The sequence below is a fragment of the Schistocerca americana genome, chromosome 5 (genome assembly GCF_021461395.2).
Source record: "Schistocerca americana isolate TAMUIC-IGC-003095 chromosome 5, iqSchAmer2.1, whole genome shotgun sequence".
NCBI lineage: Eukaryota > Metazoa > Arthropoda > Insecta > Orthoptera > Acrididae > Schistocerca > Schistocerca americana.
In genome coordinates this window covers 581,952,481-582,096,659 of record NC_060123.1, presented here as the reverse complement: position 1 = coordinate 582,096,659, position 144,179 = coordinate 581,952,481, and positions in this window count along the sequence as shown.

Here is a 144,179-nt window from a genome sequence, read left to right as displayed (position 1 = left end):
CTTTCGAGGCTGCCACATTGACACTTGCGTGATTAATGTGGCTTCGGATCACGTTCAAATTTCGCAGAATGGCTTTGACGGTCTCTAGTGATTCCACTCTGTACACTGGAGAAGAATGTGTGGTCGTGCTATACTCTGAAAAGGAGGTATCATATTCAATGATGTTTCAAGCCCACGATGTGCTTAGAGACGGGCTGAAACGTCGTGGACGTTCGCAGTGTCAAAAACTGTCCAGAACGTCTCCTTGTTGCCATCAGCACTGGGAACTGTCATTTTCGACCACGAAATGTGTGAGAGTCAAAGTGCCAGGAGAAGGGGTGCTTTCACCGACGCTCTTTAAGCCACCTCCTGAGGCCTATTCGTTTAGATAGTGAGCGACGATATGTCTTAAATGTTCTCCTCACCTATCTACAAAAAGCCGAGTGAGTTGAACACTGGGCTCCGCGGTTCTACCTCCGACGCAGAGGCGTCAAAGAAGGGTGATATGTGCGTAAGAAGGAGTGTGACGACTTTCCTATCATGTGGCATGTCAATGGTGGTGTTTTGCTGGTTTTAGGTGAAATTTGGTGCCAATGTAACATCATTAATGCACCTTATACCTCACATGAGTTTCTGATCTCAGACTTTTTTTTTCTGCACACGTGGTGACACGTTGAAGTGTGTGACGTGGCAGGGTGTTACGCCTTTTCGTCATTGCAAAGGAAGGTTGTAAGTACCTTTGAGCCAAAATTCAAACTTCTGCGTCGCAATGGGAAACAATTAGCCGATTTCGAAAACGTGCCCTTCAATTGTGTTATGCAATGTTAATTCTTTATTTTTTTTTCTAATCTGATTTTCCAGTCCACTAAGATTTGCCTTCAGCTACATCTACATGGATACTCTGCAAATCACATTTACGTGCCTGGCAGACATGTTCATCGAACCACCTTCACAATTCTCTATTATTCCAATCTTGTATAGCGAGCGGAAAGAACGAACACCTGTATCTTTCCCTACGAGCTCTGATTTCCATTATTTAATTGTGGTGATCGTTTCTCCCTATGTAGGTCGGTGTCAATAAAATACTTTCGTATTCGAAAGAGAAAGTTGGTGATTGGAATTTCGTGAGAAGATTCCGTTGCAACGAAAAACGGCATTCTTTTAATGATCTCCATCTCAAGTACTGTGTCATTTCAGTGAAACTATCTCCCATATTCCGCGACAATACAAAATGTGCTGCCCCTCTTTGAACTTTCTCGATGTACTCCTTCAGTCCTATCTGGTAAGGATCCCACATCGCGCAGCTCTAATATAAAAAGAGGACGGAGTAGTGTAGTGTAGCCAGTCTCCGTAGTAGATCTGTTGCATTTCCGAAGTGTCCTGCCAATAAAACGCTGCCTTTGGTTAACCTTCCCAACAACATTTTCTATGTGTTTCTTCCAATTTAAGTTCTTCGTGATTGTAAGTCCTAGGTATTTGGTTGAATTTACGGCTTTTATATTTGGCTGATGTATCGTGTAACCGAAGTTTAACCAATCCTTGTAGAAGCCATGTTGATGACCTCACACTTTTCGCTATTTAGGGTTAACTGACTGCCAATTTTCGCACCATTCAGATATTTCTAAATCGTTTTACAATTTGTTTTGATCTTCTGATGACTTTATTTGGTGATAAACGACAGCGTCATCTGCAAACAACCGAAGATGGCTGCTCAGAATCTCTCCCAATTCGTTTATACCGATAAGGAGCAGCAAAGGGCCTATAACACTACCTTGGGGAACGCCAGAAATCACTTCTGTAGTACTCGATGACTTCCCGTGAATTACTGCGAACTGTGACCTCTCTCACACGAAGTCACTAATCCAGTCACATAACTGAGACGATATTCCATAAGCACGCAATTTCACTGTAAACCGCTTGTGTGGTACAGTGTCAAAAGCCTTCTGGAAAACCAGAAGTACGGAATCGATCTGAAATCCCTTGTCAATAGCACTCAACACTTCATGCCAATAAAGAGCTAATTTTGTTTCGCAATAACGATGTTTTCCAAACCCATGTTGAATGTGTGTCAATAGACCGTTTTCTTCGAGGTAGTTCATAATGTTCGAACAGAGTATATGTTCCAGAATCCTGCTCCATATCGACGTTAATGATATGGGCCTGTAATTCAACGGATTACTCCTACTACATTTCTTGAATATTGGTGTGACCTGTGCAACTTTCCAGTCCTTAGGTACGGATCTTCCGTCGAGTGAACGGTTGTATATGATTGTTAAGTAATGAGCTAATGCATCAGCATACTCTGAAAGGAACCTAATTGGTATACAGTCTAGACCAAAAGACTTGCTTTTATTACGTGATTCAAGTTGCTTAATGTTTCTGAGGGTATTTACTTCTGCTTTACTCATGTTGGGAGCTGTTCTTGATTCGAATTCTGGAATATTTACTTCCTCTTCTGTTGCGAAGGTATTTCGGAAGACTGTGTTTAGTAACTCTGTTTTGGCAGCACTGTCTTCGATAGTATCTCCATTACTTCGGCTACTTTTTCTTACGAAGAGCACCACCGACGTCTCTGAAAGCAACATAACCGCCCGGATCAGATGTATTCATCCCATTAGAGTCTGCTGATGGGGTTTGGTATTTCATTCAGGGCAACAGCGAACTTGGTGGTGCTCAGGACCTCTCTGTACATCACTGCTTGACCTTGACTTGGTGGCTATACCACGCTGATGTTGATTTTTCGTTACTAGGATATTACTGAGTTACCAGTGTGTCTCTATGGCAGGATCGTGGGTGAGAACACGGGAAACCAACCATCAACCGCCATAAAAGCTGTCCTTTGCTAATCGGCTGCATAATCGTCTTCCATATCAAGAAACCGAATATTTTTGGACACTTTACGCCTGAGTTAGGAACCAAATGATTGATTTTACAATTTATTATATCTAAAGGAAACAAAAAGAAGCGGTTCACATTAAGAACTAAAATAGATATGTGGGACGAGGGTTTCACCCTTTAATGTCTTTTGCTCGTTGTGTCACAGCAGTACAATGATGGCCATGCAAAGAGAATATAAACAAGAGGACTGTAGTTTGTTTTCATATTGACATTCTGTATGTCAACGCCGCTAGGATACTGCAGATGATCATAACTGATGGCATTCATAGCCTTATTACAGCACGTCGAGTATGTTGCTAAACGTGAGGTAGACCCAGATGACCTTTCCGTAGGGAGTTGTTCACATCGGTAGCAGTACGCAATGAACACTGTGGTATTTGAAAGGATCGTTGGTGTGCAAAATGCACAGATTGTCTATAACACATATTCCTACAGCGTTAATTGGTGAAGACGCAAGTAATAAAGCAAGAATTTATCAGCGTTTCTCACAGGCGAATTTAACGGAACTATTGATAGGTTTAGTTTGTTTACATTTCTACTGTATCTTCTCTTAAAGGGCAATTGTATCTAAATAGATACAGGTATAAGCACTGAAGTTAGATGATGATGTTCTATCTCAACATAAGAAAACCATGGATCAGCCACTAAATGTAGAGCGCACTCTGCTTGTTACTAATGTTCATTGCGAGGCAGCTAAACTGACGTCAAATTAATAAAACTCAGCTATAATCCAGCAATGGGGCATCAAAACTGATGTCAGATTAATAAAATATAGTAATAATCTAGTAACAACAGAAGCGCCACTAAGGAAAATTCTAATCGGAATATGTGCCTTGGCCACAGAAACATCATCATTCAAGACAGACTCCCATTTGGAAAACAGATTTATTCAACAACAGAAAGGATTGTGGTCAATATGTAGAATTAAGAAAAGAAGTTTCTGAAAACACAAGTTTAAATCTCAGTATTTTATATAAGAGAAACGAAAACACTAGTGGGTTGGAACTTTGTAAGATTTCGAAGTTTGTGCTGCAAGGGACACGTTATACGAGTATAAGTGTAGGGTTGGGCCACAAGCTGAATAGGCGGTAGAATGTTTAGGAGATTAAATAAATTACTTCCATAACTGTAGCACAAAACGAGAATCTGAATAAACAGGATACAAATTAAAACATGAAAGGGCACATGTCTGAGGATTAGGAATGTTAGGAATGGACTGTGTTCGTATGGGAAAATTCTGGGAGGGACAATAAAGTATTGTGCATGCAGTGCAAATTTCGAAACAAAGCAGTGTCTAAAATTGAACAAAATCAAGTAATTTGAACGTATTTCCTGGCAAGAACATCGGTAAACTGATAAATATATTTGCCTAGAAACGAATGTTTTGTTAAAGTCAGTCTACAATTTTGCGCCTCAATACGGAAGTACATGAATGTCTGGAGCGTGGCTTTTCATGTAGACTGCTAAGCGTAATTCTGTGTTTTGTGTGACACCGTCATTGACAGTTACCAGCAGCTCCAAGCCGGAAAGTCACTTCAGTGTAACTACCGTCTTGTTCGATAGCGTGATTCTCCAGAATATCTCAAGCCGCGGCCAATAGCTGCTGGCTTTGGTATTATGAATGACGTCGACTGAGGATGATATAACTGGCAATGTGACCTTATAAACTCACTTTTACTCTAGTGTACATCTGCTATGATTCAGCCGTGGAAGCTGCTTAAGACTCAGATTCATATCATTGGATGCAATTCTGACTTCTATTAATTTAAGATATACGAACACAGATTAGCTCCATCTTCTTCTGTCTGTTGGATACGAACTTTTACAGAATTCCATTGATAACGATTCCGAATTTTCATCGTTACATAGGGACATTTGGATATATACAAGGTGATTCAGTGGCCCCTACCCACGTTTCCATGCAGCCCGCGATGCCTTCAAATACAAGACCAAATTTTCATGTTCCCTCGCTCGCTATACACAAACTGCTAGTCCTACAGAAAAATGAATAGAAAATTTTTGTAGGAAATTTAATGTAGTTAAAATTTTGTAGTGGGATACGTTTTCACTAGAGGTCTTAGTGCTGTAATTAGTCAAGGAAAACATACAAAAGTGACCTTCAAACGCGTTTTCCTTCAGTTGCTGGAAAACCATGACCTTCAGCGGAAACATATCCCAGTACAAATTTTAACTGCATCAAATATCGCACCAAAATGTCTCATAAATTTTTTTCTGTAGGGCTAACAGTTTGCACATAGTGAGTGAGAGAATATGAAAATCTAGTGCACAGTTTTTGGGGGCATTTCTGGTTACGTTAAACCCATAAATAGGGGCTGCTGAATCACCATGTATACATGCGTCTGGTGGAGTGGCGAGTAATCTAATTATTATGGGGAAAAACGTTCATATTCAATTATACACATTTAGATAAATACTTATTTCACGTTGTTATACCTGTGCAGCACAAGTTATTTGATCCTATGTTCTATTCTTTATGTGTTTAAGGTATAATGTCTTGGTGTTGTTTTTCTTTAAATACATAATGAGAGCGCTACTAGGTGCTTATTTTATATCTTGCTTACCCTCACGATAACCTAAGAAAGAGAGCATGCTTCACAGCTACAGCTGTTATTACACTACTGTTAGTTGAAACACATGAGACACATAAGATTCCTGGCTACATTTTTAACACATACATTTTGTCAACATATATTTTTTTCTACGGTCGCGAAACCATCATGAACGATGTGAAAACTACTTCCATGATGATAACTCAACTACCACCAACAACGGAGGACACAGAAATAGAGTTCCTGAAGAAGCATTACTGGCACTGTTGACAACACCAACAGAGATGAAAGTAACACATGATATCGTATCCGGAGCCCAAGACAAGACTCCTGGTGCAAGAATCAATCGGCGACACAGCACGTATGCGAGAGCCTCGGAGAAAAGTCCTTATATCCCTTTCAAGATCAGCGGGTAATGCCCGGTACTGGCATTAATTATGAAAAATATTCCTTTAGTGGTTACAGTCGTCGGTATACTTACATAACCTGTTGATACATTCAGGCAAAAAACTTTCTGTAGCCAAGATCGCAAAAATTCTTCTTTATTGTTGATGACCGATTTCGATAAACTTTGCTGTCATCTTCAACAATTATTGTTCATTGTGAGTTAGAACCTCGTGCCACGTTACCATATTAGTGAATAAAATGTAGCACATCAAACGAAGGTTCGTCAGAAATAAACATTTAAAATTATGGACCATATATTTTATCTAAGTTGGATCATCAATAAATAGAACATATCAGAAGTACGTAAATGAATGTACAAGGACTTAAGACTTAACAATCATCTGTGAGCGCTACATACACGGACATGGCCATGTGCAGAAGGTCGTTTTTAACTGTAAATATTTTATTTCTGACAGACCTTTGTAAGATGTGCCACATTTTATCCACTTATATGGCAATCAGGAATGAAGTTCCAAGTCGTAATGAACACGTTCTGACAGCGAAACTACTGTGCTCGTAACGGTTAAGTTGAGATCGAATTGTTGGTTATTGTTAGCGTAGAGTTTACGAAAGTCGTTTATCTTTCATTGCCCACATGGGCACGTTAAAATTAATAATATTAATGAAATAGCTTATTATGCTGGTGGCATAACTACCCAATCAATACCGGCCAAAAAAGGCCAAACGTCGGAATAGTTCGTGTGGTCGGAAATTCTTGTACACTGGTTGGGGGGGAATGGCACGATCGACGCATCAGAAATGTTGGCGAGAGATGAGCGTGGGGTGAAGGTGCGTTTGAAGGTCACTTTGGAACGCTTTCCTGGAATATTTCGAAAACAGGGGCCTCCAGCGAAAATGGATACCCGAACAAAATTAAATTACCTTTAGTATCCTACAAAGAGGTCAAGATCATTTTTTTCCGTTGGACTAATGACTTGCAGGTAGTGAGAGAAGAAGAAAACCTGAAGTACGGCTTTTGACGAGCAGACATAACATTGCGGGCTGCATAACGCGCCATCGATGAGGTCAGCTGAACCACACTGTATGTACCTTCTAGCTCTCACCCTTACTTATTCGCTTAGCACTGGCTTGCTACTGCAGCTGTTGATATTCAAACAGTGCTTCGGCTTCTCCAATGTTTTTTTAAATTATTTCTATATGAAGCATCTTCTTTCTCATAATCTTGTATGCTTGTACAGCTTTGCATTTATCCTACAGCATCTCCTTGTTTATCATTTCTCCCTTTCTGTTCATTTACTTATTGGATGACTCTGTTTCCTTATGCCTAATGTTCCACATTTTCTCTTCCTTCTTTCTACAGTTAAGTTCAGTATCTAGTGCATTATCAAATTATTTCTCCTGGGCCTTGTCTTTCTGTCTATTTGATACCCTGTTGCCTACACTATTACGCCATTTTCTCCCGTTTCCCAATGTTCTCTTTGAAACTCTCAGTAGCTTAAGGTTCTTTTAATTTGTTCATGTCCCAAATCATTAATCATATTTTTCTTCAATTTCTTTTAGTTACAATGTGTGCTGTGTAATCTGTCTGAAACCATCCGGTGTCTCTGGGCCTTTTCCATGCATACAATCCCTTATCATTATCTCAGCCTCAGAGTTAACTATGATTAGGTTGTGGTCTGTTCCGAACTATATCAGACTTCTTGTCTTATCATTCCTTTCCCTGGGGTATACGCTCCTGCCGGTTTTCTTCCTCTTCCGTTTTATACTATGAATCACCGCACCATCGGAAATAAATTATCGTCTGTATTAAACATCAGAATAATTTCTTTCATCTCATCATACATCCCTTTAATGTCTCCATCATTAGGGAGATAGCAGACAAATAAACTTGGTTGTGATACAGCATTAACAACGTTGTTCATAATATCTCTCCCGCATTCCTATTTTTATTCGTTATTAGAGCTCGAATGATAGAAAACATCGTCATTATTTCTCTGCAGCTCGCCAATTAAAGTAACATCGAAAGGAAACAGTAACAACGCCCTTTTATAAACAGAACACCGCACTGGCTCGACACGAATCAAGCTTACGGCATGAAACAACGAACTCTTCGTGAGACATGCAATAACACCGCTGCGTGTATTAGAAGACATACACGTTATTGAATACATAGTTGTCAGTCGCTGTCAGGGACGTATTACTACTACGATGCTCTCTGCAAATAAGTCTCCATGTTGGTATCGACTAAACCAAAAAAAAAAAAAAAAAAAATGTAACTGCAGAAAACAGCTCATGCTCGTTTAATGTGTTCGATGTCGACATTAGCTATATCATTACGTCAGTCCAAATAATCGTTACGCTTGAACGATAAATAGTTCACTAAATGTATTGCCTGGACTCATTCAATTTACGGCTGACAATGAGACGAAAAAATAGACGTACTGCCTGCTAGAGTGACGTACATTGTCAGAACTTCGCTGAAGCACGGCTCTAGGGACCTCGATATAGACAGTACTTCGTATCATTAGTTAAATTTTTTTTACTGTGCCACGTTGGAGTCACTGGCCGGTCAAGTCCAATATGGTTTTGGTATATTCGCTGTCGCAGACATTGGTTGACAGGACGACTGCTCCTCTCAGTGATACTCCAAAAACAAAACGACTGATTTCTTGTATTCCCGCAACATGCCCAATGTAGAATGATCGCGAAAAGTAACATTCTATTCTATGACAATGCTATGACTTTTGTCTTCTTGTGAGTTGTTATGTCTTTGCTGTGAATTGTAAGGTAGTGATTCGTATTTTCCGACTATTTGTAACCCAAAACCCGTGGGCTCTTCAATTTTGTGTTGGCTCAAAGACAGCACCCGTAAATACTGATAAAGTGCTGAGCAAACATATACATCTACTTGATTTCTACTCATTCCAATAAACTGTTTTGAAGTCTACTGCAGTTGATTTAGAAAAAAGTTTTTTATATGTCTCCGTCGTCTTTTCGGAGATTACTTTTGGTATTGTTTTACTGCGAGTGGGGTTTACCAAACGGAACGTCATAGAAGTTGCTTCGATGTTTGTGGAACTAATATTATATTCACAGATAAGCACTCATTATTAAAAGAGTTTCACAAAAAAAAGAAACGCGAAATGATGTCGTTGTACCGGTAGTTGTACATGAGGTTGTACGAAGGGAAACATCGATTCGAGAAGTTAACAGTTATTTTGTTCTGTTGTCGCTCTTCGGGTGGTGCAGTACCAGTGATTCCTTTCCGGGCGGAAAGGCGTGCCGGTCCCCGGCACGAATTCACCTGGCGGGTTAGTGTCGAGATGCAGTGCGCCGGGCAGTCTGTGGTTGGCGGTTTTCCATCTGCCTCGGCGAATGCGGCTGGTTCCCCTTATTCCGCCTCAGTTACACTACGTCGGCGGTTGCTGTGCAAACGCTGTCTCCACGTACGCGCACACCATACTTACCCTAACACGCAAACATTTGCGTTTACACTCGTCTGGTGTGAGACGTTCCCAGGGGGATCCGTTGGGGGTCGAACCGCACAATAAACCTGGGTTCAGTGTGGGGCGGTGGTGGGGTGTGTGGACTGCTGTAGCCTGTTGTGGGGTTGTGAACCACTGAGGGCTACGGCGCGGAGGAAGCCTCTCCGTCGTTTCTAGGTCCCTAGTTCAATACAATATAGTATGACACAATACGCGTGATTCCCGACGGGGATCACAGTCGTAGCAGCATGCTCTGTACGGACATAAATGTTAAAGTACGAACAATGTGTTTACTTAAGACTGATAATTAAACGCTTTGTCTTCGACCATACGCACTGGCATTTACTTCCACGTTTCCAATTTGTTTGATGGCTCTTTGTTGTGTATATACATAGACTAAAGCGACGAATGTGAATATGTACCAAGCCCAGAATTGGAACCCGGATCTCCTTCTCACTAGGCAGATACGAGATCCACTGCGCTACCCTGGCACAGTGGCTTTCCACAACTGCACAGACTACTCTCTCACGCCTCCCTCCTCAATCAAAATTCCCACACACGCGCCATTGGTATTCCCCCTAAACTCAGACAGCATTTCATAGTCTCTCGAGCTGTATTCTAATAGCACGTAAGCATCGAATAAACGAAGGATCCTGCCTGAAACCCAGGCATAGGTGCTTTAATCAGATGAAACTACATGGCTCCAGGGACTTTTCGAGCCTCAAACCTCTGTGATGTATACATGTAGACTGAAGCGACGAATAAAAATTTGTACCAACGTCTGGATTCGACCCCGGGGAGCCAGCTCACAAGGCAGATGCACAAATTTCTGCGCGATTCTGGCACAGTGACTTTGCATCATTACGTGGACTACCCCATAACGCCTCCCTCCTTAATCCTCGTTACTATACATCCTCAGTGCACTCAGCGTACGTATATACATCATAGATGTTTGAGTCATATAATTTCATTTGATTAAAGCACCTATGCCTGAGTGTCAGGCATGATCTCACGTTTTATTCGATTCCGAGGCGCTATTTCAATACAGTTGGAGAGCCTCTGCAACATCTGTTTCAGTTTAGGGCTGAGGGCCGAATGTGAATTCGGACTGAGGAGGAAGGCATGCTTTAGTTGTCCAGCTGTTATGCAAAGCCACAGTGCAGGGCGGCGCTGTGGTCAGTGCATCTACCTATTGAGCAGGGGAGCCAGATTCGCATCCTGGCCTTGGCACAAATTTTCATTCATCTCTTCAGTCTACGTACATACATTACATACATCATAAGTGAGACTTGAAAATGCCTTTTGAATTATATTGTTTCATTTGAAAAACGGCTGGGAAGGATCGAAAGTTGATAACGGTGACCCATTGCGTTCACTGAGAAATCGCGGTTCTGCTTTACCCTGGATTGATCATTAGTTTATTAACTTTTTAGGGACATGTGGTCGACACTAACTGTCAGTTTTATTTTACTTACAATCTCAGCGATTGCTGTTACCGTTTAGGCAGGTATTACGGCGGACAGTGAGGAAGGGTGATACTCATAAACGTATTGCCTAAGAATGAAAACCCGGTGACACTTGCGCTTTCGGTCTAAATCAGTCATTGCTAGAACACTTAAAACAATCCACTAAATACAAAATGTGTCCTGAAACATCATTTTTTTGATATTCTTGGCCTCGATATAAAATTTTATATTTTTTGAGTGTATAAAGCACATGTAAGGATATACGTAAATTCTATCCATCTCTTGATCGCCAATACTATAATATGATGAGACGACGATGTACACCCACCCAACCACCCACCCACCCACACACCCACCCACCCACCCACACACACACACACACACACACACACACACACACACACAAGTTTCCCACAACAGACATTATTTTAAAAAAAGAAACAGATCCAACAAGGAAGTGTTAAGAGGGTATTTCAGGTACACGAGGATGGCAGATCACTACAGTAAAGGGGATGAACCAGCCAATCAACAACGCCCTAAGATAATACGTTGGAGGCCAGAAAATGCATAAACTCTATCCTAAGCTAAATCAGAGGACACAACGGAATTTATGTTCAGAACAACATATAAACCTCACATGTAACTTGCAACACTTGAATATGCAAAGACAAAGGGTAACGTAATGTCATGATAGCGTTTCTTACGGCTAATTTCGATGTATAACAAAAAACGCCTGTTGGCTGCACTCCCCAACGCCTCTTTGCTGTTGACTGTGAGGACATTAAGATACGTATTTTCCACATTGTATGATCATACTAAATGGTTTTGTCAGTATTCCGTCGTTGTCTCGTCGATTGTGTATCTTTATGTATGAAATTTGATGCAAAAAGCTGTGCTGAAGCAATTTCGGTTATTTTAGCGAACTGAAATCTGTGAAGTTATATATATATATACGCCTTCTCTCGCGTGACTTCTTATTTTACTGATTATAGTACAATTGTTCAAGAACGCCTGTCTTTCCAAGATACTGTATAAAGTGATCTCCTTATCGTAAACTTTTACTTTTGTCATCAGCAGGAAAATTTTGTGTCATTGCGCGCATGTAGTTATTACGCAGTCGTAACACACGTTTCTAGAAATTACGCGATATAACCAGTTGGTTAAAAGAGTAAAGTTTGTACGCGTGAATAGTAATTTCACGCACATTGGTGACCGTATTACTAAATTATTCAGTTTATTGACAAAATTCGAGGATTTAGAACTATGGAGAGTTTCATAATTAAATTCAATAAACTCTGCATGAACAGCATTAAATTGACAGAAAGATTACTGTCATTCTACCATTAAGACGTGTACTCATCCCGGTACAATTCCGTTTACTTTGAAAATAATGCGTGATTTACGTGATTTATACAATTCGGTTTACTTTGAAAATTATGCGTGAGTTACGTCCTGTTTGTCCTCGGAGTCGGGATACATACACACTGTTATTTCTTGGTCTGACAATTCAGACAAACGTCTGTCCCTAAAGTATAGTTTTTACACAATGCTTACTTGTGGTATCACACCTCTCTGCTCTTGAAAGCTCAAAATTCTCTAAAACTTTTGAAGGTAGTATAATACGAAAACAATTTTCAGCCCTACAGCTCTAGGACCTCTTTTCAACGTTGCCAATTTTATCCCTTTGTTCCCATTTGAAGTTCTGGCGATGACTTCGGTTTCTTCATTTTCCAGCAGCTACCGCGCAGTGATTTCCCATCCTTTTGCCGTTATCTGTTTCTCAAAGACGCATTTTATCGGAAAAAGGTTTGACGCAGCTTTTCCGCGAAATGAGTGACCACAGTAGGACTGAAGCACCATGTACGTAAAAACGATGCCATGTATGTCAACGCCGCAAGAAACGTGATGCTGTCTAAGTGTAGTGGTACAGTGTTGTAAATTCCAGTAATATTAAACGACCCCATGTAAATAAACCAGCTCCGCTAGGTTTTACATTACATGCCTACATGGCCAAACATGTGTGCCGAGTACGAGGTGTCAAGAAGGATAATAAGCATAAGAACTGGATATCTACAACTAGGTTTCAGCTTTGAATTCAGCAACTGATATGATGAAGGAAGGTAACCATGCGACTTACAAGTAGAAGTGGAAACTGCAAAAAGTTAAGTGCATTTGGTACCAGTATCCTGAGATCAACATTAGTAGCGCAATGTGTTGGGTGATAGCTTAGTTTAACGCTCGAACGAGCTGTGATGCGAACACTTTTTAATGCTTTTCGTTTCACGACCAATTTTAGTCTGTGTAGTGTGCTGATCCCAATATTACTCAAAATTTTGACATGAGAAATAATTCGCGTTTCGTTTAGGTTATCTGAATGAAAGTTCCCCACTGCTGATGTCTCTTACATTCCGAGACCTAGTTTTATCGAGCTAAGGAGCATGAAAATGAGATCCTGAGGTAAGTTCTCGTCTGCGGTCCGTGAAGATTGCTCCTCCTCATCACGGATCACACAGAACTACCGAGGCGAGCTCCCGAAATTGCTGCTGGCCCACATTTCGTCGAAACGACGCAGTTGCCGTCCGAACGCGTTCCACGTGTCTTATGTGACTATTCGGCTGCGAGTGGAGTACAGCATCCTAATATTACTACCAGTGTTGTCAGCCGGAAGTCGTGGAAAGAGCTATACGTGACCTCATAACGAAACAATGGTATCAGAGAAGATTATCAGTCGCTATTCAAAATAAGAGAGCGAAGCACTGAAGAGACGCTTGCTTTATGTCGGGTCGTTTTCATGTGAGATATGAGAGGGAGAGAGAGAGAGAGGTTGTTAGTGCGTACTCAATAAACGTACATTGCTTCGCAGGTTATTGCGAACATCTGGATTTTAGTTCCGAGTGGGTTGTCGACAGAACAAAAGTAATGATGAAAGTACATTTGGCGTTTATACAAGGGATTAACAGTAACAACGACAAAAACGTACAAAAAAGATCTTGTAGTAATCGGGGATCACAGCAATGCTTGTGTTTTACGAACAGTCAGTGCGAAAGGGTGAAAAGGGGTTGAAAAACTGTATTATTGTTTAATTTGTCCGTATTCAAGGGCTACGAGCAGATAAAGGTTATTATGTAGACACAGGCAGCAGGTAAACTACTTTCTATTTTCATTGTATAGTGCGAATAAACTGTCGTTTTTAATTTATTACTGTTACCATAATTTCGTGTTTTTTTATTATTTCGGACAAGTGACAGACAAATCTCTAACCTTTTAAAGCAAATGAAGCATTGTACTTCATTGCTACATCTCTTCGTGAAAATATTTCCAGGCTATGGTTGGCTCAAATGGCTCTGGGGACTATGCGACTTAACTTCTTTAAGGTCATCAGTCGCCTTGAACTTGGAACTGCTTAAACCTAACTAACCTAAGGTCATCACACACATCCATGCCCGAGGCAGGATTCTAACCTGCGACCGTAGCGGTCGCTCGGCTCCAGACCGTAGCGCCTAGAACCGCACGGCCACTTCGGCCGGCGGCAAGGGTTGGCAACGACAGTAAGGAACTACCGTATAGACCAGGTGTGACAAGGAGTCTTGCTCAACACACGTACCTGAGGTCACGAGACACGATAATATGGACATTATTGCCACGGCAGTGTTGTACTAATTCTCGTGACATGCGTTTGTTGCCCCTTTCTGTTGGCATTGTTATCAACAGCAGACAGCATTTCCCATTTTCCACAAAAAAACAGTATTTTGAATCAGTGAAATGAAATGATCGTATGGCAGTGTTGGCCGGGAGGCCCCATGCAGGGACGTTCGGCCGCCGCATTGCAAGACCTTTTTAGTTGACGCCACTTCGGCGACTTGCGAGTCAATGACGATGATGAACACGCAACACCCAGTCATCACGAGACAGAGAAAGTCCCTGACCCCGCCGATTCAAAATGGTTCAAATGGCTCTGAGCACTATGGCACTTAACTTCTGAGGTCATGAGTCCCCTAGAACTTAGAACTACTTAAACCTAACTAACCTAAGGACATCACACACATCCATGCCCGAGGCAGGATTCGAACCTGCGACCGTAGCGGTCTCGTGGTTCCAGACTGTAGTGCCTAGAACCGCTCGGTCACCTAGGCCGGCGACCCAACGGGGAATCGAACCCGGGACCCCGTGTGCGGGAAGCGAGAACGCTACCGCAAGACCACGAGTTGCGAGCTTTAAATCAGTACAAATCATGAATAAAATTCATTCCTTTTTTAGAAAAGGTTTATTTAAAAAAGAAATATTTTAACACTGCAGCTATCGATAATTGAAATCTCGATTTTTTACTCGGTTATCAGTAAAAATAAAAAATCCGCCTGTTATAAGGGAGACCAAACATCTAACAACACCAGTTATTCAGAAATAAAATTCCGGTGTCGGATTCAACCGCCGATTTTTCCCATCCCTACTTTCTAGCCAATTGCAGAATATAAACTATTTCCTAAATTACTGTTGCAGGTCTGTTACCGCTGCCAAATCAGGGAAATTTGCATACGAGACACAACCTCAATGCCTCGTATTAGTTCGAAATCTGTAAGAATCACATGTCAATAGTCTGAAGCCAGTTTGGGTTCGACACTCGCAGTATCTGAGACTAAGAGCGGTAGCTTTGAGCAGATACGGAAGGTGAAACGTGCGAACATTTATTCTGAAATTGCGCGTGCGTATAATCTGAAGCGGTCCCCTCCGCCTTCTGAATGCTCTCAGTTTCAGATATTAACCGACAAATGGGGACCTGCGCAATGGTGCCCGCGGTTTCGCACCGATGGTGACGCGGTGGCCGTATAGACGACGAATAGCGCTTCATTTGAGTGCTCATTCGGCGAACACGAGCAAAAAGTTTCCAGTCAATTAAACGCGAGAAGGTCGACGCAATTAACGGCTCAAAACAGTGCGGTCAGTCGTTGACACCGATCTGCCGACAGATATGGCTAATGCACGGGCGAGGGAAAAACAAAAATAGTGTAACTCGCGTTCACAAACGGAAGGGGGTCACGCGATATGCAAATGTAACATTCGACGCCATTCATAGTGTACACCTCTTTACACATTGATTGAATGCAGCGCGCTGCAAACGAGATGAATTACAGGGACGGTTCGCTAATTAGAAAGAGAGCAGAAGTGCGGCGATGAGACCACTCTAGGGTAATGGCATCTTGTTACACAGATGTGATCTAAATCTACCCTCCGAACAGGCGTCACTGAGGCTAGCGACGAATTAACTATAATACAGGGTGATTCAAAAAGAATACCACAACTTTAGGAATTTAAAACTCTGCAACGACAAAAGGCAGAGCTAAGCACTATCTGTCGGCGAATTAAGGGAGCTATAAAGTTTCATTTAGTTGTACATTTGTTCGCTTGAGGCGCTGTTGACTAGGCGTCAGCGTCAGTTGATGCTAAGATGGCGACCGCTCAACAGAAAGCTTTTTGTGTTATTGAGTACGGCAGAAGTGACTCGACGACAGTTGTTCAGCGTGCATTTCGAACGAAGTATGGTGTTAAACCTCCTGATAGGTGGTGTATTAAATGCTGGCATAAACAGTTTACAGAGAATGGGTGTTTGTGCAAAGGGAAAAGTTCTGGACGGTCGAGAACGAGTGTTGAAAATGTAGCACGCATCCAGCAAGCATTTGTTCGCAGCCCAGGAAAATCGACTTGCAGAGCTAGCAGAGAGCTGCAAATTCCACAATCAACTGTATGGAGAGTCCTACGAAAAAGGTTAGTTATGAAACCTGAACGTCAACTACCCGAGGCGATGGATCGGCCGCCAGGCAGCCCGTGACAGAGCACTTCATCACTGGCCTCCAAGAAGCCCTGATCTTACACCCTGCGATTTTTTCTTATGGGGGTATGTTAAGGATATGGTGTTTTGGCCACCTCTCCCAGGCACCATTGATGATTTGAAACGAGAAATAACAGCAGCTATCCAAACTGTTACGCCTGATATGCTACAGAGAGTGTGGAACGAGTTGGAGTATCGGGTTGATATTGCTCGTGTGTCTGGAGGGGGCCATATTGAACATCTCTGAACTTGTTTTTGAGTGAAAAAAAACCTTTTTCAATACTCTTTGTAATGATGTATAACAGAAGGTTATATTATGTTTCTTTCATTAAATACACATTTTTAAAGTTGTGGTATTCTTTTTGAATCATTCTGTATAATTCTGAGTAATTTTTATGTATTTTGACCGACACGTGGAAAAAATCTTTCAGAAGTGTGTCTTTTGAACAAAATGTGTGAACAAAAGAGAAAGAAAAACCGCGTGTTAATCTAAAAACATCGATTAGCCAGGCTTGTAAATTAGTGTAAAAGTTCAGAAATTGAGAGCACACTGAAATTTAGTTAATATTGTGGATGGGAAAAGTAAATGTAATTATGTGTTATCTATGTACGGAAATAGTCCATAGAGTAAATATCTCTGGAGTGAGCATTGCGTTCTGCGCATGTTGTCAACATTAATCCAGGATTGTCACGTGTTTTCGGGACTTCGCTGTGCGTGTGTGCTTTCTGCAGCGTTTGAAGTTTATAATATCAAGAGTTTTTGTTGTGTTTCACCGTTTGTTGATAGTGCAATAGCAATGGTGAATTACTGTGGTTGCTACGGATGCAAAGAAAAATATGTGAAAGGAGGGATAGTAAGTTTTCATGGGTACATACCATGTAGCTTTAATTATAGATATCATATTAGTAAAAGACACTGTATATGTTTATAAATTTCGAGACGCATTATAATTAAGGCTTGATTTTGTAGACCTATTTTTCTACGATTTTATGACTATATAATAGATATTACGGCTCGTACAAAAGCTTACAAACAATCGCTTCCTCTCGTAAATTTGCTGGTGGAACAGGAAAGGGACTGGTTAGTTGTTTCAGCAAATACTATCCTCCATGAATTTATCAGTGACTTGTCGATTATGTATATAGATTACTCAGTCTACTATTAGTACGTAAAATACGTTAAATAGATACTTCAAAGTGTTACCAGGAAGAAAAATTGTGCTTTAGGTCGCATAAACGAGAAAATAAATGCCCGGAAATAACAGAAAAAAAGGACTAATTAGCAGGGATATAATCGCTAATGAGTGGCAAATTCGGCGTTTTTCGGACACTTGCAAAAGTACTAGCGTACTGTCAAGTCGCTTTGCAAGACTATCACTGCAAAGCTGTACGTCAGGCTCTGTAATACTATAAACTGCTTTTTTTTTTTTTTTTTTTGGTCATCACTCTACTGACTGGTTTGATGCGGCCCGCCACGAATTCCTTTCCTGTGCTAACCTCTTCTTGCAACCTACGTCCTCAATTATTTGCTTGACGTATTCCAATCTCTGTCTTCCTCTACAGTTTTTGCCCTCTACAGCTCCCTCTACTACCATGGAAGTCATTCCCTCATGTCTTAGCAGATGTCCTATCATCCCGTCCCTTCTCCGTATCAGTGTTTTCCAGATATTCCTTTCCTCTCCGATTCTGCGTAGAACCTCCTCATTCCTTACCTTATCAGTCCACCTAATTTTCAACATTCGTCTATAGCACCACATCTCAAATGCTGCCGTATCATACCGAAAACTACCAAAAATCGATTGCATCTGAAATGTGAAACCTATCGCAAAGAAGCAGAACGTAATATCACTTGCCCTTAAAAGTTACGTAGCTGGTTTATTCCCGGTATCAAATGGACACTGCTAAAATGTCTGCGCTACATATATAAATAATCTACGACACGTACGAAAAGAATCCGTCTATATTAGGGATGTAGTGACATTCTAAATATACAGGGCGCTATATGGACAAACACACGACGTCCCGGGAACACGTGACCAAGTCGGAAATGTATGTTGACAACTCAAAATCTTTTCTGCGCATGTGAATGCTCACTTCAGAGATATTTACTCTATGAAGTAGTCCAAAGATGACATACTCTAGAAAGTCTTTGACAAAGATCTATGTCTCTGATGTCAAAGAAGAATGAAGCGAAAAGCTAGGGACATACTCTCTTGTAGAGGTCAAGTGTCTTTTCACAATATATGTATTAACTGTAACTGTATGTCCCTTCATTTCATCTCCTTCCATATGAAATAGTTAAGAATATAGTAACATAACAATCTGTTAGATTGTTTTGGCTATCTACGTTTCGTTTGTCGCAATGGCGCATAGGCAGCTGTGACAATAATGTTTAAAGCATTAATCAATTGCGACCTTCACCAGACAAGATAACCGTCGGAAATAGTTTCAGTCAGTTTTGCGTATTATTTGAAGGCCATCGCATTGTACTCGGACTGATTTCAATCTGAATTTAAGTGAGAATAAACGTCAAAGCTCTAGCCTATATCAGTAACGAAGTACTTGCTCAATAACAGCGAGATAAAAATTTCATTAAAAAGGTGAACTTAATTTCTATCGAAATAATTAAAAGCATTACACCGTTAAAATCCATGCTCGTTGCCACAATATAGCTACGTGAGTGGTTGCATCGTCTTTCTCCGTACCATTGTTTTGTAACAGGAAATATGGATACGAATTTTTTAACAAGCTACGATTATGGTACTATCTGGCGTATTGGCACTGCAAAGCGAACTTCCGCAAATAACTAATTTAATCTGTTTTTGCCTACGTAGTGCATTTCGTTCCCACTAGCATGAAGAACTAGCCATTCATGCGTACGTGCGCAAACCCATACGGGAAACTATCGACACACTTATTTAAAGAAGACAGAGACGACGTGGTTTTCTAAGATCAGTTTAAAGTAACATATACTATTATTTATCTGTAAGTAGTACACTTTTAGCAACGACGTAGTTCTTGAAGATCGTATATACTTCGGCAGGAATTTAACATTCATCGAATTCTTACACTTACGTCACTCTGTCAGTGTATTCGCTTCTGATGATACCATTAATCCCTAACCCATAGTCTTTAAAGATTCGAGTTCCCAACTATTGAACAGAAACACTACCACATGTCCACGCAACTGTGTATGATGTCATGCGTCCTGAACTACGTACCTAAAATGAAACATTAAGCGGTATATGTGGATACCGTCTTACAAAATGTGTTGCGAGTACAGTTAGAAGTAAAGAAGGAATAAACCAGAAACGTTCCATTCTTGATTCGGACGTTTTACTCTACGTGAAGCGAAAATGTAATAAACGATTAGCATTTTTCTTTTCACTGTTTTGTAAGGAGTGTCAGCGAGAAAAAATTTGGAAAATTTTGGAATTATGTGTAAAGTTTGTTGAAAGTCGCTACGTGCTCCCATTCTCAAGTACTGGATGAATATAGTCTGGAGCAATTTGTGCATCCGGAGTTTCTCTGTCTCAAAACATACACCCAGTTTCTTACTTCAGTACTTGACTTACTGTGTTAACCTTTATCGTAGGAATGTACAAGGAGGTGACATAGTCATGGGATAGCTCCTAAAATCGTATTGGACCTCCTTTTGGTCGGTGTAGCGCAGCAACACGATGTGGCATGCACTCAACAAGTCGTTGGAAGGAAGTCCACTGGAGAAATACTGAGCCATGTTGTCTATATAGCCGGCCATAATTGCGAGTGTTGCCGGTGTAGGATGTTGTGCACGAACTTCCTCTCGATTATGTCCCATAAATATTCTATGGGATTCATCTCGGGCTATCTGGGTGGCCATAATTTTTCACTCGAATTGTCCAGAATGTTCAATCCAGTCGCGGACAACTGTGGCAAGTGACATGGGGCATTGTCATCCATAAATATTTTATCGTTCTTTATGAACATAAGGTCCTTGATCGGCTGCGAATGTTCTCCTACTAGTTAAAAAAAAAAGAAAAAAAACATTTCCAGTCAGATGAACCAGAGGACCTAGTCCACACCATGTAAACAGCCCACACCACTATGGAGACATCACCAGCTTGAACAGTGTCTTATTGACAACTTGGGTCCGTGGCTTCGTGGGGTCTGCGCCACAGTTTAACCCTACCATCACCTCTTACCAACTGAAATCGATACTATTCTGACCAGGCCATGCTTTTAAAGTCGTCCAGGGCCCTACCAATGTGGTCACGAGCCCAAGAGAAGCCCTGCAGACAACGGTGTGCTATTAGCAAAGGCACTCACGTCGGTCGTCTGCTGCCACAGCCCATTCGCGCCAAATTTCGTTGCACTGTCCTAACGGATACGTTCGTCGTACTCCCACTTTGCTTTTTGACATTATTTCATGCAGTGTTGCTAGTCTGTTAGCACTGACAACTCTACTCAAACGCCACTGCTTTCGGCCGTTAATTGAGGGCCATCGGCCACTGCGTTTTCCGTAGTGAGAGATAATGCCTGAAATTCTCGATACACTCATGACACTGAGGGTCTCGAAATACTGAAACCCCCAACGACTTCCCAAATGGAATGTCCATGTGTTTATCTCCAACTACCATTTCACGTTCAAAGTCCGTTAATTCCCGTCGCTGCCATAGTCACGTCCGAAACCTTTTCACATGAATCACCTGAGTGCAAATGACAACTCTGCCAAGGAACTCTTTTATACCTTGCGTATGCGATACTACCGCCACTTGTATATGCGTTTGTCCCTGTCACATGAGTTTTGTCACCTCAGTGCACTTCTTAATGAGAACATTAAGGCAGAGTTTTAAATTCTTAAATTCAATAAAAATTTGTACGAAATTCTACATTCAAATTTTTGTTACCTTGAAAGCCTTTAGATAACCTGCAACTAGAAGTGCTTTTAGCCTTTGGTATTGCGGATGCATATTCCGAAAAGCGAACAGATGGTTTATTTTAGCGACCAGGAGCTATGATATTGCTGGGACGGAGGGAAGGTATTGGGGAGGAATGTGGCTGAGCTATGATATTGCTGGGAGGGAGGAATGTGGCAGACGTTTTGTATTGGTTGAAAATACTTTTATCATCGGCGTGTCTGTTGCGGACTGGATGCCCCTTGCATATTCATTTTTCCTGTTTGTGGTGTACTTTTAAGTTGTCCATGGCCATCAATGTACCAACTAAAAACACCGAGCAAGCTCTATTCAGACGAGTGGTTGTTCGAAACACCGGCTTTCCTTCCACATGTATGTTTTCCGTGACTTCCCAAAACAGCTTAATATAAATCCCGTGTTGGTTTCTTAGAAAGGATAAGACCAATTTCTTCCGTCATTCTTAATCAATCCAAGGTTTTCCACGGGAGGCTAAGTACTTATTGTTCTTCTTTCTTTCCATTTTCCAGAAAACAAATATAACTAGCTGCTACCCAAGGTTAAGCTGAGAGGCCTAGCGTTTTAATAACAGTAACAAGAACGTGTGTTATGTGGTATTAAACTGTTTACATCAGTCTTAGCACGACAACTTCCAGCAAATTTCAATTTGGTGTAGTACATCATGTTAAAAGCACTTGTCCGATAATTTGAGAAGCACCTATGTCATCCGATTCATATAAGAATTACTATAGCATTAAAATCTCACTACTTCACAATTTATGGGGTATGAAACTGAAGTGTGTACAGAAGATATTGTCAGTATATCTGCCTTAGCTCTACCATCGTGAACACAGGTTAGTGGTTATGGCTATCGGACGTGTGAATTATATGACGTCATTTTCTTCCGGCTGTTCCCACCAAATTCGGGAAACATTAATCTTTCATCCTGTTTATTATTGCAGATAATCTAGATTATTAGATTGGATTAATAAAAAATAGAGAAGCGTTATGATTGTGCTTTTAAAGCTTCGAGTGTCCTACATATTCTCTCCTCAGTTGAGTACGACGAGTTGTGATCACGAAAAGATATCCATAGTTATTATAAAAATGTGTATAAGAAGGCCTATTTAGGTATGTATGCACATTCTACATGGCCTCCGAAACCACTTGACTGATTTCAACCAAACTTTGTAAACGTATCGCTTCTTGTCTAGAAATAATTACTGGGGAATAAGAACCACCTGTCTATCAAGGGTGTAAGAGTGGGGGTGAAAGAGAAGTGTAGGCCTTGATCATATAATCAGATTTTATTCATCCAGCAATTGAGAACTAGAGCAGTTAGTGACATTCAACAAACTTTAGACATAATTTACAGCCCTTACGAAACTTTTTGTAGGTGACATCCTCAACAAAATGATGAAAGAATAAAAGTTTGTCGCTTACTTCATTTTCGCTGTTCATTTTCGCATCAGATAAGACGTTTTAATTTATCACTTGTTTACTGCTAACAGACTCCCGACATATTTTGCACACAGTATTCACATATTCTACCGAATATACTCGGAAAATTACACTCCTGGAAATTGAAATAAGAACACCGTGAATTCATTGTCCCAGGAAGGGCAAACTTTATTGACACATTCCTGGGGTCAGATACATCACATGATCACACTGACAGAACCACAGGCACATAGACACAGGCAATAGAGCATGCACAATGTCGGCACTAGTACAGTGTATATCCACCTTTCGCAGCAATGCAGGCTGCTATTCTCCCATGGAGACGATCGTAGAGATGCTGGATGTAGTCCTGTGGAACGGCTTGCCATGCCATTTCCACCTGGCGCCTCAGTTGGACCAGCGTTCGTGCTGGACGTGCAGAGCGCGTGAGACGACGATTCATCCAGTCCCAAACATGCTCAATGGGGGACAGATCCGGAGATCTTGCTGGCCAGGGTAGTTGACTTACACCTTCTAGAGCACGTTGGGTGGCACGGGATACATGCGGACGTGCATTGTCCTGTTGGAACAGCAAGTTCCCTTGCCGGTCTAGGAATGGTAGAACGATGGGTTCGATGACGGTTTGGATGTACCGTGCACTATTCAGTGTCCCCTCGACGATCACCAGTGGTGTACGGCCAGTGTAGGAGATCGCTCCCCACACCATGATGCCGGGTGTTGGCCCTGTGTGCCTCGGTCGTATGCAGTCCTGATTGTGGCGCTCACCTGCACGGCGCCAAACACGCATACGACCATCATTGGCACCAAGGCAGAAGCGACTCTCATCGCTGAAGACGACACGTCTCCATTCGTCCCTCCATTCACGCCTGTCGCGACACCACTGGAGGCGGGCTGCACGATGTTGGGGCGTGAGCGGAAGACGGCCTAACGGTGTGCGGGACCGTAGCCCAGCTTCATGGAGACGGTTGCGAATGGTCCTCGCCGATACCCCAGGAGCAACAGTGTCCCTAATTTGCTGGGAAGTGGCAGTGCGGTCCCCTACGGCACTGCGTAGGATCCTACGGTCTTGGCGTGCATCCGTGCGTCGCTGCGGTCCGGTCCCAGGTCGACGGGCACGTGCACCTTCCGCCGACCACTGGCGACAACATCGATGTACTGTGGAGACCTCACGCCCCACGTGTTGAGCAATTCGGCGGTACGTCCACACGGCCTCCCGCATGCCCACTATACGCCCTCGCTCAAAGTCCGTCAACTGCACAAACGGTTCACGTCCACGCTGTCGCGGCATGCTACCAGTGTTAAAGACTGCGATGGAGCTCCGTATGCCACGGCAAACTGGCTGACACTGACGGCGGCGGTGCACAAATGCTGCGCAGCTAGCGCCATTCGACGGCCAACACCGCGGTTCCTGGTGTGTCCGCTGTGCCGTGCGTGTGATCATTGCTTGTACAGCCCTCTCGCAGTGTCCGGAGCAAGTATGGTGGATCTGACACACCGGTGTCAATGTGTTCTTTTTTCCATTTCCAGGAGTGTATATCATTGCGCGACACATAATTCAGGATATGTGACGTCATAAATACCGAGACGCATGAAAAGCAGTTGCATCATGCATCACGTTTAAATTTATTATTACCAACCCGCTGAACCGAATGAGATGAAATTTGGTAACGAGAAAGTTGTAATCTTGATTAAGAACATACGCTATTTTAAGAAGTGGTAGTACAAGATACTTAGCGATTTGAAAAATATTACGCGAAATATGGAAAAATGTTTACTCTTTGAAAAAGCTGTTTATTCTTTGAACTTTATTTTCCTTGTGAAAGTGATTTTATGGATAACGCACACTTGTAACAATTCCCGCAAACGTGACGTCATTTTGACGTCACACACAATATCGACGACCGCGTCATCGTCTGTCGACTTTCGTTAGCATTAGATGTGGCTCTCTCACACGATTTCATGCGGGGCTACAGGAGATTTACAAAACCATGTCATTTTCGGAGTGATTTATTATAATTATTGGTATAACAAAATGTCACGTAATTCTTTATTGAGGGTTCATGCCTTCATGTAAGAGTGTTCCCTCAGGAGTGAGTTATTATCGTCAATCATTAATAATTAAGAATGAAGCACACTTGTTTTATAATTTGCAGTGTGCCGTTTCAATATAACGGTGCACTGAAAATTTATCATAAACATATCACCATTATCATGATATGTCAATAACGCATCAACGATACACGTCTCGAAGATACAATATGGTGACCGAGACCGGAGGCCTGTACCGCATAGTTATGTGCTAGCGTAATGAATAACGTCTTAATTTGTGGAGTGGATAGATGCTGAATCGCTTGTCGTTACTTGCTATTCTTTTTCCATGTTAGCGTTGTTAACACGTTCCGTTACTTTCTTGTGAACGTAATACAATATTTTATGCAATAATGGATGTTACTTACATTCAGTCTGTTCCGAGAACGAAGGATGAATTATTATGTGTCTGATTATGCAGGAGCCCAATTTCTGCGAGCGAAACCGCGAAAAAAACATTAACATTCACATCTTCCTTGTCACAAACTCGACAGGAAATCATACAGTTGTCAAAATGACGTCACGTTTGCGGGATTTGTTGTGAAACGAACATTACCCTGCTTTTATTGGTTGGTATGTGATACAGTTCAGTGTACTGAATACAATGCTCACACAGTCTTCAAAGTGTTTAACTCATATTTTACTTTAATAGCACTATTCATAGACGAGCGCTGCCACACATGGCTTCTGTATGCACTGCTCACAGTCGGCAGTGACGCTGCGCATGTCGACGAGTCCTGTGTTGGGACAGCTTGGGAGAAGTGTGAGGAAGGGAGCATATCATGAGCTATTCTTACCCAGACAGACATACACGTAAGGGCTGCCGATTTTATTGCATGTCGCTTACTTACTAAACATCGCTCGTGATAACAAAACTACAGCCAATTTCGGTTGAAAAACTGCGGAAATTATTGTTGGACAACGTGAAATATTACCGCTCGAGCACCTATTGATTCACCAAGTTCAGATAGCCTACAGCTCTATATGGCAACTGTGATGGAGTTGGGTTCCAAGCAGAGAGCTGTTTCATTCTGTTGGCCGGGAAACCAGAACATCGCAGATATTCATAGGAGGCCCTAGAATGTCTATGGAGACCTAGCAGTGAACAAAATCATGGTGAATCGTTGAGGCAGGTGTCTGCAATCATTGTAACAACATCGCGCAAACCTGTCCGATCGTGAATGAGATTTTCACTCTGCAGGGGAGTGTGCGCTGATATGGAACTTCCTGGCAGATTAAAACTGTGTGCCGGACCGGGACTCGAACTCGGGACAATTTATGCGGTATGAAACTGAAGTGTGTACGGAATATACTGTCAGTATATCTGGCTTAGCACTACTATCGTGAACACAGGTTCGTGGTTATGGCTATCGGACGTGTGAATTGTTGGAAGGAAGGAGACGAGGTACTGGCAGAAGTAAAGCTCTGAGCACGGGGCGTGAGTCGTGCTTGGGTAGCTCAGTTGGTAGAGCACTTGCCCACGAAAGGCAAAGGTCCCGAGTTCGAGTCCCGGTCCGGCACTCAGTTTTAATCTGCCAGGAAGTTTCAGTTCTGTCCGATCTTCTTCGTGCCGGCCGGGACACGGGTGTAACTCCTGCAATGTTGGAATTCTGAGTCGAAGCGATCGACGGTTCAGGATCAACTTCGTCTCTGTTGGTAGGGCTGACATACTGGTCCACCAGTTGGGGTACTAAAAGGTTTGTGTACGCTGGGTTCCACGCTGCATAACGGAAGACCTTAAACAGCAACGAAGGGCTACATGTGAAGAATTTCTCGAGCTTTAAGAGGCTGACCGTGACAATTTTTTTTTTTTTTTTTTTTGCTCACAGGCAATGAAACATGGGTTCATCGCTTCGAACCGGAAACAAAACTGCAATCTTTGTAGTGGCATCATACTACCTCTTCTACTTCTGTCACTCTGAAGGGCTTATTCTGTTTGATGTCTTCTTCCCTCATTGTGCAACGATCCACTCTGAAGCGTTCGCACTACCTTCAAGATATAGAGGGAGCGACTTCAGCGTTTTCGTTGCCACAAAAATGCAGTTGAACTTCTTCACGACGACAAAGCAAGGCCTCACACAAGTCTGCGGACCCGAGAGGAGCTCACAGATTTTCATTGGACTTGTCCTCCTCATTCACTGCACGGCCAGGATCTCCCACCTTCCGTGTTACATCTGTTTGGCCCAATGGAGTATGCACTCCGCAGCAAACAGTACGTAGGATGTTGCTCAAATGTGTGTGAATTCGTAATGAACCAAACTGCTGAGGTCATCGGTCCCTAGACTTACACACTACATAAACTAACTTAACGCTAAGGACAACATTCACACCCATACCCGAGGGAGGACTCGAACTTACTGCGGAAGGGGCCTAGTACGTAGATGATGTTGAGGTTATTGATGCTGCAAACGGTTAGTTCCGACGTCGACCAGTAAAGTGATACCACGTGGACATAGAGGTACTCCTAGCAATGTGGTGGTACTAAGCGGAAATAAAGGTCCTCCCAGTAAGGTGACGTAAGTCCGTCGCAATGAACGGAGACTATGCAGAGAAGTATGTTTTTTAGCCAAAAGAATAGGGAACAAGAAAGTGCAATGCAGTTCTGAACATTCTGAATAGAACTAAACCGAGCGAGGTGGCTGAGTGGTTAGCACAGCGGACTCGCAATCGGTAGGACGTCGGTTCAAATCCATGCCCGAGCATATTGATTTCATTTTCCGTGATTTCCCTAAATCGCTTCAGGCAAACGCCGGGGTGGTTCTTTTGGAAGGGCACGGCCAATTTCCTTCTCCATCCTTCCGTAATCCGATGGAGCCAATGACCTCGATGTTTGCTCCCCTCTCCCAGATCAACCAAACCAACCAATAGAATTAACCTGCTTTCAGCATTGCATTACTTAATGAACACCCGTCTTATCTAGGCCTGACGTTATACGTTTTTATTTCCACACGTATGGAATATTAAATTTCCGTATTTCACCAAATGAGTAATTTTGCTTTCTGCTAAATTTCTGATTAAAGTGTTAGAGTAAGTAAGTAATGAGCCCTTTTATGATTGCAAATTGCCATGCATTTTTAATAGGATGTTATTTAGGATTTAGAAATGCTGCATTTCGGTTTTTTTATTTCCTCTGCACCATTTTAACTAGACTGCTAACTTAGCTTTTTGTTAGTGTCCTTATGTTGTAACTGTACAACGACGATCCCCCATGTTTGTCGTTTCCGAAAACTGTTACTGGTTGCACACAACGCCGCTCAGCGCTGTCTGTACTCATCGTGCTGGTAACGTGCAGTGGGCACACTTTTAGCGCCTTGTCATCTGTGGAATTTCTGCCGATGCAAGGAAACATCACTGTGCTCCACACTCTTTCTGCGGTGAGCTTTGGTAAGTTTCATGCCTTTACTGTAAAGGAACCAAAATAAGAGAACGCTCTTCGACGCTGCTCCAAGTTGCTAGCTACGCTGTTCCTGATGATTACCACCATAAGGGCGCCTGAAGCTCCTTGTGGCTGTGTTAATTTGGTTTTGCAGGTAGCATGGTCACTCAGAAAATAAGTTTCGGCGTGATGCTAACTAACATATAGGCAACAGTGCCAACGATATTTCATTTTATTTATAGTAAAAGTCCTACTCGAACTTCCAAAAAGTGAAATACAAGTACTCTCCGAAGAAACGCTGTAATTTTCAAAAAGTTTGCCACTGCACACGTGCGATCCACGACCTTTTACCGCGGATAACCGAATTCAAACGTAACCTTATTTCAGATCTGGCCAATTACAGGAGCCGCGAGGAATATTTTGTTTCATCGAACGTGAACGACTACTGTCAGAAATTTGCTTATTGAAACATTTAACTCACTACCTGTATTTTGTGAAGGGATTAATCAACCATAGCATCTGTAACTACATTCCTGCGTAATTTCCTCCGTTCGCTGAAGGCAAATGCCGTACGCAGATTTGTTTTAGCGCTACTAACTGAGTGTTACACACCTCCGAGCTCTCTTGGAACACCGTCGTTTCATCTACCTTTGTATTTTGTCCCTTGTTTTGGGGTATTCATGGACTCAGATTATAGGAGGAGAAAGTAAGCACTTCGTCCCTTGTTCGTTTGCGTGAGAGTGTCAGTGGACTGTTTAACAAACTCTAGAGGAGGAGTAGGAGATTAATGTTTATCGTCTCGTCCACATTAGAGACGGAGCACAAGCTCGGACGACGGAAGGAAATCGGCCGTCCCTTTCCAAAGAATCTGTCCCGGCATTTGCCTGATGTGATTTAGGGAAATCACGGAAAACCTAATTCAGATTGGCCTGACACGGGTTCGAACGGTCGTCCTACCGAATGCGAGCCCATTGTGCTAACCACAGCGCCACCTCGCCTGGTAACAAACTCGAGAAGGAGAGGCTACAAGAAAGACATTGTGCATCTTGTAGTCTCATTTTCGAATTTCTGAGAAGCAAAGTTCAAAGTGATGAATGATATTACTTCCTCTAATGTGAATGACAGCGCCGGTAAATTTAGAGAAATTTGGTTGATACAGGACTATGCTTCTGGGGGCTGTAACAGGGACTTGGCATAATACCTGCTGATAAGGAACACATATCCGTAAATGTACCGTTTGAAGTTAAGTTCGAAGATGGAATCACACAAACTGAGAAGAGGGCCCCCTTATCAGCGCCCATTTTCGTCCGAAACAACGGCTGAGGGAAACTGGTACGTTCGCAATTGAGAGGGCTGACTGCGGTGCTCCGCGGACGCACCACACCTTCACTTTGAAGAGTTCATCCTTCGTCACGTATGAGAAAACGCAACGAAGAATACTCGATACATAGCCATGGGCTCTCGTAAAGCCCACAACTGCGGGCGTAACGTGCAGCGAGAGATTTGAAAGCGGCGCCAGCTTCAAAGTTATTTTACATCCAGAGGATACATTTGAGGACATCGGTTCCTTATCAAAATTTTCTGCATTAAAGCCGTGTACAATGTCTAGAACCCTATTGTAGGAGTTATGTCATTCCATTTATTTGCTTCCTAACGCTTAAAAATAGCGTTGCTCCAGACGTCAGAACGAAAATGGTTCAGTCGCTACTATTGTCCATCTTGGACTAATATACGGTCTAAACAGTAGATCTTCCTCGTACTCTCACCGAGCACGTGATTCTTTTGTGAGATACGCGGAAGACACATCGTTTTTGATCGCTGTGCCCCTCCATGTCGAGAACTATGCTGGTGAATTACAATAATCGCAGCCTTAGTTGTCCTCAGCTACCGAGCTTTGCCAACAACACTAAACAAATACTCGATTATCACATTCTAAATCAATTACAGATGCGCCACGCAATAATCCTTCCCACTACCATCATACGGGTAATAACGGTCAAATGCTTTCGTGTTGCAAGTAGCCAGTAGTGAACAATTACAGAGAACTTCTAACACGTTTCACGTGTTCCAAATAGAACTAATCGCCTAACAATTGGTTTAACGTTAACATCAGATTTTATTACTGAATCAATGTATGTATATTACAATTTGTAGTCTAATTGTTCTTACCCATACCCTTAACGCGATTTGACTCCCTGCTTCTAAACTTCTCTCTTTTCTTATTATCTTTCATTTGTTCGTTTTTCTACCATATCTGTGTTCAGTTTTGATTTTGTGGTATAGTTCTAGTAAATTAAGTGGATTAATTATCTTATGTGTTGTTATTACCTGACGAAAATTATATACTCGTACGTTCACCGTGTAAAATAGAGGACATAAGAGAGGTTTCAAAGATTCTTATCTAATAATGGAAAGAAACAAAATAGCGGAGTTACGCAACTGAAAAATAGTTTATTTTAGTATCGCGATTGCACAACCATGGATTCTAATGTTAGAGAGGAGTTTTTTTTAGATAACTGTCTCCCAGAACACTTCGATAAGCTAACTAAAAGATATAACTGCAAGTCTACAAGAAAATTTTGTTATTACCGTATCATGTCATTTTAAGTTTCTCCCTGCTGTCATAATTTTCTTTTGCAGCCTAACATCAGGCACTCCTCACATTTCATAGACAATACATCACAGAGAAGAAAAGTAACAGGAGAGGGAAATCGGAGGTTGAAAACGAAAATCCGTAACGAGAGACGTAGTAACACAGCGTTGTGTAGAACGCAAAGGGCATCAGGCGTCTTGATCCTGAAAAGCAAACAGATTTTCGTCTTTACTTGGAAATCTTTGTCGGAGAATGAATATAATAGATGCGGGGAAATACTCGACCTAAAGAAGTAGCCAGAAAGGCAGCCGTAAGCAAACTAATGTAGAGGATAGCGTGCGACAGACAGACGTCTCTGGCATCCGTACTGTGGTTCAGCAACACGGTGCTGCTCCGTTTTCCTTTTCTCTGTCATTTGTTTAGTTAAAGCTAATATTACATTTGTATGCATATGCTGGACTGAATAAAAATACGACACCGCTATTAAACTGGACATGGTCTTAAAGCGTATGCGAGATTGGGTGTTCCCGATGGCGACTCACTCACGCTATGCTGGGCGAGGTTTATGAACTTTCTCCTAGTCGATTTTCATTATTCTAGCGATGTTCGCCATATCCAGGTATTTTCGAAGCGAAGATGTTTATAAATAAATATGGCTCTGAGCACTATGGGACAGCATCTGAGGTCATCAGTCCCCTAGAACTTAGAACTACTGAAACCTAACTAACCTAAGGACATCACACACATCCATGCTCCAGGCAGGATTCGAACCTGCGACCGTAGCAGTCGCGCGGTACCAGACTGAAGCATCTAGAACCGTTCGGCCACTATGGCCGGCGGTGACCTCTTCAGGTCAATCATGATTTATGCTCCCTCGACGTGAACGTGTGATAGCAAACATCCAGCAACAATCGTCGGAAGATCCCAGGCTGGAGGAGAGAGCGTATGGCCTGGGAAAATGGTTTCTTGTCATTCCCTGTGTGATCTCGTCATTCTTGAAGGAACAATGGATCAACACAAGTATGTGTCTACCCTTGAGAACCGTGGCGACGCCTGCATTCACTTTGGTTTCCCTTGGCACTAAGGCCTCTACCAGCAGGACAATGCATCGAGTCACACTGATCACAGCGCACCTGTGTCATTCGAAGAGGATGCGGATGAGTTTACCGTACTCCTTTCGCCACCAAACTGCCCGGATCTGAACGGAGTCAAGGTTCTGTGCGACCAGCTCAATCGGGCAGCTCGCGCCGTGGACCCTCAGCTGCGAAACCTAGCGTACGTAGCTATGCCATTGGAGTCGGCTTGGCTCCACATACCTTTCGGTACCCTCCATAACCTCAATGACGCTTCCTGCATGGCTCGCAGCGCTGCGCGTGGGAAAATGTTGGATATTAAGGTTTCGACATTTGGTCACATTAATGGGACTGGGCAGCGTAGACCACTCTCGCACATTGAAACATATATCCTAACGTCATGAGTTTGACAGAGCACTGAAAGACCTAAGTCGAAACAAGGCCCCCGGAGTAGACAACATTCCATTAGAACTGCTGACAGCCTTGGGAGAGCCAGTCCTGACAAAACTCTACCATCTGGTGAGCAAGATGTATGAGACAGGCGAAATGCCCTCAGACATCAAGAAGAATATAATAATCTCAATCCCAAAGAAAGCAGGTGTTGACACGTGAAAATTCCCGAACTATCAGTTGAATAAGTCACAGCTGCAAAATACTAACGCGAATTCTTTACAGACGAATGGAAAAGCTGGTAGAAGCCGACCTCGGGGAAGATCAGTTTGGATTCCGTAGAAATGTTGGAACACAAGAGGCAATACTGACCTTATGACTGAAACACGTATGTTGTGTGGCGGCGATGGCGAGGCATTGCAGAGTCTCTGACCAGAGAGCTATTTGTCGTTCCTAGTCTGCGCTTGACCGCGCGAGAGTTGCGAGCAGCAGTCTGTGGGTAGTCTGTCGGCAGTGCAGTTGTCTGTTGCACTCTGTCGATAGCAGTAGTCGAGTTCAGTTGCGAATGGCAGTCTGTTAGCACTAGTAGTCGAGTACGGTCGCGAGCGGGACGCAGTCGCAGGCGTCGACATGGGTCTCTGGTCAAGATGCTGAATGAGGTATATTGTTAATTAAGGTAACCAAACTGCATTGCGCACATCAGATAATTTAAAGTTTATTCATTGTAATTAATTTTGAACAACTGCCCCAATAATAATTTTGATTTCAAAGCAATTTTTTTAACAAAAGAACTATTTAATTGAACGAACGATTTCCTTCCATTTCCTTTAAAGGAAAGTTTCAGTTAAATTTCAAAAAAAAAAAAATAATAATACTTGCAATGCATTTCCTCCAAGCCGCGCCCAACAATAAGAGCAGAACTTTGACATGCAGTTTCAATGAGGTAAGAAATTAATTCTGATGTTTTGCACAGGGCCAAAGACCGATATTTCGGTTTAATTGAGTTATAATTATCGCTGAACTTTCATTGTCATTAAATTATCTTTCATTATTTTTGTGGAAGCTTGCACGTTGAGTCAGATTGCGAGTCAAACATTTAATTGTCAGAGTCAGTACATTTCATGCAGGGAGGTTACACTTGGCGACACCCAGTCCAGGATCGTATTTCGTTGAGAATCTTTTGAAAAACAGTCAGATATCTGCTCTTATTTGCTTAGATATAATTAGGATTTGGCGCAAAACTTTTACTAATTTTGTGACTTTCTTTCCTCAGATCATCGGCAATTCGTTACTCTGTTGTATTTGTGTGTTGCTTTTGTATTTGTGCTTATTTCTTTTGTGAATAATTGTGACTGTTGTAAAAACGCCGCGAAAGACTGTGAATAGTGTATCGCGAGGTATTATGAACGAAATAAGCGAATTAAATAACTTCACCAGTAGTACTAGTGACACGCAGTGTAATGATGACAATCCTGCGTTCACTGACAATCAATGCGTTCCAACCACTAATGATGACTTTTGTCTTAATGATGAACAAACGAACTCGGTTATGTCCTCTGTTGATTTGACGACAATCGATGACGCGGGACGCTCTCTTGTAATGAGCGCTGCCCAGCCTAACACAACCGGTTTACTAAATTTACGTGAGGAACACACAAATTTGTCTAATGAAAATGAACAGGATACACTAAGTACGACGGATTTATTTAATTCCGAAATAGTGTCTGACAGTGTACATCCGACTGATAATCCTTTTTGTAAATTGCAGACAATTGCAGGTACACCACTAAACAGCACTGAGAATAGAAATGCTAATTTTGGCTCGGATCAAATTATGGCACTATTGCTGTAACGAGTTAACCAAATTATTGAAAAACAAGACAACCTCAGTGAGGGTAACAAACAACAGAGTGAAGATCTCAAACAACTTAGTGAACAGAACAAACAGCTTAATGAAAAATTAGACAACAATTCCAGGCAGCTTAGTGAACAAATTAGAGCCGTTGCCGCGCAGTGTCATGACACTAAGGAACAGTTACGCGAGGAAATTGAGGCTTGTTCAAAGAAAGTAGCGAAGAAATTAGGTCTGTTGCGCAAGAATTAAGGGAAATGCAAACAGCCGCAGCAGAAACACTTAGAGCGGAAATTAGTACAGTCGCTAAACAATGCTCTGAAAAAGCTACACAATTACGCGACGAGTTTAAAACAATGACAGCAGAACTTTCGCGCACAATGGATGAAAAGATAGACGCGAAATTTGAGCAAGAAAACTCTCAAATTAACGAACGTCTTAGTCTTCACATACAAAACAGTGATACGCGTTTCCGCAAATTTATTCAGGATCAAAATAAAGTCAAACGTCAAGTCATGGAAACAATCACTGCACAGAGACAAGAAGACAAACGTAAAATGTTTGCAAAGGCAAAAACATATGTAGACAACAATATCGCTACAGTGTCGGACAAAATTAATACTATCGAACAGTCGAACACAGAATTACGTGACGAAATTTCTGATCTTAAATCGAAAACAGACACATACACAACAGATTTTCAGACAGTGACAGATAGACTCAAACAATTAGAACTAACACAGGATTCCGATGTAATTCAAGCTGACGTTAAAAAACTGAACGAAACTACACGTAAGTTGCAAAAACAGATTAATGCGTCTGATTCTAAAACCGATGATCAGGATAAATTCTGACTGAAAAATGTGATGAATTGGCCAGTCGTATTGACGTCATTGAAAGTAATAATGACAGCAAATCAGACGATACTTCACCGGTTTCACTTAATCAAACACCTGAATTTCAAAATCTACAGCAGACAATTAATGAGATCGATTCATCTAATAACACCTTGCATAGAAAATTGTCAAGTTTACAGCAAGAGGTAGCAGAGATAAAAAGTATTTCAGTTAATAGCACATCACAGCAGACGCCACTTCGCGAACATCTGTCAGACTCGCGCAACGCGTATAATTTGGGTAATCTACAGAGAGTACGGGACTTAGATTCCGAACAACCACAGTTCAACAGATTCTCTTACAATCCTCAACCTGTTCCATCACACAGAGACGATAATTTTGATTACAAACATTTTCTGTCAGTGAGAAAGTTTAAAGTGTTTAAAAACGACAGAACACAGATTCACCCACTGGATTGGATACAACAGTTTAGCTTTGCTTTTCCACCGACTTGGCCCGTAACACACAAACTTGAATTTATTTGCAGCTTTTTGGAAGGCGAACCGGCAACTCGTATGAGACCGATCGCGAGGCAATGTTACTCGGTAGAAGAATTTCGGAATGCCTTTCTGTCAGCATACTGGTCAAGGACGACACAGCGCGGTATTAAAGATCAATTAATTAGTTTACCAAATTATGAAAACACAAATTTTCCCAATGTGACGCAATTTTTTGAGCACATGGTCCAACAAAACCAGTACCTAAGTGAACCGTACAGTGAATCTGCACTCATTCAATTATGTATCTCTAAATTACCACGGTCATTGAGAGTTTCACTTCTAACGGGTCAACAAAAAGAAAATATTTCAGCATTCAGAGATCTGTTACAGCTTTTAGAAGTGCAGCAATCTGATTATTCTTTCGTAAACAAAAATTTTTCATATAACAACCAAGGCCAACAGACGTACAGTAATTATGATCAGACACGTAATTTTAATAGGAAAGGTAACAGACGCTTTAGGAATGACAATCACCAGAACTTTAATAGCAGACAAAATTTTGATTATCAATATCGTCAAAATTTTCAGCAACAGGAACCACATTTTAGCAACAACAGAGGTTTTCCACAACAACAGCAACAAAACCAGCCGGTTAGCATACCTAAACAACAATGTAATGCACAAGGTCAACCTAACTTTAACGTTTGGCCGCGTGAACGTATAGTCCCTGGTATAGCCAATAGTAACGCACGGCAGCAAAGGAACAACTACGTACAGAAAACACAGTATTTCAATTCCTATCGCAATGCACCGTATAGGAATGACTATTACGACAGACGTAAAAATAATGAGGACAATTTTCAGCGTACATCTAACAACAGTCGGTCATACCAACAGCAAAATTATCGAAACTTCCTGGCAGATTAAAACTGTGTGCCCGACCGAGACCCGAACTCGGGACCTTTGCCTTTCGCGGGCAAGTGCTCTACCATCTGAGCTACCGAAGCACGACTCACGCCCGGTACTCACAGCTTTAGTTCTGCCTGTATCTCGTCTCCTACCTTCCAAACTTTACAGAAGCTCTCCTGCGAACCTTGCAGAACTAGCACTCCTGAAAGAAGGGATATAGCGGAGACATGGCTTAGCCATTCTGGAAACATCCCCCAGGCTGTGGCTAAGCCATGTCTCCGCTATATCCTTTCTTTCAGGAGTGCTAGTTCTGCAAGGTTCGCAGGAGAGCTTCTGTAAAGTTTGGAAGGTAGGAGACGAGATACTGGCAGAAGTAAAGCTGTGAGTACCGGGCGTGAGTCGTGCTTCGGTAGCTCAGATGGTAGAGCACTTGCCCGCGAAAGGCAAAGGCCCCGAGTTCGAGTCTCGGTCGGGCACACAGTTTTAATCTGCCAGGAAGTTTCATATCAGCGCACACTCCGCTGCAGAGTGGAAATCTCATTCAGCAAAATTATCCACAAGAACATATTCTCATGAATGAACCGGACAGTAGGTATCATCCAGAGCGTAACACGTCTGGAAGAAGTAATAGAACTGTTCAAATAGTAGAAATGCCCCAACATCCTCCTGATAATAATAACACGTCAGATAGAATCTGACTAGATACTGTACAGATCGCATCTTCCAGTAACACAAGCACTACCTTAGACACGCAAAATGTTGTTCACGAAAATGTAATTACTTTTGACGATATCAGAGACACTCTCTTGCAGGAAAGACCATTTGTTCAGAAAACTATTTCACATCCTGTTATCGAAATTAAAATTGGTTCATCGAAATTTTCAGCAGTAATCGATTCCGGATCACCTATATCAGTAATAAATGAAGAAACTTTTAACGAGTGTAACAAAGAGAATACCTATCCGACATTACCTTTAGGCAAAACAAAAGTGAAGGGAGCAGTATCGAGTAAAGGAGTAGACGTTAAATTACAGACGCATTTATCATTTTGTATTGGAGGTCATACTTTCCACTTAAATTTTTGGATTGTTCCTTTATTGACAACAGACGTTATTTTAGGTACTAATTTGCTGGTACAACACGACGCAGTTATTGATTTTCAAAATTCCTATTTAATGCTAAAGGATGAAAATGTACAATTGGCTTTAGAATTTCAGCACTCTTTATCTGCGGAAGAACAAACAATTAATCGCACAGAGGTCATTTCCGCAACGCGTAACATAGACTGTAATTCCACATTGTTCACAGATACGTATGTGCATAACTATAATACTCCAGATGAAGCCGACTATGACGTAATGCAGATGATTTGTGATAAGGTTAAACAAAGCAGTGCAAATACAGACGACGAACGAACGCAACTACACAAAATTCTTTTACAACAAGCTCCAGTTTTCGACAACATTCCTGGTACTATGTCCGGTTTTATGTATGAATTTCAGGTGAAACAGCACGAGACATTTAAAGCCAAGCATTATCCCATTCCGTATATTCATAGAGAACAGGTTAAAAAAGAGTTGCACGATATGCTTGACCAAGGAATTATAGAGCCAGCAGTTAGTCCGTACATAAACCCGCTACATATTGTTAAGAAAAAAGATGGGTCACTTCGCCTTGTACTTGATTCACGTCACATCAATGACATAATTATTAATGAAACAGATCGACCACAGACATTAGAGGAACCTCTACAGAAATTTCACGGTACAGCTATTTATTCCACATTAGATTTGAAATCAGGATTTTGGCAAATTCAACTTCATCCGAATTGCAGAAAATACACAGCTTTCCTCTGTTTTGGTGACTGTTATCAATTTTGTAAATTACCGTTCGGCTTAACTATTTCTTCCGCAGCTTTTATTCGCGGTTTGAACACTATACTTCCGACAGAACTTAAAGACAGAATTACGACGTACGTAGACGACATTCTTACCGCAGAAGCTAACTGGACTGAACACAATCTGATTTTAGAACGACTGTTGCAAACTTTCCATGCACAAGGACTCACGGTTAATCTCAGTAAATCGCACTTTGGCAAAACTTCTATAAAATTTCTTGGACACGTAATTTCAGCAGAAGGCATTGCGCCCGACCCGGAAAAACTTCAAGCTTTACGTGACATTACTGTTCCTACAACGAAAAAGCAACTACGCAGTTTTTTGGGCTTAATTAACTTTTTTCGTAAATTTATTCATCATTCTGCTTTAGACACACCTAGATTATGCCAATTAACAGGTAAAAACACTATTTGGTCATGGGATAAGCAAGCACACTCTGAATTCGTGAACCTGAAACATGCTTTGTTGAATGCTCCACTTTTATCGCACCCACATCTTACCAGAAATTTTTCCATTGCCACCGACAGTTCCAACACCGCTTTAGGCGTACATATTTTTCAGGAAATTGAAGAAGATGGATCAACAGTAATTAAAAAAATCGCATTTGCAAGCCGCATTTTGTCACCTGCTGAACGAAATTATTCCGTCACAGAATTGGAAACGTTATGTGTTGTATGGGCTTTTACGAGATTTAGGCATTTTCTTTATGGAAGACACACCACCGTTTACACAGACCATAGAGCTATACAATTCTTACTTTCAGCTAAATTTACTCACGACAGACTAAGCAGATGGAAACTTTATTTGCAGGAATTTAATTTCACGATTGTTCACATTCCCGGCACACAAAATGTTATAGCAGACGCACTATCGCTTTCTCTCAGCAACAATCAGCAAGACGTAGCAACCAACTCCTGCAAAGCAAATTTCAGCGTTATGTACATTCAGCAAGTTGCATTTGAAAATTTTATTTCATCGTCATTACAGGACATAGCACAAGAGCAAAGTAAAGACAATGTGTGGAAAGAAATTAAACACCTTTGGCAAGATAAGAGTAATGTTACGATTAGGAACCACTACACTGTACGCAATGACATTCTGTTTCGCCGCTCTCATCCTGACAGCAACAATTGGTTATTATGCATTCCTGACGAACTGATTAACAAATTAATTTGGTACACTCATTTGAGTTACGCACATTACGGAGCAAGAAAATGTTTTCTTATACTGAGACAGAACTGTTATTTTACCAACATGGAGAAACGTATACGACGAGTTTTAGCGTCATGTAAAATTTGCCAGAAAGCTAAGTCAGACACCACTTCACATATTCCTCCATTATATCCCATTGTACCTGTTAAATTAAGACATATGGCCGCTGTAGACATTTTTGGTCCGATTCCGAGAACTAACAGAGGTTTTTGCTACATATTTGTCGCTGTTGAGCTCACTTCAAAATTTGTTACTTTCACTCTGTTACGCAAAGCTACAGCTAAAACTGTTTCGAAAGCATTTGTAAAACATTTTCTATTTCATGTAGGGCATGTGTTGAAAGTAATTTCCGATAATGGATCACAATTTCGATCTGCTATATGGACACGCATGTTACGAGCTAGAAACATTTCTCCGATCTATATATCCAAGTACCACGCTTCTTCGAACCCTTGTGAACGATTAATGAAAGAAATTGGTAAACTGTGTAGAATATACTGCCACAAAAGACACATTAATTGGGATACACACATATTCTCATTCCAAGATGTAATTAATTCCATTCCAAATGAATCCACTATGCTATCTCCGTCTGTTATACTGAAAAACGTTGAACCACCAAACAAAATTAAAGAATTAGTAAACTTCCCTACCTGTCGTCGACTAAGACACCACGAAATAATTGACATTGCGCTGAACAACGTCAAACGTACCGCAGAGCGCCGGAGAAGACAGCAAAAACAGGTTTGTACACGCCGAGACTTTCACATTGGACAGAAGATATTAGTACGAACACACTATTTATCCAGCAAATTAAAAGGTAAGTGCAGTAAATTTGAACTTCTATACGCAGGTCCATATCGGATTCGCAGCATTCCTCACCCCAATGTTGTACACGTCGAAACTTTGAGAACCAAAAAATCGATAGGCAATCACCATAACTCCAATGTTAAACCGTTTATTGAATGAACATACTTTAGGATATATCACACTGTAATACATTTTCCAGATATTTATGTGAACAATTATTGATGATTATCGTATTTTTTCTTGGCAAGTGCCCGGCAAGGTAAGGTTAGCAGGTCGCTTTTCTTGTCGTTACACATCAGACCGTGCACATTTTTCCATTTTTTATGTATGTACAATTGTTTTCATGTTTTGTTTGTATGCACTATGAAATAGTTAAGATATAACACACACCAGTTGACTTTGACATTTTTTGCCTTTTGACATCTCAAGATCGTGACTGTTTTACATTTTTCTTTTTGCTGCTGCATTGTGATATTCTCTGTACATTTTTGCCTTTGAACACTGTCTATGCTTTTGAAATATTACGTTTTCTGTCGTGTTATGCTGTATGCTTAATTGTGTTACCTTAAACCAGTCATTATTTAGTGAGTACATGAAGTAAATGCACGATATTAATCTCTGTATCATTTTCAAAAAAAAATAACGTGTAAAGGAAATAAATTACACAGAAATGGGAACTTCACCTACGGAATGATCGAAAGAAGATGCAATAACTTTATGAGGAAGAGTAAATGGATCAGGATTAACAAGCATTAACAAGAATATACTATACACATCGTAGAATAGCAGTCTTAACTAATTTTTTCTTTCAGAATACAAGGTGACTGATGCAAGCTGTCAGACAGAACTACACATCTTAGTTTGAAGTGATGAAATATGCCAGAGATAAGGAATAGTTGTGTAATGAATAATGAAGTGATTTTTTTTGCAGATGATAATGAATGCTGATGAATAATGATGAAGAGTATGATACTATGAATAATGAAGTTTTTCTTTACAGGTGATGATAATAATGAAGTTATGATAATATGGATAATGAAGTTTTTCTTTACGGATGAGGATGATGTTGAAGTTTATGTGTTTATGCTATGTAGTTATTTAAGTATTTGTTGCAGTTCGTGTTGACAGCAGGTGTTATATTGCATAGTATAATGACTGAAGGTTTTGGAAAGGACAGCTATGGAACACATTTTTTACACACATTTCACTACCTGTTAATTCGAAGTTCACTACTTTTCAGCATAAAATGCATTTCTCTTTTCAGCTTAATAATCCATTTTTTAATATATGTTTTGCAGGAGACATTATTTATGAGATTAATGTGCTATAAACAGTTGTTCATTAAATCTATGAATGTGATTACATATACTCTACTTGTTTCATAAATTTGCCACAGCTGACTTATGACGGATGACGTTACACATTTTCATTTATACCAACAAACCAGAAACAAATATTTTTCTTCTTGCTTTCCCTTATAATTACCCAAAGCAATGCATTGCTAACTATCTAGCACAAAAAAAAATGTATTACCAGTCCCAAATAATGTTACTAGTTTAAGAGAATTCTGAATAATACTGATCAGCTCTGAACAGTATGTCACTTCAGTAATGACTTCTTAATGATACAAAAAAAATATATATATAAAATAATGCTTTGTACCTGGCTAATAACTGCCACTGTTTATTGTAATGAGACTACTTATAATGCCCATGATTATTAATGCTATGACTGTAATTAACTGATTTTTAATAATGACTTCTTAATGATCTGAATAATACTGAATGATGAACAACGTTTTATACTATTCAATACTTGCTGGCCACTGAGTGCCAATAATTAATATAACTAGATGAATTATGACATTTCATATTTTGCTAACTGGCCACTGAGTGCCAATAATTAATGTCACTAAATGAATTATGTTATTAATTATGCCATTAATTAGCTCCTGTTTTCAATGATGATTTTTCATGTTCTATAACTGGCCACTGAGTGCCAATAATTAATGTCACTAAATGAATTATGTTAATAATTAATTATGTTATTAATTATGCCATTAATTTGTTCCTGTTTTCAATGATGACCTTTCATGTTCAATAACTGGCCACTGAGTGCCGATAATTAACGTAACTAAATGAATCAGCTCTTGTTTTCAATGATGACTTTTCATGGTAACTGGCCAATGAGTGCCAATAATTTGTATAACTCAATGTATTATGTTAATGCTAGGCCAATAATTGACTCTCCTTTTCAATGAAGAATTCTGATGAACATTATTCTGTCATACTAAATATGCTTTGTAACTGGCCAAAGACTGCCGCTGTTTATTGTAATACGATTACCCATGATGGCAATAATTTAATTTTATGAACATTATTCTGTAATACTAAATACATGGTACAGAAATGTTCAATAACTAGGCTATGAATGCCGCAAACTACTAATGTAATTCCTAATGAAGACTAGTATGTGACGTAATGTCCTTCACCTTCTGACCTCACTACCCTGAATTACTGCAATATCCATTTGTCCTGTACATCCTCCTGATCATGGAGCACTATATTTGATTTTTGCACTAATTCTACGTTGGTGTGCCTTGTAAGAGCGTGGTGTTGACACGACATGCTGTCCACCACCGTGAGCGATGGAGACGTTATTATGGTCCCACTGTTTGGTGTACCTGATGTACCGCAAAAACGATAACATGGAAGATTACTACGACATTTCAGTGTCTTGGCTACGCTGATAAATACTAATGGAAGAAGAACTTCAAATTGTGTCACTTGGTGTTGTACTTCTGTGGAAAGATATGGACTTTCAGAGCAGCTATGTGCAATCTAATGTGCTACAACCATGATGCAATCCTTCCCTTTCCTATCCTAATTCTTGTAACACAGCAAAAAAACATTTTTTTTGCTAACAAGATTTGTATTCATGACCTATACATTTTTTTGATTTGATGATATGTTCTAAACTACAGTACATGTGCACTTATGTCATGTGTTAATATGTTTTCTACTGAACTTCAGTGTCTGTGCACTTTTCTCATTTTTCAATATGATTTGTACTCATTCTGTATACATTTTGTGATTTCCTGATATGTTTAATACTTCCGTGCGTATGCACTTATGTCATTTGTTACTTATTGTATATACATTTCCTCATTTGCTGATATGTTCTGAACTGCAGTGCATGTGCACTCATGTCACTTGTCAACATGATTTTTTGCCATTCTGTTTATTTGTTCTGAAAATGCTAAAGAGTTATTCAGTGCGTGTGCACTTTTGTTATCTATCAAATAATTTGTATATACATTTTTCTGATTTGCTAATATGTTTTGGACTCACATTTTATCATTGTCTAATATGTTTTGTACTCGGTGCACATGCACCACATTTAATTCATGTACTATATCTGTATATATGCTGTAACTATAAAGTTAATTAGTTAAAAAAAAATTTCTTGCGATGGCAAGTCCAAATGACTCACCATCGCTGCCAAATTTTTGCCCCCCCCCCCCCCCCCAGTGGAGGGTTATGAAACACGTATGTTGTGTGGCGGCGATGGCGAGGCATTGCAGAGTCTCTGACCAGAGAGCTATTTGTCGTTCCTAGTCTGCGCTTGAGCGCGCGAGAGTTGCGAGCAGTAGTCTGTGGGTAGTCTGTCGGCAGTGCAGTTGTCTGTTGCACTCTGTCGGTAGCAGTAGTCGAGTTCAGTTGCGAATGGCACTCTGTTAGCATTAGTAGTCGAGTACGGTCGCGAGCGGGACGCAGTCGCAGGCGTCGACATGGGTCTCTGGTCAAGATGCTTCATGAGGTATAATGTTAATTAAGGTAACCAAGCTGCATTGCGCACATCAGATAATTTAAAGTTTATTCATTGCAATTAATTTTCAACAACTGCCCCAATAATAATTTTGATTTCAAAGCAATTTTTTTAACAAAAGAACTATTTAATTGAACGAACGATTTCCTTCCATTTCCTTTAAAGGAAAGTTTCAGTTAAATTTCAAAAAAAAAAAAAAATAATAATACTTGCAATGCATTTCCTCCAAGCCGCGCCCAACAATAAGAGCAGAACTTTGACATGCAGTTTCAATGAGGTAAGAAATTAATTCTGATTTTTTGCACAGGGCCAAAGACCGATATTTCGGTTTAATTGAGTTATCATTATCGCTGAAATTTCATTGTCATTAAATTATCTTTCATTATTTTTGTGGGAGCTTGCACGTTGAGTCAGATTGCGAGTCAAACATTTAATTGTCATAGTCAGTACATTTCATGCAGGGAGGTTACATGACTTATCTTAGAAGAAAGATTAAGGGAAGGCAAAGCTACGTTTCCTGCATTTGTAGACTTGGAGAAACCTTTTGAAAATGTTGACTGGAATACTCTCTTTCAAATTGTAAAGGTGGCAGGGGTAAAATACAGGGAGCGAAAGGCTATTTACAATTTGCACAAAAACCAGGTTGTAGTTATAAGAGTCGAGGGGCACGAAAGGAAGCAGTGGTTGGGAAGGGAGTGAGACAGGGGTGTAGCCTCTCCCCTATGTTATTCAATCTGTATATTGAGCAAGCAGTAAAGGAAACAAAAGAAAAGTTCGGAGTAGGCATTAAAATCTATGGAGAAGAAATAAAAACTTTGAGGTTCGCCTATGATATTGTAATTCTGTCAGAGACAGCAAAGGACTTGGAAGAGCAGTTGAATGGAATGGTCAGTGTCTTGAAAGGAGGGTGTAAGATGAACATCAACAAAATCAAAACGAGGATAATGGAATGTAGTGGAATTACGTCGAGTGATGGTGAGGGAATGAGATTAGGAAATGAGACACTTAAAGTAGTAAAGGAGTTTTGCTGTTTGGGGAGCAAAATAACTGATGATGGTCGAAGTAGAGAGGATATAAAATGTAGGCTGGCAATGGGAAGGAAAGCGTTTGTGAAGAAGAAAAATTTGATAACATCGAGTATAGATTTAAATGTCATGAAGTCGTTTCTGAAAGTATTTGTATGGAATGTAGCCATGTATGGAAGTGAAACATAGACGATAAATAGTTTGGACAAGAAGAGAAGAGAAGCTTTTGAAATGTGGTGTTACAGAAGATTGCTGAAGATCAGATGGGTAGATCACATAACTAATGAGGAGGTATTGAATAGAACTGGGGAGAAGAGGAGTTTGTGGCACAATTTGACAAGAAGAAGGGATCGGTTGGTAGGACATGTTCTGAGGCATCAAGGAATCACAAATTTAGCATTGGAGGGCAGCGTGGAGGGTAAAAATCGTAGAGGGAGACCAAGAGATGAATACACTAAGCAGATTCAGAAGGATGTAGGTTACAGTAAGTACTGGGAGATGATGGAGCTTGCAGAGGATAGAGTAGCATGGAGAGCTGCATCAAACCAGTCTCAGGACTGAAGACAACAGCAACAACAAATGATGGTTGTGGTCAGCGGGTTTTCGAACTTTTGATTTTTGCGTGTTAAAGCACTTTTAGTTTATAATTACCTACTTAATGATACTGAAATGCTGACGTAAAATCTATTCTGTCTTTCAGGCATGATGTTCCACGATACATGTCCACAACGGATGAAAGAAAGTGATCGCTGTCGAGGAAAAGTTTGAAAATTTGTCTGAGATGGAGGATAAACTTACCCCAGCACTCAGTCTATTCTTCTTAAATGTAAAGCCACTAGTCCTTGGCCTTTGGGATGGAAACTACCCCTAAAAGGTAGAAGAATCATAATCAGCAACGGCTTGAGATGGTAGAAGGTAATGAAAACCACAGCATTAAAGAGGTAGAATGTGTAAACACATGATATATGGCCTGTAATCGAAAATTTTCATGCTGATTTCTCCATTACCAAAAGATTCATGATTGGTCCCCCGCTGGGTTCTCCGGGAGAGGACTGCCAACACGGAGGTGGCCATGCAGAAACATAACATAGTATGATTCGGAGTGTGGAATGTCAGAGTTTTGAACATAGCATGGAAGTTAGAAATTTATGCAAACGGAGGGAAATACAAAGGCTCAGTCTAAATTATGCTTGTCAGTGAAGAGAAATGGAAAGAACATAAAGATTTCTGGTCGGACGAATGTACTTAATATGAACAGTAGCAGGGAATGACATAACGGGTGCAGGGTTCGAAATTAGTTGATAGGCGGACAGAGTGTTACTGCGAAAAGTTCACTGATACGGATCTTCTCGTCAGAATGGACACCGAAACAATACCGACAGCTTTAGTACTGGTATACATGCTGAGGTGTCAATAGAGGGACGGGGATTAGTGATGATGATGTTATCATAGCGACGATGGTCACTAAAATTAATAAATTCACAAGAAGACCGTGAGAACATTTTTCCTGGAAAAAGCAGATAAGCAGTTGTTAGCATCCCAATTGCATATTGAATGTACATCACCTTTTTTCCAGTGCGATGTACGTAGAGAGATTACCGGCAAAGTATGAAACGATTGTGAACTGCGGTCTGGAGATGTGTGAGTCAAGTAAGTGGATTGAAGATGCAAAAGACCCACCGTGGTGTAATAATGATATTCGGTAAATGATGAAGGAACAGAAATTTCTGCACTGTCGGTTCAAAAAAGAACGCGTAATTATCGACAGTCGAAAGTTAACAGGAATCCATGTGTACGAAAGAAGAGCAATGCCCGAAGCATAGAACTTTCACCATCAAATCTCAGCGAAAGATCTTGCGAAGACCCTGAGAAAAATTCTGGTCGTGATTAAATCACTAAACAAGTCGAGGACTTGTATCCAGTTACTCGTTGACTATCTGTGGTGGCAATAAAAGACAGAAAAAGGTAAGTGGAAGTTTTAAAGTTCACGTTTAAGAAATTATGCAAGCAGGAGTTCGTACAAACATGCCTTCGTTTGACTGTGGTACCAACTCACGCATGGCCGCCGTAGAAACAGGCATCCTGGGCCTAGAGGAGCTTCCAAAGGACGCCAGAACCATATGAAATCTTGGTTCGGTTTTACAGAGAGTACTCTGTGGCATTTGGCCTTACTTAACTTGCATTTATCGCCAATCTCACGCACAGCGCGAAGTCTCAAGCGGATGGAAGAAAGATCAGGTGACTCCTGTACACAGGGTGGTGGCAAATAGTCAGAAAATCCTGTAAGATTTATGAAAACATCGGTAAATTGCGCCGTTTTCGAGTTAGTTAGCACTGAAGTTAGGCACCCTTACTGGGTTTTCACATCACGCCCGGGTTCCCGGGTTCGATTCCCGGCGGGGTCAGGGATTTTCTCTGCCTCGTGATGGCTGGGTGTTGTGTGTTGTCCTTAGGTTAGTTAGGTTTAAGTAGTTCTAAGTTCTAGGGGACTGATGACCATCGATGTTAAGTCCCATAGTGCTCAGAGCCATCCAACACACTGGGTTTTCACACTGTTTCGGACCACGCAATCTAAGAAAAGTATAAGAACGGACCCACAAATATTTACAGACCAGTATCCTTAACAGTCGTCTGTTGCAGACAATAAATTTTCTTTAAAAAAAGTCCACAAACATGCACTGATTCAGAAATCACCGCTAATGCGAAACCCAGCTAACCCACTGCGATATACTGCGAAGCAAGAACGAAGAGCAACAGGCAGTTCCATATTCTTAGATATCTGGAAAGCGCTAAACGCGATGCACCGTTACAGGCTGTTGACGGACGCTCAAGCATGTGTACTCGCCTCCGAGATATGTGTCTCGAAGACTTTTCAAATAATGGAAGCCATTATTTTGTCGTTAATGTCGAGTGCTCATCACAGACAAGGGTATTGTCAGGAGTGCCCATGCGAAGTGTCATAGGATGATAGGAGCGCTCTCTCTCTCTCTCTCTCTCTCTCTCACACTCTCTCTCTCTCTCTCTCTCTCTCTCTCTCTCTCTCTCTCTCTCTCTCTCTCTATATATATATATATATATATATATATATATATATATATAATTGTCTACAGTTCAGAGATACGTTTGATGCAGCTCTCTATGATATTCTGTCCTGCGCAAGCTTCTGCAACCTACATACTTCTGAATCTGCTTAGTGCATTCATCTCTTCGTCTCCCTCTACGATTTTTACCCTCCGCGCCTCCACGCTACCCTCCAATACTGAATTGGTGACCCCTCGATGCCTCAGAACGTGTCCCACCTACCGGTCCCTTCTTCTACTGACGTTGTCCTACAAATTCCTCTTCTCTCCAATTCTATTCAGTATGTCCTCATTAGTTACGTGATCTACCCGTCTAATCTTCAGAATTCTTCTGTAGCACCACATTTCGAAAGCTTCTATTCTCTTCTTGTCTAAACTATTTTCGTCCGTGTTTCGCTTCTATACACGGCTGCACTCCATGCAAATACTAATAGAAAAGACTTCCAGATACTTAAATCTATACTCGATGTTAACGAATTTCTCTTCTTCAGAAACGCTTTCCTTTCCACAGCCAGTCCACATTTTATATCTTTCCTACTTCGACAGTAATCAGTTTTTTTGCTTCCCAAATAGCGAAACTCATTTACTACTTTAAGTGTCTCATTTCGAAATCTGATTCCCTCAGCATCACCTGCTTTAATTCGACTACTTTCCATTATCGTCGCCTTGCTTTTCTAGACGTTCAGCTTATGTCCTCCTTTCAAGACACGGTGCATTCCATTCAACTGCTCTTACAGATACTTTGCTGCCTCTCACAAAATTACAATATCATTGGCCAACTTCAAAGTTTTTATTTCTTCTCAATCGATTTTAATTTCTACTCCAAATTTTTCTTTTGTTTACTTTACTGCTTGCTCAGTATACAGATTGAATAACATCGCGGATAGGCTACAGCCCTGTCTCACTCCCTTGCGAACCACTACTTGTCTTTCATGCCCTCGACTCTTATAACTGCCATCTGGTTTTTGTACAATTTGTAAATAGCCTTTTGCTCTCTGTATTTGACCCCTGCCACCTTCAGAATTTGCAGAGTTTGAAAGAGAGTATTCCAGCCAACATTGTAAGAAGCTTTATCTAAGTCTACGATTGCCTTTCCTTAATCTATTTTCTAATATAAGTCGTAGCGTAAGTATTGCCTCAAGTGTTCCAACATTTCTACGGAATTCAAACTAATGGTCCCGAGGTCAGCTTCTACTAGTTTTTCCTTTCGTCTGTAAAGAATTCGTGTCAGTATTTTGGGATTGGAATTATGATAATCTTCTTGAAGTCTGAGGGTATTTCGTCTGTCTCATACGTATTGCTTACCAGCTGGTAGAGTCTTGTCAGGGCTGGCTCTCCCAAGGTTATCAGTAGTTTTAATTCAATGTTGTATACTCCCGAGGCCTCGTTTAGACTTTGGTCTTTCAGTGCTCTATCATATTCTTCACGCAGTATCATATCTCTCATTTCATCTTCATCTACGTCCTCTTCTATTTCCATAAAACTGTCGTCAAGTACATCGCCCTTCTATACACGCTCTATGTACTTCTTCCACTTTCCTGCTTTCCTTATAACTGGTTTTCCATCGGAGCTCTTAATATTCATGCAAGTGGTTCTCTTCTCTCCAAAGGACTCTTCAATTTTCCTGTAAGCAGTATCTATCTTACCCCTAGTGATATATGCCTCTACATCCTTACATCTGTCCACTAACCATCCCTGCTTAGCAATTTTGCACTTACTGTCGATCTCATTTTTGAGAGGTTCGTATTCCTTTTTGCCTGATCTATTTACTGCATTTTTGTATTTTCTCCTTTCATCAATTAAATTCAATATCTCTTCCCCAAGGAATTATACTAGCCCTTGTCTTTATGCTTACTTGATCCTCTGCTGCTGTCACTATTTCATCTGTCAAAGTTACAAATTCTTCTTCTTGGGTATTTCTTTCTCCAATTCTTGTGAAACATTCCCTAATGTTCTCTCTGAAACTCTCTTCAACCTCTGGTTCTTTCAGTTTATCCAGGTCCCATCTCCTTAAATTTTAAACTTTTAAAGTTTTTTCAGTTTTAATCTACAGTTCATAACTAATAGATTGTGGTCAGAGTCCACATCTGCCCCTGGAAATGTCTTACAATTTAAAAACTGGTTCCTAAATCTATGTCTTACCATTATATAATCTATCTGAGACCTTCCAGCGGCTTCCTCTTTCATTCCTTACCCCCAGTCCATATTCACATATTACTTTTCCTTCTCTTCCTTTTACTAATATCGAATTTCAGTCCCCCACGACTATTAAATTTTCGTCTTCCTTCACTATCTGAATAATTTCTTTTATCTCATCATACATTTCTTCAATGTCTTAGTCATCTGCGGAGCTAGGTGGCATATAAACTTGTACAACTGTGTTAGGCGTGGGCTTTGTGTCTCTCGTAGCTGCAATAACGCGTTAACTATGTTGTTTGTAGTTGCTTACCCGCGCTCCTATTTTTTATTCATTATTAAACCTACTCCTTCATTACCCCTATTTGATTTTGTATTTATATCCCCGTATTCACCTGACCAGTTGTTCCTCCTTCCACCGAACTTCACTAATTCCCACTATATCTAACTTTAAGCTATCGATTTCCCTTTTTATATCTTCTAACCTTCCTATCCGATTAAGGGATCTGACATTCCACGCTCCGATCCGTAGAACGCCACTTTTCTTTCTCCTGATAACGACGTCCTCCTGAGTAGTCCCCGCCCGGAGATCAGCATGGGGGACTATTTTACCTCCGGAATATTTTACCCAAGAGGACGCCATCATCATTTAATCATACAGTAAAGCTGCATTCCCTCGGGAAAAATTACGGCTGTAGTTTTCCCTTGCTTTCAGCCGTTCGCAGTACCAGCACAGGAAGGTCGTTTTGGTTAATGTTACAAGGCCATATCGGTCAATCATCCAGACTGTTGCCCATGTAACTACTGAAAAGGGTGCTGCCCCTCTTGTGGCCTCTCAACAGATATCCCTCCGTTGTGGTTACACCTACGGTACGGTTATCTGTGTCGCTGAGGCACGCAAGCCTCCCCACCAATATAAAAGTTTAACAAGTGATGTGAAGGACAGGGTGAGCAGCAATTTACAGCAGTCTGATGAAGACTCTGTGGTTTTCTGGAAGTTGCCATTGTTGAGTGGTTGTTGGAAAATACAGGCTGTCTTACACAGAATTTCTAGTTGATGTGATGAGGGCTTGCTCTAAATGAAGAAAAATGTAAGTAAATGCAGATGAGTAGGAAGAAAAATCCTGTAACTCTCGAATAGTGCATTAGTAGTGTGGTGTTTGAGACACTCGCATCGATTAAATATGTAGGAATAACGTTGAACCGAAGTGTGAAAATGAATGAGGACATAAGGTTAGTAGCAGGAAGACGAATACTTGACTTCGTTTTATTGGGAGAATTTTGAGAAAGGGTAGCTCATCTGTCAAGGAGACTTCGTACAGAACGTTAGTTCGACCCTTTCTTGATCAGTCCTCGAGTGTTTGGAACCTCCACCATTTCGTATTATAGGAAGACGTAGAAGAAATTAGGGGGCGTGCTGCTAAATTTGTTACCGGTAGGTTAGATCAGCAAGCGAGTGTTACAGAGAAGCTTCGGGTACTAAAATTGGAATCCTTGGAGCGAAAGGCGACACCTTTTTCGCAAATCTCTATTGCGGAAATGTAGAGAAACGGCATTTGATGCCGACTGCAGAACAATTTTACTACTGCTAATGCAAATTTTGCCTATGTATGGCAAAGTTAAATTAAAAAAATACGGCTCATATGGAGGATTATAAACAAACGTCTTTCCCTTGCTTCGTTTGCGAGTCGAACAGGAAAGGAAATGATTAGTAGTGGTACATGGTACCTACGCCATGCACCGAACGGTGGCTTGCATGGTATGTATGTAATTTATATGTGGATGTAGGCATCAAAAGCAGAAAATGAAGAGGTAGAAAAGGTAGTTGGGGAAGGAATAGAAGAGAGAGTTATGCGAGAATACAGACTTGGTAGCACGATGAGAGACAAGAAAGTGTAATTGAGTTCTGCAATAAATTTCAACTGCTGATAGCGAATACACAAAAAAAATTACGGAAAGATGAGGTATACTTGGGAAAGTATTGGAGGATTCCAGCTTGACCACGTCATGAGCATAAAGAGGTTCCGAGATCAGATATTGGGTTGTGAGGGGTAACCACGAGCAGATATAGAATCAGCTCATAATTTAGTAATTATTGGGAGTACGTTGAAGTTTCAGAGTATTGTCTGAAAGAATCAACGTGCGAAGAGGTGCAATGCTGAAGTACTGATGAATGAAGATATCCGTTTCACATTCCATGAGGCTGTAGGTACTGCGATAACGAACAGAATAGTAGGCAGTTTAACTGAAAACAACTGGATATCTTTACAAACGGCAGTCATATAAGTTGGGCGGAAGGTCACAGATCCAAGGAAGGTAACTGCTGTGAAACCTTGTATAATCAGAAGAAACACTTCAACTGATCGACTAAAGAAGGAAGTACACAAATGTTAAGCGGAAAACAGTCATACAGCGATATTAGTCACTTAGAAGTGAAATAAGCATGAAATATGGGGAATCCAAGGCGAAATGACTGCAGGGAAGATGTGAACAAATCGAAGTGTTCGCCCAGAAAGACTGGTTCGGTTTAGAGGAAATTCAAAACAACGTTCTTGTAGTTAAAAGAAAGGGAGTGAAAATACCTTTTTGATGGACATCACATGCGTTTTCTGTCTTGTAATTAAACCCCAGTAAAGAGTTGTGAATCTATGAACTTCATGGATGATCAGTTTTCACCCTCTCCATATTTTATATAACTGTACGCAACTATCAGACGGTCAATTCTACCACTCAGTGGCAATAATTTTATCATCGGCTGCAGTTACTTTTACAACAACTTAGTGGTGTTCAAAGTCGCCGCCCTCACGTGCAGATATATCGTCTCTGTTTGGAATGGAGCTTCATGTGTATAGAGCTGTTGGGCGTCGTTATTTATAGGCCTAATAATAGGCGTTCGATAAAGAATTTGGCACCCCGACCACGATATTTTGTTGAACATCCAGATTTCGTACATAATCAAGTATTAGTTACAGTGATATTCGTTTAGCAACCATGATATTTTTCCAGTATATGGACGTGACTTTCTGCTTCTCGTTCCCGGTGAGCTCTGCGCACAGCTTAATTGTAGCAACGTGGGATCTTTAGGATGTCCTGAAATGTTCAACACTTCAAGAGGGCCGGCCGGAGTGGCTGTGCAGTTGTAGGCGCTACAGTCTGGAGCCGCGATACCGCTACGATCGCTCGTTCGAATCCTGCCTCGGACATGGATGTGTGTGATGTCCCTAGGTTGGTTAGGTTTAAGTAGTTCTAAGTTATAGGGGACTGACGACCTCAGAAGTTGAGTCCCATAGTGCTCAGAGCCATTTGAACTTCAAGAGGCTGTAGACAGAACGTAGTAAATTTCCAGTGATGGTTTCTCCCGAGTAACAAGGCTTTTCATTTATGGTGAGCTATGGAACGCGTTGTGTAGAGTGGGTACTACATGTTGGTAGTGCCACAAACCGATACGCACACACATACACACACACACACACACACACACACACACACACACACACACACATACACATACATAACTGAATTATTTGTTCATGCATCCAATAACAACCCTCATCTTTCAACAGCTGGGCATAATTTCTTGAGGTTCGGTGGCTGCCATTGTGGCCCGAATGTAATATTCTCTGCAACAATGAACCATTCATAACGGAATCCAGTCACGTCGTTTATTTTCCCCAAAGAACTATAGATGTCTGAAGGTGAATATACGAGGGCTGTCCAGAAAGTAAGTTACGATCGGTCGCGAAATGGAAACGACTATGAAAATCCGATAAAGCTTTGCAAAGATGTGTTGGGCAGGGTCTCTAGTATGACTCTAGGTAGAATTATGTCGCTCTTTTCATTCCTGAGCTCTCAGTGAGCGCGTAAAGATGTTTTGAAAATAGTGTCTCCCGCCAAGTACAAGGGCCTGGTGAGAATTTTCCCCTGAAGCTATTCAACCAACATTACATAACTGTCGTGCGGTTTCTTCTTCAAGACAATTCTCAGCCTCATTCTGCAGGGGCAATGAAGATGTTCCTGCATCGTTTCAATTGGAAATGTTTGGTTGCCCACAATACAGCCCGTAATTGTCTCCCACTGAGTTTCATCTCTGCTCAAACGAACCGCTGGCTATGAAGATAACATTTTGGCACAGACAACGAGCTTTAGGCCAGCGTAGAGAATTGGCGGAAAGCACTGGCGGCTGCCGTCTATGATGATGGTATTGGAAAGTTGGTACAACGCTACGACGAATGTCTGAGTCAGAACAACGACTACGTAGAGAAGTAGCTGAAAGGTGTAGCTAACTGTTACAAATGAAACATTTCTGATTTTCACTGTAATTTTCATTTCGTGATCAATCGTAACTTACTTTCTGGACATCCCTCGTATTGTTTTAAGTTCCTAGCATTCTCCGTGCATTATCTGAACGATCTGTGCAATGCTGACATATATTTTTGTACAAGTGAGAAACATTCTGCCTCTTGTGTCGATTACGGAAGTATCGCTTCGAACAGCTGACTCCAATCTCTCTCATAGCTTCCTTATGTAACCCATGCGTATAAAATCACACTATACTTGGTTGTCGCCCCTCTGCCTGCAGCCATTTCAAACTTCCGCCCTAGACCTAATCAACATCTGCCAACCGATTTGCTTGGACTTTGATGCATGGTCGGCTGTAAAGAATGGTTCTGAACAAAACATCCTCTAATCGGTTTCACGTCTAAATTTCCATTGATTAAAGCTTAAGCTCAGAAGCATCATATCAACCGGTCCGCCAGCAGACGTTACACCGCCATCCACACAGACGACGCCTCACGGGAAGACTAGGAGCCAATGTGGGGCAACACAGTTACGGGCAGACGAGAGAGTGCACACATAACTTGAACTCGTTGTACTTCCATTATACGTCACTCAACTTGTCCTAGCCATTTGCCACCGTTACGGTCTGACGTCCTGCTCTACATTATGCTTCCCCCTGACGGCAAGCAAAAAGTCCTCAAATGAACATTTATATGGCAGCCCTGGTTATAAGGGGATGCACAGCTCCGCTCAGCCAGTTGCAGCGCAAGCACCAGTGTCGCAGTGTCACAGCATCTGCCCCGTGTGGCAGTCAGCGAAAATCAACAGGAGAGTGCCAGGACTTGTTACGGTCACTGCAAGTAAGGGAGATCTGGACAGTCTACTAGTTTCGTTAGCCATCGTTCACTGCATTCAGGAACAGACCAGTGTTCAGAACGTTAACAACTTTGCCACACATCACCTTTATCCTCATCATGATCGTCGTCACACTGAATATACGTGTACAGAATGTACAATACTGGCCATTAAAATTGCTACACCACGAAGATCACGTGCTACAGACGCGAAATTTAACCGACAGGAAGAAGATGCTGTGATATGAAAATGATTACCTTTTCAGAGCATTCACACAAAGTTGGCGCCGGTGGCGACACCTACAACATGCTGACATGAGGAAACTTTCCAACCGATTTCCCATACACAAACAGTAGTTGACAGGCGTTGCCCGGTGAAACGTTGTTGTGATGCCTATTGTAAGGAGGAGAAATGCGTACCATCACGTTTCCGACTTTGTTAAAGGTCGGATTGAAGCCTATCACGATTGCAGTTTATCGTATCGCGACATTGCTGCTCGCGTTGGTCAAGATCCAACGACTGTTAGCAGAATATGGAATCGGTGGGTTCAGGAGGGTAATACGGAACGCCGTGCTGGATCCGAACGGCCTCGTATCACTACCAGTAGAGATGACAGGCATCTTATCCGCATAGCTGTAACGGATCGTGCAGCCACGTCTCGATCCCTGAGTCGACAGATGGAGACGTTTGGAAGACAACAACCATCTGGACGAACAGTTCGTCGACGTTTGCAGCAGCATGGAATATAAGCGCGGAGACCATGGCTGCCGTTACCCTTGACACTGCATCACAGACAGGAGCGCCTGCGATGGTGAACTCGACGACGAACCTGGGTGCACGAATGGCAAAACGTCAGTTTTTCGGATGAATCCAGGTTCTGTTTCAGCATCAGAATAGTCGCATCCGTGTTTGGCGACATCGCGGTGAATGCACATTGTAAGCGTGTTTTCGTCATCGCCATAATGGCGTATCACCAGGAGCGTTGGTATGGGGTGCCATTGGTTACACGCCTCGGTCACCTCTTGTTCGCACTGATGGCACTTTGAATAGTGGACTTCACATTTCAGATGTGTTACGACCCGTGGATCTACCCTTCATTCGATCCCTGCGAAACCCTACATTTCAGCAGGATAATGCACGACCACATGTTTCAGGTCCTGTACAGGCCCGTCTGGAAGCTGAAAATGTTCGACTGCTGCCCTGGCCAGCACATTCTCCAGATCTCTCACCAACTGAAAACGTGTGGTCAATGGTGGCCGAGCAACTGGCTCGTCACAATACACCAATCACTACTCTTGCTGAACTGTGGTATCGTGTTGAAGCTGCATGGGCAGCTGTACCTGTACACGCCATCTAAGCTCTGTTTGACCCAATGCCCAGGCGTATCAAAGGCGTTATTATGGCCATAGGTGGTTGTTGTGGGTACTGATTGCTCAGGATCTATGCACCCAAATTGCGTGAAAATGTAATCACATGTCAGTTCTAGTATAATATATTTGTCCAATGAATACCCGATTATCATCTTCATTTTTTCTTGGTGTAGCAATTTTAATGAACAGTAGTGTATTAATAAGTTCTGGTTATATGCATACTAATCTGTGTTTTCAAAATTATTCTGTCGTACTACATCAACTTTGTGCTGTGATGAGACTTCGTTGCCGCATGTTTAGGAAGCCCCCTCAGTAATATCAATTACTTCCTGTGGTATAATTATCCCTTCCTACTTCCTTTTCGTTGGACTCCAAGCGTATCTGCTGAACAAATTGTAACTGGCGATAAGGAAAAACAACATGACTGACAACAAGGAAGAGAGCGGCTAAACGGCCGAAGAAGGAAAACTGCTTAACTGGCGATGAGGGGGAAAAAAACCAACGTAACTAGCGACGAGGAAAAAGTGCTGCCAATACAACATAACGGAAGACACGGAAAAACAGTGCAAGTGAAACAAAGCTCAATGGATTAGTTTGTAGTATGATTTACTATATTTGCATTATACTGCTAACCTGTTACCGAGTAATGTGGCGAAGAGGTTAGCACATTGGACTTGTATTAAGTTGGACAATGGTCCAAATAAGTGTCCGGCCATCCAGATATATATTTTCCATGATTTCCCTAAACCACACTCGGCATATGGCGGAAGGTTCCTTCGAAAAGGGCATCGCCTTATTTCCTTCCACATCATTTCGTAAACTGCTCTTGTCCTCTGTCTCTAATGACTACCCTGTTAGTAACACAGTACACTCTAATCTTCTGTCCATTCTTCTAATTCAGTTTTACTTCTAAGAATATGACTGAGAGTTTCGTATGCTCTTCAGAATGTATATATATATTATACATTATTCACCCAGAAATCCTGCGGCCAATGACGCTGCTCCTACAACAGCTCTCCGTCATCCAGGAATTCTAGGAACGGAGAAAAAGATGTTCAAGAGAATTTCAAGATGCCAATTACACCATTGCTGGCTTTTGAGCGTAAAATATAATCTTGTCACAAATTATGTGTCGGGGTTGGTGCAACACGTCATGACCGACAAATTATCAGATGGTACTGAGCGCAAAGCTTCTTCTCTTGCTAATTCTGGTGTAGTAATTGTGATACAGATTCACAAGCTATGTCCTGAAGTAGACACATTGACACCAAATTAAAGATGAGCTTCTGGTGTTTTAAAAAGCACAATCAAGGCTACATAGAACGGATAGCAGAATTACGGGAACTCACAAAGTACTGAAAATATTTTTGTGAGCATGAGAAGTGTAAAAGTCCTATGCAGGTTCTGTCATTCGTAACATGATCATTATGCACTCATCCACTAATAAGACAATAAAACATCTCCTTACTTTGACTAGTTCGACAAATGCTTGCATTTAATCTGGGCACACAAAGAGATGCTAGCTTCAGCTAATGCACTACAGTCCAAAGATCCTAGTGTGGTATTACGATGCATGTAGACGGCATGTCTGAGACAATTGAGAGATCAGTATCAAATAACTTAAAGAAGATAGTTCTGATCCCCAATGGTACACCAAACAGGTAAGAACACTGTTGCAAAAACGACGAAAAAAGCATGCCAAATTTAAAAGAACACAAAATCTACAAGATGTGCGATGTTTTAGTGAAGCTCGAAACTTAGAGCCGACCCCAATGCGAGACGTTTTTACTAGCTTCCACTATAAAACTGTCTCGAAATTTGACAAAAAATCTGAAAATCCAAAGAAGTTCCGGTCGTATGTAAAATACACCAACGGCAAGACACAATACCTTCATTGCGTGATACAAATGATAATACAACTGATGACAGCGCCACTAAAACGGAGTTATGAATCACAGTTTTTCGCAATTCCTTCGCCAAAGAAGACACAGAAAATATTCCAATGGACAGCAGCTGCCAACATGAGTAGCTTAGAAGTAGATAGTCTCGGTTTATCAAAGCACTTTAAAGCACTTAATAATGGGAAGTTCTCGGCTCCAGACAGCATAACAAAGAGACTCCTTTCAGAGTATGCTAATAGAGTAAGCCCATACCAAGCAATCGTATACAACCGCTCGCTTGACGAAAGATCCGTACTAAACGACTGGGAGATCGCACGGGTCACACCAGTACTCTAGAAAGGGAAAAGGGATAATCGACGAATTACTGACGCATATTATTAACGTCGATTTGCAGTAGGATTCTGGAACATATATTGTGCTCGAACACGGATTCGTAAATTATCGTTCTTGTGGAAAACAACTAGCTCTTTATTAGCACGAAGTAATGAAAGCTGACAACAGCGGACCTCAAATTGATTCCGTACTTCTAGGTTTCCAGGAGGCTTCTGACACCGTTTCGCACAAGATAATTCTAATCAAATAGCGTGCCTTTGGAGTATCTCTTCAGTTGTGCCGCTGGATCCGAGATTTCCGAACACAAAGGTCATAATACGTAGTAATCGACGAAAAATCATCAAGTAACGCAGAGGCTATCTGCTGTTCCTAATCTACATAAGCGATTTAGCAAATAATATGAACAGCCGTCTTATATTATTTGCAGGTGATACTCTCATTTACTGTCTAGTAAAGTCATCAGAAGATCAAAACCAAATGCAAAATGATTTATTCACGATAGCTGAATGGTGTGAAAAGTGGCAGTTGTCTCTCAATAAGGAATACTTTGAGGTCATCCACGTGAGTACAAAAAGAAATCCGTTAAATTTCGATTGCATCATAAATCACACAAATTTAAAGGCTGTCAATCCTACCGAATATTCAGCAATTACAGTTAGGAGAAACGTAAGCTGGAACGATCACATGGATAATGTTGTGGGGAAGGCAGATCACTTAGAAGATGCAACAGGTCTACTAAACCTACTGCCCATAGTACTCTCGTTCGTCATCTGCTAGGATTTTCTGTGCTGTACGGGATTCTTACCAGATAGGATTGACAGCGGACATCGAAAGTGTTCGAAGAAGGGCAGGTCGTTTGGTACTATTGTGAAAAAAGGGAGAGAACGTCAGGCGTATGATAAGGGATGTGGATGGCAGTCATTAAAACACAGGCGGTTTTCGTTGCGGCAAAATGAAATTTCAGTCACCAACTTTTCTCCTCCGAATTTCCAAATATTTTGCCTACACAGGAGAAATTATCGTTATAATAAAACAAGAGAAAACAGAGTTCGTACAGAAAGGCTGAAGTGTTGATTTTTCCAAAGCGCTGTGAGAGAGTGGAACGGTAGTGAAATAATCTGAAGATGGTTCGGAGAAGCCTCTACCAGACGCTCAACCGTGAATTACACTCGTGTAGGTGTAGATGAAACAGATCGTATGAACAAACCATGAGTGTGAATGTGCGTAAATGTGACGGGGCAAAAGAAGACAACCGAAGAGATTCAATACAGGGAAGTTACATTCATGTGCATGCTGTAATGTTAATCACAAGCGCAAAATCCGTTTCTTCCGATCCCACACTGTACTTACAAAAAAGAACTGCAAAGCTCCGAAGCGCGCAGCATGGAGTAGATTAGGCAAGTAATAACGCGCTAAACAGCATGAAAGTGATTCGTAACTATAATACTGGTAACGAAACTGATGCTGAAGATAAGAATGGCAAAATCAGTAAAATTTGGAAGGCAAAAATAAAATAAATGTGATACTCTAAGTTGATGACAAATCTATATTTGCCACACTCGGAGTAACTAAAAAGCGCCTCTGAAATTTAAAACTGACATCAGCTCTTCCATTTGTTTAATTTATATGCAAGTTTAGAAAAACTTGGGATTGTCAAGACTAAGCGAATTTCAATATTAGCTATTTAGCTACAGTGATAGGTGTCATGTATAATTTTGGTATATGAATTTTTGGTATCTGAATCGATTGTGAGCGAGCAGCGACGTTGTAAACTGTATCACAGAAGTTAAGCTATCATCTTTGAGCTGAGTAAATCAGACTGTTTAGCTCTGGTAGCGAGTGGAATCGAAGTACAACTGTTTTGGAGTTAAGTTGATAATTTTAAGCAGTGTTATTGTGAAAGCTATGGTAATATTATGATTCAAATTAGAATTTATCTTTGGTTCAATGAACTTGATTATGAAACTGATTCGTGAATGAAGAAATCTAGTGGAATGTGAGGTAAATACAATAATGATGTTATTATTTTTTACTATTGCTGCGCCATCGAACGAACTTGGTTATTGTACTGAAAGTTCTTGCATTTGAGGAATGGGAAAGTACCTCGATTGGATGTTGAGAAGTTAATTAAATTTAAAATCTGCTTTGAGCAATTTTTCTCATTATCAAAAGTAAACGGAGTGTTGTAATTTTTGCGCATATTCCATTTTCTTATCAACTTTTCTCTTACAATTCTTTTTACAGGATTATCCAACCAAGTGTGTTCGGAAAACAGTTTGATTAGCAATTAACAGAGAACTCATTGCACCGCTCGAGTATCTCTGCAGATACAGTAATTTGCAGCTTTAGCATAGCGGCGTGCAAGACAGAGCAGTACTGCAACGCGTTATCCAGATTTGCGTAGATTAGATGTGAGGAGAAAATATTTTGATTCTTTTACTTATTCTATCTGGGCCAACTTAAGCTATTCGGTGACAGTTTTGTTATCAAATTTTGCAAAGCCAATGAATATAGGTTTCATGGTCACGTTGTTTAGGCAATTTATACTGTTGAACATTCTTGCAGTCACATTGCTAACTTCCACAATATGAAACGCTTCTCTGTTCATTATGACACTGAATTATTAAGTTTTGTTTTCACTTTGCGACAGTTGATTTGCTATAACAGCTCTGGCTTACAACCGGTCTATTTTCATATTTATTTGAATAAATTTCAACAGTAGCCTACAAAATGGCTCTGAGCACTATGCAACTTGACTTCTGAGGTCATCAGTCGCCTAGAACTTAGAACTAATGAAACCTAACTAGCCTAAGGACATCACACACAGCCATGCCCGAGGCAGGATTCGAACCTGTGACCGTAGCGGTCGCTCGGCTCCAGACTGTGGGGCCTAGAGCCGCACGGCCACTCCGGCCGGCAGTAGCCTACAAATACTGGTCAAAGAGCAGTTTGAAGTGGATGTTGTATCCACGTAATTTACAAAGCAGGCAAGATTATAGTAGTATTCACACGAAACAACAAATTAACTGGGACACAATTTATTCAGTCAGCTAGTAAAGCGTGCAACTTGAAGCCAAATGGTCACTGTAAGAAAGTTCTTAAGTACACGAAAGGGATGCGTAATAATGATACTGATAGCACAAAAAATGTTCGGGATGAATGCAATAAAATCAATAAAATTTCGTAGGTAAAAATAAAGTGAATGCGATCGTCTCAGCTAATGATAGGGATCAATCTCCAACACTTAGAGTAAATAAAATACCATTGAAATTTCAAATTGACATGGGCTTTTACATCTTTAATTAATGTGTACGTTTACAAAAATGGGGACTGCCACAACTAACTGAATTCCTCTGTTCACCACCTAGCTTCACTAACCGACAAATAACGATCAAAGACCAGTTCGCAATGGACCAAGCAGACAATCAATTTACAAAGCAGGCCGGAATTATAACAGTAAATTCAAACAATCCGACAAATAAACTGGGACTTGATTTAGGCTTCACAATCCATGAAGTGACGAATCAGATTCCCACAGAGATTAAAAAAAATTGTTGCAAAAATAAGATACTATTTTTTCGAAAGCGACGACTAGCATTAAAATCTGAAAAGCACACGTCACATGGAAAACGAACAGTGTGCTAGAATTCTATAAACTACGCAGTATTCGATTTACTTTAAACACGAAACAAATCAGCAAGAACAGAAAGGCACAACACGACCAATTTCCAGTAGCCCATGTGCAATGCCTATCGTTGTAGTACAAAAGTCAAAAGGGAGAATACCGATATCTGATGATTTGAGGGAGTACATGCAGGCAATTTAAAATGTAACTAAGAGAAGTGGACATCCCTCCAGAGGACAGTCCAATGCGTAGGACACATTTTGTCACAACAAGACTTCAGGCCAACACGGCAACACATTGCAGCAGTTTAGAAACTTGCTGCTCCCAAATCAATTGCTTCCGAAAATACATTCCAAATTTAGGCTACCTAGGCGAACAGCGTCACAGAATATTACGAAAAGGAGCAAAGCGGTTTTTTAACAATGAATTCAAATGTGCACTTTGAAGCTAAAACAAGGATTAGTAGACACTGGGTGTCCCACTATAATGATACAAGTAAAATGTTAGCTGATGCTTCGGAAGATGTAGTCGGTGCGGTCTTGTCATATAGAAAACATGATTTCGAAAGGCTGATCGCTTTCACGTCCGAAACTCTGACTGTTGTTCAGAGGAATTACACTAAAATTCAAAAGGACACTTTTGCTACTACTTTTGCTATGAAAGCGTTTCGTAAGTACATTTACGGCCGAAGATCCATTATGCTCACCAATCAAATGCCATTTGTGGGTGTATTACGATTACGAAATAGTTTTTAAAAAAAATGGTTCAAATGGCTCTGAGCACTGTGGGACTTAACTACTGTGGTCATCAGTCCCCTAGAACTTAGAACTACGTAAACCTAACTAACCTAAGGACATCACACACATCCATGCCCGAGGCAGCATTCGAACCTGCGACCGTAGCAGTCGCGCGGTTCCGGACTGCGCGCCTAGAACCGCGAGACCACCGCGGCCGGCAATAGTTTTCAAGTCTACAGCCCAAAACGCGAACGCAGACTTGCTACCATGACAGGCAGTACAACAGGATGAAAATTTTGCTTCTTCTGCTAATCTATGTTTCGCTTTGAATTTCATCAGTCAAGACAGTGCCGAAAATATTCTACTGAATGTCAGTTTGATAGTATAAAAGTCAGTCAAATGATAAAATGATAAAAAATAAGTAAAATGTTTATTATTTAAATATTAATCGCCAGAACTGTTAATACATTCATCCCTCCGTAAGATAAACCCTGATGAAAGACATTCGTGATCGCCGATATGCTTCGGACGAAAAGGTGCTAGCCCGAGTACAATCGTGGTTCCACATGCAACCGTAAACATTTTTCTGGAGGCGTTGAATGTCCTGTCTCATATACGGATAAATGTATTAACCAGTATGGGGATTACTTTTGAGATAATAAACAGTTTACTTGCTTTCTTTCTATTTGTCTTGTTCTCAATTGATTGCCACTTATAAAACTTGTGCTAATGGATGTAGTGATCAAAAATGAAACAATACCTTCAATCGGAGTGGAATTTGGATATAAAGTTAATCAGGCAACTTGAGGTTCAATCATACAGGCATATGGGGCATACTTTTACTGTCTACGGAGGTATCATTATCGTTCATTCATAATCTGAAAAGAGAGGTGTTGTGCTTCCCACACATTGGTAGAGTGCATTGCTTTTGGAAAAACATAGATAAAAACAGAGATGTGATGTGGGCTAACTGCTATTTAGGCCAGAAACACCAGTCAGCTTCCTTGCAACAATATTTTCCGTGGCGACTAGTCTTGTCTACGCTTCGACTACGCTAGACTGTTTTAGGAAGCAATTACGTGATTGTCACAGACGCATTTTCAAAATTTCCGCTTTTGATAGAAATGTCATCCGTAACTACTATAAAAACTATCGTAGCCTTGTCACGACTTTTCTTAGGCTATGGGTTACTGAAATCGGTAATTACGGACAGTGGCACTCAGTTTTCAGAGTCCCAAATTTAGTGTGAATCAAATGTCATGTCGCATTTCGAAAGCACTCCATTTCATTCGGAAGCCAACGGATTAGCCGAAAGAGTTGGAACGACATTCTCGTCTCACATAACAAACGTCGCTCGGCAGTACATTAAGGATATTGCATGGCCATTTCTTCTTCCACACCACAGTCAACACGACACAAAATCACCACCGGAAAATTGCAAGCAAGACCTAACCGTGCACTAATGTCTGTTCTTAAGCCATTCCTGCATCCCCAGACAGAGAACCCTAACTTCTTCAAAATCAGTTATCAGGTACTCATAAATCACATACAGAGGTGGAAAGAATTATTGGTACCAGTCCAAATGATACAACAGCCAATGAAGTTAATATAAATGTTATGGTAGGACAAAGCGACAAAAACCAAATGAAACAGCAACGTGTGGCATCGCATATAGACAGAACACCCAGGCTGTTTTATTTTACTGGCTCACGCGGGTACCATGCAAATAGCTGCCTTGGAAACCTACTGCTGCCGCCAGTGGCCACCACTGGCATTGGGATACAGCTGCAGCGAATTAACGGCGCCCACGTGAGGTGGACGTCGCGACTCGCCCACAGACGAAGGCGTGGAAAGTGACATGCCAGACTACCTTGTCAGATAACCCTCTCGATCAAGTTTTGGGTACCACAGGGAAACGGTATGGGCACTGACATCAGGGAACCTGCCAAACTACACACCTCGGCGACACTGAAGCTTGAAGCTAAGCTTCATCAGCTCCCCCCCCCCCCCCCCCCCCAATTCCCCTCCACCTCCCGGAATGTGAACCCGCACACGTAGAGGCCGCCACAGGGCAAGGTCTCCCTCAGTGTGTCACAACACAATTACGGGAAGACGCCACAGACGCACCCGTAACACTGTCTATGCTATGTTTTTGCTATATGTCACTCAAGTAGTCCTATCCACCGACGAATAGTTGGGGTCCAACACCATGAAGGTCGACTACATCATGCTTACACCAGACGCAAATAATCCTCAAACGATCATTTGTCCTCCAGTCACGGATATAAATGTACGCACAGCTCCACTCCGCCAGTGTCAGCAACAGTGTCCCAGTATCTCAGCGTTCGCCCAGGGAGAGTCGCCGTTCGCGTGAATCAAGAGGAAAGCGCCTGCACATCCTACTACACTGCGCAACAAAATTAAGGGATCGTTAATAGAAAATCCGTAATTGTCTCCCATTCCGACGCGGAAGTGTAATATTGGGCTCAGAGGCGCCTAAAATGTTCCTCTGTAATGGTGCTAAAGCGTGGCGCCCTGCGACGTCACCCTCTGGATCAGCGACGCTTCAAAAAGCGAGATATTGACGAATTCTAAAAAGGGACCACAGCTTAGAAACCCATGTGTCACACTGGTACCACATTTTACCATATTTCTTTTGCACCATTACAGAGGAACGTTGCGGAAACCTTAAAGTACCAATACTAAGTAATAAGGAGGTGTATTGCGACAACCTGTAGGAACGCCAAAGTTGAGACCAGCGCCCGTTTATCATTTTTGGCGCTCTTTTAATATAACTTAAGGAAAGATAGTTCTAGTCTCATAAATAGTGTACAATGAGTGCAAAAATGTGGTAAAAAAAAGAAGAAACAAAGACTGGTCGAAAACGTATCAACAACAAATATTAGACTAAGCTTTCTCTGTCAAGTTTCTGGAATGGCGTATTGTTGCCGTCACACTGGATGTACTGAACCCAGTGACAGACTAATGTGGCGTAGGGAGGTCGAGCTAATAATGATGTATAAGTAGGAACTTAGGCAATGTTTAGGTGCATCCGTTCTTGATTTACTGAATTGAGGGGCAACAGATGATACGTATGTTAATCGCAATCAGCTGTAATTTCATCTCCGTTGTATTGGCTACTCGTTTCAGCGTTACAATAGGCCATCATCAGGCCCTTATACCATATATTGCCCGAATGTCCTTAATGACAACAGTACTATATCATTAACGAAAATAACCAAATTTCACACTAGCTCTTGCTGACACAGCAAAAATGGTTCAAATGGCTCTGAGCACTATGAGACTTAACATCTATGGTCATCAGTCCCCTAGAACTTAGAACTACTTAAGCCTAACTATTCTAAGAACATCACACAACACGCAGTCATCACGAGGCAGAGAAAATCCCTGACCCCGCCGGGAATCGAACCCGGGACTGACACAGCATTTGCATACAACATCACCTCTAATGCAACACTGTTTTTATTGAGGAAATTGAGCCCCTATACATTATAGGGGATATGCTGGCGGCGTATAGTAACGCTGAATCCGGTAGCCAACAAATTTGACATTTTTAAGCAATCTCCTCTCCCTCGTCTGCTGGGTGACACTACGTAAATAATTTGCATTGACTCTAGTAACTATTTTGTTCGTATTTGGGAAGCTGATGGCGTATAGCATTCGTAAGCTCATTGAACCTGAGTATGTAACTTAAGTCAGTCAACGGTCACGCAAGTTTTGTTTATTGGCTACACTGGCTTCGACACTTCAGTATTTTCAGTAGCCGATGACTCTTCCTAGCCAATGGTTGCTTCAGACTACAGCAGCAGAGTGACCATCTCCTTAAGGGCCGTACTAGAGGACTTCCGTCGGCGACAAAGTTTTCGGTCCACATCCCTTAGCTTGCTTTGTATACACATATTTTATTTAGTAAACTTTAGTGCGCACACTTACCGATGAGCTCTGGAGGTTAGTGAACTTGATATTACCTGATGTTGACTCTCCAGTGCCCTCTAGAAAGCTGAGTTTCACGCGATTCGCGACAACTGGAAACGCATTAAATCTTATTGAGGAACTGCGTAAGTCTTCATAAAATACCGTCATAAACGAGTATAAACATCTTTTTGTAATTTTCCAAATATTGGCTTCAGTGAGACAGATTTAAAAACACAATTCTTGAAAGTTATGAAGGTACTATATTCCATTTGCTCTTCTCCATCTTGATCAGTATACAGTGCTGTGTTCGTAAACGATAAAATATACAAAATGAGGATACTTTTGCCTTCGTCCCACAGCAGCTTTACGTACTACATCATATAGTACGAATGGCTTTGACATTTTTATGTTCCCCAATCGTACGCCGCTACATGCTTCAGGCCACAGGAAACTTAGCGGAAAATGTACTTAAAAAGTGAAATATGAACTTCAGATCAAGCCCTGCTATGAATATAGATCCTTAAGTATATGTCTGCTTGGAAGAAATTTCTTCAGTTTCAATAATCAATTAATTCCACCAAATGTAAGAAAGAAATGAAAATCACCAGTTTCCTTTTGTTCTACAGTATTACTTTTATTGCTTACAAGGCCATCTTCAGACATTTACTGAGTATTGTCACCAAAGAAGTTCAGTAAATATCTGAAGATGACCTTGAAAGCAGAAAACCGGTTAACACAATAAAACTAATACTGTAGAACAAAAGCAAACTGGTGCTTTTCATTTATTTCAATGTTGTTCTACTAAGAACCGACGGAAGATTCAGTTAACGTAGGAAAGTAATTAAAGGATGTTGTACAATTAGTCCAGTTTCTCGGCTAGAGAAACCCGCCATTGAAGAAGCGCTGTGTGAAGTTCCTCATCATTGGAAAATCTCGTCCCCTTCTCCACCCATGAAGTTCTTTCAAGTTATCGAAAAGATGGAAATCGCGTGGTTCAAATTCTGGACTTCCCCACCAACATCACCCACATCAGTGCTTCGTTGATAAAACTGTTGGCGCTATTTTACTAAAGCCTGACTCGACATTCCATTGGGTCCATATAAGGCCAGAATTCTACGGTGGTTCTGTGTGCAATTTAGACATTTCCCCACAAGAATAGTACTGCCTCTTCAATGATGATGTACGTTCCCAGCTGCCGCACCATTTCAGCCTGTCACTATGACGCATACTTTATCCAAGCTGCACCAGAATTGTGTCTGCAGGACATGTGCAACTCTCTTTTGTCAATGTGCCACTCTTGTTGCGCAATGATCTTAAGGTGGGACGACTTGTGTAACTCGTTCTCTGAAGTCTGTACTCAGTAATTCGGCAGTGACTTATGAAGCAGTTTGAATCAGCATGGCCTAAACAGAATGTAACGTTTGATACATACCCGAGATATTGCCGGGCGTATCCTGAGGAGCAAATTGAGTATTGGAACCGACGTCCGGAGTTGTCGTCTCACGATTGCGGAGGACAAAAATAGTTCAAATGGCTCTGAGCACTATGGGACTTAACACCTATGGTCACCAGTCCCCTAGAACTTAGAACTACTTAAATCTAACTAACCTAAGGACATCACAACACCCAGTCATCACGAGGTAGAGAAAATCCCTGACCCCCGCCGGGAATTGAACCCGGGACCCGGGCGCTGGAAGCGAGAACGCTACCGCACGACCACGAGCTACGGACTGAGGAGGACACTTCCAGTCAACACCAGTATATGGATTTCAACTCGACGGTCAAGAAAGCTTGTTATAACGACGATAATTGCGAATGGCACCTATCCCAGCACTATTAGGGTGGACACCTGACAGCCATACAGCCGAATTCTCGACTGAGATTCACCTCGGTGAACTTTAGTATACGTGATGTGATGTGGCTGGGACACGGCTGTTACCCCGGCCACCAGTAACAATGATGGTGTTGGATCTGAATTACTTAATATTGGAGTCTAATAAGGGCTCAGCCGCAAAGGTGGTCTTGCGCAAAACACTGGTTGCGAGGGGCTGCCCCCTGCTTTACGTCATGTGTATCTTGTCCTTCCTCGGAAACTGCCTGGTTCGAAAACATTGACGGCTGTTTGTTTTTACTCTGCACTAAGAACTTATCTTTATAACGACGCCGTTGTCGTGCTTTCAATGATAAGTTGCCGTGAATATCATTATCCTCTAGAACAGGCCCGATTCCAATACTGGGTCGTAATTTCGCGTCTTTTTTTATTTATGTAACGAGCTTATCTTTGTGCTTTACACTCTTAGTATTGTTCTATTGTGAAAATTTCACCGCAGTTAATTTGGCATTGCTGTAACAATTGGTTTGGTGGACGTCTTTTAATGGCTTCATTTTACTCAAAGAACTGATATTTCTACGTCAAACTCTTTCTATTGTTCTACTGTGGAAATTGCAATTAAGCTAATATGAAACTTTTGTAAATACCGTTCGCTGTATGGTCTTAGTTGCCAAAACCAAATAAATAAAAAAGAAATTGTCGTCGAACTACGCTTCAGAACCTCAAAGCTACAGTGGGCATCTCCTGCCACTATGCCACTCCTTACCAGCAAGAATGAGTCTGTAGGCTTATGTCTCTCAGCTACTACGGCGTACCTTCCCCGCACTATTGTGGAGTAGGGAGGACATGTTTTACACCATATAATATCAGCACCACAGATAGGTACTACTTCAAATCTGCAAGTGTGAGTGGGGGTGGGGGGTGGGGGGGGGGGGGTGGAAGGCGCTGGTGATAAGTGTGGACGACAGGACTTCAGATACTCTATACAACTATGTACAACACTTTCTTTTTTTTTTTTTTTTACATGGTCGGCAAAATCAAACTGGATCTGAAAATGCACCTTAAGTTAGGCAATAGGCAACCAACTTGCGACACCCACACCAATGCCCATAATGTCAGCAGAGCTGCCTATCTTAAGGTGTATGCTATATTTTCAGATCCAGTTTCATTTCGTCCACCCCGTTTTTCATTTGCAGGATCAATACCAAAGTAATTTGTGGCGCAAATTCACCCTCATAAACTAAAGTATTGTGAGATTATTCGTGTGATGCCGCTGTGGTCTTCAGGCCGACAACTGGTTCGATGCGTCTCTATGTTCTAGTATATCCGATGCAAGCATCTTAATCTGTGCATAGTTCCTGCATCCGTTCTAAACTGTTTGCTGTATTCGAGCGTCGCTCCCTCTCTTCTATCTTTACCACCAGTATAAAATTGACGGCCCCACAGGTTAGTTACGCGGTCTTGGGCGCCTTGCCACGGTTCGTGCGGCTCCCCCCGCCGGAGGTTCGAGTCCTCCCTCGGGCATGGGTGTGTGTGTTGTCCTTAGCGTAAATTGAAGTTAGATTAAGTAGTGGGTAAGCCTAGGGACCGCTGACCTCAGCAGTTTGGTCCTATACGAACTTATCACAAATTTCCAAAATTTTCAAACCGACTATTCGTTGATGCCCGAGAATTTGTCATATCAAGCAATCTCTTATGTTACTGAAGTTCAACCATAAATTTTTTGTATTCCCCTCCTTGTAAGTACCCTAGCCAGTTATTCAATCTTCAGAATTCTATAGCAGCACTTGTCAAATGTTTCAGTTCTCTTCTTCTCCGAATTGTCTATCAGCCACGTTTCACGTCCGGGCAAAGTTACGCTCCAGACAGATACCTTCAGGAAATATTAATTAACATCTGAAGTTAGTTACGATGATAGCAAATTTCTCTTTTTCAAAAACGCTGTTTAATGATACTTATAACAGCACTCCATGTCCATAGACGTTTGCAGTACCAACACAGCAAAGCTGTGTTTATTAAGAATAAAGAGGAAATGAGTTAATCATCGACACTGTGGCCTTCGCAACGACTGAAAATGCAGATGCTCCTCTTCAAGAGTCATATTTTAGCTGACCATCACAAATACGCCTTCGGTGAGGCTGCTCCTACGGTACGAGTATCTGTTCACTGAGGAACGCAAGCCGTTCATATGTGGCAAATTGGTGGCACCTATTGGTTGCACAGGCTTTGGAAGAACAGGAACATATTGGCATTCTTGTATAAAAGACATTGTGGTTCGCTCAAAGTTCTCTGAAGATGATGACTGTTGCAGGCTGCTTACCATCAACAGTACCTCAGGATGTTAAAGAGAGGAGACTGAAACTCATTTAAAACGCAACACGAACAACAAGTGAGAGTAACAAGTATTTATATCAGATAACTGCTCTCCCTCAGAGCTCGCATTGTTTCGGCAACTTATAGACTCACTGACAGAATAATCACGATGATCGTCCTCTTAAATTGCCAAAACGAAAAGTGCGATGCGGAAAATATTTTATAATGAGACTGTCTATGAATGGCGTTCGGAAAGTACCATATTCACTCTAGTAATTTTGAGAAAGTCCTAACAGATATATTTTGACGAAAGTACTGATTTAATTTTCACATGGTGTCGGAGATATTGTAAATAGTCTGAATAAGTCAACTTTTGGATATCTGCAGTGGAAACATATGTGTACTTACAATATTTCCTCATCAAATGAGGAAAATGCTTACAGAAATCTTACGGATATGTAAAATAAAAAATACTCAACAATTTCAGAACAACGAGGGTATAATAGCTACATTCCATGTTCGGTACTTCAGAAACAGTTAACAAAGCAGTTTGTGTAATTTAGTAGACAGAGATCCATAAAAGGAGAAAATAAAATTGGACAAAGTACCGACAGCTATAGAATAAGAACAAAAATGGTTCAAATGGCTCTGAGCACTATGTGATTTAACTTCTGAGGCCATCAGTCCCGTAGAACTTAGAACTACTTAAACCTAACTAACCTAAGGACATCAAACACATCCATGCCCGAGGCAGGATTCAAACCTCCGACCGTAGCGGTCGCGCAGCTCCACACTGTAGCGCCTAGAACCGCTCGGCCACTCCGGCCGGCTAGAACCAGAACAAAAAGCGAGTTAGGGTAGTGGAACATGGATAGCGTAATTCTTGTTTAGAAGGGTGAAATGATGATGATATTTTATCGCTGATGTCCTTTAATGTACGGAAAGGTAAGTAAGCAACACGAGGAGGAAAACAGATATAAAAGAAAAGTTTCTCCGGCAATGAGCAGAAAGCAGACTGTTTTGTTCCAGGCCAAGGAAGTTACGACAGGTGACGAGTAGAATGGAGAGCAGCGACTTGTTAAACACGGAAACTGGAATAGATAGCTAACTAGAAATGACTAAATTCTACAACCTATTTCTCGAGTGTATAGATGGTGTCAGAACTAAGAAGGATACCAGAAATCGGTTTTTACAGGGAAAGTAAGTTTTTTTCAACATCTCTGATGTTAACAACCGACAATGTCCGATTTGTGTGGACACACTAATGTAATGATCTGAAATACGGACCATTTTAAAATAAGGGAAAACAAGCCGCAAACACGTAAGCCATGTGCTATGTCGTGTGACTAGGGCCTCCCGTCGGGTAGACCGTTCGCCGGGTGCAAGTCCTTCGATTTCACGCCACTTCGGCGACTTTCACGTCTATGGGGATGAAATGATGATGATTAGAACAACGCAACACCCAGTCCCTCAGCGGAGAAAATCTCCGACCCAGCCGGGAATCGAACCCGGGCCCTTACGATTGACATTTTGTCACGCTGTTCACTCAGCAACCGGGGGCGGACAGCGATGTCCTGTAAAGATATGAAATGACATGTGTGTGGAAGAATGGACTCGTGTATGGAATATAGAGACAACCTGGTAAAACGTTTACATTCCATGAGACAGATGTCATAATTGTTATTTGACTGGGTGTACCACTAGCACAAGCATTATAATTGTGAACCGGACCGTCATGGAAGTAATAAAGTTAGTCAGCCCTCCTGTGTGACTATGCTACTGTTACGCTGAGCTCCACAGCGTGTTAATACGATCTAACAGTCCAATTCGTCGCCTGCTGGAAGGTTATCCATTACACCCGAGGCACAAAATAAAGTGTACTACAGGGGAAAGCTGTAGAGGCTAAACAAAAAGTGGAATGAATAAAGTAGATTCTGAGGTCTGCTATGTAGATGGATGTGTATATAGAGAAGGAAAAGTTAGTACATTGTAACAAATTCTGACGCAATTAAATTTATATATTTTTCGCTGTTTATGATTAACATTTAGAAGAATCTCGATATAGCCAAAACTGACGTGTACGTCATTCCATTGTAAGGATGTGGTCGATCTGATATGCAGTACATCACCAAATGCTAAACGAGAACGATGTCAGAATACAAAAGGATTGCTTCAAAACGGTCGTGTATCTTTTTTTTTCGCTTTCTGTGGGAGTGTGTGTATGTCTCGTATTGCTTCTTCTAATGGAGATATAGCGCTTTACGAAGAGAAATTCATTTTCATCAATCCTGAAAGGTAGATGTGAGTGCAGTTATTTTAGAGCAACTGATATCGGTTTTGCTCTCCCCTTTCCGTTTTATATTGCTTCATAGACTAGACGGCAATAGGATGCCAGTTAATCCTCAAAATTAATCTCGTTGAAAATAGCCGATACAAAGATCTTGCTTGTAGGAAGTTATAGGTACAAGATGTGAATATGTTGTTGTGATTTGGAAAATTTCGAGTGTGCAGCGGATCATCATACTTGAGAAGACACAACAACGAAATTCTATAAAACATAACAGTATGATTTAACAATACGCATCGAGGTAAGAGTATTTAATCAAAGTGACAGAAGCACAATCCAGGTGGTGTAAATAACATTTTAAGAACAGTCCTACGTTTGTCAATGAGGAACAGGATTATAAACACCAACATAGCGCACCAGTTAAATAGTTCCTACTCACAAAGAAAGTTTTTAGAAACGTAGCACACAAGATCTTCAAACTCACACATGAAAACAAGTTGTAGGAGTTGTGGAGAGACCACTCATAGGAGATGTTAAGTGAGTGACTAAGAGTGTGCTCCAGTTCACCTACAAAGAATAAAAAAAGTTAAAACACGAAATCGAACATGCATCCAAGAGATTCAGGTTCATTTTAAAATAAATTATTATGGAAACAGAAGAAGCTCTAATCAGTAATACGTACACACAGCTGTCATTTTAGTAGAATGCATGTGTAATAATTATGTATAGATGTACTTTATTTCACTTGCAAATTTTTGCTTTGCTTTCTTTGGTACATGGGGACTTTGTAATAGTTGGTGAGTTTGGGTTACAGACGCTATCGTCCTGATTTTAACAACGTAGTCATTGGAATCTGACTGATGTTACGTAAAGTGCCGAGGCAGAATGAGGCGTGGGCGAGAGAGAGTGGAAATACGAAGCACTAAAATCAGCAGTTAAATTGGAAGCAGAGGCAGAGATGTTACTGTAACAGCGTGAGAGCTTGGTTGATAAAGATTACGGACCCCATTCATTAACAGCAATGCAATTTATTAATGCCTATAACAGCTGCAATTTATTAATGATAATCGAATATATTTTTTCAGTTGGACATTTAAAAACCCTTGTGAATCATTAGGCACCCGGAAGACGTTGAGGGAAAGTAGTGTAAGCGGACGAGGTGCGACAGTTCACGAAATAAGTGGTAAATTTGAATATGCTATTCTGCTCACAGTCAAAACTCTAGTGGTAACATTAAAATATAAAACAATCAACATGTTCGTACAAAAGGTTTCAGGTAACTCCTACCAGCGATGAAAAAATTTTTTAGTACAAAAGGTAATTCATGAGGTTTTAGCGTGTCGAGACCAAATATGATACCGGAAACCTTGTATTTCCCATCATTTTATACAGTTCGTATTGGCTATTTGAAAGAAATCTCAACTTTCAAATAAATTTCAGTTTTAATAATGGGTGTAACGTCCTTTTTTAGTTAATAATAATATGAAGTTGAAATTTTGGTGGCAATATATATGCTGACTGCAATGACAAGCTTTGTCATGCACGGAAACTTCGGTATGCAAAAAAAAGCTCTATTACCAAATTTGCACATTCATTTGAACCTAATGAAACAGTTTTGTAAGTCCTTACCCAAGAATCGTGAAAGTTCCAAATACCTCTGCGGAAGTTTCCGCATCTATCAGAAGCGAAACTGGAAGAAGGTTGCAGACGACTCGTGCCATCAATGAAAAAAAAAATTAATGAGATTATTCTTGACATTCCAACTTTGAACTAAAAACGACTGTAAGGGAGAAGGAGTCTTGCATATCATTCAAAGAAAATGTTGCTAAGTTCCGAGGTAACAAAAAAAGGACTAACAGTATATTCTTGTTGTAGCCAACACGCTGGAAAAGTCCGAGAAATTGAGCTACTTGATGAGCCTCAACGTGAACGTTTTGAACAATCGCACTAAATGGTACCAAAAAAAATTATGTGAGGTCAGTTAAGGCCAAGGAGGCTGCTTTTTGTAAAGACGTTAATGTGATGAAAAGAAGATAACAGAGCAGGGGAACAGTAATACGTATTACTGATGGTCACTTCACTGGAATGTACAATAAGTAATGAAGTAGACAAAAACCTATGTTCGATGCTACAAGAGAAGAGGGAAATGGAAATGCTAGTCAATGGACTCTTAATTCCTATGTAATGAAGGAGAATTTTCATTTTTATACGTACAGAAAAATTACTTTTCATTCTAGTTACTTGTTGTTTGCTAACGATCCAGATTATAACGTAGCCATCCTTGTTCAGTTCTAGGATTTTTCGGTGACTTGTCTCAGCACTTCTGGTAGTGTTTGGAAATCTGGAAAAACCTTGAAATACACCGTGGTCCGGTGCCCAAGTGAAATTTTAGGCCCTCATATAACTGGCTGGGTCAGCCAGTTCGAACGACGGAGATATGGCAATGGCATATCGCCTCCAGGGGGACCAGCTCTAGGAAACGACTGTGGTGTCCAATCCAAACTTCAGGGTGATGACAGCTTTAATTTTAACGAAGTTACATAGTAATGGAACGGCATGTAATACAAATAGGAAAACAGATATGAATTCATACTGAAAAGTTAATTAGGCTGAGCTATTACCTAAGAAAAATATTTTTTTTCTTTATTGTTACACGAAAATGATTCAGTTACAGGTGTGTCACTCACAATTCGGTTGAAAACGTTGATGATGGGATTATTCGTAATTGAATTCGACGTACGCTGCCGGTTCTCTTTCGAAGTTAGTGATACAGTGTCAACCAACATTGGGAATATATTATAATGGTATTATGTTATCTACGGAGAACGGAGTACATTAATGCCAAATGTTGTCAGTTCACGTCATAAGGCTGGAGGAATACGACACGAAATCTGCCAAAATTCGACTGCAGTAAGAAGACAATGCATTTTACACGCGCCTGCACCTGCGAATCAGCCAAGAGCAGCGATCTGCCAGAAGGGAGAGAGAGCGGAGCACGTACCTGGCAGCTGCGTGGCCGGCCGCCGGGCGCGTAGCGTAGCGTCCGCGTGAGCGAGGAGGGCGTGTTGTCGGGCGGCGGTCGGCGCTACTGTGCGCTGCTGTGGCCGCTGGCGTGGGCCGCGTCGCTGCCGGCAGGAGGTGCGCGCGCGACTGAGGCGCGACGCCCGGCACCGCGCCGCGGAGGCTGCGGACGCACCCTCCCCTCCACGCAGCCACATCAACAAGTAGCCGGCCTGCCGGCGCCCGCCGCGTGGGCGCAGGTCCTCGCACGCTGCCGCTGCCGCTGCTGCGGCTCCAGCACCGCCGCCCGCTCACCGGCCACGTGCCACTGACTCTCCAGTACTGATGCGACATCCGACTGGTTCTCACAGCCGATTGGCGAGTCGAACGTTTTTCAGTCGAGTGAAACAACAGACTCGAAATCGAGTGATTTCACTTAATGTGATGCCTCCGACTGACACAACTTTCTGACAACTACGCCAGATATATAAATATTTCCACTCAGTCTCCGTGTTTTGATTCATCTCATTTATTCACCTTTTCAGCCATTGCAATTATACATGACCCACAACCAGCGCTGCGAACGATACTACTGGAAAAGTAATCACACTGGCCATTAAAATTGCTACACCACGAAGAAGACGTGCTACCGACGAGAAATTAAACCGAAGGGAAGAAGATGCTGTGATATGCAAATGATAAGCTTTTCAGAGCATTCACGCAAGGTTGGCGCCAGTGGCGACACCTACAACGTGCTGACAGGAAGAAAGTTTCCAACCGATTGCTCATACACAAACAGCAGTTGACCGGCGTTGCCTGGTGAAATGTTGGTGTGATGCCTCGTGTAAGGAGGAGAAATGCGTGCCATCACGTTTCCGACTCTGATAAAGGCCGGATTGTAGCCTATCGCTATTGCGGTTTATCGTATCGCAACATTGCTGCTCGCGTTGGTCGAGATCGAATGACTGTTAGCAGAATATGGAATCGGTGCGTTCAGGACGGTAATACGGAACGCCGTGCTGGATCCGAACGGCCTCGTATCACTAGCAGTCGAGATGACAGGCATCTTATCCGCATGGCTGTAACGGATCCTGCAGCCACGTCTAGATCCCTTAGTCAACAGATGGGGACGTTTGCAACGCAACAACCATCTGCACGAACAGTTCGACGACGTTTGCAGCAGCATGGACTATCAGCTCGGAGACCGTGGCTGCGGTTACCCTTGACGCTGCATCACAGACAGGAGCGCCTGCGATGGTGTACTCAACGACGAACCTGGGAGCACGAATGGCAAAACGTTTTTTTTTTTTTTTCGGATGAATCCAGGTTTTGTTTGCAGCATCATGATGGTCGCATCCGTGTTTGGCGACATCGCGGTGAACGTACATTGGAAGCGTGTATTCGTCATCGCCATACTGGCGTATCACCTGGCGTGATGGTATGGGGTGCCATTGGCTAGAATTGTCGGTCACCTCTTGTTCACATTAACGGCACTTCGAACAGTGGGCGCTACATTTCAGATGTGTTATGACCAGTAGCTCTAGCGTATATTCGATCCCTTCGAAAACCTACATTTTAGCAGGATAATGCACAAATGTATGTTGCATGTCCTGTACGGGCCTTTCTGGATACAGAAAATGTTCCACTGCTGCCGTGGCCAGCATATTCTCCAGATCTCTCACCAATTGAAAATGTCTGGCCAATGGTGGCCGAGCAACAGGCTCGTCACAATACGCTAGTGACTACTCTTGATGAACTGTGACATCGTGTTGAAGCTGCATGGCAGCTGTACCTGTACACGCCATCCAAGCTCTGTTTGACTCAATTCCCAGGCGTATCAAGGCCATTATTACGGCAAGAGGTGGTTGTTCTGGGTGCTGATTTCTCAGGATCTATGCACCCAAATTGCGTGAAAATGTAATCACATGTCAGATCTAGTATAATATATTTGTCCAATGAATACCCGTTTATCATCTGCATTTCTTCTTGATGTAGCAATTTTAGTGGCCAGTAGTGTAATATGCCTGTTTAGAGGTTTTCAATTCGTTCATGATTTTTTGTTGCAACAATGCATGTGGAGTACATGATCACTTTACAGATCAAGAGTGGGTCCTGACCCATGCTGAAACTCCCACATTAGCACGTGGTGTAGCCCCGATGGGTAGCAATGCAGGCGATGACTCTGGCAACGTGGCGATTGTACATATGAAGAATACTGTTTTGGGAGACCTTATGCCATACCTACTGGACTTGTTCATGAAGTTCTGTAAGAGTTGTTGGCTCACGAGTCGCACAAGACACTTTTCATCCCATCATTTCCCCACACCTGCTCCATTCGAGGCAAGTCTAGAGATCGTGCTCGCCAGACAAGTTGTCGCAAGTTGAGTTTCACGGGAAGTGTGTGGGCGAGCATTATTCCCATCACCCTCCTGTAGCTATACTGGCAAAAAAAAGGATCTAACAACATTCTATACATACAGGGCGCTGGTTAGCGTCCTCTCCAAAAATACCAAAGCCGAGTAAGAGTTGTGGCTTATCGCACCCCAGACCATAAGCCCTGGCGTGGGGACAGTGTGTGTTGGACGAATTCATACTACGAGAGAGCACTTCCACTGCCTACGGCGTACGTGCAAACGACCATCACTTGGGTGCTGGCAGAATCTGCTTTCATCGTTCAAGATTACTGCGTGCCATTCCATCTGCCAAGTGTATCTCTGACAGCATCAGTTAAGCCATGCATGTAGATGCGTCATGGCTAGATGTGTGCATACGCTTAGTACCGCTCCTAATAAGCGGTGCGCAGCAGTGCATGTTGATATGTCTGCGCTCACAACCGCTCTTCTCCGTGCTGTGGTAGCTGTAAGATTTGGCACTACTGCCCTTTCAATGCGACAATCCTGGCAGGCGTCTGAGATGCGTCAACAGTTAGAACCTCATACACGGGTGTGAGAACGTTGTTGTGACCGCTGATAGAAGCATCGTTGCACAAGTGATGCAGCACGCTCGTCTTGTGTGCCACTTCTCCGAAAGGACCATCCCACCACTCGGAAGGCCACAATCTGATCCCTTTCAGACTCGCTCATTTGGGTGTAGAAAGTATGAGTGCATCCCCGTGGCATAGTTACTTCGTTTCTTCAAACATTTGGACCACACTGAGCATTAACGATGTAAGTGTTCTCTATTAAACGGTAGGCACAGATGGCACTTCGGTACCTGTGCCACGCTAAATGATGGCGTACGACTTTAAACCATTATCAATAAATCTATTATCACCAAGGTGACACATTTCGTCATCGGATCAAAATCGACGTCGTTTTTCCAGGTGTACTATTCTTTTCCAGCACTGTATTTTGGTCGCAAACAACGTAACGCATTTCAAGGAGAGGTGAACAATAAATACGTTTCTGAAAATGAATTGTTTTCTAAATATACTTATTAATTTACTTAAATTCGAATTTTTCGTACTTTTGGCGTTAAATATGAGCTTTTTTATTTTAAAAAGTTAATAACCGATGATTCATTACAAATTTGTGAAATAACTACTGTTTCTCCACTGCATGGACTATGCATTGTTCTCCATAACAGCTGGTTTTACTTTAAATTTAATGAACCTTTGTCTCAGAAAGTATCTCCACATGGAGCTATAAAACATGATAAACTCCGTCTCACTGATAGGATACCCATGCTCAGAAAGCGATTGTCAAGGAACTGGCAAGAGGAATTGTTGAGGACATAGAAAATCAAAAGCTGTTACTACGCACTACTTCATCCCATGATTTCAACGGTACCGTCGTATATCGACGATTTTCATGACAGTAATTGCACGACTGAAATTTGATCACTAGAAGTTTAACAAAGACCTCCTCTATTGACTCAGCCTAATCACCACCCTACTATGTGTTTGCGGAGAGGAAGAAGATTCAAACCGTATGTTCCTACAATAGTAAGTGGCCTGTTTATATGTTTGTATGTTGGCAGCGCTATAGACTGTAATTAATATCGCTGACATCGCTCTCGGTAAGAGACTCTGTGGCTAGATGGACTGACTAGCAGTTAGCAGTTAGCGAGCGGACGGCTTGGACATGCATCCTTTGTGGAGACTCAGTGTTGATAGGAGATGCTTGCAAAATGATAATGGATGTAGTTGGTAACGTTTGGGTAGTGGAATTATTGACGACTATATAATTTTTGGAACTGGATGTCACATGAAAAAGGTAAAATCTGCTAAATACATTGTTTGCTCTTCAACCAAATCTTTCTTTTGCTAACCAAATGCCTCCTATTAGTTACAGTCTATAGTAGTTAGAATGCTTTTCTTTAGCTGGTTGTAGTTGCTGCAATTGCTGTAGTCCGTGTTACGAAGATTTTCTGTTCCTTTGAGGTAATTATATGAAGTCATGTTGTCATTGCAGAGCAGTCAGATTGCGTTGGGCTTATATATTGCGGGTAATAAATGAATAGGTATAGTTTAAGTTGTCTTTGTCAGGGAAAATTCTGTAGGTTCAATTTCACTCAGCAGTTTGAGTTAACACAAAGCAGTTTGACATACTCAGTTATTTCAGGGGACAGACACAAAGGAGTTTCACAATGTCGTTGGAACACGTATCACATCAGTGTCCTTACAAGTAATGTTCGGGTGCTTAGATATTAGTTTCCTAGAAGCCTCCAAACCTTGTAAGCATCCAACGATATAGCAACGTATAAATACTGTAAGAGATTGTTGACAGAGCCAACATTTAGATATAGCTACCTGGGCTGCTAATCTAATGCATTTGGTAATTAGAATGCCAGCAGAAGACCATACCACAATTAACTGATAATATTCGCAATGTGCTACGGAGCAGGGTGTGGAACTCTCAGCCTATAAGTGAAGTCATTATTATCCTTCTATGTGTACGTTACTGAATACTAGTGTGTCTGCATGTATGGCGGTAATAACCAAATCTGGTTTTTGTATACTGTTTTTATGTTCTAGCTAGATGGTACTTATCGACCTATACAAGTATTCAATGACATATTCTGAGATTTTGGGAACATCCCAAATGTGTACTAACGCCGTTTTATCATTGTTTATTGTGTTGCCAGTAGGGTTTCTGTGTCATACTACCTTTGTATGACTTGCGTTTTTTTGTCTTGTTCACTTGTTTTATTATGCTGTGGATGTGAAATATGTTTTATGTCGCGGTGGGTCGTTTGTTACGCCTATGTAACTTCGTAGCAGTGTATGACATACATTAATAAATACTCTGCATTGTTAAAACAATCTGAGAATCATATACTTTGTAGTATGAAGATGGCTGTAATAGAATATACCTAAAGCTAATAAACCAAAAGATAAAAACAAATTCTTCAAATAGAAACCTCTGTCTCTTTCACCCCGCTGGTTTGGACCCATTGCCGATAATTACAATTTGATAAATGCTGAGATGACGTGAAGAGAAAGCGTATATGATGCAATTTCTTTTAACTTTTTAGTGAGTTACCCACTTGCATTTTGAACATATCGCTTCATTTTTGCGAAAAATATTTGTCATCGCACGTTAATTTTCTTTGAATTGCTGTAATTAATACAGGTTCACAATATAAGTCGCCCATGCAGTTAGTGTATATCACATTGAAGTTATCTTGAGGGATCACTCTTTATCCAGTCATGTGATTTCCTCCATTCCTTAGCCACTGGGCTGTTACGCATCCTGTTCCAGACGCAAAGTTGATTCATAAACAAGTCCTAAAACTTATCTAAAATCTACTTACTGACATTCGACGAAAAGCTGGCGTGTCACAGAAGTCATCAGGCGCTGACGCCACCGTGCAACACACCTCTGCCAGGCGGGCTGCAGCAAGCACTGCCGCTGCAACTCAAACATTGTACAGTCCAGCAAGCCTCTCGTGTGCAAGTATACCTGTGCTATGGGGCCATCTAGGACCACGCCGGCACCGATCTAGGCACTTCGTCGCAGACTGCTGTCTTCTGCCAAGGACCCAGCACTATTTCCGACCGCATGGCGTCTCCGTCTCCAGCGGAGAGCGTTAAGTTCGGCGACGTGCTCACGGGAACTGTCGATATCGTTCGTTACTATCAGACTCGTCTGGTGAGACAGAACGGACTCTGAAATTATACCAGAACTTCAAGCTGCTGTCTGTTCAGACCAACGTCTCCCAGTGAGAACATGAACTTAGAGAATACCGAGTATATCATATCGTAGAAAATATCTTGGGCGTTCCAGTAATAGAAGGATTGTGTTATCAAACATTCAGTGAACTTCCAATTTAATCTAAAACACTTTGTCAGGTTACTGACTTTCTTACACTTTGTCTGTTAAATCGTTGGCCGTACGATATGTCACGCCACGGTCGCTAGTAGAACTTAATTTCATTAGGTGGGCGCGGTTCGCGCGGAGATCGGAGGTTTGAGGGCAGCGGCAGAGAGACCAATAAGGTGAAACAGTTCGCACGGCTGAGGCGGCTGAGTTTGAACTTGGCGGCGAGGCGAGTAGTTTGCCGGCAGTTCATGACTGGTACAAGTTCGGCAGTTAACAGTCACACTTTCTGAGCACAGCAGCGATACCAGGAAGAGACACTCAGGTGGGTTCCTGGATGCTGAACCACTATTACTTCGGTTGTAGCCAGCTACAAACCTCTGGACGTGTGGGGCGCCTGTGGGGACCTGTAGACAGACGGCGGACCGCCACTCTCTTGACGTTGTGTGTCTGCTCCACGCTGCCCTTCCCGAATCGTTGTACAGATATATCTGTTTTGAGCTTCCGATTTTGTTCATCGGATGCGTGTGAGCCGACCATGGGCAGTAACCATAGCTGTAATCGCCATTTCCTGAATCAGTACTGTGACTGTTTTGTTCGCTAGTTTTCTGGTTGCTCTAGGTTCACGTGCGGTTCCGTGTCAGACTTCTGGTTACTGATCCCGCTTGTCTCTCTAGGCAGGAAAGTTGTCTGAACACTCCTATAAAACAACAGAATTTGTGTCTTTATTTAATGCTCCAATACGAGTGTTATTTGCTGTAAGGCGTCGGATTTGCGGCGATACGCATTTATGTGTTAACTGGGTGCATTTCATCTGCCTAGTCCTGCATGTGCAACTACTGGAGCGCGCAATTTCGTCTAGTGTCTTATCGGGTGTTAGTACCACCATTTTGTCCGCCCCGGTAGCTGAGTGGTCAGCGTGACAGACTGTCAATCCTGAGGGCCCGGGTTCGATTCCCGGCTGGGTCGGAGATTTTCTCCGCTCAGGGACTGGGTGTTGTGTTGTCCTAATCATCATCATTTCATGCCCATCGACGCGCAGGTCGCCGAAGTGGCGTCAAATCGAAAGACCTGCACCAGGCGAACGGTCTACCCGACGGGAGGCCCTAGCCACACGACATTTCCATTATACCACCATTTTGTGTTTTTTTAATTGTTGTTAATGCTGGTGCCTCTTAACCTTAATTATTAAGTCTGTCTCTGATGACTTTATTCTGCGTTTGTTAACAGTGTCTTACATGTAGCCGTAATATTATTGAAAAGGTTATCCTCTGTCTGCTGTTAGTCGGGGGTTCGTTTGCCAACCGAAGGCGTTAGCTTGGGGTTAAGGGCTCCGCTTCGCGTGGCGATTACTTGCTGACCCCTCGCCCACGTGGCGCGAGTTCCGTACACTTCGAGGTTGGCAGTCGAACTTTCTCCTCGGTAACTGTATTTAAATTTTGGTCGCCTTGGTTTCACTTCGTTAATTCATTACAAAATTACTTACCTTTTTTTTTATTGAAGCTGCAATTTTGACTGTCGTGCGGCGACGTTTGGTCCGTAGTAGAGGCCTGGCCCAATTCTTGTACTAAATTCTGGTTTTCTCTGTCAATTAGGTTACAATCCGTGTTACTTTTGGTGGGACTTTGGTGAACTTGGATGAAATCTGCCTGGCTGCTGCAGTAGGCAGGACGTCCGAAAGCGGAGCCAAGGCCTCACCCGACTGGACGGCCAATCCGGGTTCACATGGTACTACACCACTTAAACTTTCTGAGCCCACTACGCCTTGCCAAGACAGGATTGTATAGCACCTCGACGTATTTATTTTTATCTTAACCATTGCACGCCTCCTGCATCTCTCCCTCAATAATTTTTATTTCCTATGTCTTGCAAATTGTTAAAGAGCTAAACAGCTAATTTGCCAGTTCAGTAGTTGCTATATTTATTTACTTAGATGTGTTAATGCAAGTGCGACTGGGCCAATTGAATGGTTATTGATCTTACTCCTAGTATTCACTATCGATTTTATAACTGCCCAAATACAAGGAGACTTAAGATGTGTTAACTTCACGAAGGTTCTCGCTAACTATTCGTGTCATTCAGAACGCAACATTTAACATTAATTTTGTCTGGTTATTCCTCTGGAGTGCGTTGCGTGTCCTTATTATCCGGCGGTATACTAATTTTCTTATGTGATCCTTATCTGCGGAGTATACTTTTATCTTGGACTTTAAATATTAAAGTTTCCTTCCAGAAAGAATTTTTCGCTCTTTTATTGTACTGCTACAGTCTTTAACATTGTATTTTATCTGTTTCGTATTAATCAATATGGTACAGTTTTAATTTCGTAAACTATTGTGTTTATTAGTAATCACTGCTGTTGGCGGTGTCTTTCCAATAGGTGTTTAATAAATCTGACTCTGTGTGGTCAATTAAAAGAAAGGGAAAGTTCACAACACGAATGATGTTCAACCCCCCTTTGGTCCTGTCTTTCCTACTACAGACACCCTGTCGCGCGTACTGCATACCAGCTGCATCGAGCCTTAGTGTCGGTCAAAGGAGTGTGTTAAGTGGAGTGTTAATAAATGGAGACAGAACTTTATTCTTATGTTACCGTGTGGGAGAGTTCCGAGCAAACAACATGTCAAAAAAATGGTTCAAATGGGTCTGAGCACTATGGGACTTAACTGCTGAGGTGATCAGTCCCCTAGAACGTAGAACTACTTAAACTTAACCAATCTAAAGACATCACACACATCCATACCCGAGGCAGGATTCGAACCTGCGACCGTAGCAGTCGCGCGGTTCCCGACTGAAGTGCCTAGAACTGGTCGGTCACACCGGCCGGCCAACATGTCAAAAGCAAATGTCGGAGCGGCAGTAACTGTGACTACAATAATAACGATTAAACAATAACAAAATAGTGGCTATTCCCGGTTGGAAGTAAATGTACCAAAATGTGTCGGACTATTTCGTTTGCTTACTACCACAGACTGCCAAAACTCGAAAAAAATGAATAATAATCCCACGTAAAATGAAAGTAGAACTGGCATTATGTAGGTATGTATGTATTAAACCGGGGACCTAGAAACGACAGAGAGGCTTCGTCCCGCCCCAGCCCTCAGTGGTTCACAACCCCACAAAAGGCCACAACAGTCCATCCACCCCACCGCCGCCCCACACCGAACCCAGGGTTGTTGCGCAGTTCGGCCCCTAGCGGACCCCCACTCCCCCGGGAACGTCTCATTCCACTCGAGTGTAACCCCAATGTTTGCGTTGTAAATTATGGTGTATGCATAGGTGGAGACAGTGTTTGCACAGCAATCGCCAACTCAGTGTAACTGGGGCGGAATAAGGGGAACCAGCCCGTATTTGCCGAGGTAGATAGACTGGCATTAAGTGTGAAACGCTGTCACTACTTTGTATTTTTATCTGAGATTTCATAAGTACCATTCCTATTCGATGACTTACTTTAGAGTTTATGGGCCTTGTTTAAGACATGCCTTCCAGTTCTCACCTGAAGACTACCTCCTCTAACAGACGGATAAGTGACTAACGCCTTTTGAGACAGATAGGTGCTTAACTACGGCAGCTTGAATGCATGGCGTGAACGGTGTCTAACGGTAGATGCCTTTGAAGTATAATACATGCTTGGATGTGCTAATGATCAGCATTACAGGGCAGCGACATGCAGTAAGTAGCAACAACGTCATCTACAATATACAGGAAAAGATTATGCAGTCATTTTCTGTTTCAGAAACTGAAATAGAATCTTCGTTGTTTGTGAAAAGACCATGTTCTGTCTCTTTTAAGAAGGTGAAAAATCTTGCAGTGTCGGAATTCGATAGCAACTGAATCGTGGCCTATCAACATTGAAGTTTAACGGTTGTGATGTTGATGCTATCATATTTCTGCATAAAGTGACAGTCATGCGAATATGGAATCGATGGACTCAGGAACCACACCAGACGCCAAGCAGGCGCTCAACGGTTCCATGCAACTACCACGTGAGAGGATTGACGTATTGCTCTCTGAGCCATGCAGGATCATAAAGCTACGTTAAATACTCTGATTAAGGTATTGTCCATGTTGATAGCATTTCACGCACACAAAAGTTTGATCAAAACGATCAGGAGCGGACAGGCGAGGTTTGGGCGTCCCTTCATTCTGAGGCAAAATGACAGATTAAAACATAATGAAAATTGATTCTAATTCGGTGTACAGCGTCACCAGGAGGACAGTGCCAGTTTAGAGGTGTTGAAACAGGAGAGCTGATATGAAGCCATCCGGCAGACAAGGGTACGTGAATATGTTCTGTTTGGAAGCCAGCAGAGAAGAGAGCGTCGTCTTCGTGGCTACATGTCTTCGGTGATCGCACGCTACTGGTTCCTTCTGAGCTGAGCGTGAAAGTAACGGTTCTATACACTCAGCATTTTTACCAATGGATAGTTGAGTGTAATTCAAGTGAACAGTCCGTGGCTCTACCTTAGTGGTTAGCCGGGCCAAGCAAGCTCCGACCAGGTCTTCTGAAATAACTGGAGTTGAAAGGCAGATAATAAAAATTTTAAAAATTTTGTTTTGTCTCTGCCATAATTTCTCTTTAACTAGAGGTCCTGCACACTTCTTTTCCTTCTACAGGAGTAGCAATTACAATTGAAAACTAATTAATTAAGTGTACAGTTGCTCACTCAGACAAGGTAGTGTTTGGCAGACTACAGACTAAAAGAAGGGAAAGGCTCTACTCTTTACTTTCTGTGAGTTACTTCCCAAAGGCATTCTATAATATACAGTTTACAGTAAAACGGGAATTGGTAACTGCTGCTGCACGGTGGAAGGTCGGCAGGCCTTAAGGGGAGTTGGAATGCCGGAAAATGGAAAAAATTCACATTTTCAGTTTTTAACCTTATAACTTAATTTGAAATTTTCTGCTTAAAATGGTGCAAAATTTGTTAAGAAATTCCAATTGGAAGTATTTTTATTTAATTTTTCAAAATTACATGTGCGCCCAGCAAAGTTACCCATCTTGTGATTTGTACACATTTAAATCTTCGCATTTCCGAAAACATTACATATAGAAGGCTGTGGATTTCACTCTTCAGTTGTAGAATCTTTGATCCTTCCATAGGTACCATTGTTTTTACGACTAGCTGTGTTTATTGTTCAGTTTTTGATCTGTGAGTGTTTGTTTTGAGCCTCGAGTTTAGTTTGTCGCTCATTTGGAGTTTGTTATCTGTCTTGTTTTGACTTTCAGTGGTGAGTGCGTAGTTTCTACGATGCCTAGGAGTGCATCATTATTTAAAAAGCGAAAGTTTCGCGGTAATAGATTTACAAATAACGTTTGTTCAAGTGATTCTGCTTCAGCACCTGTTGATGCTGGTGAAAGTTCTGACGTTTGTACAGCTGAGATGTGTGAAGGAGACACGCCCACCAGTGCATCAAAAAAGAAGTTATCAAACTGTGCAAGTGAAATTACAGATGAAGCTTCTAATGAACAATATGTTTTAGTCGACTTTCCTGTTTTTACTGAGTTTATGAAGAAATGTTTGTGTTGTAATCTTTGTGGAGGTTCTTTTGATATGAACATAACAAAATCTATAGGACTTTCCTGCAAAATTGCTATAGTTTGTGCCAGTTGTGAAAATGAGACCTGTTTTTGGAGCTCTAAAACATGCAGTAGCAATTTGTTTGAGAGTAATATCAGGCTAATGTATGCAATGAGAGCAATTGGTAAAGGACATACTGCTGCTCAAACATTTTGTGCCATAATGAATCTTCCACCTCCACCTGCTAAAATTGACAATTACACTGAAGTGATAGGAGATGCTGTTCAGTCTGTAGCAGATTTATCAATGAAAGCTGCTGCCAGTGAAGCAAAATATATAAATGAAGGAAACCCAGATATCCCTGTTGCTTTTGATGGAACCTGGCAGAAAAGGGGTCACACATCCAAAAATGCTGTTGCTACTGTTACTAGTGTGGACAGCGGTAAAGTTTTGGACTATGAAGTGCTCACTAAACATTGTTACCATTGTGCATCTGGTAAGATAGAAGCAGCTCACATATGTAGCAAGAATTATGAAGGTACGAGTGGAGGCATGGAGGCTGCCGCTGCTGTGAAAATGTTTAGCAGATCAGAAAAAGAACGGGGAGTATTTTACACAAAATTCCTTGGAGATGGGGACTCCAAGGCATACAAAAGTGTTACAGAATCCATGCCATATGTCAATAAGACAATAACTAAACTAGAATGTGTCGGTCATGTTCAGAAACGAATGGGCACTCGTCTAAGGAAACTGAAACAGAATCTGAAGGACAAAATTTTGTCAGATGGTAAAACCATTAGAGGTCGCCTGTCAGATAAAATTATAAATGAATTACAACAATACTATGGTATGGCAATAAGAAATAATGCAAATAATTTGCAGGAAATGAGACAAGCTGTATGGGCCACATATTTACATCGATCATCAACTGATGATAATCCTCAACATTTTGCTTGTCCAGATGGTCCTCAGTCATGGTGCAATTATAGAAAATCTCAAGCTACTGGGGATCCTTATCACCATAAAAATTATATTCCATTGGCTGTTATGGAAGTAATTAAACCAATATATAGAGACTTGGGGCATCCTGATCTTCTGCGAAAATGTCTTCATGGTTGTACCCAGAATCAAAACGAGTCGTTCAACAACCTCATTTGGACTCGTGTACCTAAGAATGTATTTGTTGGGATAAAAACATTGAAATGGGGAGTCAGTGATGCTGTTATTTCATTCAATGATGGTCATATGGGTAGGCTAAAGGTCATGGCAAGGCTCGGCATTGCTCCTGGTATCAACACCATCAGAGGTCTTCAGCTTCTGGACAGCGTGCGAGTAAGGAAGGCTCAGTATGCAGCTGAATTTAATACAAAAAAAGCAAGGGCAGCAAGGAGAAGAAAGCTTCTAGGTGAAGAAGAAGAACTAGAAGATGACCCTGATTACTCTGCTGGACACTTTTGATAATAGAATAAAAGGTATTTGTGAATTTTCATAATAAATTACTTTAATCGCATTTTCTGGCATTTGACATTTTTAGTGTTACATGTACCTTTATCTCATAAACCACTCAACCAACAACATTCAAATTTTCAGAAATGCTGCAAAACAGTTCAAAGAGGCCACTGAACTAGAATCATGACAAGAACTGGCTTATTCTCTGAACTAGGGAAGTTTATGTTATACTTTTTCCAATAAAAAATGGCTTAATGGTAAAAAATTCATAAATACTATACCAACAAAAAGAAAACATTGGTTCTAGTTCAGTGGGCTCACAATATATGCTGAAAACCTCTGCCAGAATTTCAAAGTTCTGAAGATAATAGTTCCAAAGAAAAAGGTACACAAAGTTAGCAAATTTAACATTGGCGAGATAGGGCATTCCAACTCCCCTTAACACTGAGTTTCGTTGCTCCCGGTTACTGCAGGGCGGCGTGGCGGGCCACTGTTTTGGGGGGACACCAGGTTAGCCTTGACGGTTTGGCCTCAGCACAGCAGCGGTTAGCCGCTGGTAACAAAGGTAGGAGCATATCAGCAGGCACACTCCCACAGGGAGGGTTCGAGTACAGGACCTGGCACAGTGCTTACAAAACCAACGGGGAGGTTAAAGGGGTACATAATACTGACGTAGTAAAATAGAGTGTGCAAAATTTTCTAGATGGCTGACCTCCTAGCCTGAGTTCTATTAAAAGAGGTAAATTAGGTGTTAAGTATTTCTCTACAATAGCATACGGTATTAGATATATTCATTCCCCACCATAAGCTATTAGGTGTAAGAATGAATCGAAAACTACGTTCTCGCTTCCCACGCCCTGGTTCCCGGGTTCGATTCCCGGCGGGGTCAGAGATTTTCTCTGCCTCGTGATGACTGGGTGTTGTGTGATGTCCTTAGGTTAGTTAGGTTTGAGTAGTTCTAAGTCCTAGTGGACTGATGGCCATAGATGTTAAGTCCCATAGTGCTCAGAGCCATTTGAACGATTTTTGAAAACTACGCTTCTAACTTAACTATACCGCCAACGACAGCGCTAAAAGACCGCAGGGGTGATGCTAGTATTTGGTGGAGTGACAGTAATCTAGGATTATGACATGGAATATATCTGACTCCTACCCGCGAAGATAACAACTGACCGACTAAGTACTGACACCACTCGAGTGCAAAGTATTTGGCGGTTTCTGCTTGTAAACATGCTGATCTCAAACGGTCGTCAATATCTAAGCAGAAGTAATCTTTAGCATAGATGCAACTGTTAAAAGCGTACCCGTATGGCTAAAATGTGGCTACCTGACAAAGTCACCCAAGAGGATAAAGTTGGTAAAATTCAGACTGGCATGTTGGGAGGTAATAGGTAACTGTACTGCGTATTTTGAATATCACTGGTTCGTGTTAAGTCAGCACGGCTATGAGTGTTACTTACTCACGTGGATGTAATTAGCCACGGAAAAAATGCAAGGAAAAACACTAGTTGCATCTAATACTGAGTGAATGGTTTTAAAGTTCTTTTGTGACTACCCTAAAGTTCTTTATGTAACTACGATGACAAGGAATCGTTTACAGGTATTGCTCGACAGGCCGGTTTGATAAAAGAGATGAGGGTAGAAGACAGTTGAGCCGTGCTTACTTCGAACCACGCGTTTCCTTGAACTAGGCTGTCTATCTGCGTTTGGTTCCCGCCGTTGTTGCGGTTATGCCGTGGTTCTTCCTCCTGCTACGTGTGGCAGCAGCGATGTGTATCGATATTTTCACCGTGTACCAGCTTTGGTCTTGTGCATATAGTTACCAGCTAGGGTGTGTGCGGGCAGTCGGTCGGTTGGTGCGGATCGGGGAGGATATCTCCGTGCGGCTCGGTCGGCTGAGTCCGCTGGCGGTCTCTGCGCAGTGTCGGAGCGTGTGTGGAGCGGGCCGATCACTGCGAGCTTCGTGGCTCACCGACCCAGGACGTCAAAGTTGAGTGGTGTCTTAAGTACCCAAGCCACGTGCGTTCATTCTGTGTCGTTCGTTTCGGTGGTTCACTGTTTGGGAGCTTTTCCTGTGAGCAACACCGAGTATTTGTGGTGGTGAAATCGAGCCGCCGTGCGGTGGAATTAACTATATTCCTTCACTACAATTCAAGTGCACCAGCGGAATTTTCTGCCTCGACGCCGTTAGTGTTCCGGTTACCTGTCCCGGCCACTAACGTAATTTCAGGCAGTTTCCTTTCCTCGTCTGTTGTCGCTGTCCAACACGGTGTGTAGTTTTGACAGCTAAATACATATTTCATTGTGGATAATCACGTCCGTAACAGTTTGGTCCTTGAGTTCATTACCGATTGGTGGCTAGCAAGTCGTTTGGTCGGTCGGTCCGTGACTGTCTCTTGGTTGGGCTACCGACGGGTCAATTGTAGTTGGCCCCACCACCTGTTCGAGCCTCATCCTCCCGCCCCTGGAGGCGTCTGAGTGCCGTTGTCTACACTGTCCTTTTCATGGGTGTTTAATGGTCTGTCGGTAATCTATTATAGTCAATGCTTTAAAAGAATTTTTTTATTGTGTTTTATGTAAATAAAGGGCCTTCAGCCCGTATAAGTGAATATGACTTCTGGCGAGGCTATATTTTGCTGAAAGTTACTGTTCTTGTGCTATCTCTTCATTTAGTGCGCTGTCAGCCATTTTAAACTTAAAGGTTTATTTTGAATTTTTGAAAAATTAACTGTGGGCCTTCAGCCTCTTAAAACCTTATTCTTAAATTTAGTTATTGTCGTTGCGTTGCTTTTTCATCTAGTGTGCTTTCGGCCACTTAAAACTTAATGGTTAAGGTAGTTTTGAATTTTTGGAAAATCAACTGTTGGCCTTCAGCAGCTTAAATCTTTATTCTCAAAATTTCCCCTTAAGCGAAAACATTGCGGCCTTCTGCCTTAAAAGATTAGGGTAATGTATTTTAAAATTTTGAAATTTTATTGTGGCCTTCAGTTGTTTGTATTGCACCTTGTATGTGTTTGTTCTATCCACTTTATATATATTAATTATTTTATTTGCAATTTTAACTGCGTGTCTTCAGTCACTTGAAATTTATCTTGTTAATTTTTAAGATTTCTTGTTTGAAGCCCTTCAGCTGTGATAGAACTGGATTTAGAAACTCGTAGTTGTAAAGGCTCGGCTATGTGCCGTTTTGGTTTAAATGTGTTATTAAATTACAATCAATTACAACTTTGAAGTGAAACTGACCGCCACCGTATTTGGCCCTTTCCACATTCCCACTCACCTGTTCTGCCCAGCGGGCGTATCAACAGTCAATATACTTTAGTTAGTTAAATGAGCCTGTATGGCCCCAGAAATCTTTTTGAGTCTCAAACACCTATGATGTATATATGCAGACTGAAGTGACGAATAAAATCCCTGGCCTTAGCACAAATTTTTATTCTTTAGCCTATACATACCGTCATTCATTAACTTTCAACTGGTTAAGATTCGGCATTAAGCAACAACATAGTGTTCCTAGTTTTCGGGAAAGACTTACTCTGACAGGACTAAGGAACAAAGCTTACACGAAATATTTAACTCCCTGGATCGGCTATCTACGTATACACAGCTTTGCAACACGTAATGTGTAAATGGAAACAGTCTCTCAGTTATCATGAAGTGCTTCAATAGTAGCGAGTGAAATTATAAAGGTGCGGACACTTGCTGCAGGATTGATGTGGGGGTCATTAACACACATCCCGATGGAAATGGCTTCTCCTATATGCCTGGAATAGGCAGAAAAATATAAAAATTCTCTCCCTTCGAGTAAGGATCACGATAAGCGTAATCGGAGGGGTAAGTTACTAGGATTGGGTGCTTTAGGGAAGGGTATTTTAGACACATGGAAAGCACGCAATTTCATCTCCAATCGGTGATTTCCAGAGCACCGTTCGCATTGCACACTGCGAAGGCTAGTCTGCTCAGTCTGAAATTAGAAGATGAAAATTATGGTGGTTTTGGAATTAGTAGGTTTCGATGATTTCTTTGCACACAGCATATGGTTAATGAGGAGGATATACACACATCAAAAAAAGTTTTGCATCACGCCGGTTACCAGAACACCTGAAGATATCATAGAGACAGGCCCTTTGTTCACGAATGTCACTAAACACGCCCAAATATGTACACAACCACGCATGAGCAGCGCCTATTAGACGGAGGGGATCCGACAGCCGATCACTTCCAGTCATTCCACTAGGAAGGAGGTACACGGCTCGTGTTGTCTGTTGTTCAACCATTCCTAGACGGTCAATACCGCGGTTAGAAAGTGTCCGCGTTGTTACTTTGTGCCAGGAAGGGCTCTCAACAAGGGAAGTGTCCAGACGTGTCGGAGTTCACCAAAGCGATGTTGTTCGGACATGGAGGAGATACAGAAAGACAGGAACTGTCGACGACATGCCTAGCTCAGGCCGCCCAAGGGCTACTACTGCAGTGGATGACCGCTACCTACGGATTATGGTTCGGAGGAACCCTGACAGCAGTGCCACCATAGGACGTCGCGTTACGACTCAAACTGTGCGCAGTAGGCAGCATGATGCGCTACTTCACTCCCGACGTCCAGGGCGAGATCCATCTATGTAACCACGACGCCATGCAGTGCGGTACAGATGGGCTCAACAGCATGCCGAATGGACTGCTCAGGATTGGCATCATGTTCTATTCGCCGATGAGTGTCGCATATGCCTTCAACCAGGCAACCCGGTCAGGCTGAACACCTTAGACACACTTTCCAACGAGTGCAGCAAGGTGGAGATTCCCTGCTGTTTTCGAGTGGCAATATGTGGGGCTTATGTACGCCGCTGGTGGTCATGGAAGGCGCCGTAACGGCTGTACGATATATGAATGCCATCCTCCGATGGATAGTGCAACCATATCTGCAGCATATTGGAGAGTCATTCGTCTTCATGGACGAGAATTCGCGCCCCTCATCGTGCACATCCTTTGAATGATTTCCTTCAGGATAAGGACATCGCCCGATTAGAGTGGACAGCTTGTTCTCCAGACATGAACCCTATCGAACGTGAGTGGAATGGATTGAAAAGGACTGTTTATGGAACACGTGACCCACCAATCACTATGGGGGATCTACGCCGAATCGCCGTTGAGGAGTGGGACAATCTGGTCCAACCTTGATGAACTTGTGGTTAGTGTACTATGATGAATACAGGCATGCATCTATGCAGGAGGACGTGCTGCTGGGTATTACAGGTACCGGTGTGTACAGCAATCTGGATCACCACCTCTGAAGGTCTCGTTGTTTGGTGAGACAACATGCAATGTGCGGTTTTCATTAGCAACAAAAAGGGCGGAAATGATGTTTATGTTGATCTTATTCCCATTTTCTCTACGGGTTCCGGAACTCTTGGAACCGAAGTGACGATAAACTTTTTTGTTGTGTTGAAAATTACGGCCTGGCAGACTGGATAGTGAAATCAGAATTAGCATAGTTCGAAGTTCCCACTCTCTTCTGTTCCTCACCAATGGATCACTGAATGCGATAACACCAGCGTTAAATTCCTATAAACCAGTAAGATGATCGCTTGGGGCGAAGACGCAGGGATATCGATGAAACAGCTTGGTATGGACAACATCTATTATAAAAAGACTTAAAACACAAATCACTACTACTGGTAGCAGGGAAGGGAATAAATAATTTTAAGATGACAGCAAAATTCATTGCACCACATGAATTCAATTCAATTCAACAAAAGGATATCCATGTGAACACAAAAACCATTCATAAGTGTCTGTGACGTTAGCTGTAGGATGCGAGTCACATTCTGACTTAACAGGCTTTACGCGTGTCCTCTCTACTGTCTGATTAAGTCTCTACAGTAAAGTATGGCGGTCAGTGATGATAGTGGGTTTGACAGCGGCAAAATAAGTACATGGGGGCATAGGCAGTGAGTAAGTGAAACAGTAGTATAGCAGTCTTATCTCTACATATTTTATTAAGGCACACAAGTCTCTGTGTGGCAAAGGTATTTGGTGCCGAGAAGCGCACGTCAGTTCTGGCTGAACGGTTTTTAATGTTGGTGACGACGGCAGAAACATTACTGCTTGCTGGTGCGAAGGGGGTTACATAATTTCGGAGTTAAATGTAATCTGTCCGTTCTGTAGGTTTGTTTGTAAGTGATTGAACTCCATGGAAAGTCAGGTTTGTGAATTTGGTTTATTAATAGTGATGTAATAATGCAAAAATCGCATTGATAAAAGAATTCTCAAGAAAGTCAATAGCGTGAGGTGATTGTTAGTTTATTAGTTTATGACAGTGTACGGGTTGACGAGGTGAATTTTATTAGATAATGTAGTGAACGAATGGAAAGTTATCGTTGCTGTTTTGAAGCAGTGGAGTTCCGCTTCTGAGCGAGGATGCAGACTGCGAGGTTTCCAGTACAGGGGACGAACGTCATATTTCTAGCTTACTGTCACCGGACAGGGACGGAGCGGTAGCGCTACTACGATGAAAGAGTGAAAAATTCTGGCGGCCGGTGTGGCCGTGCGGTTCTAGGCGCTTCAGTCTGGAACCGCGTGACCGCTACAGTCGCAGGTTCGAATCCTGCCTCGGGCATGGATGTGTGTAATGTCCTTAGGTTAGTTAAGTTTAATTAGTTCTAAGTTCTAGGCGACTGATGACCTGAGAAGTGCATAGTGCTCAGAGCCATTTGAACTATTTGAAAAATTCTGGAGCGAATTCCTAGTTTACTCATTTGGGTCACTGAAATTCAATGAGGCAATGTAGCATGGACGAAGTAAGTAATATTGTGTAAAGGTAAACATGATTTACCTAATCAGGTTCATGTAGACATGTGGGACTCCAAAAGATTAAAGAGTAGCAGTTCTTTTCTAAATTCTTGGTCTAGTAGATGGTAAACATTAATACTATTTCGCAACCGCTGTATCCTAGCTTCTCTTAAAAACGTCGTTTTCTTCGGTTGACGGTGACAGTTGATGATGGTGATGGTCTCGGAGACAGGTTGTAGACATGCATCGGCGTTGTGACTCCTTGCTGGTTTTAACTCACATTTCTTTGTTTTTACCTGCAAATTGTGTGAACCGGAAATACTAGCCATATTGGGACTGAGTTTTCTAAAGTTACCTCCCTACTAGATCGGACGTAACGCTGTTGCTGTTATGGAAGTCGCCGTTATGTATTACATAAGTAATACTCGTTGTATGTGCAAGTGTCCTGTGGTTACCTGGCTAAATTAAGTATGAATAGTCTGGAACCGCGCGACCGCTACGGTTGCAGGTTCGAATCCTGCCTCGGGCATGGATGTGTGTGATATCCTTAGGTTGGTTCGGTTTAAGTAGTTCTAAGCTCTGGGGGACTGATGACCTCAGCAGTTAAGTCCCATAGTGCTCAGTGCCATTTGTAGTATGAATAGAATAAACATCAGTCGTATGAAGCTACCGGTGTATTAAAGGCACAGGGTAAGAGAATATAAGGTGAGAGTGTGTTTACTATGTGTTCTGGCGTAACCGCAAGCGCCGGAACGAAGATGAAGAACTAGAAAACCAGAGAAGGCGGTGAGGAAACGTCAGCCAGTAGCTTGCTGACAAGGGCCGAGCCGCGCCAGGAGCGCCCCCTGCAAGAAGTGAATATAAGCGCCGCTCCTTCCAGCTTCGGCCGCTAAGATCGGCTCAGAGTACTGACGTTAGTGGTACGTATTTGCGGAGCTTGCTACAAGAACAACTAGCTGTGATCCTTATCAGTTAGTTGTCTGGACTTCGACTATAGAGAAGACTATTACTGTTTGCATGTCACATTCCACACTGATGTAACTCTGATGTTCAGTGTTTTCAAGCTGCTTTATGTAAATAACACTACTAGTGTTATTTGCTTGAATTGTTGTATAGCATTCCGAGAACGCAGCATCCTTTAGACACCATGTAAGCGACGAATGGGCAAGATTCAACACCACGTTCTATTCACAGTAGTGGTGTACACTGAGCTTCAACGAAAGTTTGGCTTGACGTTTTTTGTCGAAACAGAAATGGTGCGTAAAGCATCTGCTTCGACTGAGAATTACCATTAACGGCAGTAAACTTTCTGACAGCTGTTAGTGGTGTATCTGTCCATACGCATGTGCACACAGGTCGTTTGGATAACATTTCCTTAGGCGGGCGGGAGGGGGAGGAGGGCAGGTTTTGAATAAAGACGTCTTGCAATGTGCTTGTAGAATCCACGCGTCACATTGTGTCGGTGTAGTCATGTGGTACTTAAGAAGAATGGCGCATGTAGCATGACGCGCAGCGTGGCATCCACGCGCAAGTTATGGATTTGGAAGAATACGGATGGCTCGATAGGGAGGAAAAACTAAAGGAAAGGTTAGACGAAGGAGTGGCTGTAACGTCAAAACAACTCGCAAAGCACTCGTGTGGTATGGCTGTTCGTATTTCAGTGCACGCAGTTGGAAATTGTCAGTTTATCACGTGTGTGCTTACTAATGATGGGTGCGTAGATCATTCAGTGCATTCACTCGCCGATGACAACTCTACCTGTCGTACTAGCAGCAAACTCCAGCGCGAATAAAACTTTATGAAAACCATACACGTTTATACGCAGGGATCTGACGTTACAGTGTCACCACGGCTGGCGGTAGCGGCGACGGGAGAGACACGGAAGGAGAGGCAAGCGTCGGCTCCAAAGTGTGTTATCTTGTAGGGGAGAGAGGGGAAAGGAGGGGAACGCAGGCGGTAACACACGAGATACTTAAGGAAAGAGAGTGGAAGGGAGGGGGAAGACCTCGCCTTCGAAGTACGGCAGCAAAACACTTGTCTGCCTGGAGATTCTAACATTTGACAGCTGTCACACTGATGTTTTACTCGGTAATTTGGCAGTAGCATCAGTAGTTGTATTATTAGTTAATTTTACGGAAGAAACAACATCATGAGTTTCTCTAATCAAGCACACAGGTCTTTCATTCAAGTGATAGGCCAGCAGTAAACAGACATGTCAGTAGTAGCTGAATGGGGTGAATCACAAAATATGTTTCTCACCACATAATTGCAGAGATAGTTTTAAGAATGGCATTACGTGCAAGTAAGTCACATTGTTAGCCAGTCACACTAGCAAATCAGGATGTTTTAGAGCGCCTATAGGTAAGACATTAGAGACACAAAGCAATTGAAGACATTAACTGTCAGTGGACTAGCTTTATATTAGTGGGGAAAGTTGAAAATTTGTGCCAGACCACGCTGCAAACCTGAGTCTGCTGCTTATTAGGCTGACACGCATCTGGACATAGTGGTCCCCACAGCTGCACGGACTACCCTAGCACGCCTCCGAATAGACCCAAAATCTCAATTTATACCAGAACCAAAACCTCAATTTATACCACACACTACTGATGTAGTACCCCTGCTCGTTTGCCTAATTGCTCACGGCATATTGCTGATTCCTATAAGAATTCGAGTTTGGCGTGTATCTGCACTGAAGGGATTATTGCCCGTCTTCACCTTAAAAATATATGTAGTGTCTCTTCCTTCAGACATGTCCGAAAGAACAAACACTATTTTTATCCCGCGGCCACTAAAAATCAAGACAAGAAGGCATTAAAGACATTAGCTGCCAGTGGGTTTTGCTTTATATCAATGGGGTATGTTGAAAATTTACTCCAGACTGGGATTGGAACTCAGTCAATTGGACACAGTGGTACAACAGCGGTGGACTGCTCTTGCACGCCTCCTGGCAGACCCAAATACTGAGGTTATACCACATACTAATTATGTAGTACCTTTGCTCATCAGCCTTATTACTTGCGGATCCCGTAAAGGTTCGAGCTTGGTGTGCATCTGCACGAGAGGGATCTTCTGCAGCCGTCGTCTTAGTTATATATATGTGGTGTCTGGTCTTTCGGACATGTCCGAAAATAGAAACCTTTTTGATCCCGCAGCCAATGTGAATTAAGGCACTAAGGAATAAAAAACTTTAACTGCCAGTGGGCACTGATTTATATCAATAGGGAAAGCTGAAAATTTGAGCCGGAGTTGGATTCGAATCCTGCGTGCTGACAGACCCAAGTTCTCAGCTTATACCACACACTAATAATGTAGTGTCCCTGAATATTAGCCTCATTACTCGCGGCAGCTCGCTGATTCTCGCTAGGGTCTTCTAAGCAAAGTGCGTTCCTCAGTTGTGCAACTGTATTCGTGATTTCCTGTCAGAAAGGTCACAGTTCGTAGTAATAGACGGAAAGTTATCGAATAAAAGAGAAGTAATATCCGGCGTTTCCCAAGCAAGTGTTATAGGCCCTCTATAGCTCCTGATCTATATTAACGACATAGGAGACAATCTGGGTAGCCGTCTTAGACTGTTTCCGGATGATGCTGCCATTTACCGCCTTGTAAAATCATCAGATGACTGAAACGAATTGCAAAATGATTTAGATATCTCTATGGTGCGAAAAGTGGCAGTTGACCCTAAATAAAGAAAAGTGTAAAGTTCTTCACATGAGTACTAAAAGAAATCCAGTAAATTTCGATTACCCAATTTCATACAAATCTGAAGGCTGCAAATTCAAACTGAATACTTAGGGACTACAATTACAAATAACCTAAATTGGAACGATCACATAGATAATATTGTCGTTACAGCAAACAAAAGACTGCGATTCACTGGCAGAACGCTTAGAAGGCGCAACAGGCCTACTAAAGAGAATGCTTGCAGCACTCTTGTTCTCCCTATTCTGGAGTACTGCTGTGCGGAGTAGGACCCGCATCAGGTGAGACTGACGGACGACATCGAAAAAGTTCAAAGAAGGCGAGTTCTTTGTGTATTATTGTGAAACAGGGAGTTAGTGCCACAGACATGATACGTGAATTGGTGTGGCAGTCATTAAAACAAAGACGGTTTTCGCTGCGAGGCGATCTTCTCATGAAATTCCAATCACCAGTTTCCACCTCCGATTGTGAAAACATTCTGTTGGCAGCCACCTACACAGGTAGAAATGATCATCACGATAAAATAAGAGAAATCAGGGCTCGCACAGAAAAATTTAAGTGTTCGATTTCCTGCGCGCCGTTCGCGAGTGGAACGGTGACACCTTGAAGGTGGTTCATTGAACCCTCTGCCAGACACTTTATTGTGAATAGCAGAGTAATCACGTAGATGTTGATGTAGATTCTCGTAAGAGTTCGGGATTCACGTGCATTTGCACTTAAGGGATTATTTTCCGTCTTCGCCTTAATTCTATACATGTGTCGTCTGTTCTTCGTCAATAAGGAATTTACCTTGGTTTCTTTGTTTTGGAGCTCAGGCTGAAATAACCTGCAGTGGTAATATTAATACCTCTCCATGAATAACCTTGTAATTGTTTACAGAGGTACTTAATGAGAACCGTCGAACTGGCAAGTGTAATAAGTATGAAACTGTCTGCAGCACATGGAATGTAGGTGTAGGATTAAATTTGATGTCTTCTGCGGATCTCTGCTTTCTGTTAAATATGGAATGCATGCAGTTCTTAAGACGCGACGTGCCGTACATAAAAGGCTGAGATCTCATTCTTAAGTGTTTTTCTACAAAGTCACTGTGTGCACGTATGGTCCTCTGGTACTGTTGTTGTCGGTTGACTACGGGGGAAAATAGGATAATGCACGCTGTTCATTTGTTTCACTATACCTCATCCGCTTTGACTTTATACCCTTGCACCCGGTTTGTATCAAACATTTCCTCCTTCTTGGTTTGCATTACTCTTCGTTTGGATGAAGGGCAGTAGCTGGATGTCCTACCTGTTCTGCCACTTCCTTGCGCAGCTGACGCAACAGGTGGGAACATTTTCCTTCCCCTTTGGCCTCGAATTGTTGACTCTGGGATTGTTTTGGTTGCTACTCTTCCTCTTTCTGTTAATGCTAGGACCCTGGTGTGACTTTTTCGGACGTTGAGCAGGAGTAGCTGCGTTTATCTCACATCTGTTTTTTAGGTTTGGCTGGCCTGCGAGTACAGTGCCGCGTCTTAACCTTCGTTCATCATGTATGTGGGGACAGTGCCTCCTCATATGGCCGAACTGAGGGCATGTCGGACCGTTTGGATCCAGGCAGTGGCCAGCAAAGTGGCTTGTCTGGTGGCATCGAGGGCAGTGTGCCACTTCCGCAAACACATGCCGTAGCTCACTTCTCCGTGAGGGCGGGGTCACGAATCTATAAGCGTCGCCCCACAGGAAGGCAACTATGACGGCTTCATCCAGAGAAGAGGGAGAGACAAGGTTAACGTGAACCTCTATGTCAGAGTTTATCACTCTGACAAGGACGTCTTTTGTTCAGTACCCCGCTTCCAATCTCAGAAGATCATTTCGTCGTGCATCCCTTACCAGCACTTTACTCGCGGCATGCTACAGCCCAAATTGTGTCAGTGAAAGCAGCAAATTCCTCATTCGACTTGTGCTCTAGGGTGGATAGTTTGTCCCAATAATAATTCACATCTCTTTTGTCAGAGAACTGTTCTACCAACCCACACGCCAGGACACCACAGTTCGCAGCGTTCTGCAACGCTTTTTCGGACTCCTCATAAATCATAGCATCGCACACAGGCTTCATGCGGATGATGTTAAGCGTAAATTCCTCGGACCACGCTCATATTCTGCCAGTTTCCCAGATATTTTGAATAAGTGTGATGACGTTTCCATCTGATTTTCCGGAAAAAGGCGGCACGAAATTCACAGCTAAGGTTGAGAAAACATGAGGGTGTTCCATAGCTGTGGTTGTGGTGACTGATGCTGGTATGACTCGGCTCATGTAGCATTTCGCTTAGGCTAGTTTAACTGTCGGCCTCACAGGCGGTGTTGGCAGCAGAGAAGCTAGGCAATAGTTCCTCACATCCTTCAATGACTGCTTGTATTGATTCCTCTCCGCTCTGGGGGGGTGGGGATTTTCTGTTGTAGCTGCTCAAGCTGTTTCTCCAATTCTAAACTCTGAATTAAAAACTGTTGATCTACTCTGCAATTCACACTTAAGCGCCTGGCAGAGGGTTCATCGAACCATTTTCAAACTACTTCTCTAGCGTACCACTTTCAAATGGCGCGTGGGAAACAGGAACGCCTAAATCTCTCAGTTCGAACTCTGATTTCTCTTATTTTGTTATGATGATCATTTCTCCCTATGTAGGTGGGTGTCAACAAAATATTTACTCATGCGGAAGAGAAATGAAATTTCGTAAATACATACCGCCTTTATTTCAGTGACTGCCAGCCCAACTTGCGTATCATATCAGTGACACTCTCTTCCCTATTTCGCGATAACACGAAACGGGCTGCCCTTCTTTGCACTTTTTCGATGTCCTCCGTCAATCCTACCTGGTATGGATCCCACACCGTGCAGCAGTATTCCAACAGAGGACGGACAGGTGTAACGTAGGCTGTCTCTTTAGTGGGTTTGTCGCATCTTCTAAGTGTTCTGCGAACAAAGCGCAGTCTTTCTTTCGCCTTCCGCACAATATTATCTATGTGGTCTTTCCAATGTAAGTTGCTCGTTATTGTAATTCCCAGGTATTTAGTCGAATTGACAACCCTTGCATTTGTGCGATTTATCGTATACCCAAAATTTATCGGATTTCTTTTAGTACCCATGTGGATGACCTCGCACTTCTTTTCTTTGTTTAGTGCCAATTGCCACTTTTCCCACCATACAGAAATTGTCTCTAGATTTGGTTGTCAAGAGTGGCCGGAACCTCGATTTCTGTTCTTCCATGAACATTGGAGTGAATGGTGGTTGTCTGTACACGGAGTCTCTCATACTGAGAGGTTAACGCTTTGTTTACCTCTAACATTCTCCCTAACTTTTTGTCTAGCCTTTAGTTCTTTTAGATTAACCGGTCTACTGCTTTCTGAAATGCATCTGCCGAATTCAGGCGCGGGCTTTCCGCATTGCTTCTTGACCTCGCTCTAGGTTTTGGAGGCATGGTTACAAAAATGAGAGCACCTAGCCAAGTGATACAATGAATACAATGGATACCGTGAACGTAAGAACTGGCCAAAATACAAACTGCAGGCGGCGCTTACGATCTGTAGAGACGGCGGTGACGTCACCGGTAGCATGCAGGCGTTGGCGGCGGTGGCGTCCGAGGCGGAGGCAGCGAGCATGAACGTGGCAGCAACGATGGTGGAGACTGACTGCGCGGCGTCGACGACGCAGGCAGTGGTGCCGAGGCGTGGAAGACCCTAGCGTCGATCATTAAGCCTCAGGACGTCGTTGGCAGAATGTGATGGCGACGGTGGCAATTTCTATGGCCCATCATCGAGCGGCAGCTTCTTCTTCGCGGAGACGAGGGAAGGTTTCTGTACAGCGTGGCAAGCAGCAGCACTGACGTCGACTATTCGACGACAAGCGCGGGCAGCTGGCCGGATCTTCACTGCTGGTGAGGCGTGGCGCGTCGGCGTACCAAAGCGCTGCCTGCGTGCGTAGATACGACGGCGGTTGACACCGGCTGCTCGGTTCTGTCGCGTGGCGCTAACTCTGTGACAGCAGCAGGTGTGCTGGACTACAACGTCTGGCTCCCTACCAGTACAGGCAACCCGGCCACAATTTGCTGAATATTTTGCTTATGAAGAGACCAAACGTTGGAGAAGCGTCCCACCTCTGACACCAAGTTGTTCAGGACGGTTTGGAATAATAGAGAATTGTGAAGGTGGTTCGATGAACCCTCTGCCAAGCACTTAAATGTGATCTGCATAGTATCCATGTAGATCTCTTCGTTTCCAAGCAAAATGTCAGGTTAAAACATAATGAAAAATTTATTCACTTTCGGTCCACAGCGTCACAAGCAGGCCGCTGTCAGTTCAGTGGTGTTGAAATGGGGGCGGGGTCTGAGAGGAGGTCATACGGGAGACGAGGGTAGGTGCGTTTTCTCGGTTCGGGTGCTTGCAGACACGAGAGCGTCGCCTCCGTAGCTTTTCAGTGGCCGCCCCAGGTACTCATGACACACTCTCTCGCACACTACCAGTTCCCTCTGAGTGGAAAGCGGAAGTAGCAGCGCCATACACTCAGCACTTTTGTATATAGCTGAGTGATATTCACGAGAACAGGTCGTGACTACGGTGTTTAGCTAGGGCAATCCAGCTTCGAGCAGGGCTTCCACATTAACTGGAGTTGAAAGGCAGATGATAAAAAGTTTAAAAATTTTGGTTTATCTTTACCATAATTCCTTTTGAACTAGCGACCCTGTACATACTGAAATGGCGGCTTCCCTGTGCAGAAGAGAGAGGTGCACCAACTGTCATTCGTCCAGCTAAAACAGGTTAACTGATTTTGATTAAAGAACCTTGTGGTACAATAGTGACGTCAGAGAGGCCTACTGCGTATTGCGAACAGAACAGCTGCAGTATTTGTATTCGGCAAGACCTAAACATCAGTCCCGGTTGGCAAGACATGATTGCAGTTACTATGGTTACTCTTTCACCACTGACTGGGAAATCATGTTATTTGTTAGGTTTACGCAAACGCAGCATGGGGCTGCCGTCTTCCCTGGGAGTCTTACATCTACGTTTCATCACAGTGAGTAGATTTTTGTTTCGCTCAGGCTGACGAAATTATAGTATAAATTCATTTTGACAAGAGAAATTCTTTTTATTATCCTACTAACTTTATACAGCGAAGTCGCCCACCGTACGTGCGAGGATCGTGCTGAGTCTTAAGGGAAGGAGAAAATTTAAGCGCTGGAATTTTATCTTTACTGAATAAAAAGAGGGTGGAGGGTTGAACAACACTAGTTAAATCTCATAACTCATCTCTTCAACAATCACCCTCATGCAGTTCCAGCATTTGTTTTGTCTTTGTGGGGGAAGCATTAAAATGGCCAACTAAATTCCATAGAAACAATCGTTTATTACATAAAACGGCATTCAGTACACGAGACAATGACCTCAACATCACATTTAATAATCAGACTAATTATTGTTCCGTAAATATAATGAGGATGAAACAAAATCAAATGAAACACAAGCAGTAGTGTCCCTCAGTATGACACAGGATAAAATAACCAATTGCACCAGAAGAAAGAACTGCACAAGTCGAGCTTGACCGTTAAAAATTGGTTATGTAGACAGAAGTTAGAAAGGAAACGCCACTTAAACATATGTTAGTTCTGTTCTTAGTAACTGGGATAATACCGTAAATTGGACACGGTCAAAAGACTAATAGAGAGGAGGACATTTCTGAGGGAGGAGTTATGAGAACTTTTGTAGAATACATAGAAAATGCGGAGTCTGCCAATGTCGGTATTCGTTGTAAAAGAGAGATCGAGCTCTATGTAGTGTACCTGCTCGTAAACCGATGAGCAAAACGTGGTCGCCACGTGGGCTTGAAGACATAACTCAGGGAGCGACGTGATCATAATAAAAGTTACGTTACTGGAAAAAAACAGCCTGGCACACATGCTAGAATTACTGTGATAAGAAATGGCTGAAGGCGATAAATCAAAAAGTAATAAACGGAAACCAAAACTGCAAGGGACACACGTGAGACTGGCTGTCATTAAAGCTTACAAGTTTATTCTACTATTCAGTTGTCTCTCCAATCAAGAACATCACTTAGCTTACGTTCCGCTAAATGAAACACAGCTGAACGACTAATGCACGGCACGACACGTAAAAAAGTTGTCACAAATAAACGCGATATCACCACACTGACATTTATCCTTAATGAACGAAGGCCCGGAAACCCGGTCTAGCACTGTTCGTAAGCTAATTAATCTTGACATACAAATACTATAAAAAGGGACGTAATTAATTAATAACAGAGCCTGAAAATGCTGATGCTGTCAAGTGTAGCAATGGCACATGTCACTGATGGCCTTCCGAAGAAACAAGCATAGTCACCCACCAATGTCTGCAGCACGACTCCATTTAGAAGCTCTGATTCTTCTCTGCCTTTAGGAGCGGCGTGTGACATTTTTACCAGGAGAGCTGGCGGTACTGGCTCTGCTAGTCGATTTGGGGGAAAGAAAAATCACGAAGGAATACTACTTACTGCATGCTTTCTTTATAGACAACCACAAAGAAACGTGAAAGCTCATGATTCGCTGTAGGTTATTCTAAAATGTATCTTAGGGCATCGAAGTAAGAGGAGAGGAGTAGGAATCTAAATCCTTGGCCTCTACAGGGTATTCAAAAAATACTCAGTCATACATTCAACATAAATGAAAAAGAATGAAAGGAAACTAGCAAAGTGCACAGTGTAGAGACTTCTGATTTCGAGCACAACTAAAATAAAGTAACATATCCCACTGTTACCCTAGTATCAGCTTGTGCCTGAGATAATGAAAAAAATAAGGGAACAAGACCATGCCGTTACAAGTTATGAAATACACAAATTGAAAGGATGCGAATGAACAGCTTCTCTTGGTCATAATGAGTGCTATCAGAATGATTTCGCAATTGGTGGTGATAGCCTGATGGTGGCTTTGTGACTGAATGGGAGGATCGGTACTGTGATATGTGCAAAAGTGCTTTGAGTGTATACCGCTTGGAAAACAACTTCTGAACGGAAAGTTGCAAGTGTGCAGAGATGGCAGGTCATGCAGTAGAGTGTGTTATTATAAAAAGCAGGCATAATTGTGTCAGTACACGAAATGAAACCGAATCGATTGTGTTCACTACAAGCGTGAATCTGTTGTTTATTCATTAGTTTAAAGAGTTGATTGTGTATTGAATACCTGTGATTGAAATGATGGTTTACTCCTGTGCATGAAGATTTTGGTTTGATATTGTCTTATGGGAATAATATTCTCATCTGTGTCATGAACTGTCATATATGAATTGTAGAAGAAGTTATTCAGACATAAGCGTTGGTAACTTGATACAGTTGTTGATAAACGTGTCCTAGTTCCCAGATGTTGTTACGAGGAATGTTCAGTAAGTAGTGCAACTCATCTTTTTTTCTGAAAACAGGTTGGTTTTATTCAGGATTCTAATAAAACTTACTATTCCCCACTCTTTAGGCTACAACACCCTGTTTTTCAACATAATCTCCGTCCGGTGTGACGGCCTTATGTCACGTTACATGTAGGACCGGTATGCCCGCATGGTACCTCTCTACTGGTCGATGTTGTAGCCAATGTTTTGCTGAATCAATAATCTCCCCATCATCCAGGTACTGATAACCGCAGAGTGAATCCTTCGTTCGACCAAACATATGGGAATCGGAAAGTGGTAGATCGAGGCTTTGGATGAGGAAGAACAGTCCAATGAAGCTTTGTGAGCTCCTCTAGTGTGTGAAGACATGTAGACATGTGTGAGACCTTTCCATGGAGAAGGAGAGATTCGCGTTCATTTTTGTAGCGACGAACACAATGAAGTCTTTTTTAGATTTCGTAAGAGTAGCAAAATACACTTCAGAGTTGATCGTTGCACCATGAGGGAGCACATAAAGCAAAACACCCGAAGACTGTCGCCATGACTTTGCCGGCTGAAGGTGCGACTTTCAACTATTTCTTCGGAGGAGAGGTGATGCGTCATCTTTCCATGGATTACCGTTTGGTCTTCGGTTCCAAGTGAAGGACCCATATTTTATCGCCTGTGACAACATTCGACAAAAACTGTCACGATCAGCCTCACAAAAAATTCCGCAAGTGTAGTCCCTGGATGCTCTTTAAGTTCTTCTATCAGGCGGCAAGGAACCCAGTGGACACACATCTTTGAGAAGAGTGTGTCAGCACTACCAACAGAGACGCCCAGCTGTGCAGCGAACTAGTTGATTGTGATCCGGCGATCACTTCGAATGAGAGTGTTCGCAAGTTTTAAAATTTCGGGAATCACAGCTGTGTATGCAAAGATAAGTGCGATAACTTTGTAAATTACTATATTCGAGTATCAAAATTAGTGACAAGAATAATATGTATCAGGATGGACAAGAAAGTTAAGGACGTGTTAGACGGCGACTGGTTTGTGATTAGGAAAAGTAAAAGGGCAATTGTGAGATAGCACTTGATTGTGGAACCAAGACTGAAAGAAAAAATGATGAAAACACGTCCATCATATTTTCTGACACAGAAAATGTGTTTAATAATGTAAAATGGTGCAAGATGTTCGACATTCTCAGCAAAATAGGTGTAAGCTGTCGTCAGGATCTAATACGTGTAATTCTAAGTACCCCGTCAACCTGCAAAGTTTCGAGGCTACATTAATATTAAAATGTACCATAAGATTAGGGTTTCAGTGCTTCAGATGTTTTACGTCAAGAGTACCGGACGCAGAACGTTTATAAAGCCATGTCAAACTGTTAGAAAAGTCCTTATTTTGGATGTTTAACTCGTGCGTCTCGTTGGTTAAAATGTAGCTTTTGTCGTCAAAGTGTTTTCAGCACGTCATCGTTTCGTGGTAAGTTCGTACTGATAAGACCAAGTCTCATAAGTTGTGATGGGTTCCTCCAGAAACGAACTGCCCGTGCGCTCTGGAGAATGTTTTGAGCACTTAAATTGAAAGTGTATAAATTTTGAATGCATGGTGCTCCACAACTTTCAGATACTTATTAGAAGACATCTTCTGTACACAATGAGCCACACTTGAAATGTTTTATTTGCAAAACTGGTTTTTTGGTTTTAACCAATCGGTAGCAACTTCTGATACAAAGGAACAAAGAGCTGTATGTGCACCGATTTCAAAAAAATGATAACTGTACAGAACATACCAGTAATACATAAATATGTTGCCATTTTCTGATTTGACACAACAACGTTTACACACTACGCCCGCACGTACACTACATAAGCCGCGTGCTCACAACTGACTGGTCGAATACACATCTCTTGTTAGTTAAAACCGCTACCGCAGTTATTGCTCTGACATCGCTTATCCGTCAGGAACAAAATCAGTCTTGGCCGTTTTCCGAGGGACGGTGTACTACAACTACAACGAGAAAGTTTGTGCGGACCTTATCTGAAGGATTGTGACATGGGTGTCCTTTATCACCCACTTCTTTGATGTATACACTAACGACGTCATAATGTTATGGCAGAAGTGAGAAGTGCATCACTAAAAAGCTTCACAATAAAGTTATATACGTGGTGTTAGTCGTATAGGTGACGATATTGTGGTCATTGGTATCTTAACATGCACCCACTTCACTGTGCTTTACTACCTGATGTTTCTCGTTGGTAACAACGCCGCGAAATGGAGTACGCTTCTAAGTATACACTTTCTGTTTTGGGTCCATGCGACCACACAGCGATACCTGACCAGCTGCTATAATTTCCCCGAAAAATGGGGTAAGAGGCAGTGCTAAAATTTTATAATGTGATGGCAGAACCAGTTATAATGTATGGATTAGAGAGTGCTTGAGCTTTAAGCGCCAGTCACTGGAGGAAGATTGAAGCAGAGATGAGATTACTAGGACCGCAAGATTAGTAAAAACTGGCGATATCGAAATGAATTATCCAAAGATACTTCAAAAATAGAGGAATAGAGAAAGAAATGGTATGAAAACATTCAAAGGATATTAGATGAGCGATTGCCGGAATTAATATACACAATCGGAAAAAAATTAACACACCGGGAAATCTGAAGATGTCTTGTGCCACCGGGGATAGCAGACGTACTAATAATGATTTCAGTGACACCCGCCAACTGATAACATAGTGTCATAGCTATCAGAGAACCATCTGTGTCTGCCCATTAATAGGGAATGCTCACAGCCAGAAGGCTCAGTGCGGTGCAAACGTGTGAAGCTAGTAAGCAGCTATGCCACGGAGACGCACTCGTTCTTCCTACAGCCAAGTGAGCGAGTTTATAAGGGGTAAAATTGTGGTCTTCCGAGTGGAAGGATGGTCCTTTCGGAGAACAGCCACGTATGTTGGACGTGCTTCGTCAGTGATGCTGGTATCAGTGGGCACGTGAATTTTCTCACACTTGTAGACGAAGTACTAGACATTCACGCAGAACAGACGTCCGACAGGATCGTCGTATCGTAAGGGCAGCAGCGATAGATCGCACAGCTACCACAGCTGTTTGTAAGCGCAGCAAGGGTCAAAACAAACTGTAGCGAAACGATTAGTAGCGGTGGAATTATGGGCACGCATACCTCTAGCGCGGCTTCCACTCACGCCACATCATCGACGTGCACGAACGGCTTGCCTTGTGCCATCAGATTAGGACTTGGAATAGCGCGTCAAGGTCTTCAACGATGAAGGTAGATTCTGCCTGCACGCAGGTGATGGTCATTTGTACGATGTAGACCTGGTGAGCGCTTTCTCGTAGAGTGCACTCTTCCACGACATACTGGTTCCACTCCAGGTCTCATAGTATGGGGTGCGATAAGCTACAACTCTCATTCACCTTTCGTGTTTCTAAAGGAGACGCTAACGACTGATCGGTACATGCAACATATTGTTAGAGAGTTCTTTCTCTGTTCTTGCAACAGGAAGGTGATGTTTTTTTCCAACAGGATAATGCTCGCCCACACACTGCCCATGTATCTCGACTTGCTATGCAAGACGTGCAACAGCTTCCCTGGCCAGCATGATCTGCAGCCTTGTCTCCAATCTAGCACTTGTGGGATCTGATGGGACGAGAAGTGACTCATACGAATAGTCAACTAACAACTCTTACAGAAATACGTGAACAGGTCGAGGAGGCGTGGCGTAATATATCACAGGTCAGTATTCGCCATCTGTACGATCAACTCGATGCCAGAGTGAGCGTCTGCATTTCTGGCTGTGGGGGCTACACCTCAGAACCACTGCGCTATTGATCTGTAAATGCAATCATTTCATGTACTGCGGTCTATGGCGCTGCAGTCATGGACTGTGCGGCTGGTCCCGGCGGAGTTTCAAGTCCTTCCTCGGGCTTGGGTGTGTGTATTTGCCCTTAGGATACCTTAGGTTAAGTAGTGTGTTAGCTTAGGGACTAATGATCTTAGCAGTTGAGTCCCATAAGATTTCACATACATTTGAACATTTTTTCATGTACTCCATATGCGCTGTTGCAAAAATAAATCTTGAGTGAATTGGACACTTCTGAAAGGGTGTGCTAATTTTTTCCCAGCCGTGTACACATACACATGAAGGAAAAGAAATGTTCCATCTCCTTTTAAGAGATAGAAGAATAAGCTGCACTCTACTTGAAATTGAAACAGGCAAGGAAGCCTAAATAAAACCTTGATGTGATTGTAGATTCTATAGGAAAAAATGGGTGCTACACAATTTTTATACGAAACAGGAGGGAACAGAAAGAATGAAAGACCAAGAATCCAATTAAAAAGAATGTAAGGCAGTCACGTAGCCTCATGTGTACTGTTCAATCCACACATCGAAGAAACAGTGATGAAAATGAAAGATATGTTCAGTAGCTTTCGTATTCACGATGGAAAGATATCAACAATAGGATTCACTCATATTTCTTTCGTCGGTAAAAGCGAGGAAGAATTACAGGACCTGCTCAATGGAATGAACAGTGTACTGAGCCCAGAACATACTGGGAGTAACTGAAGAAAGAGGTCAGTAAGGAGGAGTGGCGGAAATGATGATAGTTACAAACTTGATATCAAAATAAACGACAAGGAACTAAGCGAAGTGATGGATGTTTGCTACCTAGAAAGCAAAGTAACGTATGAAAGACGAAGCAAGAAGGTCATAAGAAGCAAACTAGCTCAGGCAAATACGCATTCCTGGATAAAAGAAGTCAACAAAACAAACAGGGGTCTTATCTTGAGGAAGAAATTTCTGACATTGTACATCTGGACTTATATGGCATTTTATCATGGACTGTGATGGAACCGGAGAAGAATACATTCGAAGCGTCTGAGATGTGGTGCTAGAGAAAGATGTCGCAAATTTTGTAGACTGATAAGAAATGAGGCGGTTCTGCATAGTATCGACGAGTAATGAAATATGTGGAAAACGTTGACAAGAATGGATGGTGGAACAAGTTTTAAGATATCAGGGAATAAGTTCCGTTGTACTAATGGTAGCTGCAACGGGTAGGATTTTTGGGGAAGGTAGAGATTGTAATAAATTCACCAAATAGTGCATGACGTTGAAAGAAAGTGCTGCTCTGAGATGAAATGGTTGGCACAGAATGTGATATTGTGCCGGGACGAAATAAATCGGTGTCAAATTAGTGATGACCCAGGAATGTGACAATACCTATATAGCGGAGTAAGGCATAAAGCTTTTCCGTTCCCTTTAGTAGTACCTGTTTATCATGTGACTGTACTGAAGGTGGTTCGATCATGTATAGTTGGTTAGAAGAGGATTTCCAGAATGTGTAGTTGTGGGCTCTGAGATTCTCTACTGAAGGCGGATTAGGTGCGATTTCGAATTTCTCTACTCAATGAAAAAAATTTCAGTCAGTATTCCGACGATACAATTCATAGAATGTAACTCGAGTGATCATAATATTGTGCAGAGTTAATGTAAGGCCACGATGCCGGTAAGAATATTTATGGACACTAAGACAAAAAAATGGTTGCAACACGAAGGAAATATCCGAATGTGTTGGAAATCGACGGATGTGATCTATATGTACCCAAAAATACATTATTACAATTTCAGAAAAACTGTATAATTTATTCGAGAGGAAGTGCTTCATAAACTGAGCACGTGAATGACTCGTTAGTTCACCTCCCGTTCTTGTGCGAGTAGTTATGCAGCTTAACAGTGACCTTTAAAGTTGTTGAATTTCCTGAGGGATATAGCGACAAATTCTGTTCATTTGGCGCGTCAGATTGTCAAAATCCCGAGCCGGTTGGAGGGCCTTGCCCACAATGCTTCGAACGTTCTCAATTTTGGAAAGATCCGGAGACCTTGCTGGCCGAGGTAGGGTTTGGCAAGCTTGAAGACTACCTGCAGAAACACTCGCGGGCGGGTAGACGTTATCTTGCTGAAATGTAAGACCTGGACGGTTTGCCATGAAGGGCAATGATGAGGAGGTCCCATACTCCTAGGAGCGTTGGGGACGATGCGGGACACCCGCACCGCCGTCCTAGCCGAGGTGGTTTACGGTTGCCTTCCTCCGACCGTAATGAGAATGAATGATGGTGATGAAGACGACACAACAACACCCAGTCATCTCGAGGCAGGGAAAATCCCTAACCCCGCCGGGAATCGAACCCACAAGTGCGCGAGAAGTGAGAACGCTACCGCAAAATCACGAGCTGGGGACTATGAAGGGCAATAAATTGTAGACGTATTTCTGTGATGTAAGAGTGATGCGGATGACAACTACAGGGGTCGTGCTATGAAAAGTAACAGCACCTGCGGTTATGACACATGGTTATCGGGCGGTATAGCAGGCCACCGTCTAGTTGGTATCCCACGGCTCTCAGGGTGTCTCTAAGCACTTCTTTCGCCTGTACTCCCATTGTCCTAATTGTCTTAACTCATGAGTCTCGCTTCGAAATGAGCCCCGATACCAGCTAAGACGTGTCTGTAGACGCCACAAATAGCAGTGGGGTACTAACCTGATTATCGCCCACCATATAGCCCAACAGCCAGAAGTCACAGATGTGGTGTCTTTTTTTTCCTAGCAGGAACCCGTTGGTTGTCATCCGCGTCACCATTGCAGAAAAGCGGTATGTCGTCGATGTTCTACGCACCGTTTGTTGCCCTACATGACAAGCCACGCTGGGTTTACATTTCAGCAAGATAACTGCCACCCGTATGCGGAAATTGTTTCAGCTGCTTCTCTTCGTGCTTGCAAATCGTACCTTGGCCTGCAAAGTCGCTGGATCTATCCCCGATTGAGAGCGTATGAAGAATTATTGGGATGTCCCTCCAGCCGGCTCGTTATTTTGACGATCTAACGCTCCAGCTGGACAGAATTTGGCATCCCTCAGGAGGACATCTAACAAAAAAATTTCTCATTTTGCGAAGCTCTGTCTCTTGAACAAATTTGTCTGAAATTGAAGTCATTTGTTTGCCTGTACTTGTACATCTTATCAACCGATTTCCGTCCCGTTCGGATAATTCCTTAGTCTTGCATGCTGCCTCTGGTTTTATTTTTAGAATGTATTTTACTCTTGAAGATGTCGTCATCAAACTAACTCTGTAAGTTACGTCTGTATTTTCAGGAATTCACTCGAATTCTTCGTCGTCTAAATGGTTTGTTATTGAATAATTACATGCACATTTGAACTATGACGTAAATGTATGTATGTCTGAAACTAACCGCCATGAAACTACGAACTGAATGGGCTGGAAACTTGGATCTCCTGTGAGATGCGGATCCATTTCATCCACGTCAACGTGAAAGGACACGCACAAACGAAGTATGGAGTACGGGCGTAATTGATAGTAATAAAGCAGCTACAAACTTGCCTTTATTGAAAACTGCCTACGCAGTTCGGAAATTACGGCTCAGCTGACGGCAGAAGAAAACTCTACAGAAAGCAGGACAAAGGGCCGGAAGGAGGCAGAAGGGGGCTGTTAGGGTAACAAGCGAGAGGAGGACCGAGCGGTCGTTTCGTTATCCGCGGGAGGGACAGGGAAATTCAACAGAGACTTGGCTGCGGTGCCGCAGCGTACGAAGCTCCCTGGAAACACACCCCCTCGAGTAACATATCTTTGATGATTTTGCCCGCGCCCTTATCAGGATGACAGGCGGTATTTTTAAAATATCTCGTCTCCTGAAGACCTCATGCGGGTCCTTCCTATTTCTACACGTTCTCACTTAACAACGGGTGACGAGATGAATATAAACCCGGTGATTCTGCTAGGTATGGGAGACTATGTAAAATAAAACTCTGCAACATGCACCGTTGCAAAGTTGTGATTTTACGTAACTCACTCGCGTTACACCGTAACGCTATTATTGAAAATGTAAAGACAAGTAACTCCTAAAGAAGAAGAAAGTAAACAGTATAAGAGAAGTTTTGCAAATACATTCTGTCAGGTAATTGGAATTGCTAAAACGATACCAATTGTAAATATCCTAAATTTAAGAAGAGTAAACAATGTGATTCAAATCTTGCTCATTCCCAGACAGCTGGCGGACAACATCCAGCTAGGTTTTCCATGGAATGGTCAGACATCTCAGATCAATTTAAGCACGTAGAATACATAAATATCTTTTGAGGAGGTGCTTCACAGCTAAGAACGTATTTGAAATGACGTCATATACCTGATGATTAGATGATACCAAGTAGGAGTTAATAAAAGACTATTTGATCAGAATAGCTTGTCGGTTCCGAACTAAAATCTTTCGTAAATTAAATACCACACTTACGGAGAGAGATTTGAGCCAACTTCAGACACAACTGTGAAACACACGTAATGAGTCGCAAAGGAATGAAATTACAAAGCGAAGTCTGTAGTAAATTATCAGCTGTGAGAAAATAGATTGGCAAGGTGGCGTTAACACTCACTCACTGTGAGTTCCGTTCAATCTTAATTATGTATATTCACAGTTCATCGATTCCGGAAATCGAGGATCGCGACGATTTTTGTCTCTTAACAACACTGATGCTGCTAAAAACACCGGTTACAGCGACTCCAAGACTTTCGAAAACGTTTTCATTTCAAGTATTAGGTCAGATTAAAAATGAAAATTTTGTGTGATATAATTACAAACTGTTTTCGGATTGGTTGTAGGGTGAAACCTTACTTCTTCCACTGTTCCATGACATAGTTCAATGGGAAATATACCCTGAAGATTTTCACGACTGAGTTTGCGAGAATCAAAATAAGTGACATAAATGTCTATACCCCTTGAGTGCATTTATTTTAAAGATACGTTTACTATAACGCCAAGGGAGCATAGACTTTCCAATGTGACGTAAATTTCAACTTGATGCGTCTAACAACTCCAGAGAAATAGGGTTTTGAACAGTCGGACAGACAGACGGACTGACAGATGGACAACGAAGGGTTTCATTTTTACTGACCAAAGCACGGAACCCTAAGAAACTAACGACAATTGAAACAAAGAACAGTCACAATTACTTTTAGATTATTGTTCCTCTACGCGTGTCTAGGAATTTACCCTCATTTCTTGGCGGAATGTGTTGTTAAATTACGGAATTGTGGTGTATATATATGAAAGAGAAACGTTGACAGCAATCTCGAAAAATTTCGGTCTACAAATTTCAAATTTTTACACAGTTCTCTATAAAAGTTCAGACACAGATACACTACAATTTTTTTTTAATATATGTGTGGCATGTAAGTATGTATACACTATATAAATGGAAATGATTCTCAACAGAGTTCTCGAAAAGTTCTTCACAGATTTACTACAAAATTGTAAACGATAATCTAACAAATTATACAAAGTATACTACATATTATTTTATATATATTGTATATGTAGTAAATATACGCTATATGAAGAGAAACGTAATCGGCAAAAATTCTTGTAATTTACTTCTAATTATTACACGATACTCCAACAAACATTTGGACTCAAGAAAGACACATTTTTGTATGTATTTAACAGGTAAATAATTATACTACACAACAGCAAAAATATCAAAATTTTCTTTTGACCAGTTTACTTCAAATTTTTACACGGTACCCCAATAAACGTTCAGACAGACTTAGGTTACATACTTTTTAGTATGTAGTATACAAATTTATATGTATGAAATATGTACTACTATGCAAGAACAAGTCATAGTTTAACACTATTACCAAAAATCTTGACCGATTTACTTCAAATTTTTACATGATACTACGTTAAACATTTAGACAGACATATGCTACAAAAGATCTTGACCGATTTCATCACTAAATGAAACAACTTCACGACTGTTAACAGAAAAATTGTTGCTTCATTTAATGTCAATAACAGAGACTGTGAAGCCTTACCTTAAGTGTTCAATTTGATCATATTTTTTCACAATACTCTAATAAATATTGAGATGAAAATAGACTACTTACTTTCAATATATATATATATATATATATATATAGCAGATAAATATGTACGTAACATCTAAAAACAGACATATTCTACAAATTTTAATACTGTTGTTGTTGTTGTGGTCTTCAGTCCTGAGACTGGTTTGATGCAGCTCTCCATGCTACTCTATCCTGTGCAAGCTTCTACATCTCCCAGTACCTACTGCAACCTACATCCTTCTGAATCTGTTTAGTGTATTCATCTCTTGGTCTCCCTCTACGATTTTAACCCTCCACGCTGCCCTCCAATACTAAATAGGTGATCCATTGATGCCTCAGAACATGTCCTACCAACCGATCCCTTCTTCGAGTTAAGTTGTGCCACAAACTTCTCTTCTCCCCAATCCTGTTCAGTACCTCCTCATTAGTTATATGATCTACCCATCTAATCTTCAGCATTCTTCTGTAGCACCACATTTCGAAAGCTTCTATTCTCTTCTTGTCCAAACTAGTTATCGTCCATGTTCCACTTCAGTACATGGCTACGCTCCCTACAAGTACTTTCAGAAACGACTTCCTGACACTTAAATCAATACTCGACGTTAAGAAATTTCTCTTCTTCAGAAAAGCTTTCCTTGACATTGCCAGTCTACATTTTATATCCTCTCTACTTCGACCATCATCAGTTATTTTGCTCCCCAAATAGCAAAATTCCTTTACTACTTTAAGTGTCTCATTTCCTAATCTAATTCCCTCAGCATCACCCGACTTAATTCGACTACATTCCATTATCCTCATTTTGCTTTTGTTGATGTTCATCTTATACCCTCCTTTGATGACACTGTCCATTCCGTTCAACTGCTCTTCCAAGTCCTTTGCTGTCTCTGACAGAATTACAATGTCATCGGCTAACCTCAATGTTTTTATTTCTTCTCCATGGATTTTAATACCTACTCCGAATTTTTCTTTTGTTTCCTTCAATGCTTGCTCAATATACAGATTGAATGACATCGGGGACAGGCTACAATCCTGGCTCACTCCCTTCCCAACCACTGCTTCCCTTTCGTGCCCCTCAACTCTTATAACTGCCATCTGGTTTCTGTACAAATTGTAAATAGCATTTCGCTCCCTGTATTTTACCCCTGCCACCTTTAAAATTTGAAAGAGAGTATTCCAGTCAACATTGTGAAAAGCTTTCTCTAAGTCTACAAATGCTAGAAACGTAGGTTTGCCTTTCCTTAATCTGGCTTCTAAGATAAGTCGTAGGGTCAGTATTGCCTCACGTGTTCTAACATTTCTACGGAATCCAAACTGATCTTCGCCGAGGTCAGCTTCTACCAGTTTTTCCATTTGTCTGTAGAGAATACGCGTTAGTATTTTGCATCCGTGACTTATTAAACTGATTGTTCGGTAATTTTCACATGGGTCAGCACCTGATTTATTTGGGATCGGAATTATTATATTCTTCTTGAAATCTGAGGGTATTTCGCCTGTCTCATGCATCTTGCTCACCAGATGGTAGAGTTTTGTCAGGACTGGCTCTCCCAAGGCCGTCAGTAGTTCTGATGGAATGTTGTCTACTCCTGGGGCCTTGCTTCGACTCTGGTCTTTCAGTGCTGTGTCAAACTCTTCACGCAGTATCGTATCTCCCATTTCATCTTCATCTACATCCTCTTCCATTTCCATAATATTGTCCTCTAGTACATTGCACTTGTATGGGCCCTCTATATACTCCCTCCACCTTTCTGCTTTCCCTTCTTTGCTTAGAACTGGGTTTCCATCTGAGCTTTTGATATTCATACAAGTGGTTCTCTGTTCTCGAAAGCTCTCTTTAATTTTCCTTTAGGCAGTATCTATCTTACCCCTAGTGAGATAACCCTCTACATCCTTACATTTGTCCTCTAGCTATCCCTGCTTAGCCATTTTGCTCTTCCTGTCGATCTCATTTTTGAGACGTTTGTATTTCTTTTTGCCTGCTTCATTTACTGCATTTTTATATTTTCTCCTTTCATCAATTAAATTCAATATCCCTTCTGTTACCCAAGGATATCTACTAGCCCTCATCTTTTTACCTACTAGGTCCTCTGCTGCCTTCACTACTTCATTTCTCAAAGCTACCCATTCTTCATCTACTGTATTTTTTTCCCCCATTCCTGTCAATTGTTCCCTTATGCTCTACCTGAAACTCTGTACAACCTCTGGTTCTTTCAGTTTATCCAGTTCCCATCTCCTTAAATTCCCACATTTTTGCAGATTCTTCAGTTTTAATATACAGGTCATAACCAACAGATTGTGAGCAGAGTCCACATCTGCCCCTGGAAATGTCTTACAATTTAAAACCTGGTTCCTAAATCTCTATCTTACCATTATGTAATCTATCTGAAACCTGTCAGTATCTCCAGGCTTCTTCCAGGTATACAACCTTCCTTTATGATTCTTGAACCAAGTGTTAGCTATGATTAAGTTGTTCTCTGTGCAAAATTCTATCAGGCGGCTTCCTCTCTCATTTCTTAGCCCCAATCCATATTCATCTACTACGTTACCTTCTCTACATTTTCCTACTACCGAATTCCAGTCACCCATGACTATTAAATTTTCGCCTGGTTTCACTATCTGAATAATTTCTTTTATTTCATCATACATTTCTTCAATTACTTCGTCATCTGCAGAGCTAGTTGGCATATAAACTTGTACTACTGTAGTAGGCGTGGGCTTCGTGTCTATCTTGGCCACAATAATGCGTTCACTATGCTGTTTGTAGTAGCTTACACGCATTCCTATTTTTTTATTCATTATTAAACCGAATCCTGCGTCTTCCCTATTTCATTTTGTGTTTATAACCCTGTATTCACCTGACCAGAAGTCTTGTTCCTCTTGCCACCGAACTTCACTAATTCCCACTGTATCTAACTTTAACCTATCCATTTCCCTTTTTAAACCTTCTAACCTACCTGCCCGTTTAAGGGATCTGACATTCCACGCTCCGATTCGTAGAACGCCAGTTTTCTTTCTCCTGATAACGACGTCCTCTTGAATAGTCCCCGCCCGGAGATCCGAATGGGGGAATATTTTACCTCCGGAATATTTTACCCAAGAGGACGCCATCATCATTTAATCATACACTAAAGCTGCATGCCCTCGGGAAAAATTACTGCCGTAGTCTCCCGTTGCTTTCAGCCGTTCGCAGTACCGGCACAGCAAGGCTGTTTTGGTTAGTGTTACAAGGCCAGATCAGTCAATCATCCAGACTGTTGCCCCTGCAACTACTGAAATGGCTGCTGCCCCTCTTCAGGAATCACACGTTTGTCTGGCCTCTCAACAGATACCCCTCCGTTGTGGTTGCACCTACGGTACAGCTATCTGTATCGCTGAAGCACGCAAGCCTCCCTACCAACGGCAAGGTCCGTGGTTCTTGGGTGGGTTTAATATTCCCTGTATATACTATACAAATATTTAAATACCAATAATTTAATATTGATGGTATTTAAATATTTGTATAGTATATAAAGGGAAAATGTTGTTAGCAAAATTACGATCATCGATTCAGATGTTACATTTCTCGCTGTTCTCATTTCTGCTACTTCTCATTAAATTCGTCTTTCTTCGATTTACTCTCGGTCCATATTCTGTACTCGTTAGACTGTTCATTCCATTCAACAGATCCTGTAATTCTGTTTCACAATCAGTGAGGACGGAAATGTCCTCAGTGAATCTTAACACTGATATCTTTACACCTCGAATTTAAATCACTCTTGAACCATTCATTTATTTCCGTCGTTGTTCTTTCTCTTCCACTCATATTGTTCCCTGTTGGTTCTCGTACATGTTGTATTCAACCCGTCTCCCCCTGTAGCTTACCTCTCTTCTTCTAAGGATGTCGAAGATCTTTGACCACCTGAAATCGTGGAACGCCTTTTCCAGGTCGACAGATCTAATGAATGTGTCTTGATTTTTTTTCAGCCTTGCTTTCATTATCAACCACAATGTTAGAACTGCCTCCTTGGCGCCTATACCTTTCCTAACGCCACACTGATCATCATCTAACAGGTCCTCAGTTTTCTTTTCCACCCTTCTGTGTAATACTCTTGTTAACAACTAGGATGCATGAGCTGTTAAGGTGACTGCACGGTAAATATCACATTTTTCCGCTCTTGTAGTCTTGTGAATTGTGTGGATACTGTTTTTCTGAAAGTCTGATCGTATATCGCCAATCTCGTACATTCTACACACCAACATGAATAACCGTTTTCTTGCCACTTCCATTTTAGAAATTATGACGGAATATTATCCAGCTCTTCTGTCTTATTGGGGGTTAAGTCATTCAGAGCTCTTATAAATTCTTCCCTGTCGACTCCTGTTCCATCTTCTATCTCGTCATTAGTTCAGTCCTCCCCCTTATAGAGGTCCTCAGTACACTCTTTCCATCTATAGACTCTCTCATCTGCTTTTAACAATGGAACTTACATTGCGCTCTTAATGCTACCATCCTTGATTCCAATTTCACTGAAAATTGACCTTTCCTTATCCTCAGTCCGTCCTTCCGACAATCATTTAGGTTTCGATTTCTTCACATTTTTCATGTAGCCATTTCGCCTTAGCTTCCCTGCAGTTCCTGTTTATTTCATTTCTACGTGTCTTGTATTTCTGTATTCGTGAATTTCCAGGAACATTTTTATACTTCTTTCGTCTATCAGCTGAAGTATATCTTCTATTGGTCATGGTTTCTTCGCAGTTATCTTCCTTGTACCCACGTTTTTCGCTTCAATTTCTGCCATTGCCCTTTTAAGAGATTTCCATTCTTCTTGAACTGAACTGCCTACAGAGATATTCATTATCGTACTATCTATATCCTCAGATAACTTTATTCCTTGGTACTTCCGTATCCCACTGCTTTGTGCACTGATGCTGTACTTCCTGAGTAGTATGTTACGTTTCATCGTACTCTTTATCATTACTAACTTATGGTCAGAGTCTATCCTGCCCTGGATGTGTGTTACAATCAAATATCAGACTGAGGAATCTCTGCCTGACCGTGATGAAATCGAACTGAGATATTCCCGCATCTCTCGGCCTTTTACAAGTAGGCAGGTCTTATGGAAGGGTTACTTGGTACAGATTAATCTCGTTTTGGCGTGGTTCTCGTTCATAAACCTGCGTCCCCTTCCCATTTTTCTGGTTCCGCAGCATATTCGGTAAAAATGGAACCCTTTTAAGATCTGTATGTTATCACTCGGTCTGTCTGTCTGTCTGTCCAACTGTTAAGGCACCCGTTATTTCGAGAACGGTTAAAATTATCAGGTTAAAATTTATGTCCAATACTAAGGACTATACTCCCTTTGCGGTGTAAATAATTTGAGTATCCAAATCAATGCACTCGAAAGATGTGCCAATTAAGGTCACTCGTTTTGATATTCGCAAACTCACTGTTGAAAACTTAGAGAGGAACTACCCCTATTTATAGCAGGCCTGATGGTCTAGCGGTAAAATTCATGCCTGAAAACTGAGAGGTTGTGCTCGCTGCCGCCGTTGGATAAGCAGCTGCAGCAGCAAGTCGTATGCTCCTAGCTCACTCATTTGTTACATAGTTTAATTCTTAATTTCTTTGCGTGTTTTTGGTACTTGCATTGTTTAATTCATAAATTTCGGGCGTATTATAGTATTTGAGAGTTGTAGCATCGCGTTTTAGTACCTGAATAGTGTAAATTCGCGTAGTCGTCTGTCTTCTGTTTTTGTTTTGAACGGCCAGTGTCGGTTGGTCACAGTCAGTGTGCTCGCTGCCGCCGTTGGATAAGCAGCTGCAGCAGCAAGTCGTATACTCCTAGCTCACTCATTTGTTACATAGTTTAATTCTTAATTTCTTTGTGTGTTTTTGGTACTTGCATTGTTTAATTCATAAATTTTGGGCGTATTATAGTATTTGAGAGTTGTAGCATCGCGTTTTAGTACCTGAATAGTGTCAAATCGCGTAGTCTCCTTCCGCCGCCGAGCAGTGTGTCAGCAGTGCGCAAGTAGCAGCATTACTGCATTTACTAGGCAATCTTGTGTTTTAATAACCGTTTAAATTTTGTGTCGATTTGTTTGCGCTCTCTGCAGATTAGTTCAGACGTTCTTTGCACAACAGTTTTTAGCATGGATAGGGACTGCAACTGCTGTGTTCGGATGCAGGCTGAGTTGGCATCCCTTCCCGCCCAGCTTCAGGCAGTGTTGGCTTCGGTCACACAGCTTGAGGCTGTTGCCAATGGGCATCACTGTGGGGGTCCGGATGGGGGTTTGCCGGGGACGGCCAGCTCGTCCCACGCATCCCCCAATCGGATTACGACTGTGGTTGCCCGGGATACTGCCCGCATTGAGGCTGATCCCTCACCTGTGGTAGAGTGGGAGATCGTCTCAAGGTGTGGCAGGGGGCGAAAGACATTCCGGAGGGCTGAACGGAAGGCCTCTCCAGTGTGTCTGAAAACCGATTTCAGGCTCTGTCTCAGGCTGATCCGATCTTCGGCCTGACATGGCTGCTTGTCCTGTTCCAGAGGTTGCTCGTCAGTCTGCAAGGTCTGGGCGGTCGCAGAGGGTGGGCTTACTGGTAGTTGGGAGCTCCAACGTCAGGCGCGTAATGGGGCCCCTTAGGGATATGGCAGCAAGAGAGGGGAAGAAAACCAATGTGCACTGCGTGTGCATACCGGGGGGAGTCATTCCAGATGTGGAAAGGGTCCTTCCGGATGCCATGAAGGGTACAGGGTGCACCCATCTGCAGGTGGTCGCTCATGTCGGCACCAATGATGTGTGTCGCTATGGATCGGAGGAAATCCTCTCTGGCTTCCGGCGGCTATCTGATTTGGTGAAGACTGCCAGTCTCGCTAGTGGGATGAAAGCAGAGCTCACCCTCTGCAGCATCGTCGACAGGACTGACTGCGGACCTTTGGTACAGAGCCGAGTGGCGGGTCTGAATCAGAGGCTGAGACGGTTCTGCTACCGTGTGGGCTGCAGATTCCTCGACTTGCGCCATAGGGTGGTGGGGTTTCGGGTTCCGCTGGATAGGTCAGGAGTCCACTACACGCAACAAGTGGCTACACGGGTAGCAGGGGTTGTGTGGCGTGGGCTGGGCGGTTTTTTAGGTTAGATGGCCTTGGGCAAGTACAGAAAGGGCAACAACCTCAACGGGTGCGGGGTAAAGTCAGGGCATGCCGGGACCAAGCAGCAATCGGTATTGTAATTGTAAACTGTCGAAGCTGCGTTGGTAAAGTACCGGACTTCAAGCGCTGATAGAAAGCACCGAAGCTGAAATCGTTATAGGTACAGAAAGCTGGCTGAAGCCAGAGATAAATTCTGTCGAAATTTTTTAAAGGTACAGACGGTGTTTAGAAGTGATAGATTGCATGCAACTGGTGGTGGAGTGTTCGTCGCTGTTAGTAGTAGGTTATCCTGTAGTGAAGTAGAAGTGGATAGTTCCTATGAATTATTATGGGTGGAGGTTACACTCAACAACCGAGCTAGGTTAATAATTGGCTCCTTTTACCGACCTCCCGACTCAGCAGCATTAGTGGCAGAACAACTGAGAGAAAATTTGGAATACATTTCACATAAATTTTCTCAGCATATTATAGTCTTAGGTGGAGATTTCAATTTACCAGATATAGACTGGGACACTCAGATGTTTAGGACGGGTGGTAGGGACAGAGCATCGAGTGACATTATACTGAGTGCACTATCCGAAAATTACCTCGAGCAATTAAACAGAGAACCCACTCGTGGAGATAACATCTTGGACCTACTGATAAACAGACCCGAACTGTTCGACTCTGTATGTGCAGAACAGGGAATCAGTGATCATAAGGCCGTTGCAGCATCCCTGAATATGGAAGTTAATAGGAATATAAAAAAAGGGAGGAAGGTTTATCTGTTTAGCAAGAGCAATAGAAGGGAGATTTCAGACTACCTAACAGATCAAAACGAAAATTTCTGTTCCGACACTGACAATGTTGAGTGTTTACGGAAAAAGTTCAAGGCAATCGTAAAATGCGTTTTAGACAGGTACGTGCCGAGTAAAACTGTGAGGGACGGGAAAAACCCACCGTAGTTCAACAACAAAGTTAGGAAACTACTGCGAAAGCAAAGAGAACTTCACTCCCAATTTAAACGCAGCCAAAACCTATCAGACAAACAGAAGATAAACGATGTCAAAGTTAGCGTAAGGAGGGCTATGCGTGAAGCGTTCAGTGAATTCGAAAGTAAAATTCTATGTACCGACTTGACAGAAAATCCTCGGAAGTTCTGGTCTTACGTAAAATAGTGGCTCGAAACAGCATATCCAGACACTCCGGGATGATGATGGCATTGAAACAGAGGATGACACGCGTAAAGCTGAAATACTAAACACCTTTTTCCAAAGCTGTTTCACAGAGGAAGACCGCACTGCAGTTCCTTCTCTAAATCCTTGCACAAACGAAAAAATGGCTGACATCGAAATAAGTGTCCAAGGAACAGAAAAGCAACTAGAATCACTCAACAGAGGAAAGTCCACTGGACCTGACGGGATACCAATTCGATTCTACACAGAGTACGCGAAAGAACTTGCCCCCCTTCTAACAGCCGTGTACCGCAAGTCTCTAGAGGAACGGAAGGTTCCAAATGATTGGAAAAGAGCACAGGTAGTCCCAGTCTTCAAGAAGGGTCGTCGAGCAGATGCGCGAAACTATAGACCTATATCACTGACGTCGATCTGCTGTAGAATTTTAGAACATGTTTTTTGCTCGAATATCATGTCGATTTTGGAAACCCAGAATCTACTATGTAGGAATCAACATGGATTCCGGAAACAGCGATCGAGTGATACCCAACTCGCTTTATTTGTTCATGAGACCCAGAAAATATTAGATACAGGCTCCCAGGTAGATGCTATTTTTCTTGACTTCCGGAAGGCGTTCGATACAGTTCCGCACTGTCGCCTGATAAACAAAGTAAGAGCCTACGGAATATTAGACCAGCTGTGTGGCTGGATTGAAGAGTTTTTAGCAAACAGAACACAGCATGTTGTTATCAATGGAGAGACGTCTACAGACGTTAAAGTAACCTCTGGCGTGCCACAGGGGAGTGTTATGGGATCATTGCTTTTCACAATGACCTAGTAGATAGTGTCGGAAGTTGCATGCGGCTTTTCGCGGATGACGCTGTAGTATACAGAGAAGTTGCAGCATTAGAAAATTGTAGCGAAATGCAGGAAGATCTGCAGCGGATAGGCACTTGGTGCAGGGAGTGGCAACTGACCCTTAACATAGATAAATGTAATGTATTGCGAATACATAGAAAGAAGGATCCTTTATTGTATGATTGTATGATAGCGGAACAAACACTGGTAGCAGTTACTTCTGTAAAATATCTGGGAGTATGCGTGCGGAACTATTTGAAGTGGAATGATCATATAAAATTAATTGATGGCAAGGCGGGTACCAGGTTGAGATTCATGGGGAGAGTCCTTAGAAAATGTAGTCCATCAACAAAGGAGGTGGCTTACAAAACATTCGTTCGACCTATACTTGAGTATTGCTTATCAGTGTGGGATCCGTACCAGATCGGGTTGACGGAGGAGATAGAGAAGATCCAAATAAGAGCGGCGCGTTTCGTCACAGGGTTATTTGGTAACCGTGATAGCGTTACGGAGATGTTTAACAAACTCAAGTGGCAGACTCTGCAAGAGAGGCGCTCTGCATCGCGGTGTAGCTGAAACGTCCCCTTAGAACAGTTATACATGACTGTCCTTAAACTGACACTCAATATTTTTTAGCGCAACGTAATCTGACTTTCAAAAATCCCTACAAAAGAATGGCCCTGACTAACATTAACCTATACGTTTCTCAAATCACTTATCTCACCAAAAATCTTCGTTACTCGAACTACTGCAATACAGCGAGTGCCACTACTGCCAGCTAAATAAAAGATTCAAACTACGGAAGGCACTAACTACTGATAGGCATAGTTAGGAAATGAAAGATTTTGATAGAAAACAAACAATGTGTTTACCTTAATAGTCATAATTGACATCCAGTCTTACAAATTTCAAAACTCCGCCATCTCTCTCCCCACATCCACCACTGCTGGCGGCTCACCTCCAACTGCGCAACGCTACGCGCTGTTAACATCCAGCTGCCCAACACTACAATGGCAGACAACAATGCAAACTAGCCACAGACTGCACACAGCACAGCCAGTGATTTTCATACAGAGCGCTACGTAACGTTGCCAATAAGAAAACATAAACTGCCTACTTACATAGCTTGCTCGCCAGGTTTCGAGAGGGTGCGTTTCTGGATGAGGTATCGAATATATTTCTTCCCCTTGCTTATACTTCCCGAGGAGATCACGAATGTAAAATTAGAGAGATTAGAGCGCGCACGGAGGCTTTCAGACAGTCGTTCTTCCCGCGAACCATACGCGACTGGAACATGAAAGGGAGGTAATGACAGTGGCACGTAAATTGCCCTCCGCCACACACCGTTGGGTGGCTTGCGGAATATAAATGTAGATGTAGATTGAATCTCTTTGGACCACGGGCTTTTCAGTTTTCGTCTGAACCTATAGTTCACGTCTCAACGATGAGGTGTCGCCAGAAACATCACGTGGTTCGGATTCCACGTTAAATTGTAAGTTCCCGTTCTCTGGTTGGCTAACTGCGGTAAGTTAGGGAAACTTAAGTCGCCAAAGTAGCGTCCAATAGAAGGACTTGCACCTAGCCATTGAGCCACACGAAACAGTTATTACTACCTCAATTCTTAATTAAGTTTGTACGGAACTCTCAAAGCGCTTGTTCTACTCGCACGTGTCCGTTTTTTGTCCTCTTCTTTTTCTTCCTAATATTCCTCTTCCTCTTTCTATTTCACCGTCGCTTATTTTTCTCCCTACTCACACTCATATATTTCCTACTGCCAAAAACATATGCCCCCACCAAACGGTACGCTGGGCACGCAACCCACCTGTCACCCTCCATTTATGCCACTGATTATACAACACGATCGTTACCGTAGAAAATGACAATTGTTCAGACCAATGTCAGTGAGAGGAGAAACCTCCAGCTTCCTGGAGCCTGGGACCTGACTGTGAGAGGTCGCCACAGCAGGTCTTCGAAGCCCTATTGTCTGACGCGACGAGACACAGCTTACACAAGCCGTGTTGCAGGCTTGCGACAGATATGTAGATATTTGCGCTATAAAGGCATTACTTGAGGAGAGCTGATAAATGAACAATTCAGCCGAACTTTCTGATATCTGAGAAACTAAACGTATCTGAAGGTCATCATGTGACATTTTTAGAAAGGAACTTGTTTGGCGAGTCAGGTGTCCTTTAGCATGGTAAAGAAGAACGTTACGAAAGATCAGTAACAAGATATTTTACCGGATAATGAGGTGAGTGAAATGGAGTACCTATACAGGCGAATAATGTGTAGTTAGATGCCCAGATTTGCCAAACTTGACAAAACGTGCACAACGCTTGGGGAGAACTGACCTGGTGTGGAACCCTTTACTGTCAGGGATCAGAATATATACTGTAGTTTGATGCGAGGCTTCATAAGAGGCGCAGTTGTTGTGCCAGATGAAGACACTACTTGTTTGACGATATGTCGCACAAAACTTCGTGTTCATGTGTTAGGCCTGCCATCTGGTAGGTGCCTGTGCCGGTCTAACCTGGCAGCTACAACAATACTCGATGGCCACTATTCACAGAGGCTACTCAAAGGCGAAGCAGGGACATCGTGGAAAGCCTGTACCGCCGGTACATCGGAAATCGCCTGGTAATGGTTCAAATGGCTCTCAGCACTATGGGACGTAACATCTGAGGTCATCAATCCCCTAGAACTTAGAACTACTTAAACCTAGCTAACCTAAGGACATCACACACATCCATGCCCGAAGCAGGATTCAAACCTGCGACCACAGCGGACGCGCGGTTCCAGACGGAAGCGCCTAGAACCGCTCGGCCACACCAGCCGGCCGCCTGGTAATGACATGCAGTTTGCCCGCATCTCGTGGTCGTGCGGTAGCGTTCTCGCTTCCCACGCCCGGGTTCCCGGGTTCGATTCCCGGCGGGGTCAGGGATTTTCTCTGCCTCGTGATGGCTGGGTGTTGTGTGCTGTCCTTAGGTTAGTTAGGTTTAAGTAGTTCTAAGTTCTAGGGGTCTTATGACCACAGCAGTTGAGTCCCATAGTGCTCAGAGCCATTTGATTTTTGACATGCAGTTTAGCACTCTTGTCATAGTCCACCTGCCAATGTTCAATTTCTGCCAGTGCGATGGCTAAGCGGAGGGTAAATGAGTACGATACAGCGATATTATGGTTTTCTTATTTTAAACGTATTTATGGAAAACTGTCTATTATTTAGTAATGACGTTTTCCTAAGGGTAACTAAAATTAAGTAACTGTGGTCCAATAAAAAACATTTAGCGAAAGCATCACGATTTTATTAACGTTTAGTTGCTCTCCTGTAGCCTGTAATCGAAGTTGCTTTATTCTATTATCAACTGTAAGTTCCACAAGCAGATTTGACATAATAAATATTGACGGTGGTGAACGTTAACTAACTTTAAAATGTGAGCCTTAATAAAGCCACCACTACACCACCACAAAACATAGACGAAAGAGAGATTAATTGGCAAAGGTAGTGATGTAAACGGCAGATGCAGTTGCAGGTACATAAAATATCAGTTCTAATTACGCTACCATAATAAAAGAAACGAGCTAAATATAATACGACCATTATAAAATGCCCCAGATAAACTAGACTGTTTGAAAATGTCTTTGAAAGGATTAATGAATTCACAGAGGGAAACAATTACATTCCACACATTATCTTTCACGAAAGAAACCCATTCAATAGTCACCACGGGAGAGAAAAGAGATGAACAAGAAAAACAATCAATAATATAAATTACATCATTACAGCGGTAATGGCAAATGAGGGCAGTGAAGCTATTCCAGGAATAAACACCTTGAGATTAGTATTTCAATAGATATTGTTAAAGGTGGAAGGACCGTCTCGAATTTGTACAATCTATATAGTTCGTCTGTCATAAAAGTCCGCCGTTACCGCAAACCTCATTCAAGTGTTTTCACCGTAAAGAAATAAATTAATATAAAATGACACTGTAAATTGAATTAGCGAAGGTCTGCAGAACAATAAAATTCCCTAATGTTGGACAAATGCTGATCTCCTCCGTCACACTTTCTTATGCAACCAAAGTTGTTTAAATCGGAAACTTCTCGAGAAATTTATGCCTGTACGTAAAGGCAGATTCTGGTCAAGATTGCACTTTGTGCTGTTGTATTTGACCACGAAACGCACCTACGCAATCTCCTCAATACGTTAAAAGCGTCAATCGTCGGCAGAACAGAATTCTGTAGTTGTGATTGCTTGATGTAGGGGGTAAGTGAATTCGACGTGAGCAAATTGTTGGTGGTTGTACCGTGGGTGCTGATGTAACATAGCTAGCCGCAGTGTTTTGTGTATAAACAGGCACCGTGTCGAATATACCGCATACAGGAAAAGCGGAAAAATTCATCCGATAAGTCACAACGCTGACGAAAATGTGTGTTGCGTTATCATGACAGACGGTCATTGAAGAGGATTGTGACGAAAAATAAAAAGACGACTGCTGGAAAAGTCAGTGAAGAAGTAAATACCGCTCTCGCAAGCGCCATCAGCACCTAAACAACATGAAGGGAGCTCCATAAGCTGGAAACTGCAGGGCGAGCTAGAATTCGAAAACCAAACATCAGTGATGCAGATGCCCGCAACAGGACAATGAGGTGCGGATGCCATAAAACTATGGAGAAACGGAAGAATGTCATTTGGACGGGTGAGCCTTTTTTCAGACTTATATACGATACTGCAGCGCCTGTGTTATTCTGTATTACGATGCAGTTTTCCTTTGGACATGCATGCATGTCCAAGGAAAAAGGCTCTACGGCGATGATTGACGTTATGAAAGACATTAAATGTATTCGCAATTGCCGTATAATGGAATAACGACGATGAAAATTTCTGCCAGACAGAGACTCGAACATGGATTTCTCGCTTATGGCGTGGGTCGCCTGACCATTTCTTTTACAATTTTTTTTAAATTCTTTGTTGATCCCATTTTGTTTCGTTTTGTCCGTTGTGTATGTTCGGGGCGGACGTCTCATGACAACCGTTCAAGTTGTTCGTTGATCCGTTCACTCAGTTCTTTTGTTACAAAGGCTAGCTAACCCTCTGACCGAACACGCTGAGCTACCGCCCCGGCATCCATTAGGCTATCCGTGCACAACTCACAGCCTGCCTTGAACTTCCATATTTAGTCAACCACGTGTCTACAGGCCTTTCTCGTGCATCCATTATGTGCATTCCCGTGCAGGCATGTCATTTTACTTGAACACTGCTTGCCCGCCGTCGGTAGATACAGGGTGACAATTATTGAGCTGTATGAAATAAAATCGTCATAACTTCTCATCAGTTTGCATTAGGATGTTAATTAAAACGGCACGGTTGGGCGCGGGGCATGATGGGAATTAGTGACCGCATTATTGTTTGGTTTAGCGACGAAGCCCACTTTCATTGGGATGGGTTCGTCAGTAAGCAAAATGGGGGCATCTGGGGGACTGAAAATCCGCATTGCGTGATCGAGATGTCTCTTCACCCTCAACGGGTGACTCTGTGGTGTGGAATGTCCAGTCACGGAATAAATGGTGCGATATTCCTTGGTGGTACGGGGAGTACTGAACGGTACGTGAAGGTTTTGGAAGATGATTTCATCCCCATTATCCAAAGTGACTCTTATTTAGACAAGATGTGGTTCATGCAAGACGGCGATCGACCCCATCGGAGCAGGAGAGTAATGTCCTGGAGGAGCACTTTGGAGACAGCATTCTGGCTCCGGAGTACCCAGAGGCCACTGGCATGGGCCCCGATTAGGTGCCGTATTCTCCGGCTATGAACACATGCGACTCATTTTTAGGGAGCTGTATTAATGACACTGTGTACAGCAATGACCCAGAATCCGTTCTTGAGCAGAAAATAGCCATCCACGTGATCTTCTACAGCATCGATGTTCCGACACTTCAGAGGGTCATGCTGAATTTCCCTATTCGTCTGCGCCACATCATCGCCATTGAAGGCAGGCATATCGAACATGACATAACCTAAATATTAAAATATGTAGTGGCGTTTACATGCTGAATAAATGGTGTGTGCACGCCTAGTTTGTAACTAATTATGTTTTTCTCAGATAGTTCAATAATTGTCAGCCTGTAAATGCTACATTGCAGTGCCTGTGTTATTCCGTATTACGGTACAATGTTCCTTTGAACATGCTGCTACAGAGAACAGGAAGCAAGAACAAAGACATACAAATAATATCAGTAGCTTCTGCATTACTGAAGTTAGTGGAATTACTCCAACTAACAACTGCAAGCAACTGTGGACAGGGCAGCCTCTCTTGTCAGTTTTGTTAGCGAGATTATCGCAACACAGCAAGCGTCTGCTGCCAGAAAAAAGGCATTTGCTGCCAACTTAACTAGACTGACGGTTAAGATTTGTTCCGGCTTGCAAGGCCTGGTCTCACGGTTCCAATTTTTTGTCCTCTGAGTGGCAATCCGTCGAAAAGGGAGGAATAGATATGTAGCTCCGCCTCGAAGAAGCCAATGTCTGGAATTCAAAGTAACGGCACAAACAGCATTTGTGGCTGTTAGCCATAGTCCAAATTACTAGGAATAAGTAATCCAGGACTCGAAAAACTACTCTGCCCTCACGAGACAACGGTCCTCCGGTTAGGCAAGCCTATAGTAACAGCTGACTGCCGGGATTATGATATAGTTTAGTTAATGGTTAATTTCACCGATTTTATAACCATCAATCTGTTCGATCTTTATCATATATCAAATGATACGTAATTTTGCTTATCGTGAGGAAGGTAAAATGTATTTTTTCTATGATACTGCCTTTTTTTCAGAAAGGCTGCATAGAATGGCAGTCGTTCTTACTGCACACCATCAGGTAGGTTAGAGGAAAGTGTCTGGTGTACACATCTATTACGCTATTGTGGCATATGAAAATTTGTGCCGGACGAGGGCGCGAACAAAGACTTCCCACTTGTCGCGAGTGGTCGACTTAGTCACTTTGGCTATACTTGCATGCTTCTCGGTTCGAACCAAACCTTCATACGTCGCTGTTCACATCATACATCGTAGTCTTCTCTACGTCCCGTTTATGATCGCAACTTTATTTGATTCACGTTTAATGAGAATGACACCACCGCAAGTAATCGAGATCATTTTTATCATCGTGTGCCCGATCTCGATTTTATCAAAATAGTGCAAAAATGCAATGATTTCTCAAAAAGCAGCGAAGAGAATAGCGGCAATTCCTGTTTCTCCTTCGTATAGTGAATGGATCTGATCTATTACGTTAGCGCTGTTCTTAAGATTATTTTGCACTTTTATGGATATCTCTGTATTTGGTCGAAAACAATCAGCTTACACTACACCTACTGGCGTCTACATTTTGCATTCGTGTTCCTGACGCCAGTGCTCATTCAGCCGGTATTTATCAAATCGCAACATTATAATACTTAATGCAGGAAACTGATGTCCTAGTGACTGCAGATTCATCTGAAAGAATGGCGCAAAATTATCAAATGATGCAACAAGCTGTTGTGGAACATGCTGCTCCTGCGTTTCAATGTGTTGCAGTTTAAAACGGTGGACAGAATACTGAACAAGTCATGCGCCAGTTTCAGGACAGTTACAAAGCGGTGTCATTTTGCTTTTTGTGTGGTTTTTAGCCCCAGGAAAATTGAAACCCGTTGTAGTTTTTCTGTTTCCACGGGTTATGGCCCCAAGGGAGTTAAAAACCGTTATCAGTTTGTTTTTATTCGGTTTTTGGCATCAGGACAGTTAAAAATTGATTTTTCCCATCCTACGGGGCACATCCTTGACGTGATGGTTAGCAACTTTTGACTTCCTAACTTTTGCGGTCATGCACATTGATCGGTACGGATTCCGTAATGTGCAACTCAAACCATAGCCTTCGTACTGCGATTCATCTGTCATTTCCAGCAGACCCTATTTATGCACTTACGGCACTATCTATTCGTAAACTTGGCGTTAAATGTTTTTGCTAGATGACGTTTCCCCCTGCGTCAATAACATGTTCAAATTTGATGTCCTTCTGGGCAGTGATTCTCTTTCTGCAGGGTTTTCCAACTGGAACTTTACTTATGAAGACCATTAACGCAGTCGTGTAAGTAAGTGTTCCGATGCGATATTGTTTGACAACGGAATGGGTGACATTTATGACACTATTTAAAAGTATAACAGAAAATCTTATGTATAGTAAATAATGCCTTGATAAACGTATGGCGAAAAATGTCATTTCTCCATTATATGGCTGTAATTGTTATTTAAAGGCTTATTCACATCATACCCTTAGCTCAGTTCAGCCTCTATACGGAAATGATCAATATGTACATGCCGAGCCGGCCGCTGTGGCGGAGCGGTTCTAGGCCCTTCAGTCCGGAACCGCGCTGCTGCTACGGTCGCAGGTTCGATTCCTGCCTCTGGCATGGATGTGTATGATGTCCTTAGGTTAGTTGGGTTTAAGTAGTTCTAAGTCTAGGAGACTGATGACCTCAGATGTTACGTCCCATAGCGCTTAGAGCCATTTGAACGATTTGTACACACCGAAAGATGCTCGTGAAGTCAAAATTATGTCTGAATATCGCCATTAATGTGTCAACAGCACGGCACATAGTCTGAACAAAAAATGTGTTCAATCGATTTGGCAATATGTACGCACAGCTAACGCATTTATGCCAACATTTAATTGTGATTTGGTCTTCTTGTACATCCTTCTGAGATATCTGTGCTCACTGATAACTAGAAATGTCCATAGGCGCCCAAATCATCTGATTAATCACAAGTTTGTCTGACTTACGTGAGTGCATCAGCGAGATGTTGGAAATGCAGAATGGCAGACGACCGAAGACAGAAGCAAACTATACCTAAAACACTGTTTACGAGTACATAGTTCAAAAAGCAGCTGTAAGCCGAGAATTTATGAATGCATCGAAATCCCTTAAATACAACTCACGAGGTACATTGCTCATCAGATTGTCAGAGAGCTGGATGTTCTGTGTAATAAAAAATCCGAGTGAAATAATCAACGATGAACTTTAATATGTATCACTTGACGTCCACGACTACCAAATGTAACGAAAGAAAAAAAAAAGGTCTAGCATCTTCGACTAGTGTACAACATACCAACGGGCCCGTTTTCGAACCTCGCCACGGATTAAATTTTGAATAAAAGTCATCAGCGGTGGCAGCCGATGACTTCCAGCATAACAAGTCATCCTCGTTCTGCCAACGGTCTGGTCGAGAAGGGCGAAAGAGAGGACAGAAAGTCAAGCACTATTTTGCCTTTGGGGTGGGAAAAGGCAGAAGAATCAACAATAAACATCGGCGTGAGGATGCAGAAGGCAATGGAAACCACTGCATGAAAGGCACATAATCTGTAGCCACAGGATGTATGGCCCGTAATTGAATAAGTTTCATGACGATCCCTTCATTGTCAAACGATTCCAGACTAGTCCTTCATTCGGATCTCCGGGGGGGGGGGGGGGGGGGGGGGGTGGCGTTGGGGGACGGCGGGTACTAACAACGCGTCAGTGACCATGAGATAAAGATTAAACAACCAACAAAAGGATAATGTTCAACGCCTTCGGACGTGGAATGTCAGAAATTTGAACGTGGTAGAGAAACTAGAAAATCTGAATAGGGAAATTCATAGGTCCAATATAGTTGTAGTGGGGGTCACTGAAGTGAAAAGGAAGAAGACAAGACTTCTGGTCAGATGAGAACAGAGAAATATCAACAGCAGCAGAAAATGGTATAACGGGAGTAAGATTCATTATGAACAACAAGGTAGAGCAGAGCGTGAGTAACAGTGATCGGTTCATAATCGACAGCAAACCAACTTCAACAACAATAGTTCATGTGTGCCAACCGACGTCGCAAGCGGAATGTGATGAGATAAAGTATGCGAGGACAGTGAACGGGTAATTCAGTACGTAAAGGAAGATGAAAGTCTGGTAGTCGGGGGCGAATGGAATGTAGTTATAAGGGAGGCAGTAGACGAATGGGTTACGGGACAGTATGAGCTTGGTTGTAGGAACGAGAGAAAGACTGAGTTCTCCAACAAATACGTCAGCAACGGTGAATACTCTGTTCAAGAATCACAAGAGGAGGGGAAATATTTGGAATAGGCTGAGAGACAAGGGAAGATATCGATTAGATTACATCACGGTCATACAAAGGTACCAAAATCACGTAATAGATCCAAAGGCCTACTCAGAAGCAGATCTAGACTTAGATTACGATTTAGTAGCGATGAAGAGTAGCCTGAAGTATTTAGCCTAATGAGGAAGAATTAATAGCATAGGAAGTTGGATAGAGAACCACTAGGGAATGAAGATAAACACTTCAATTTCTCGAAACTATAAATAACGCGGTAATGAATAGCTTAATAGGCAGTTCAGTTGAAGAGGAATGGACGTACATAAATAGGGCTATAACGGAGGTTGAAAAAAAGGTGCAAGGAAAGCAACTACGGAGAAACTACCGATAAAAGATGAAACACGTCAGCTGATCGATGATAGAAGGAACGAGAAAATGTTCAGAGGAATATGGGAATACAGAAACACGAGTCATTCGGGAACGAAGTAAATAGGAAGTGCAGGGAAGCTAAGGTGAAATCACTGCATGAAAAATGTGAAGAAATAATAAAAGAAATAATTGTCAGAAGGAGGGACCCAGCTTATAGAAAAATCAAAACAATCTTCGGTGAAATTAAGAGCAGGGTAGAAACGTTGAGAGTGCAGTGGGAATTCCACTGTTAAAAGTAGGAAAGAGAGCGGACAGGTGGAAAGAGTAACTGAAGGCCTTTACAAGTGAGAATACTTGTCCCATGGTGCGACAGAAGAAGCAATAGGACAGGGATGAGATAGGGGTCCATACTAGAATCAGAACGTAAAGAAACTTCTAAAGACTTAAGATTAACTAAAGCAGAAGGGATAGATAACAATCCATCAGAATTTTTTAAATAATGGGGGAAAGTGGCAACGAAACGACAATTCACTTCGGTGTGTCGAATGGGTGAGTCTGGCGGTATGCCATTAAACTTTTGAAAGACATCATAGACACAGTTCCGGAGATATCAGGAGTAGACAGGTGCGTGCAATCAGTTTAATAGTTAATGCACACAAATTGCTAAGATGACTAATATACAGACGAATGGAAAAGAGCATTGGAGATCTATTAGATAACGATCAGTTTGGCTTTATGAAAGGTAAAAGCACACGAGAGGCAGTTTCTACGTTGCGGGTGATAATGAGAGACATGTTAAACATGTTTGACAGTGTAAAATGGTGCAAGATGTTAGAAAGTCTGAGAAAAATAGGGATACGCTATAGGGAAATACGGGTAATATACAATATATACCAGAACTGTAGTGTTGGCAGAAAAGCCAACACTGTTTTTCTAGAGGAGGCCAAAATGCACGCGTTTAAATACACGCTGACTGGCGTTAGGTCTGGAACGGGTCAGAGAAATAAGACTACCAAAACCGGAGGTAACTGGTAGAATACTTAACTTTAATCCACAATTGTAGAACATCTCTCTTGATGATACATGCTTCATATAATAAATATCAGTTGAATACAGCGCCTTGCTAGGTCGTAGCAAATGTAGCTGAAGGCTATGCTAACTATCGTCTCGGCAAATGAGAGCGTAGTTGTCAGTGAACCATTGCTATGAACGTCGGCTGTACAACTGGGGCGAGTGCCAGGACGTCTCTCTAGACCTGCCGTGTGGTGGCGCTCGGTCTGCAATTACTGACAGTGGTGACACGCGGGTCCGACGTATACTAATGGACCGCGGCCGATTTAAAGGCTACCACCTAGCAAGTGTGGTGTCTGGCGGTGACACCACATTCCTCCCCCGCAAATCGGCGAACGGTGGTGTTATAAGGCTTCCGCCCGCCGTGGGGAGGACCCCATGTTGACGTATCCGACGAGGTTGGGAGCCTAACAACAGGCGAGGCTGTGCCACCCGCACCCTGCCATTCGGTCCGAGGGGAGCTAGGAAACGCCTGAAAACCTAGTCCAGGGTGCACGCCAACATGCGGCGTATGCGCCCGTAAAGAGACAGGAGGGGCCGTAGGGTCGACCTCCATCGCGTCGGGGCAGCCGACGGGCGAAGACGACATCTGGTCCGGAGCGGGCAAAAGGTCCATGTCGGAGGACAGCTGGTCACGGGAAGCGTTCGGCGGCGCGTGACCCAGGGAGGCGCTTGGCGGCTGCAGCGAAGCGTCCACTGCGGGCGGCGCCGGCGGGAGAACAGGCGGCGGTGGTGGCGGCTGCGGCGCGTCGCTATGGGGCAAAATGGAAGGCAGCGTCGGTAACACCTGGGGGTGAGGCGAGCCAGTAGATGGGTCCCCAGGGCGCTGACCGGACGGCACCGTCGCTGAAAACAGACGGGGAGCAGCAGAACCCGTGCGACGACAGAGGCGCAGCTGATTGAGATGCCGACGCACCTCACCAGAGAACCCCAAAACCAAATACATAGCGCGGCCCAGGCAGCGAAGAATGCGCCCTGCGAGCCAACGCCGTGAACCTCGATAGTTGCGATAGTATACAACGTCGCCTGGAGCAAAAGCAGGTGGCTGCCGCTGCACAGGAACCTGATGCGGCGGATGCAGCAAAGACATCAAGGTTTGATGAGGACGACCGTGGAGCAACTCAGCCGGCGAGCGACCATCTCGGGGCTGAGAGCGATACGAAGACAAGAAGAGCAATAACGCGTCCTCCCGAGAATGCGACTCTTTCAACTTCAACACCTGTGACTTGAATTCTGTAGGCGGCGAGATGGAATCCAAATTGGCGTGACCACTCCGTCCAGCTTTCCAGTGCCGCATAAAACGGACGAAAAGGTGGTGCAACAGCATGTTGTGGCTGCGGTAGCGGTGGAGCGGCGGCGGCCGCATCGTTTTGCATCGTACGTTGACCCTGGACGAGCTGTCCAAGGGCATCCAATAAGGCCTGCGTCTGCTGATTCTGCAAGCGATAAAATTCGGACAGTACATCTGGAGATTGTGGCGAAGCCATGACACAAGTAAATTAAGCAAGTAGAAAAAAGTAGACCCTTTTGAGACTCGTCGCCAATTTGTAGTGTTGGCAGAAAAGCCAACACTGTTTTTCTAGAGGAGGCCAAAATGCACGCGTTTAATTACATGCTGACTGGCGTTAGGTCTGGAACAGGTCAGAGAAATAAGACTACCAAAACCGGAGGTAACTGGTAGAATACTTAACTTTAATCCACAATTGTAGAACATCTCTCTTGATGATACATGCTTCATATAATAAATATCAGTTGAATACGGCGCCTTGCTAGGTCGTAGCAAATGTAGCTGAAGGCTATGCTACCTATCGTCTCGGCAAATGAGAGCGTAGTTGTCAGTGAACCATTGCTATGAACGTCGGCTGTACAACTGGGGCGAGTGCCAGGACGTCTCTCTAGACCTGCCGTGTGGTGGCGCTCGGTCTGCAATTACTGACAGTGGCGACACGCGGGTCCGACGTATACTAATGGACCGCGGCCGATTTAAAGGCTACCACCTAGCAAGTGTGGTGTCTGGCGGTGACACCACAAGAACAAAGATAAAAAATAAGACTGGCTGACCAGGAACGAATTTTAAGTGTCAATGAAGTTCAGCGACAGCCGTGTAACTTAAGATGCTGTTTTATTTTATTCTGAAGGCTACCAGATGTAGCATTTCGTTATGCCATCTTCAGCCCCTGCATAATGAAAGAGTATGCATAAAGTGTATATCAGGTTGGATAAATCAAGCTTACGAAAAGTGACTGGTAATCAAAACAGCGCTTAAAGCTTAAAAATTAGATTAGTGGCGTGAAACCACCTCTCTGTGTACATCCGGCACAATAGGCTAAAACACGCGTACAAATTTGTTAATGATATTAAATCAAGTCTCTGTGTACATCCAGCACAATAGACTAAAACATATGTACTAATTATTTATTAGTCATAAAACTATTTAACACCACAGATTTACATGAGAACCCACAAAAACATTAAAAAGATCAGAACTAAACAGTATACAGCCAGGAGTTTCGCTGAAATAAAGTTTGTCTGCTAATAGATGAGGAAACCTCTAGCATTTATGAGGACGTATCTTCATTTAAAGTAAAATATCACACAGTAATCTGTGAAGTACAATAGTATGCATATTTATGGCCTAGGTTCTATCACAACTGGTAATATAACAAGTTGTCACAGAATCAAAACACAACTTGACGCAAAACCCAACGGCAGTCGACATATTAAGGGAAAAACAGCATTCAAAGCGCACACTAAGAATATTCACAAATATCTTTTGGGCCCAGATTGTACAGCAAATCGAAATAAAAAGGTATGGCTTGGTTTCCTTTATGTCCCTTAACAGCTCGGCATTACCACAGTGAAACGCCAACGAAGATATGAAATCCTACTTAACCAAGGGTAGTCCTTCAAGTTCTCAGACGACAATGTCGCACTACTTTCCTGGGAGTGTAAGGCAATAGCTATCTGTAGATGACACAACCCATCTAAATAATAAGACATAGCATGTTGTGTCGTGATAGGAACCTTGGGTATGGAAAAAAAGATAAAAGATAAATGAGTCCGCGAAGATCACCATATCATCAGAGCAGAAGTCCACGGAGTGAGTAACATCATCAACCTGTATGAACGCCGAAACCCGGTTCTAGTAAGAACATCATAACATTCCTTCTATGCTGTGTGGAGAAGTAAGGTCAACAACGCTGACACGCCCTTAAACTACTCGGATCTGGGATCTACAAAATTAATCTCACCGATTCTATGGAGAATCTCGTAATTTCGTATCTTATCATCTACCCAGTTTTAACACCGTCCTGTAGCACCAAATATAAAATGCTTTGAATCTCGTTTTCACTCCGTCCACGATTCACTTCAGTACAAAACTGTATTCCTGACGTTCACTCTCAGAAAGCACTTCCTATAGTTATGGCCAATGTTTGATAGTAGAAGTAACAGCCTCTTAGCCTCTTATAACATCCTTGCATCGTCCATCATGCGGTACTTTGCTTCCAACGTGGCAGAACCCATTATATTCGTCTACATCGTGATCCTTAAAGTTACTGTTAAATATCTCAGTAGTTCTCGATTCTGCCACACCTCACTACTTCGTTGTTTATCGGTTTCACATTAGACCATATTCTGTGCTCATTTATTATATGACTGATTAATTTTAAGTGAAAGTTCTTAAACTTTCATTTTTAACCATACGCTCTCCGGTGAACCAGTCCTACTAGGGGCCTAAGACAAAAATCTCCTGGAAATATTACTAACTTGGCCTACAAATCATAAGTGATGTCCAAGAATAAAATATGTGTGTAATGCTCACTTCCCTGTGAATATACGATGAGTATGTTATGGGCTAAGTAGCGTAAGCGTTGTAACGACCTCAATTACAGACTCATAGGAAGCGATTATTAAGTTTTTCAAGTATTATTGTACGTTTATATAGATTCAATTTTTTTTTTTTTTTTTTTTTTTTTTTTTTTTTTTTTTTTTTTTTTTTTTTTTTTTTTGAGATAGCGGTGCGAAGGCAGAAACTGACTACGAACAGCCGGACGTAAAATCATCCCATGATGTAACAATAAATGGACGCTCAGTAAAGCGGCTTCTGCCACCTACAAAAGCTATCGATACAAGTATTAAAGATACTGTTACTTTTTCCGGTCGCACTTGGTTCTACAGCGATGAAGTATGAGCAAAACTAGCAATTACAGTCGCGACGCTCCAACGCATTTTTTGTATACGTTGCGACAGGAGCCCTCCAAGCGGACAGCAAGCTACATTTCTAAATACAGTATCAGGTAAGTACGAATAATATCATTGAAATTGCTTTGAAAATTAATTATTACATCCGGGTGCGTATGCGGTGATATAAAAAATCGACAGTAACTAAAAATTACACCACTTATGTCTTTTCTTAGTTTACTAAGGTCACTGGGAAGTATGGAACGGTACGTTGCAGAAGACATTGTTTACGTTTCTTTTGTAAAATACAGATATCTACAGAAGAATGGCTTTTCATTTTAAGAACAAATATCTACCTAGTTAACATCAGGAGACCTGACCTTATGCAGAAAGACGCCTTATCACTACTCAACAACGTGAAGTTTTGATGAATACACTTCCAGTCAAATCAATGAATTTGGAATGTAAGATTCTTGTATGGAATCATCTACATTATTTAACGTACCAAATGCGCCACCAAAACTGTAGCGGAACGGAGAAGTTGAAAAAGGCTGTGGTAACCTATTGTTCTTTTAGGTCTACAAGTTGTAGTACGATAGTTTGCATAGTGGGCACCGAATCCAGCAAAATGTAATGACTAAATTGTTCATAAAGTTGAGTTCACATTTATAATAAAGTGAAAGAATAATCACATTTCAGAAGCCGGCCTGAGTGGACGAGCGATTCTAGGCGCTACAGCCTGCAACCGCGCGACCGCTACGGTCGCAGGTTCGAAACCTGCCTCGGGCATGGATGTGTGTGATGTCCTTAGGTTAGTTAGCTTCTAGGGGACTGATGACCTCAGCAGTTAAGTCCCATAGTGCTCAGAGCCATTTGAACCGCTTTGAACATTTTAGAAGTTTTGATGTAATCAAAATATATTTTTAACAGAACCAACTCTGTAATAGCTCCTTATTGCAGTTAAAAGCATAGAGGGATTTATATAAAAGGAAAATACAAACAAAAACAGAGGGATCGTACAAGCCCCAAGGAAACTGGTATAAGCATGCGTATTTAAATACAAAGATAGGTAAACAGGCAGAATGCGGCGCTGCAGACGCCTATAAAGATAACAAATGTCTGGCGTAATTGTTACATTAGTTACTGCTGCTACAATGGCAGTTAATCGAGACTTACATGAGTTTGAACGTAGTGTTATAGTCGGCGCATGAGCGATG